Source organism: Kogia breviceps, chromosome 15 (assembly GCF_026419965.1).
Source record: "Kogia breviceps isolate mKogBre1 chromosome 15, mKogBre1 haplotype 1, whole genome shotgun sequence".
In the NCBI taxonomy this organism is placed as follows: Eukaryota; Metazoa; Chordata; class Mammalia; order Artiodactyla; family Physeteridae; genus Kogia; species Kogia breviceps.
Genome location: NC_081324.1, coordinates 60,260,249 through 60,382,844, shown reverse-complemented (window position 1 = coordinate 60,382,844; position 122,596 = coordinate 60,260,249). Strand labels below are relative to the sequence as shown.

At 37.0% G+C, this 122,596-nt stretch overlaps 1 protein-coding gene across 4 annotated transcripts; it reads right to left on the bottom strand.

Annotated features, from left to right (window-relative positions):
- Positions 1 to 5,753: 5,753 nt before the first annotated feature.
- On the bottom strand, positions 5,754 to 120,362 carry ANKRD12 (ankyrin repeat domain 12). Of its 4 annotated transcripts, XR_010836734.1 has the most exons (15): positions 120,043 to 120,358; positions 90,863 to 91,000; positions 78,617 to 78,764; positions 70,954 to 71,022; positions 66,613 to 66,759; positions 62,274 to 62,474; positions 60,781 to 60,923; positions 51,843 to 51,990; positions 24,795 to 29,503; positions 17,713 to 17,811; positions 12,385 to 12,528; positions 10,503 to 10,598; positions 9,220 to 9,867; positions 7,297 to 7,439; positions 5,754 to 6,389 (listed from the first exon to the last, which is right to left on the bottom strand). XR_010836734.1 is itself a non-coding variant. In XM_067014573.1 (13 exons), the coding sequence occupies exons 2-13, from the start codon at positions 90,947 to 90,949 to the stop codon at positions 9,682 to 9,684; spliced, it is 6,177 nt and encodes a 2,058-aa protein (XP_066870674.1). In that variant the 5' UTR covers positions 90,950 to 91,000; positions 120,170 to 120,352; the 3' UTR covers positions 9,220 to 9,681. The 4 variants fall into 4 exon arrangements, 3 of the variants coding, with proteins under 3 accessions (XP_066870674.1, XP_058897220.1, XP_066870675.1); XM_067014573.1 differs by lacking the exons at positions 5,754 to 6,389; positions 7,297 to 7,439 and having other exon boundaries at positions 120,170 to 120,352; XM_059041237.2 differs by lacking the exons at positions 5,754 to 6,389; positions 7,297 to 7,439; positions 70,954 to 71,022 and having other exon boundaries at positions 120,043 to 120,362.
- Between the last annotated feature and the right edge of the window lie 2,234 nt (positions 120,363 to 122,596).

The window sequence follows — 122,596 nt, the reverse complement described above, 5'->3', positions numbered from 1 at the left end:
AAAAGTTTACAGAGTGATTAAGTTGGAGCCCATTGTACTTTTCCCTTGGAAATGGTACTAGACCATTTTAGACCTAGTACTAAAGTCTTAAGCTGGTAGGATCTTAAATGCCCACATTCCCCTTGGTTGATGAAGAAAACAAAGAATGGAAAGAGTTGATTGGCTGACGGGGTGGACTGCATTATTGCTGTTAGTCCATTTTTGTACAGCAAGTAAGTATACATTTCAAAAACCATCCCTGAAAATTGTCCGAAAGAAATAACTGAGTGTACACAAATTTAACTTTAAGGATCTTATTCTTAGCATTACTTACTGGTTAAATGAATTACGATACAGTGCAATGGGCTAAATCAGATATTAAAAAATAATATTGTCGATCAGAGGTTCTCAAACTTTGTAGTCTCAGGACCCCTTTACACTGTTGAAAATTATTGAGGGCTCCAAAGAGGTTTTGTTTATGTGTGCTACATCTATCAAAACTTTTTAAGTTAAAACAGAAATTTAAGAACTAATATAGACTCCATTATATGGTAACATGAATACATATTTTATGAAAAATAAGTATATATTCCAAGACAAAAAAAAAGTGGGAAGAGTGGCATTGTCTTACATTTGTTCTATTTAATGTCAAACTTAATAGAAGGCAGCTGGACTTTCATATCTGCTTTTGCATTCAAACTGTTGCAATATATATTTTATACCCTCTAAAAAAACTACAGTGTGAGAGGAGACTGAAAAGGCAAATAATGCATTAGAATTAACATAAGAATAGTTTTGAGCTCATGAACTACCTGAAAATGTCCTGGGACCCCCATGGTCCCCAGATCACACTTGGAGAACTGGTGTTGCAGAGAAATACCATTGGCATGGAAAGATATTCATGATATATCAACTTTTAAAGCAGTGTGTGTATTTTTAGAATGATTATGAGCGATTTGTGTTGTTGATGTTCTTTCTTTGTGCTTGTCTCCATTTTCTCATGTCTTTGCCTGTATTACTTTGGTAATAAGATAAATAGTTATTTTTAAGTTAAAGATCCTCTTTGATAAGCTCTAGAAGATCAAATGTCAGTTGAGCCTCCAGGTGGCTATCAAGTGGTTCTGAACGGGTTTGGGAATTTGAGAGCTGCAGGGGTTATTGTAGTGGCTATTTTATTTTACCAGAAGCCTTTATGATCAATGCAATAAAGCCTCTTAGTAGGGTTTGATGAAAGGGTCAAATGTCACTGGTTTACCTAAGCTTCAATCACCTGATACAGACACATCAGTGGTGGACTGTCAGCCAACCACAGTGAAGAGGTGACTCTTTTCCTATTGCTGCTAATAAATTACTGTAAATTTACTGCCATAAAACAATTAATTTTCTTACGGCCTGAGCTCTGCTTCCTGTCAGATCAGCGGTGGCATTAGATTCTCATAGGAGCGCGAACCCTACTGTGAACTGCACACGTGAGGGATCTAGGGTGCGGCTCCTTAAGAGAATCTAATGCCTGATGATCTGAGGTAGAGCTGAGGCGGTGATGCTAGGTCTGGGGAGCGGCTGCAAATATAGATTATCATTAGCAGAAAGATTTGACCATAATAAATCAATTGCTTGCAGACTCATATCAAAACCCTATCAGTAAGTGGCAAATGAAAACAAGCTCAGGGCTCGCACTGATTCTGCATTATGGTGAGTTGTATAATTATTTCATTATATATTACAATGTATATATATAATGTGTATATATTAATGTGCACAGTAAATGTAATGCACTTGAATCATCCCAAAACCATCCCCCCCCCGCCCCATCTGTGGAAATATTGTCTTCCACAAAACTGGTTCCTGGTGCCAAAACGGTTGGGGACCGCTGGGGTAGAGGGAGTGAAGCTAGGGGAGGGGGTGTTATCCTGCCCAGCATAGATAGATAACAAGGACAATTGTAGTTTGTGAACTCACTCTTGTAGGTGGTGCTTCTACACTCTCACCTCTGGGCCTCCCCTCACCCCAGCCAATTCACCCCAGAAGACAGGGAGCAAAATGGGAGCCCCAGACACAGGTGTTGGGTGCCCCTGCTAAAGCACTCCAGTTTGGTCTGGATTCTCTACTTCTGAGCTTCCTTACAGGAGTACGGGCAGAGCCCCCAGCCCTGCTGGAGGTGGGACTGGACGGGGGGGGGGGGGGGGGGGGCGGGGGGTGTGTGCGAAGGGGGTGGTATTGCTCGGGCCTGCCTGAAGGAGGCGTCCAGCCTGTGCGCCTTTCAGCCGGTGGAGACAGGAAGACTACTCTGTGTCCCAAGGAACCGGCCGACTGTGGCAGTCTGGGGATTATGGTTTGGAATCCACTGTCCCACTGTTAATGCTTTCCATCCGAGAGACTCAGCTGAATTAGCTGATTTGATTTACAGATTTGAACTAAAGGAGCCACATCCAACAGCCTCGCAGCCTGCGGTGTGGAAGGGAAGATCTAGGGATGGAAGGCCCTTTGGGAAGAAACCTCCTTCCTCCACCCTCTCCTCCGCCTCTTCCCTCCCTGCTTTGTTGTGGGAATTACCGCAAAGCTCTCAAAAGAATGGGGAAAGAAAACGCTTACTTCCAAAGGCCTCTCAACTCTTCCTGTTTTAAACAAGAAATGTAGAAAATCTTGAGGCTATTTTTGTTTTGTTTTCTTCCATTCCGGGTTCATAAGATCCTTATAATTCCCTCTGCAATGAACGGTTGTGAATCCACCAGGCAAAAGGAACGCCCAAGCAAGCTTTTCCGAGGCTCAGGTCCCTAGGACTGCAGGAGGCCTAGCAAAGCTCTGGGGAAACTGCCGACCCCGCCTGCTAGGAGAAAATGCTGTTTTGGCAGATGTTTGCAAAGGGCTATCAAGGGCTATTCAGAGATTTACAAATCGTTCTCAAAAGCTCTTAAGGCTTCTCAAAATCCACTATTTACTCATGGCTCACTCTTGCCTACCAAATTAGATCCCAACTTTGTAGCTTACTTATTTTGAATTATTTCTTAATTTATATTCATTTCAACTTTTTCCTTTTTTTCTGATTACAGAGAATTTTAAAATTTGGGGACTTCATGTGCGACCCTGGCCATTTTAGCCCCTGGAGACTGCACCTAGCTTCCTATATATTCCTTCAGTCTTTTTAAAGTCACATGTATTAACATGTTTGCAAAAAATGAAATTATACTAAGAATACTTCACTGCAACTTGCTTTTTCCCATTTGGCATATCCAGAACGTCTTTTCATGCTAGTAAATGTGGATCTTTTTTGATGTTACACAAATCCTCTCCATAGAGCCAAGGTGGTCTATTTGCATGCTTCATACTTCTCCACTCCTGTGTTCTGCACATTTTTCTTTTTGCTTGGGACATGATTCTTTTTTCTTTTTCCTGGCTACATAAACCCTATCCACTCTTCAAAAAAAAATTTTATTTTATTGAAGTATAGTTGATTTACAATGTTGTTAGTTGCAGGTGTACAGCAAAGTGAATCAGTTTTTTATATATATGTGTATATATATACTTTTTCAGATTTTCTATTATAGGTTATTAAAAGATATTGAATATAGTTCCCTGTGCTATACAGTAGGACCTTGTTGATTACCCATCCTACATATACTAGGTTTGCATTTGCTAATCCCAGACTCCCAATCCCTCCCTCCTCCACCCCTCGGCAACCACAAGTCTGTTCTCTACTTCTCTATGTCTGTGAGTCTGTTTGGTAGATCAGTTCATTTGTGTCGTATTTTAGATTCCACACATAAATGATATCTTATGATATCTTACGGTATTGTCTTTTTCTTTCTGACTTACCTCACTTAGTATGAGCAGTCTTCAGTGGCTGGAAACCTTGTTTCCACTCTGAAACTCATGGGCGTGCACTGAGGTGAGAGGCTCCAGGGCAGGTTAGAGGGGACACAGGACTGCGTCACAGCTGTGCTGTTTTATCCTATGTGGAGACAGAGCAATTCTGAGGCAAGAGTTCTTTCAGGATTGTGTTGGGGAGGGCTAAACACAACAAAACAAGCGAACCGAAAAACAAAGAAACCCACACCAAACTTCCACAAGAAGGCATCTGGTCTCCTGCTCTTCACCTGCTTGCCAGCATCAGCCTGTTCACTCCCTCTGAATTAGTGATGTCTTTGGACTGGATTTTTGTCTGCCTCTATGTTGAGCATACACTTTTGCTCAGTGAATGTTTCCTCGTGAAACTTCCACCACAGCGCTAACTTATGTCAGAAAGCCAGAACTTCTAGATGCCTCTAAAGGACAAACTGCTCCTTTTCACCATCCCAGCCTTTGGTGTCGTTAATTCAGGGATTCAGATGGCTTCAACAGGGCTTCCATCTGCAGTATCCCTGATTAGACTGTACCCGTCCAGGTTTTCTATTCTTTTTCTCCTTATCAGTGACTTCAGCTTTTTGCCTTTAAGCCGGTCAGACAAGTTGAGGTTTTTCTTTCTTCCCTTCATGCTTTTTAAAATATGGATGTGACATTCATCTCTTTCATTTTTAAATATCACTCCCATTTCACAAAGCATGTTGCTGTGATTCTCTTTCCCTTTTAGAAAAACAGAATTTTTGTATTCTCCAAATATTCCATTTGGGACAGTTACACAAGTAGTTTAATTAAAGCATTCTGAGGGACTTCCCTGGCGGCAAAGGGGTTAAGAATCCGCCTGCCAATGCAGGGAACACAGGTTCGAGCCCTGGTCTGGAAAGATACCACATGCCGCGGAGCAACTAAGCCTGTGCGCCACAAGTACTGAGCCTGCGCTCTAGAGCCCGCGAGCCACAACTACTGAAGTCCGCGCGCCTAGAGCCCGTGCTCCGCAAGCCACCGCAATGAGAAGCCCACTCACCTCAATTAGAGAAAGTCTGCGCCCAACAACGAAGACCCAACGCAGCCAAAAATAATAAATAAAATTTTAAAAAGAAAAAAGCATTCTGAGATGGACGGTTGAAAATATACTGCTATAGGGGCTTCCCTGGTGGTGCAGTGGTTGAGAGTCCGCCTGCCGATGCAGGGGACACGGGTTCGTGCCCCGGTCCGGAAGGATCCCACATGCCGCGGAGCGGTTGGGCCCGTGAGCCATGGCTGCTGAGCCTGCGCGTCCGGAGCCTGTGCTCCGCAACAGGAGAGACCGCAGCAGTGAGAGGCCCGCGTACCGCAAAAAAAAAAAAAGAAAAGAAAATATACGACTAAAGTTTAATTTAGCAAAACACTGCTTACGTTAAGAATGTTTGCAATGACAGAATTTTTTGCCTCAAATCCTTGTCACTAAAACCTAAATGCACGGATATGCATACATTCCTTAAATTCTTATGGACGTTAATAAACACCTACCTGACAAAGGGCTTGTGTGCAGAATAAGGACTTCCTACAAATCAATCAATAATAAAAAGACAACACAAAGAAAAAGGAGCAAAACACCTGAGGACAGTTCACAAAATAAAATGTACAAATGGCTATTAAACATACTAAAAGATATGTTCAACCTCTTGAGTCATCAGACAAATGCAAGTTAAGAGCACAGTAAGATACCACTACATATCCACCAAAACTGCTAAAATTGAAGACTGACAACACCAAAGATTGATGAGGATTCAGAGCAACTGGGCCTGTGATAGTTGGCAGGAGTATAAAACAGTACAACCCCTTTGGAGAACTGTCAGTTTCTGATGAAGTTAGACATACATCTATGCCCTATGACCTGGTGACTGTACTCCAAGGTATGGGCCCAAGCAATGAAAGAACGCATTCACAAAAAAAGATTAGCATGTTTAGAGCAGTTTTATTCAGCCCCCAAAATGGGAACAATCCAAATGTCTACCAACAAGAGTGAATAAACAGGCTTGTACAATATACTTCCACTCAGTAAGAAAAAGGAACAGATGACTGACACATGCAACATGGTGAATTTCAAAACCTTATGTTGAAAGAAGGCAGACGCAAAACAAGTGTATACTGTTTGATTCCATATACATGAAGCTCAAGAACAAGTACAGGTAATCCATGGTGCCGGGAGTCATCACAGCGGTGGCCTCCGGGGTGAAGTACTCTGCAAGGGGGCTGGAGGGAACTGTGGGGGGGATGGAAATGTTTTGTATGCATCTGTCAGGACTTATCAAACTGCCTACTTAGATGTGGGTATTTTTATTGGATACAAATTTAAAAAATCTGAGGAAAAAGGTACTGCTCTTAAGCTGAGTGATGGGCACACAGGTGGTGTTTTTTACTCTATAGACATACGCTATATCTGCCTCATTCTCTATATCAACAGCAAAATTTTCTTTTAAAAGTCAATCTTTCCAGAGACTTCCCTGGCAGTCCAGCGGTTAAGGCTCCAAGCTTCCACTGCAGGGAGCACAGGATCGATCCCTGGTCGGGGGAACAAAGATCCTACATGCCTTGCAGCATGGCCCAAAAAAAAAAAAAAAAAGAGGTCAATCCTTCCACATGTACTTTTCACTGTTTAAATTATAATACTTATAATTCTAACCTTTTGAGCCATTTGATTAATTAGGAATTATTTAAACTTAAGGTTTGAAAAATGATTTTTTTAAAAAAATTGTGGAAATGCTTCTTTTAAAATACAAGACATGACTACCTCATGAGTTTTAAAAAGTCAATTTCCCCTACATAAAATTTTTGGTTTTTATGTGTCAGAATATCAGAGATAGAATAAAAAATATTAACTTTTTGGATAACTAAGAAAAATACGTATTTAGCATTGCTCAATTTCTAGAATAACTCTAATTCCTCAGTCTGTTAAAATGAGCTTCAGGGGATCTTTGCTTGAGATTTTTACAGTTAAATCTGCAGCATGTCTAATACTTAAAATTCATTTTCGAGACCTCATTCCTGAATAGACTTGAGCTCAAAAGGCTAATTCTTCAGAGGCTGTTTCCCCAAAATGAGTAGTTTGCAATTTTGCCTGCTGCCCAACTAAACACTGGTGTTGGGCTTGGAGTCACGTGGGAGCGGAAAATTTAAAAAAAACACTTAACACATTTCACTCTTATTTTTTCTATAAAAATATATCTCTTTATTAAATAACATGCACAAGTATCTAGTCATTTATTAAACAGATATGATTTAGAACAAGATTTAAAGAAATACAAATCCTTAGGTACAATTTAGTATCTTGTTCATGATATTTGAATAGTTAAAAAAAAATCACTGATTAAACTAACCATCCTTTATTTCTCTTTCAGAATCCTGTATCTTTTTAGGCATATACCTCATTCCAAGTTTTTTCTAGCATTTTAGAGCTTCAGAATAATCTTTAATATCAAGAGCCCTTAACTTACTTACTTAAGTATAAATTCCCGTGGAGAAGGCATTCACTTTTTTTTTTTTTTTTAAGCTATCCCGATTAGCTTCGAATGAGTCACTTTACAAAGGGAATCGGCAGAAGCAGCATCATGGCAGACAGGCTCCAGCAACTTGAGGTACCACTGAAGAGGGTGAGAACTGTGGTTAGTACTAAAAAGCTGGGATGACTAAAATATGCCACATTTCTGCTTGCTTGGTTTTTCTCTTCTCCAGCTTGTTCTGTTTGGCCAAACAGTGATATTTTTTCCGCCTCCCTTCTCTGGTTGAACCATCAGAACAAAATGCTGTATAAACTTACCCTTCTCTTATTTGCTATGATTTCAATGCTCAATAATCTGTTTTTTTATTTTTAGGCAAAAGTATAAACAAAATTTGCGTTAAGTTTTTCATATTAAAAAGTATTGCTTTTATAAATTAGTTTTTAATGTTCCCAGCCTTAATAAACTTAACTTCAACAAAACCAGTGCTTCAAAATCTACCCTGCCTTTGGCCCCATTTATCCAATAAAAAAGGCCAAAATCTTTCATCTAAATTTCTAAAGACTACTACATCCAATCTTTATAATAAAGTCCTTGCACTGTGTATTTTTCACACGTGCTGCTTTATTGCGCATGCCAAGTACAGTATCAATTAAAATATAAACTGATGTAAAAATTCAAAAATCCCTAAGCTTAATATATACCTTTGCACTCAAAAACTTCAATTTTACATTCTTCCCCACTAGCTGGGATTTCCAACTTGCAAGCTGAATTTAAATCACTTTATTCCTCATATATTCTTTTCACTTTTCTCTATCAGAATAAAAAACACCCGGTATTATTTTATAATTCAAGAAAGTATTGTGGAAAGTTCTGTAAATTTTCTCATATACTTATGATCAATTTTACATATAACCTATTTTCTTTCCAAAAATGTTTAGTAAGTTTAACAGCAGGTTTCAGATCTGAAATATTCCTGAATATTTAATTTACATCACGTTACAGGAGAAACTGGACTTTTTCTAAGTATATTGCTAATTATTTTATTAAAAACAGCATACCAAATCTTATTTTAATTATAAAATTCTGAAAATTATATGTTTTGCATCTTGATACAAGGAAGAAATACAACATATTAATCAATATTTCATAAACATTGCAGAGATCGATCAGAATATGCCCATTTCTTTTACCTATTTTAACTACCAAATATCTCTTTTTTGAATACTCAGTTGTTATTTTAAAAGTGCAAAGGTTATTAAGCTTAAAACATTATATTTAAGCAATGTAAAAAAGTTTTACAATGATTTAACATGACCAATAAAATTTATTAAACATATTTACATATATTCACAGATTCTTTCATATTTGAGTATTAAAATAGACATATACAATTTCAGAATTTTCATTCAAAGGCATTTTTTGGGGGAAGAGGAGAATAGGCTCTATCGTGAGATGAAAAAAGAGCTGTTTCTTTGCATGACTAATTCTAAATAAAATGTCCAACATAGTAAGTCATAGGTACTATCCTGGGAGACTGGTATGAAACACCTTAACACTACCGTCAGGCATCGCTATGGAGAGAATTAAATTATAGGAAGCATGCAGTATGGCTAAGTCACAGTCTCTACAGTTCTGTGATGGAAACAAGCTAACTCAGACACGCATGCCTTATTTAAAAGTCCTGCTACCTCAACACACTATCACTACACTCCATACCATACAAACTACAACTTTGGTCCTTAAACATTAGACAAAACAGTTTTACAATTATTTCTTTGTATATGTTTTGACTACCAATCCCTTTGTATACATTTTGACCATTAATTACAAGATTTACATCTGCACAATATGTATAAAATAAGTTATTAAAAAGGAAGACAATATTAAAACTTTCAAAAAGAAAGCTGTACAATTAACTTACAGATATAATAAACAGAAGAAATTTTGTGCCAAGTTTTCCTTCCACATTAGAAACTATTTGGTAGGAATTGAGCCTTTTAGTTTGCTGATCTGTTTTAGTAGAACTTGACAGAACCTCAACACCCATGGTCACCTCGTATGTAGAGCACTAACAGCTTCCAGCGCCATTAGCAGATCCTCAGCTCCCTAAACATCTACCTTGTCTGCCAACGTGCTCCAATGCGATAGTCACCTTTCACCAATATAAATAATAGTTTTCAGTTAGAAACTGCTTGGATGTAAGATCCAAAATAATTTTTTTCATTTTTAATAAAATGACAGTGTTTACTACATCACCAACTTTAGTTGAACTTTACTAATAGCTGTGAAGGCATAATATATTTTTGTCAAAAGGCAGTATTCCACAGTATAATACTCTTAAGCCTCATCCATTTAGATTACCACCACCAGGAAGTGACGGCTGCTATATAGGAGTCAATTCAAAGTCATCATTCACATCAACAAGGGGAACGTAAAACTCCTGAATTTCATAAATGCTGATAGATTTATAGGTGGCAGGATCAAGTTCCTGGAGTTTGAGCTGCCATTCTAACCTCTGGACGGCATTTAAAGCTGCAGCTTCATGTTGTTGCCTCATTAAAAGACAGGTCTATTTAAAAGAAGAGAAGAATTCATTGATTATTTATTACAATTGCTTTGTTTAAAAATTAATCTCATGCATCGTTTCTTTAGGGTGTAAGATGGATATACTTGGGTATGTGAAGCTTCTGAGTTACACGTCCATTTCTCGTTTATCCTGTCTGTATCCATATGCCAAATACTTCTGGACCCACAACTTCACACTCATCAAACAGACTTTAATTTGAAACTGTTCTTTCAAGCAATAAAATTTCAAATTATCAGAAGAATCAAGAAAATCTAAGGAAAAGTGATTTTTGAAATGATTCAAACCAAATAATTTTCTTTACAGATTACTTGCAAAATAAATTTCTTCTTGTTCTCCCCTCTTTCACATGTTGGAACTATAACCAGACTCATACACTGGATAACAAATATGAAGATGTCCATTAGAAACCGCTTTTTCTGTGGTAGCTGCATCATGTATATGAAATTGGATCCAAAAAATGGGGGGTGTCTTTATCTTCCTTTATCTTCCAAAGTGCGACCGCATGAGGGTTCACCACTAACAGGTCTTTCCTCTCCTAACCACTCCCCTCTAACACAGCTACAGTTTGTTTATGAAGGGGAAGTATCCAGTTAAAGTGAACTTCTAAACATACATACCTTTAATTTGTCAAATTTATCATCCACATCTTGTAACCAAGACATGAATTGTCTTGCATTAAAACGATCCCTCACAGAAGTTTTACTGTCATCAGACTGAAAGAAAACATTAAAATTGTTGGATATTATAAAATAAAATAACCTACTTTAAAATCTATATGCCATTTTATCTTTTTATGGTATATTCTACTTTTAAAGGAATGATGAAAAGTATATTTCAAAGAAAGATAACATAATCTGAATATTTTAAAAATCTGATAAAGTATTTCCATACTGAGATTAGTTATTTGAATTATTAGGATGCTGGGTTTAGTTATTAATTAAATAGAATCCTACCGATCTGTGTGTCAAAAATGTCTCAGAAAGGCATGTCATATGAAGTATTACATGCCTGTGACTTCTTATTAAAGCATAATTGATGATGAAATTAATTTTAATGTTCTCATTTACCACATGGAGGGAGAAAAAAATGTTAAGGTGGGAGACAGGCCTTTGGGGCTGACATTTCTTCCAGGACCAGTCCTTTGGAGTGCTCACAAAGAAATTCTATACCAACTCTTAAGAATACCAGTTTTGGTATTCTTTTAAGATAGGCTATATTCAAACGTCAGCTTTGTATCTTACTGTGTGATCTCAAACTAATTAACATACTCTTTCAATTTTCTATTCTGTAAAATAGGGTAAAAGCACCTCTTTTAATCTTGTTTGAGAATTGAGAGTCACTAAGCCCTTGTTCTAACGCTTGGGCAATGGGAAGCACTGGGTCTGACAAACAACTGATGCCGTTACTGCCGCCAAAGCTCTGACCACCAGCACCATCGAGGTGGCATCCAGGCAACACTATCACACTACTCACATTCTTAGCTGTTACCACTTCCTCCTTGGTCTTCAGGTAAGACCTTTTGACTATTTTAAATTTTATTATTGAACCTTTCTTTATTATTACAAGTTTACTTTGAAAAGGAAGAGAGGTCTGATATGAGAATGGCTAGAGGATGGCCCAAGCCCCTACCCAAAGAAGCAGACTTGTTCCTTAGTCCCTCGGCAGCTATGCTCACCTGAACAAGCCTGCTCCTCAGTGGAGAGACCATCTACCAACTGTAAAGCCAGCCGTACAAGGGTGGGAAACAGGCCCACAGTCATCCTCAAGACGATGACTAAGTTCTTCTGCCCTTCAACTATTAGGTGGCTTGTGGCCTGATCCTTTTTGGTCTCTGATTTGGGGATCATTCTGAGGGTTTACTGGGAAAATTCACTTCTTTTCAGAAATTCTCTTTATAACCCATCTGGGACTCCCTCTGTTTTTTTTTTTCAGGTGAGAAAAATAAAGGCCAGAGAGAACTAAGTAACTTTCTCTGTAATATACTGCATATACTTTGTGTCTCTATAGTTTGTCTGATTTAAAACAGTATTTTCTAGTCTTTTTTTGGTGATAATCCTTCATTGTCTGTGTTTATACTTTTATATTCTCTCTTATGACTAAAGAATTTCATTCTGGTTTATGAACCACAAAAAAGGTCTGACAACTGATGTCTAGTTCTGAATTCATGTAATTTATATGTGGCAGTAAACTCTTTTCAACCTGTAGCTACAGTTTTCCACAGTTGTGTTCATTTATCCCAACAATATCCAAGATCCAAACAAAGCCTGGCCCTCTCTCAGCACTATCATGACCTGGTCTCCACATGTCGCCCTTTCTAGCTTCCAGCAGCTTCCACTTTAGAAGCAACTTACAAGTTATCTATAAAAAGTACTTCAGTGTGAAAGAGTTGTTTTCTCATTTGAGCTTTACTGATTGTTGAATTCATGTTTCTTCTGAGGACCCAGTTACCAAAGGTGCCTGCTATCCTAAGAGCACTAAAGGCAATGGCTAGTCCTTTACCTGGGCGTCCAGTGGCACGCTGTACACTTCTGCATCCAGGAGAACAGTGCATGCGCTGAATGGCAGTGTCTGATTTGCCAGTGTTCTTGCAGCTCTGTAATGAACCCGAAGAACTTCCTGTTCATTGGATACAATGAGTTTTTCCTAGTTGAACAAAGAATTAAAAAAAACAACAACAATTCTTCAACCACTTGTTCTTCAAATAAAAATAAAATCACTTAGGGCTTCCCTGTTGGCGCAGTGGTTAGGAATCTGCTTGCCAACGCAGGGGACGTGGGTTCAAGCCCTGCTCCAGGAGGATCCCACATACCGCAGAGCAACCAAGCCCATGAGCCACAACTGCTGAGCCTGTGCTCTGGAGCCCGCAAGCCACAATTGCTGAGCCCGAGTGCCACAACTACTGAAGCCCACGTGCCTGGAGCCCGTGCTCTGCAGCGAGAGGCCACTCAATGAGAAGCCCGCACACCGCAACAAAGAGTAGCCCCCACTCGCCGCAACTAGAGAGAAGCCTGTGCACAGCAACAAAGGCCCAACGCAGCCAAAAATAAAAATAAATTTCAGAAAATAAATAAATAAATCACTTACAGTGCTAAAGAACTTTAATCTCAGAGCAGTTTTTCTTTCACAGTAAACTTGAGAAATTTGAGAACTCCAAGAGTTCCAAAAGTATAAGCAAATTTCCTTTCCAACATCAGCAGTCTCTTTTTAAAAATCATCTTCTTAAAATGTACAATGATGGCTTTTAGTATACAGTTGTCCCTTGGTATCTGTTGGGGACTGGTTCCAGGACCCCCACAGATAACCAAAATCCATGGATGCTCAAGTCCCTTATATAAAATGGCATAATATATGCATATAACCTACACACATACTCCCATATACTTTAAATCATCTCTAGATTACTTATGATACCTAATACAATGTAAATGCTGTGTAAATTTGCCAGTGTATGGCAAATTCAAGTTTCGTTTTTTGGAACTTTCTGGAATATTTTTTCTTGAGTATTCTGATCCACAGCTAGTTGAATCCATGGATGCAGAACCTGCAGATATGGAGGGCCAACTGCATTCACCAAGATGTTCAAGCGTCACCACTAATTCCAGAATATTTTCATCACCCCAAGAAGAAACCCCATGCCCATCAGCAGTCACTGTGCATTCCCCTACTTCCCCTGACAACAGCGACTCTATTTTCTGTTTCTATGGCTTTACTTATGAACATTTCATACAGATGGAATCATATGGTAACTTGGTCTTTTGTGACTGGCTTCTTTCACATCACATGTTTTCAAGGTTCATCTGTGTTGTAGCATGTATCAGTACCTCATTCCTTTTTACCACATTTTCTTTATCCATTCATCAGTTGATGGTCTTTTAGGATGCTTCTTCCTTTGGGCTATCATGAATACAGCTGCTATGAACACTCATGCTCAATTTTTGTTTGAATGTATATGTTTATTTCTCCTGGGTAAATAACTAGGAGTGGGACTGCTGGGTTATAATGGTAGTTTTATGCTTAACTTGCTGACCAACAGCCAAAATGTTTTCAACAGCAATTGTATCATTTTATGTTCTCCCCAGCAATGTATAATAGGGTTCTAGTGTTTTCACACCCTTGCCCATGTATGTTATTGTCTGTCTTTTTTATTCTATCCATTCTAACTATTCTGATGCGATACACCATTGTGGTGGCAGCTTCTCTTTTATAATGAATATTTCATAGCAACAAACACACTGTACTCTAATGCTAACTACAGTTGACCCTTGAACAACATGGGTTTGAACCGAGCAGGTCCACTTTTACATGGGTATTTTTCAATAAATACGTACAACAGTCCTACACAATCCACGGCTGGTTGAATCCATGTATGCAGAAATGTGGATACAGAGGGCTGACTCTAAAGTTATAAGTTAATTTTTGACTATGTGAGGGGTTGGTGCCCCTAACCCTCGTGTTGTGCAAGAGTCAACTGTACTTGTAAACCTCTGACAATCACAGTACAATTCTGCCTTAATGTGTTAAGTGGGATCCAAAACTTCCACTTATGTAATACACAGTCACTCTTTTGTAAGGTTAATGCCAATCTAGGCAATCCTCTGCATTTAGCAGATGGGAATTCCTGAGGACCAGCTGCAGACCTTGGCCTTTCTGGAAGGCTGGGCTGGGAGAAGACTAAACATGTGGCTGGTCTTGTCCCTACCATGTTGCCTATTCACCCCTCAACTGACAAGAAACTTATCGTTCCCCCCATTGGAGAATGCAGACCACATTATATCCAAATATGCATTACTGTAGAGTTTTTCTATATTTATAATTTAGTGAAAAGCTAAAGAGACAGTCCTATTTAATCTGCTATAAATTGTTATGTGATAAATGACACTCAAAAGAGTTAAATCCAATACTTATAATTTATGTGCAAGTTTAAGGTGGGACTTTAAGTGATAAATATCCAAACATGTGGTCAGATACTAAGAAAAAATAGCTAGAAGAAAAAATACTTTCTTTTTTTTTTTTGGTGGTATGCGGGCCTCTCTCTGTTGTGGCCTCACCCATTGCGGAGCACAGGCTCCTGACACACAGGCTCCGCGGCCATGGCTCTGCGGCATGTGGGATCTTCCCGGACCATGGCACGAACCCATGTCCCCTGCATCGGCAGGCGGATTCTCAACCACTGCGCCACCAGGGAAGCCCAAGAAAAAATACTTTCTAAAAAGTTGGCTGGGGACCTCCCTGGTGGCACAGTGGTTAAGAATCCGCCTGCCAATGCAGGGGACACAGGTTCGAGCCCTGGTCCAGGAAGATCCCACATGCCGTGAAGCAACTAAGCCCGGGTGCCACAACTACTGAGCCTGCATGCCACAACTACTGAAGCCCGTGTGCCTACATGCCTAGAGCCCGTGCTCCGCAATAAGAGAAGCCACCGCAATGAGAAGCCCACGCATCGCAACAAAGAGTAGCCCCTGCTCGCTGCAACTAGAGAAAGCCTGTGCGCAGCAACAAAGACCCAACACAGCCCCCGCCAATAAAAAAAAAGTTGGTTGTAGTCCTGCAGAGAAAAAGAGCAATAACCAAAAATCTTTTTCACCATACAAGAAATACATTTTAAAAAATCCATTTAGTTTTTATTTATTTTTGGCTGCATTGGGTCTTAGTTGCTGTGCGTGGGCTTTTTCTAGTTGCGGTGAGCGGGGGCTACTCTTCGTGGCATTGCGTGGGCTTCTCACTGCGGTGGCTTCTCTTGTTGCGGAGCACAGGCTCTAGGAGCACGGGCTTCAGCAGTTGTGGCACATGGGATCAGTAGTTGTGGCTCGCAGGCTCTAGAGTGCAGGCTCAGTAATTGTGGCACATGGGCTTAGTTGCTCTGCGGCATGTGGGAACTTCCCAGACCAGGGATCAAACCCATGTCCCCTGCATTAGCAGGTGGGTTCTTAACCACTGCACCCCCAGAGAAGTCCCAGAAATACATTTTTAAAGTCAGACCGTCTCCCCTAAGATAACTAACAGAGATATGTGGCTTAACTGATAGCCTACATATTCCACTTTAGATCATCATTCTTAATGCTGTGTCTTTGAACTTCTAGAGCAGAGCCTCTTAAACAATGTCTTCTGAGAATGGGCTATGCCTCTCCCAAAGTACTGCCTTCCTCTTAGTTCCTGGGGAGGCAGGTAGGATGCGAGGTGGCTCTGAGGTCAGGGGCTCTTGGGGAGGCAGGTAAGGGGCCAGGTGCTCTGGCTGCAAGATGTGTTCATTCATTTAGCACAGTATTCAAATGTTATCATTTTCTATGGGAAAAATACCCTCAGAACAGAGGTTCTTAGCTTTGGTCCTCATACTCCTAAGAAGCCTCTGGACAGAATGAGGGGAAGGTCATCTGTGAACCTGAACGGGAAAAATTACGTCTTTATTTTTGCTCACCTCCAACTGGCATTTCTTTCAATTATCAATGTAGGCCACAAACCACAGTGATGCCAGAAGTATTTGCAACTTTGTCATCCATAGAAATCACAACTATTTTCAATTCCTGTTATAGTTGTTGCAAGTATTGCCCCCAAGTTTTTATACTAATTTCTTCTTTGAAATTCCAATAGTCATTAGACCTGCTGCTGTATGACATGTGATGGCAGCTCTTCCATGTAGAGACACCTGTGCTACACTACACAGCTAGCCAACTACCAACCAGTTATTCCCACTGTAGAACCAAATAGCAGAGTTGTTTGTTCTCACACTGGTCAGACTTCTAAGTTGCTTTCTAGTTTTCTGTAATTCTAAATTGTTTGCTGGTGGATAAGTGGAAGGATGTGAGTCATTTTCACTATTAAAGTTCTGCAAATTACACAGTTCAAACGAGAATTCTAAACTGTCTGTAAGGCAGCACAGCTTCTGTAACATGGTTAGATGCATAGATGAATATATACCAGGTGACTTCACACATGCCTGATGACTGAAACAGCTATTGATGTGGGTTATATGACCTAACTTCTTACTGCTAACAAATCGCACTGACGTGGGTCATGCACAAAGTTGTAAGTTCAGTTTCAGTGCTTCTTTTTTTTTTATTGCTTTTCTCTCTGTAATGCTATAAATTAATTTTCTTCATTTAAAAACATTATTCTGAGGAAAGGTTTTATATTTACCAGATTGTTACAGGAATCCATGGCACAAAAAAGGTTAAGAACCTCTACCCTAGGAAATCAATCATGTATGAAGGAATTGCATACAAGGTTCTGCTTGTATAAGAATATGTGTGTATGTCTGTAAAGAAAGATCATAGCTTACATCACATTTTCAGTAAGTCCCTGACCCTCCCACAAAAAATTAAGGTGTTATTATTTTTGTCAATCCAAGTTACTTTGATGATTTCTACAAATAATTAGGTAGGTTTTTCCCCCTGTCATTTCATGCCAGAACTAACCACCAGAAACTGGAATACTAAAGCAGAACCTAAAAGGACCAATGAGCACAACCTTGGTAAGAGTCTGTACTAGAGGAGCTGGTACCAAGCAACAATTCCAAAGCTTGGAAATCCAAATGTCCAAATAGGAATTCACTGCTACAGTTCTTCAAATTTGGCAAATGATAAGGAATTATTAGAGATTCTTATATCAATGTATCAAATATATACTGAATATGAATTGTAACATGGGAGCAGCTATCCTAAATCAGGCTTAAAATTTCTCCATCTTATTGCACGAGCACAGGATAAAATCAAACCATTTCCCAAAATGGCTTTAAATAAGGAAGAGTCACTAATAATAAACTGTAGGCAATTATAATCTATTGTTAAAATAGTTATTTTTGACATAAATGTAAATTTAAATATTTCTTACCCTTTCAATACTGTGTTGCAAACGAAGTTTCATCCTTACAACTTCCTGTTGTCGAAAAAGCTCTTTAAGTGGATCTGACAGGGAAGGTGGTGGTGTAATCTAATTAAAAAAAAAAAAAAAGTTGAAAACATTAGATTTTGTTTACAATAATTGATTATTCCTATAAAATTAAAACTTTTTAGTGTATAACTTAATGAAAACATAAATTCTAATGTTCTTTGAATTAAATAATATAGTAACAATTACACAACTGGTTGTTACTTCTCAATTTCAACTCTTTGAAACAAAGCAGAGCATTCCAGAAAGCTTAGATGTTTTAATTCTGAGGCCACAGCAAATTCCAAAGAGCACACTAGGACTAAGGCAGTTATTTACCATACAGAGACACATTTTAGAGCATCAGTAAGTGATAGTTCAAAGACAGGGAGGAAGGAGTAACAAAAACAGACAAAACATCGAGCAAACGGTCCTAAAGATGACAGCAGTCTGAGGGTATAGTAAGTGAAATCTCTCTGTAGACATGATAAAATCCAAACACTAAAGTGCTGAGTTTTACATTTAGTGAATTAACTCTTTTATAAAAATACATGAAATTGTCTTCTAATACAGTTGTAGTTTGCAAACTTTATTATACATGGTAACTCACTTTGTCTATCCATGCTCCAAAAAGCTTACGTTTAGTTCATCTCTAAATTGATCATTAGAGTGAACTGTGCTTTCTGGTAGATGCTGGAGGTTAAGAAAGCTGACTCAGGGACTTCTCTGGTGGTCCAGTGGTAAAGAATCCGCCTTCCAATGTGGGTTCGATCCCTGGTCGGGGAACTAAGATCCCACATGCCACGGGGCAACTAAGCCCGCGCACCGCAAACTACAGAGCCCACGCGCCACAACTAGAAGCCCGTGCACCGCAACGAAAGATCCTGCATGGCTCTACAAAGATCCTGCGTGCCGCAACTGAAACTCAATGCAACCAAAAACAAAAAAAAAGAAAGCTGACTCAGTCTATGCATACACTCAAGCATTAATATAAAGAAACATCCAAGTATGGCAGTAACTGTCTGTGATCCCTGAATATTCTCCCTCTACCTCTTGGAGTATCTATATCCCCCACCCCAAGCTTTTAATTAATGTCAGCATATTAGAGTGAAGCAACAAAGGTTATCTCAGCACATTTTGGCAGTTTAATAACTCTGGGGACTCTTCTGAAGAGGGAACAAGCAGATACTGTGTGCTTCCTGATGTGATGCTACAGCGATTATGCAGTACTACACAGGAAACACTCTTGCCAAAGACACAAACCTGGATCCAATCAAGACTCCATTTATAAATAGTAAACAGTTTATAGGAATCATGGGGAATTGAAAACATGTCAAATAACAATCAGTTGAATCAATGCAGAAAATTCTACAATACCAATAACTTACTGGGGCTGATCATTTTTCAGGTCTCTAATTGCAGTAATGCATTTGATTTCTGTGTCTGTAAACTTATTTAAATTTAATAAGAAGAGGCAAGAGTAGAGTTTGGTGCTATTATTTTAGTGTTGCAAAGTCATACAGGCATCCTTCAAGCAGCACAGAGGACAAATATCTACTCCTTTGAGACCGGAGTGTCAAAGAAAGCTTCTTTGAGAGGGTAATGCCTGAGCTCTATCTTAAAGGAAGAGCCAGAGTAAAGAGTTAAAAGAAATGAGTTGTGGGGAAAAAAGAAAGGGTAAGAAGGGAGGGAGATAATTCACACACAAGAGGACAGTATAATCACCTGCATGAGAACACTCTGGTATCAGGAGGCAACTGCAGGCTGTCCTGAGTTCCTGGAACATCAATGTGAGGGCAGGAAGGGTGGGATACAAGGGTGGAGAGGGCAGCAGGGCCCAGTAATAAAGCTTGTAGTCTGTTCTGGAAACAGCGTTTCTTCAAGCATGACCCACAGAACACTGGGTGCATACAGATGATTTACCGGAAATGGTTCCAAGAACAAGTAAGTTTGGGAAACACTGTATGTATGTACTTATTTAGGTATCTTGTAATTAACAAATTAAATTTTAATAGTTCTCAGAAGTCCTACAGTGAAGAAATCTATTTACTTTTAGATAAATGGTGTTTCCCAAACTTATTTGATCATGGAAAACACCCCTCTCTCCCTACTGGAGAAGGTATTTAATTAACATACTGTGGAACACATATTATTTGTAACACATTAGGGTAAATTTTGCATGTAATGGGGAACCAGTGGAAGGTCTTAACAGCTCACTGCTATATTTGGAGAAAAGATATTAGGGGGACAACACTGTAGGCAAGGAATTATGGAAGCAGGTCACTGTTTCACTGGTGTTAGATGAGGAGGGAGTGGAAGAGATGGGAGTCTAAAGATGGGGGTAACTGACTGATTTAGGATAAAAAAGAGGGAGCAACTGAGGACCTGTAGGTCCTTAGCACGAGGAGTGGATGGCTAGTAATAGAGACCACAGGAGGGGACACAAGGAAAGAGAAGCAGGTTTGGGGACAAGTTCAGTGCTGAAATGTTGAGTCTGTGGAGCTATCCAGTTAGCAAGCAAAAAAGAAGCCGAGGAGAGAGGTTGGGGCAGAATATATAAATTTGGGAATTCTCAACATGTATCAACCTATAGAGAAGTCTCTATATGGAGACTTTTGAGGAAATTTTCCTTTTGCTGTTTTCCTCATTTACCTGTAAGTAAATCAGGCATGGAGATTTGTGGAGATTTTGTCTTTTTTAGCATCTGTGAGTCCCAGGAGTCTCTAGAACAGAAGCTCTCTTGACAGCTTCCTTGGGACACCCTTTCTTCTCATCCCCCACACCTCCATCCCTCTGTAGGGTTTCTGTGTATACCAGCTTGTGACAAGTCTTTTTCTTTTTTTCCTCCCCCTGTTCATTTGAGTTTTGGGAACCTGACCTAAAGTTTTATTTTTCTTCCCTTTATTTCCACTGGATAAAAGGCAGCATTCTGGCTAAATGTTAAGAAAAGCATGTAATAGAAGAATGAACATGTAAGTGGACTCTGGAGACAACGTACCATGTTTATTAACAGGTTCTATAATCAGATTACATAGACAAAATGAAGAAACCACTCTGACAAAAAGGCAATTAGCAGACTGAAAGGAAACAAATGGATAAAATATTGGTAAATACCAAAAGTAATGTAACAAAAAAATTTTTGTTTATTCTGGTCTTTATTATTTTTCAAAAATTTTCAAATAAACTAGTTTTAGTCCAATAAACTCAAAAGTACAGCTTTTTATGAGCAAAAGGTGGAGGGTTCACATATTACCTCTAGTAAATGTGACCCTTAAAGTAATTCTGAGCTGGATAAAATAATGGTAACCTTTTAAATCTGTACAATGTTTTAAAGTTTTCAATGGGCTGTGGCATTTACTATTTCAACCTGCTTTGAGGTAGGTGGGGTAGACACTATTGTTTTACATATATCAAAACTAAGGATCAGAGAAGTGAAGCGAATTCTTCAAGATCACACAGGTGGTTTGCAGCAAAATCTAGACAAACTCATGTATGCTACTTGGAGATCTACTACTTTTTCTACTACATTATACTGTGTGTTTCTCTACTTTAGTAATTCTCATTAAAAAACAAAGAAAAAATTCCCTACTACATCCAGAAATAATTCTAAGCTCTGTTTATAACCCCTTTTGAAACAACACTTGATTATGACTAAATTCTAATTTAATTAAAGTTATATCCCCGGAACTGCTGCAAGGGGATTAAACTTGTATCACATCATCTTTGCAGGAATAAGCAAAGCTGACAGTAAACACAGGCACGCGTAACATATACACAAATACGCATCACACTATATACATGTGTATACATACATATACGTATCAGTAGGCAGATAGTGCTAAAAGGGCAACCTAACACGGTTTATTAGAAATTGTTTTTAGTGAAACAGTTTGTAAAAATTTCTAATTTAAATGTGTTCTTTATAGCTTTATCTATATTTCAACCCTATGATACAAACATAGTTCAGTTCAAAGTTCTTATCCTTTAAGGAGAAATAAAGGAAAAAAGGAAATTATTAGCTTTATATTTTTTGAATCATTAACAAATTATCTTGCTGACAATTTCAAAGAATGACAAATTTATTTACAACTCTATTCTTTTAAATCTACTACTACTGTTTACTATTAGTAGAGTAATATCAAAATCTCTATCTAAGATTTAAAAGGCAGTAGCATTAGGTATATTCCATGAAAGCGGGAATAAAGAACCACCATTCCTCTAACTGTCTGATCTCCTCTGAGCTGGGCTTTGAAAGAAAGAACATGTGCAAAGGAAGGCTGTGAACTGTCAGGGAATGGCCTGGGGACCACCGAGTACAGCAGGGTAGTAACCACAGCCAAGCCTGCATGGGAGGACCGTGTATGCAGGAGTGGGGGCTTAGCTTACAGAAAACTGAGTCTTCTTTAGAAGATGCTTAGCCAGGTAGTCATGAATCCGATCTGAGTTTCATATAAGGAATCCAAACAACAAGTAGACTGACTAGCCTAGAAGAGACTGGACTAAAACCTATGGCAGCTGCTCAGAACGTCTGTTTTGCTCATTTCTGATATCCAGTTAGCACTATGCTTAGCACACAGTTATGAATTACATGCATATGCAATTTTTGAATATGCTATATTCACATGTGTGATAATGCAGTAGTCTGAGGTCATGAGGTCCCTGCATGACAGTGGTAAGAAAGAAGAGGGGAAAGGAAGTGAGATGAATCAATAGGACTTAGTGACTGATGTGACAGGAAGAAAGAGGGGAGGGCTGAGTTTTGGGTTCCCAGCCTGGGAAGTGAGATAACAGATAATGATGGTAACTGAAGCAGATGGAGCAAAAGGAGCACTTCTGAGATAAGATAAGTGTGTTTGGTATTGGACATAATGATTTTAAGGATGTTGTGGGACATTCAGGAGACGTCCAGAAGCAGCTAGACACATGGTTATGGAAATCAGTAGTGTATTCGGGGCTGAAGATGTAGGACTCACTCTACAAGAGATCAAAAGTGTCGTAACCCTTAACTGGATTATAGCTCAGAGGGAGAGGCAGACATGTAAACAGTTGACTACAACATAACAGGGGAGGTATAAGGAAGACACAAGCAATTCTGCTTTGACAAGACCTTGCACAGAGGTGACGTCACAGTTGGTACAATCGATGGAAGAGGAGAGAAAAGCGGGCCCGGCAAAAACAACATTTCGCATAGAGGGAAGAGCACTGCCAAAGAACCCAAGTAGTGAAACGAGAGATTCCAAAGAAGAGTGAGTTCAGTTTGGCTGAAACACTAGGTGATTTGGATGAGTGGTGAGAAGATGAAGCAGGAGGGGTAGACTGGGGTCAGACTGTGAATGAATGATTATGCTGGGCTTAGATATGGGTTTTATGTTGTGGGCAATGGGAAGCCAACTAATCAGAGCTGAGATACTTCAATAGGGAAACAGCTTTTTATTGCTTTGGAAGGGACATAAATTTAACAAGAGAGAATGCTCCAACAGAAAGAAACTAGAAGAAAAAAGAAGTGAAAAACTTGCTGCGATGTTGAGAACGAGAGATAATGACGAGGGCCCTAAACCAAGGCAGTGGTAGAAGGTAGATTCTGGAAGGTAGAATGGTCAGAATTTGGTTTCTACTGTGGGTGCCCTCACTAATAAATACAAATTTGTTTTTAAGGGAGCGGGTGGTAACTCATTCCCTTTTGGTCTTTGTGAAGTCTGAAGTGGGAGTGGGCACGTGGTAAGACCCTCCCCCCAAGAACGCGGGGTGCTGGTGGCTGAAGGCTCCCACTGCAGCTCCTCTCTAGGATGGAGCCCAAGGTCACATTCCTTCCCTGAGGGCAGACTCCCCGTTAGTAGCTCCCGCAGGTGCAGTGAGTCACTGCTGCACCTGCATTTATTTCAGTTCACCTGCTTGCTCTACCCGATTCCGATTCCCTCACACACACACAGGGATTGCTCACAGTCTCAGAGTCAGCTTCCTGGGGAACCAAGCCCATTACAGGTGCCTCAGGTCATTTAGGTGACGATGCCCAAGAGGCACCTATATTTGAGTCTAGAGATCAACAGAATTTTTTGGGACTAACTGGTGTGTGGAAGACTGCTGAAACCACAGAGACAGGACCTCACTGAATGAAAGGTGACTGAAAATTTAATTCCTGGAGAACTCTGATGTTTAAGGAGTGGGTAGAGGAGCCATAAAAAGATAGAAAAAGATTAGTGAGGCAAGAGGACCAGAAGAGTGCACCATCATGAAAGACCGGGGAGTGGGGGGAATTTTATGAACAAGATGGTCACGATATCAAATATGACAGAGATCAAGTAGAAAGAAAAAGGGAGAGGCCAAACAATCAGGCAATTACAAGCTCACTGGTGAGCTTTGTCAGTGCACATAACGGTGATGGGAGGAACAGGAAGTGAAAGAGAGGAGACATCAGGCACAGACCACTCTCCAAGGTGCGGCAGTGAGAGAGGCTGAGCTAAACAAACTCTGACAGGCAAGGGGCAACTTTTTTCTCCCTGGGATGAAGGAGACCCAAATATGTTCAGAGTAGGTGGATAAAGGCCAGTGGAGAGAGAAAATTTTAAAATATATTAGCAAGAAGTGTCTTCATAGAGGGTTCCAGAGAAGACTGGAGGGAATGGGATCAAAAGCACATGGAAAGGAATCACCTTTCAGAGAAATAAAAGTATAACTCCTTAGGGTTGAAAGAAAAAGCAGGTAAGGAACAAAATACCATGGACCAGTGCTGTTCAATAAGGTAGCACAGCCTACACACGGCTACTGAGCACTGACTGACACATGGTTGGTCTGAACTGAGACAGACATACTGCTAGCCCACTGGATTTCAAATACTCAGCACCAAAAAAAAAAAAAAAAAAAAATTATAGACTATCTCAATAACTTTTCTATATTGATTCTATTTTAACACTGAAATAATAAAACTAATTTTGCCCACTTCCTTTTACTTTTTAAAATGTGGCTACTAGAAAATTTAAAACTATACATGACTTTCGTCACATTCCTAGTGAATGGGCTGCAGGTGTGTATCAAGTGAGGTTACTTACTGTGGGGATGCAGATCTTGCTTAAGGGGTTTCCATCCAGGAGATACGATCCATTAAATGTTACATATTCATCATAATACTGAGGTGCCTGAGGGATAACACTACACAACAATTTGCGTTTTTCTTCGATTTTTTTCCTTATGTGCAAGTATTCAAAATACGGATTTGCTCTCTCTGAACTGTACGGCTGGATCTCGTCTAGTTTCAGAGAGTCCACGATGGCTGCCAGAGACTGCTGAGTTTTCTCTTTTGCTTGCAGTAAAGAGGGACTTGCTTGCACAGGCTGAGGCACACGTGACACTTTCCTTTTCCGTGGGTGGTGAATCTGAGGATCATCCTCCTCAGTTAATCTTATTCTTCCTCTAGGAGATGAAGACTCGGTGTCTTTGTCTGCTAATAGTGTACAGGTGGCAAGAATCTGTTTGCTTTGATTTGCTATTGTATTTGCTTTGTTTCTAGTCATCCTTTGAGGAATTTGGTTTTCAGTTTTATCATCTTCAGCACTTTCTTCTAATTCTACTTTAACTAAGTGTCCATATCTGTGCATTTCTGGTTGAGGTGGTTGTTGTGAATGGTTTTCCAGACTCGATAAAGTGCTCTGTTGTGATTCTTCATCCTCTATGGAAAGCAAACACTTTTCACTTTCAGGACAATGTTTTGGATTATCCTGTTCATTCAGGTTTCCTTTTGGCAACCCTGCATTCATTTCACATAAATCAGAATCACACTTATCATTCAAATGAGTCAAAACCAAACTCTCCAGTTTGTTTTCTTTTTCATGTGAAATAACCTGAATATCAGAAGTACGATTTTCAGCCTCATGGCCACTGGAAGACTTATACATTAGTTTGCTAAATGCATAATGTGTATTTGGCTGGGAAGAGGCATCACTTCCATTAAAGTCCTTTTCTGATGGTAATACAGGCAAAGTATTAGCTTTCTCAAAATTCGGTGCTGTTTCTTGAACAGTGCTTTCAGAGAACACTGGAACAAAGGCATCTGTCTTTTGAACATCTGCTAGGATAAAAGTATTCTCCATATCTTTTGTAGATTCATTATCAGTATCTAAAACAGAATTAATAATTTGAATTGCATTTTTCTGTTGTAAAATACCTGACTCTTGATTGGCAACATATGACAAAGATCTATGCTTAGAAATAGATTCAGCATCTGAAAGTGATTGGCTGTGAAAAGAGCAAGGCTGCTGTGAAGGGAGAAAGGATGCTAGATCCTGAGCACAAGTGTTTCCTGGCAATTCAGTCTGGTGCAAGGATACAAAATCAATATTCTGTTCTTTCAATATTTTGTTTTCAGAATTACAAAAACCCTGAACAGAGGAATCTTGATCAGGTGTAGTAGAATTGGGGCAGATGAAGTCACTGGCGCTCAATGACTCCCGTCTATCAACAGGTATTTCCCATGATTTACTTTGGATCACACCAACCTGACTAGACGGCTCTAGATACACAGGACTGTCCATCAAAGTGCCCACTGAAGCAGTGCTCTTGATACCATTTGTATCAGCAGAAGTATGTTTGCTGTTTACAGATCTAGTTGGAGATGCTGCAAAACTGGAATGTGTGTTGGACGCACTTGAATGTTCTCTTTCAGGCACATCCGAGGGTACCTCAGGTTTGGGAGAAGGACAAGCATCTCTTGGCACAACTAAGCCATCTTGACTGCTTTCTTCTGATATTGTTTGGAAGTGTTTTGTATGTTCGCAAATGACAGATGGCATGCTACATCTTCGAACTTCTGCAGTTGGTCTCCCCTCATTTATAACTAGCTTAGCATCTTCTACCGAGGAGGACCGGAGATGGGCTGTTGGAAGTCTGCTTGTATATGACGCTTTAATGCGCTCTGGTAGTTCAGCCAGGCTATCTGACTCCCTTTCATGAAGGGCAGGAGATTTGGCAATTGACAAAAACGGTGACTGGGAAAAGGACATTTGGGAATCTGAACCCTCTAACATAAAGTCTGAGTCATACTCCACTGGAAGCCTTGGGGTTGTCACTGTAGTGTGGCAAGAATCTTCAGAGCTAGCCACCGAAATCATGGACACAGACCTGGAGCTGAGACCTGGCTTTTCACTTTCTGATCTAGGAGATCTGTTTAAGCTATTATCTGAAACAAAGGATGACTTGCCTAAATTCACTGTATTTTTGGTGTCAACAGATTGTGACCTGTTACTTACAGCATCTTTGCAACGTTTCTCCTTGGTATAAGCATCAGTCAACTCTGAACTCTTCGACCTAGTAAGTTCTTTATTTTTGGACTCGGCTGGTACATGCTTTGTTTTTTCTTTATCTTTTACTTTAAGTTCTAAACAATTACGATTTCTCAACCGTTCCTTTTCTTTTTGCTTAATCTTTTCCTTGTGTTTTCTGTGCCACTGTTCTATTTCTAGGTCTTTAAGGCTAAGCATCCTTTCAAAGCTGGTCTGCATTAAGTCATCATTCACCAGCCTCTTTTCTTTGGGTCGAGTATCTTTCGATGCTGGTGATGACTTAGGTTTAGGCTTATCTGCTTCGGATTTTACTTTGAGTGAACTACTTAGTTGAACTTTATCCTTGTGTTTGTCTCGTTCTTTGTATCTGTCTATATCTTTTTTGTCTTTTTCTTTTCCATCAGGAGTTCTCAAAGGCTCATCTTTTGTTTTTTCTTTAAGAGAGAAAGTTTTTTCATGTTGTGCTTTATTGCTGTCTGCTATACTTGACCTCCTCTCTTCCTGGAAATGTTTGGAGTTAGTTATATTTACATTATCTCTAGATTTTTCCTTTTTCTCTACCTCCCTATCTTTTTCTTTATTTTTGGTTTTTTCTGATTTAGTATACTCAGTATTATCTGATTGTTTGTTTTTTTTTTCCATCAAGTGCTTCTCTTTGCTCTCTGCAGGATGTCTCTCTTTTTCAAGTTTTTCTTTGTCATGTTTTCTATCTATCTTTTCTCTACTTTTCTCTCTGTCATCAGTTTTTTTAACGGTAGTAATGTTTTTTATCTTCTCTCCTTCTTTATGGCATTTTTCTGTGTGATGTGAATATAGCTTGTCTTTCTCTTTTATTCTGTCAACACATTCACTAGGATCTAATCTGTCTTTCTCTGACTTATGCTCATGTTTTATCTTCTTCTCTTTTTCAGAATTTTTTCTTTCAGGCTTCTCAACATCCTTTTCTTTACTTTGAAACCGTTTCTCAGATTTATCCTTACTTTCTTTCATATGCTTTTCTTGTTTTTCAATTTCTATTTCCTTTTCCACTGAATGTAACCCTATAGACTCTTCACTGGCACTTATACCTAAAGAACTGAATTCTGTTTCTTTATCAGTTGGTACATTCTCTCTCTCATCTTTCAAATCTCTTAATTTTTCCTCCCTAAAAGATTTCTCACTTTCCTTTTTAATCTTTTCTCGTTCTTCTTTAAAGTTCCTCTCTTTGGAGACATGCTTTTCCTTGGTTGATTTATCATCTTTCATGCTTTTCTCCAACTTTGATTTTTTTTCTGTTAGGGACTCATGTTCCATACTTAAAAATAGATCTTCAGTTTCATCACTTTTAAAAAAATTCTCTTTCCAAAATTCTCTATCAAATTCCACACTCCGCTGCAGCTCTTTAGCACCATCCCTATTTTTGTATTTTTCCTTTTCACCTTCGATTTCTTTTTTATGCTTTTCTTTTTCCCTTTCTTTATGTTTTAATTTATGTTTTTTTAATGTTTTACCCTCTTTATCCATTTTTTTCAGTGTGCAATCTGAATTTTCAAATGTTGGACTGTGATCTTCATCCTTTATTTTGGCATTTGACTTTTCACCAAATTCTAAGTGGAAATCTTTCTGATGTTTGTTTTTTTCCTTATGCTTACAAGATTTTACACTTGAACTTTCTGGCAAGAATTCAGATTCTATATTATCATACCGAACAAGATCAGGCTGTAATGACATTTCAGAACTTCCTGGTGATAAACACGTCTTAGAATGTTCTTGTTTTAGTGGTGTTGACTGCTTTTCACTGAGTCCACAAGAATGTTTGGGAGATTTACCAGTGGAAATATGAAATAAATGTAATGAAGTATCATCTTTTGGGCTAAAAGATTTCCTAAAATTCCCCTCCTCTCTGGTCTTTTCTGAACAATCTAGTGCAGTATTAACTGTCAAGTTTGTTACTCTGGTATTTTCTTTCCCCTCTTTTTCTTGCTTCAGCTCTTGGTTCTCTTTATTTTTGTTCTGGTTCTTTAATTTTCTTTTAACTTTCCCTTTCTGTTTGTGTTCATTTGAAACTCCATATTCCTTTCTGGTCTGTATATCAGAATTCGAAGTTTCAGGGACAGAACATGGAGCAGAACACTTTTTGTTCTGAAGAATTTCTTCATCGGAACTTTCAGAACTTGAATACAAAACCCTAGATGGCTTTTGTTTTTTACTTTTAAATGATTTAGGATAGAAAGCTTTTTCCTGTTTTGCAAATAAGCTACTCTTTTCTACTTGAGCCTCGTTCTCTCTTCTCAGCTCTTTCCTAAGAATGCGCCTGCCATCGATCATCTTGTTTACTGCTTCCTCCTCGTCATCTTTGAACTCATACTCATCAAGGGCACATGGAAGAGCTGCTTTACTGGGAACTATTTGTTTACTTTCACAGATGAGAGAGTCTTTCTCTGTCTCAGAGTCAATATTTTCATCAACACTGGAAGGATTTACAGACCGAGCCTCTTCAGAATCTAGAATAAGAAAGGAAAATCTGCTGTTAGTCAATAGACAACTGTCAGAAAAGTAAGACTGAGAAAAATATAGCATATACATCAATTATTTCAAACAATTCTGAGAAAAAATTCATATTTATATGTAAATAATACAACAACAATATGTAAGAACTCTGCTACAGCTTTGTGGAAAAGCTTTATAGAGAATCTGCTTCAGGATGACACCCTGTGACACTTCTAAAAGTACACAATACACTGGATTTACAACAGATACCAAAAAGAGTATCTAATATTAAAATGTATGTATAATATAATGAAGAGGTTCATAACTCAGGGGACTGGATTCAGGAAAACACTGGCTACTAATGTTATGTAAAAAAAAATTTTTTTTTTTGGCTGTGCCATGCGACATGTGGGATTTTAGTTCCCCGACCAGGGATGGAACCCACCCGCGTCCCCTGAAGTGGAAGCACAGAGTCTTAATCACTGGACCACCAGGGAAGTCCCCTATAAAATTTTACATATATGTACATTTTCTTTTCTCCTGGAGAGAGAATATTTAAGTAAAATTCTTTGATGCAAAAAAGATTAACAATCACTAACTTAAAGGGTTTATAATTAAGTAAACATCACAGATGGTTTTATATCTTTCAGAACTTTATTAGTAAAAGCATAAAAGAGCAAATGATTCCCATAAAGGACAGAACTTGAATAAAGGTGAATGGTTTTAACTATACAAGACACGACTATCTGCTTTACTATCCATTAAAAAAAAAATAAAAAAAGAACTATATCCCCCAATTACACAGTCAAGATTATAACAGATAAATTGAATAGATACATAATTAGAAAAAAGCTATTTTATTCTTTAGGTTTTTAATTTATAGTTTATTTTCTTCCTACTTGAGCATCTTTTCTTAGCTGAAATGTACATTGCATACATGGGGCCTCCAACTGAAAAGAAAACCCAGACCTCTAATTAAAAGAAAACTGAGGCCTCTGACCAAAAGAGGAAAAAAACCAAACTCATTATAAAAAGTAACTAAACACTTTTTTGGCTAAGTATTTAATAATATTAAAGTTATAAATGTATTTTAATATGTCAAGCTTCCTCTAAAGTGATCTAGCTCCCAAATATTCTCTTTACATGGAAATTCAAATTCCAGAAGCATTTTAGAGTGTCTATAAGGTTTTGAGCACTGGATAGGAGCTGTGGAGAGATCACAATCTTATTTTTGGAGAAGATGTGGTAATATTCTAAGACAATACTATTAAGTGCCAATGAGTGACACAGTTATATTGACATGTGGTATAAAAAAGAACATTTTTGGAATTCCAACTGCTTGTAAGCATAACTCCATTCCCAGTTATCAATATTGCAATACAGAGTATCAGCCATAGAACTTTATGCTGCAAAAAAGGAACAGCTGTTTTGGAAGTAGTATTTATTCTGCTCCTTGATTAAACGAATACAAGAATATGTACTGATATGACAGGTGTTATTTTGTCTTATTGGTGTCTTATTTACAATTTGTTCTTGAGGAGTGTTCTCCCCTTGCCGTTTTTAAGAACTTGATTTTTTTTTTTTTTTTTTTTTTTTTTTGCGGTACGCGGGCCTCTCACTGTTGTGGCCTCTCCCGTTGTGGAGCACAGGCTCCGGACGCGCAGGCTCAGCGGCCATGGCTCACGGGCCCAGCCGCTCCGCGGCACGTGGGATCTTCCCGGACCGGGGCACAAACCCGTGACCCCTGCATCGGCAGGCGGACTCTCAACCACTGCGCCACCAGGGAAGCCCTAGAACTTGATTTTTTAGGGTTTATATTTAAGTATTCCATTTATATTATTTCTCATTAGGTAAGTTTCACTGGAAATTGGGAATGGTTTTTTTCTTTGTACATCCCACAAAACCTTAATTAGACACCTAGAATCAATCTTAAGTAAATATTTATTATGCTGCTCCAGGCACAGAGTGCTAGGTGCTATAGGTGACATGATGAAAAGAACACAGTCCTGCGCTGTAACAGTTACACAACCTGATAATCGCTAAAATGGCAGTGGGCACTAGGTCCAAAGGATGCACTTGGGAAAGAGTCAGTATACTGGGAAAAGTGGAAGGGAAGCAGGCTTCTCAAAGCAACAGCACTGAACTGAGGCAGGAAGGATGTATAGGAAGTTCAGGTAGGATTTAACGGCATGAAAACAACTATTATGAAAATAAGGAGCTCAAACCACAGCATGTCCCATTTTATATATGGCTTTTTTTCATTGAACAGCTGTAGATATTTTCCTTTGAAGTTGCATTTTCTTTATTACTGTTTTTAAGGGCTACATATTACATGGAGTTAATGTGTAATCATTTAAACAGATTCTCCTGAGGGGACATTCAGGTTGTCCTAATAATTTGATATTATACTTAATAATTTAGAAAAAACTTTTGTATAGCTTGTCAGTTGAAAATAGCAGTATATAAATTTGTCTGTGTGTGTGTGTATGTAGGGAAAAAGAAATGAGAGAAATACATCAAAATAGTATCCATGTTAAAACTCTGGCCAGAGGACTTATGCATTTTTATTTTTTTTCAAGTTTTGCTGTATTTTCCAAATTCCTAGCCTAACACATGCATTAGATTTTTTTTTTTTTGGCGGTACATGGGCCTCTCACTGTTGTGGCCTCTCCTGTTGCGGAGCACAGGCTCCGGACGCACAGGCTCAGCGGCCATGGCTCACAGGCCCAGCCACTCCGCAGCATGTGGGATCTTCCCAGACCGAGGCACGAACCCATGTCCCCTGCATCGGCAGGCGGACTCTCAACCACTGCGCCACCAGGGAAGCCCCATGCATTAGTTTTAACATCAGAAAAAATATTTTTAAAATCTTCACTAATAGGTATAAAATGGTACCACTATTTGTTTGATTTTTTGATTACAGGTGTGGCTCATTTTTCCATGTGTTTGTATTTCTCCTGTGTAACATCACTTTATAATTTCTTCATCCTATTTTCTCTGGTCTTCTTTGCCTATGCATATTAATATATTACTTAAATTATACTACACACATACTCCTGTGTATGTTTCAATCACTATATCATAGTGCTTACCATTTTGAATATACATATTAAAGGTCAAATGCAGATTCTCTGAGTCACACACATATGTGTACCTGTGCTCCTGATTCATCAACTGAAGGTAATTAAGCAATGCTCTCCAACACAGATATGTTATTTTTCCCATGGTTCTTTTAAAGAGACTCCTACTTTTTTAAAAGGGAAAAATTTATGTTCTAAAGTGAATAAGTTAGCCTCATGGTACATGATATGTCCGTGATGAAGAATGTGGAATTACCCCAGGGAAGGATAGCAGCCTGGCTCTGGTCACTGTGTTGCAGCTGCCCAACAGGCTCGCTCCTCTCTGCACGCGATTCTCAGCACCAGCAGCAACGACCCTGCATGGTTCTCATGAAGCTGGCTAGTCTGTGACCCCAGCAAAGATACTACATCTCTGTGATGCCATTTCACTGCCAGACCAGGCTGAAACCCTTTTCTTCCCCCTAAGAAGTCCAAACCTTTTTGATTTACTTTACCCAGGACTATAGATCAAGCTGGTCTTGGAATTCTAGTGCAGAAGTAACTTAAAAAAAAAATGTTTGCTCTGCCTCCCTTAGGAGATGATTGTTTAGAGTAAGAAATTCACCTAGAATCCAAATCCTTGTTCTCAAAATGGCCATGGTTATCATTATACTGCATTATTTTCTAATTTGTTACAATCTTTTTAGTCTTTAATATCTACTTAGTCACTAAATTTGAACTTGTATTTAAAACATTTTACCAAATTATTTCTGATAAAAAGCTCCTTTAAAAAATGTTAATGCTTATCATCTCAACAATTTTATCTGGGAAACTAGGAAGAAAAGTGAGAAATAAGCAATCTTTAAAACATTAAATTTTTCATTAAAACTTTTTTCTTCTCCATGAGAAAATGCTAAATAACAAAATGAAACTTAACTGATAAAAAACAAATACATTTGAAAGTTGCTCTGTACCTCTCAAGGCACTCTAAGATATTTGCAACTAACACTAGTGACATTTAAAAATAGCTTGTTACTTGAGATCACAATCATCCTTAGGCTTGACTTTTCCCCTACTGAGGCTACCATAAATTTCCATCTTATCTTGTATGGAATCCAAAAGGAACAGATGTGACCAATGCAGGGAGATGACAGTATATAAAGTAAATCCCTCCTCCTTCAAAATCTCTCCAAAATAACCATCATGCATTTGACGAAGCAATAATATTTCACATGCCTAATAAGAAAATAAAACAGATTCTGGGCTTTTAAAATAGTCTGATTACATTAATGATTACACATCTTCAGGAAACATAACTATATTCTACTGTCACATATACTTCGGGAGTGGGTGATGACAAAACAAAACTAAATATACCATGACCCTAAACTTAAAGAACTTATAGGCAAGTCCAAGTCTCTACTTTTCCTCTGAGATTCAACTGCCTAACCTGGAACTTCTTGGACTCCTTTCAACCAGCCTAATTCAAGACTGAAAACATATAAGATATTGAATACAGTTCTGTATTATTGTTTATCTATTTTGAATATAGTAGTGTGTATCTGTTAATCTCAACCTCTAATCTACCCCACCCCCACTTTCCCCTTTGGTAACCATAAATTTGTGTTCTATGTCTGTGAATCTGTTTCTGTTTTGTAAATAAGCTCATTTGTATCATTTATTTTAGATTCCAAAGATTAAATATCATATATTTGTCTTTAATCAGTTACTCTTTATTATTTCCCATCTATACTTAACTAGAAGGTATTTTAGATTATCGGTCAAGGAGAGGTGCAGTTTAAGAATTTATATTTTAGGAAGGGAACAGGGGTAGGAGTCTGTTGTGGGGAGGAGGCTGTGTAGGGGACTTGTCTTGAGGCTACGTTTGCATTGGTATTTACTTATATGTTTATTTGGATTGATCTGGAAGGAGGTAAAATCAACTTCTCATTTATCCCTGGGAACATTACTGGTTTGAAACCATTCCAAAAGATGTGTATATTTTATTGCTGCTATTCTGATCACTGGGATTTGGGAGGTCAAAGATTGTTTCCCAGGAAAGTCAAGGGGCAAAGAGAAGGCTATCTGTTCTACACTATCCCCTATGCATTCCACCTATTCTAGATGAATAAGTGCTTAAATACATGCACGCGCATGCGCACACACACACACACTTCAGCTTCTCGTAAACTTATAAAAGTATACTACTTTATTAATAAGCACCTGCGTAAATTATAACACCTGGAGAATGAAAAACTTAGGTATTATCTATTTGTGGGATGGAGGATGGTAGGGATAGTAGTGCATTTACTGAGAATAAAAAGGCCTATTTATGGAATTTGGGAGTTCTTTGTGGGAAGGTAACCTCCAGTGAGGTAACTCTACTGTTCTGTTTCTGTTTTTCACTTAACCAACAGATACTTCAAATACAAGTCTGTGACTTATACTTAGGGACTTTTGTAATACCTAGCATGTGCAGACACTTAATAAATGTAGAATGAGTATACAACTAGAGGATTTCAGAACTGGATTAAGACGTCAAGAAATCAAGTCAGGGTGCTTATGGTGGACAGACAGGAGGACTGTAGAAAGGAACAGAAACATGTAACACAAGTAGAAACTAACACACCACTGTAAAGCAATTATGCTCCAATAAAGATGTTAAAAAAAAAACACATGTAACACAAATTTATCCACTTTACAATTTTGTTTAATGTCCAAGTGCCACTGACTACTACTACTGTCTGACTCATTCATTGCTGTCGTCTTCTTAAAGTCAGCACTTTGAAGAGGTGGCAACCACTTCACCCACACGGTATCAGTTCCCACATCACTGGTCACGTGGAGATTAGGTCTGTTACTTGAACAGTTTTCAGCCACCCTTAGATTTTGTATAGCCTGCACTTTCACACCTTATGCACCAACACTTCCAATATTCTTCCTATACTGAGCTCATGCTTTTATACGTCAGCTGCTGAACCTTTTTGAGTCAGCCGGAAATTTACTTTTAAACAATGGCACCATCTTTATATACTGTGGCGTCTGTACAATTATTTGAGTACATATGTATTTTGTATTTTATGAAAATGGAAAAATTAGCCTCCTTCAGAAGCTGAAATAAAGACTGTTCAATTGTGAAGAAAAGGAAAATTAGAGAACCCATATAAATACTAGATATATATTAGAGTGTGTCACATTTTGAAAAGCAGTGATGAAAATTAAGGTTTTAAAATTATAGGCAATATCAGCATGTAAAATATTTACATAACTTATACAGAGTTTACTAAGTGCTAGAAATTAGTTTCAAAAGGAGCCTAATGTTCACCTCTGTCTTGACAAAAATTAAGAAAATTGATCAGAACCATTAAAATAATCTCCTGCTCAACCTGTGGCTAAATCCCTTTGTAATCACCACAAGCAACTCTTTCTTTCCAATATTAAAGTCAGTTTACCACTAAACTCATTGTAGGTTAACAAAGAAAATGTGAAATTGAGATAAGAAAAATATTTGGAAAATAGTTTTCCTTTACTAAAATCATGGAGATGCAATGAGCAAAATCCAGACTTTGGGAAAAACTGCCAGGCACATGATTTTTTCAACAACAGAAAAATATAAGAACATAAGAATGGAAGGGGATATTTACAGATTAAAGGATACTCAAACGTATCACTCAACTGCAATATATGGACTTCATTTGGATTCAGATTTTGAAAAAGTTGAAAAAAACTTATGATTTTATGAGGCAATGAGAACTTGGAACAATAACCAAATATTTACTAGTAATCAGTTTAGTTAGCTTAGGTATGATAATGATATTATGTTTTTTAAAAAATTCCTATCTTTTAAGAGGTACCTACTAAAATATTTTCTAATAAAATGACTTCAAAATGATGGGATAGGGAAGAATGGATAGAACAAAACAAGACTGGTCTTAAGGTGGTAATGATTAAAAGTGAGTACTAAGTATACATGGGTTCATAATACTACTCCTCTTTCTGCTCTATACTTTCACTGTAGAAATTAAAAATTTCTATATTGAAACTAAAAACATTAATTTGCATACAATTAATCTATTTAAAAATGTTTTCAACAATGAATATATCATGCAATGTACAGAATTAACCCCCCCCACCATAACATATATACTGTACTTAGGGAGTTTTAAAATAAATAATTTTCTGAGTATAAAATCAGGTAATATGCAAGCACATTTTCAGGAATACATATGAAAAGATACTCTTTCATTAAAGACAGTAAATTAGTTAACTGTAGACTCTATGGCAAAAAAACAAAAAAATCATACCAGCAAGGTGACTACAGTCAACAATACTGTATTGTATACCTGAAAGTTGCTACGGGTAGATTTTAAATGTTCTTACAACACACACACACACACACACACACACACAAGTGTAATCAGGTTAGGTGATGGATGTGTCAATTAACCTTACTGTGGTAATAACTTTGCAATATATACATATATCAAATAATTACACTTATACCTTAAACTTATACAATGTTATATGTCAATTATCTCAATAAAGCTAGAAAAAAAAATAAAGGAAAATAGCCATCTTGACTACTTTAAATGATTATATAAACCAGTGAACTTGATTAGAGTTTTCATCTTTACGATGGTAAATAAAAATGACATTTTAAAGATTATAAGACTGCAATATCATATAAAGGATGGTCCTGAATGTTTCATTTTAAATAACTGGACATGTCTTATATGATAACTTTATTTCAGGTTTTCACTGTTTTTAAAGGAAACATTTATCAAGTGCTTACTCTGTGCCAGTCAATAGTCTATGTGTCTTTGTATATTAACTCATTTAACCTTTATTTACCACACCACCATAAGTACTGTATGTACTCAGGAACTGTATGTACTGTAATTCCTATTTTACAGATGTGGAACGTAAGCATGTACAAGTTAACTAACTTGCCCACAACTTGAGATCCAGGGCTGAAACCTAGATAATAGTATAGGAGCACTAAAATACGAGCTCTTATGATTAAATTAATACAGCACTCCAAGCAGTGGGGAAAAAATGATGGTTTTGGCTTGATTTCCATTGCCAAAAACTCTACAATGTTGAAAGCCATTTTTTTTTTTTTTTTGGTGTAATGTACTCAATCAGAATTATGAATTCTTTTGACAACAGGAATAGTACTTTTAAAAAAATGGAATTGTGTTTATATATATATCATTTTTATTCAGAGATGCGCTAATGCATAAAAAAGTCCTAAGATAAACTTTAGTGATCTTCATTTATTAACATTGTTTCTGTTTCATTTTCAAATAGTATTTATTATTCTTTTATTACAAAAGTAAAAAACAGTTAATGTTAGAAAACCAGGAAAATATAGAGATGGGTAAAGAAAAGCCAACCATAATATAGCCCCATCACTCAAGAGAATCATTCTTCATAACTTAAAGTATTACATTTGATTTTATTTGAATTTAACTATCTTAGAAATAATAAAGTAAACAGAATTTCTGAACCTCAAGTCTGTCCTCTTGGCTCTTCTAAATTCCCTGACCAAGGCAGTCTACTATTGCCATTTCAGAAAGCACGCTTATACTCCATAAGCAGCCCCAACTCAGACCACATTTTAGCTTGCTTTCTGTCAATATTTAGCCTGTGACTTGTATATACAGTTTATTTTCCCTTGAGGTTTTGCCTTCTGTCTTGTTCATCTTCATATTATCAATACCATGACACAGTGAATTCTCAGAATCTAATTCACACACTATGTATATTGTAATCTACTCTTTTCTTGATAACATTCTTCACAAAACTGACATTTTGTCCTAAAATATGCCAACTGCTCATTGCTGTCACTTGCAAATTTTTCATCAAAATCCATAGCTAGTCTTAATATTTTCCTCTTAGACTTGTATTTTGTGTCACTGAAAAGTAATATATTTGAATTATTTTTTCAGAAAGAGAATAGAAAGTATGTCTAATGATGTTTTTATTTAGCCCTTGCACTTGAGTGACAGGCTGGGAATGGAATTCTAGGTTCAAAATAATTTTCACAGAACGTTGTAACGGTAGCTACACAGTCTTCTCAGAACACCTTTAAGAACAAGAAATTGGATTCTCCTTCTTCTGTAGGTAACATGTTTACCGCTGAGTCTGGGCATTTATATGATTTTAAATAATCTTTATCCTTGAAGTCATGATGTATCTAGATGTGGATACATCTAGATACATGTAAATGTATCCTTTCCTTGCTTTTTGTTTTGCTTTTGTTTTTAAGTAAAATCACCCTCTTTCTTCAGTTAAGGGACATCTTCTTCCATTAAAAAAATTACTTTCTCCCAACATTTGCTTTTTTGTAAAATGAATACTGCATATCCTGGGTATGTTTTTTTGTCTGTTTGTTTGTACCATTTTTCTCATGTTTCCAAGGTATTTTTTTAATGTTTTATATGTTGCCCTTCTCATAGATCTCAAATTAGATCTTCAGTGATGTCCAGTCTATTCTTTAGTCCTATATGGAATATTTACTTTCCATAATGATAAACATTTTGAATTTCAAGGACTTCCCTTGTCGACTTTTTCAGGGTGGCCTTTTGTTATGGTTAGTGGATCGACTGCCCCCCACCCCCAGTGTCTCCACGCATACTGAGAAAAACTTACCCTTCTGCTTCCTATGTAATTTATATTCTCCAAATCAGCTGTTGTGCTTGTTCATTTTGGCCCTTCTTGTTTTCATTCAGTTGATTTTCCTCAAATCTCTGGATTTCTTTTCATACTGATAAAGGGGAAAACTTGTTTCTTCACCAGTTTTGTGGAGGACCTCTACAGCAGGTGTCCCCCTGCACCAGTGGTCCATGGTCATCTCTAACTGCAGTCTTCTCTGAGTTTCAGAGTCTCCGGAGCTCCACTGACAGGGGTAGTTCACAACTGAGGCAGGCTTCTCTTATGCCTATTTGGGTTGTTCTTCTGCTTTGCAACAGTCCACTAACCACAACTAGGGTATTTAAGAATTGATTATATAACATATTTATGTTACCTAGCTAAGGAAGTAACATTAGAATAAAACACCTGCATTTTAGGAAACAAATCTTTACGGCTTTTATATCCCTAAATTGACTGAGAAATGCAGCTTAGAGACAGGAAAATAAAATATTGGGTAATTGTATACAGTTTCTTCTAAATCTCCATTTCTAAACCTCAATTTTCCTAAGTAAAGGTTAGATATTTTAATTCTACTATACAGGAGAAAGGTAGTCATACATTTATTTGGAAGTAAGTATGCCATATGAGAACATATTTTCACTGTATTTCTAAAGTAACAGATATAGATAAGAGAGTTATAGCTAAGAATTTAGGGGTGAGCTTGAGAGGGAAGAGAATATAATCAATAATTGAAAATACTATGTCTAAAAGCAAAATTTACATAAAAAGTAAAATCAAGTATCACACCACTCTTTACACTCCCTCTAATTAGTTATGCATGGCCTTCCTACCAACATGTCAGTAACATAGAAACGAATTCTATAAAGTATAAATTAATCAAGATTTTCCCCCTCTGAAAAATATGATTGGTATCACTACAAAAATTTTGATGTCACTATAGGAAACTGACAAAAATCACCCAGTCTCGGCTATTCCATCTCTCTCTATATATATATAGATAGACAGATAGATAGATAGATACTTATCTCTCTCTCTCTCTCTCTCTATATATATATATACACACACACACACATACATATATATATATATATTACATGGAGGTCCTTCAAACCATGACTAGATAAAACAGGATGATATAGCTAAGGCTAAACTCATTTAACTGTATGCATATATATTTTAAAGTCAAAGGTCTTTTTTTTTAAGGGTTCTGCCCAAATGTACCCTTCATAGAGCTTTAAGTCTTAAATATTCAGCAATATCTCAAGGACTATAATTATGTGACAGACTCACTTTAAGTTGCTAGGCACTGGTACAAATTCAGTTTTTAAGGAAAACCATCAAGCTAAAATATTTTTAACAAAAAATCTATTAGTTTTGGTATTTGCAATAAGCAATTTTACATATTTTGGGCAAACACACTAAAAATTTCTTGACTACTATATTTACATAAAATTCAAAGAGATATTTAGAAGACTATTATTTTATGTAACATAAAAATTTAAAGACATTCATTTGCGTCCAAAGAACATCCCAGCTGAAGTCACAATTTCCCATTTATTTTTCTGATACATTAACAAGCAAAAAATATAGAACTATGTAATTTTTACAGACACTACTAAAGGGTAAATGCTTATAGTATGGTAATTTAGGTATTCATAATTTCTTTCCCTTTTTCTCTACTTAACAAAATTTGACATAACATTTTCTTAAAAAAAAAAAAAACCAAAACACTCAACTTTGAATTTAAAATTCTTAAGCTTTAGAATTAGGTTGATATAATGAATCCACATAAAACACATGATAAAATCTGTATTGATTTTAAAGTACTGATTTTCAAATAAGAGAACTGTAGGGGTTTTGGTTGTTTAAGCTTCAGGTAGAAATAGCTGGTGACATTAAAAAAAATGTTTGAAAAAGTAAAATCAGAACTCTGTGTATAAAGTGCACCATATATGTCACAAAGCAGAGGAGAAAAAGCAGAGTATGCAAAACACAGTGATATAATTTCTTTTTTTTTCCTTTTTTTAAACTTATTTGGTTGCACCGGGTCTTAGTTGCAGCTTGCAGGCTCCTTAGTTGTAGCATGTGAACTCTTAGTTGTGGCATGAATGTGGGATCTTAGTTCCCTGACCAGGAATCGAACCTGGGCCCCCTGCATTGGGAGTGTGGAGTCTTAACCACTGCGCCACCAGGTAAGTCCCAGAATTTCTTTTAATTGATCATTAAATTAAAGAATATCTCATTGCTTATCATGCTGTATGCTCAGCCCTCTATACATCATGGATATTTAAGTGTCTTTTCATTTCTTCTAAGCATCAATACTACAGTGACATATATGTGAAAAATAAAGGGTGCTGAACACCAAATATGGTGCTTACACTATGTAATTTCTACCTGTACTGTTTATGCTTCCAAGGTTAAAAAGTTTGCTTTAAAACTTCTAAAGGTGATGCTTCTTCCTAATTATAGTTAAACTGTTAACATCACATAATCCATTTAATAAAAATTTCTGGTATATTTTGACTTAAATAATTGTTTTTTGTACCTCTTGATTTATTAACTGTTATAATTCCACATGTGTATGTATCAACAGTCATATTTTCATAGCTCCTGAAATATAAAACTGAGGATATGAGTTTACCAAATATGACAATATATTTAGAATAGTTACAATCTACTCTTTTAACATTAAGAAAATAAGGCTTCAAAATACTGGTCATTTTGTGTATTTTATGACACAGAAATGCACTCAGTAAACACTGAACAGTAACAACATATCACGGTCTTTTAAAAAGTTTCCTAATCTGTCTAACGGTAGACTCTAAATGTAGCTTGTCTATTTATGATGATGGAGCATTTCCTTGCTTAAGCTGAAGCATGCAAGTGAGGAAACTGTATAGCAGCTGCTTAATAAACATGGCCAGATTACTGGCAGTCAAAGTAAGATAAGAAAAGGATGAATAATTATTTTAACAATGCCTGGAATCTTCAACTTTGCCCACTGGGCACTGTGTTTAAGTAATATAACCAGGGTCTGCAAACTTGCAGCAGAATCTCTACTTTGGCAATTAAGGAGTGTCAGAAAGTATTGGGGGAGGCGCTGTTACCGTAATTATGGTTTATAAGTATGGTTTGGCTTTCTGAATAAGACTGAGTTTTCAGCAGGGTAGCAAGAAGCAATTATTTGTAGTAAACACTATTATTAGATAGAATTCTGTCAGGAAGGTAATGTGGAATAAGACTGTGGAAAAAGGACAGAGGTTGGGGGAAAACAACTAAAGAATTATGCAAATTTAAAAGTGCCACACATTTGTATACAAATAAGCTATAGTAACCAGGACATGTATTTCCTGCAACAATATCATAAATGTCTGATATGCACAACATAAAATGGCTACTCAGTGTGGTCCATGAACTTAAGGCCACTCTGCCAATTGTTTATTACAAATCTGTGATGAAATGATGAAATAACGGGCTTGTGCCAGAGACGGAAATCAGTTATGTCACGAGCACACTTAGTTCAGCTGACATTTTTGTCACAGCATTTTTTCCTCTATGATGAAGGAAGCAGTGCACTGATGTACATTCTGGCACAAGCTCTGTATCCTGAGGAACAGTAACAGTTTGCAGAACAGCTACTCTCAGTAGCACTGTCACAAAGCACAATGACTAATGGAATAAACCGTATTTTTAAATGTTACATGTATAGTACTTTTTTATCTACCCCAAATTTATTAAGTTCTGAAATCCATAGTCAGTTATATTCTCTAACTTTGCAACACTTAAAGTGTATCTGTCACATGGATGACATAACATACAAGATGGGTAACAATGCTATCAGGCTTTATATGTACAAACATCTATGGGCAGTAAAATGAATACTTGATTAAATATTAACACATTCTGAATTTAGATTAGATGACATTAAGTCTAACAAGGACCTCATGTAAATTAAGCAATAAATTTGGGTATTTTTATCAGTCTTTTTCAGCAACTTCAAAATCTTTGTATGATACTTACGGATGATTTTTACTGATGATTTTTGAATCATTCCTTGAGGGATTTTGATCAAGCAATAATTCAGGCACATTCACCATGGGGAAAATAAGTATGCTGAAAAATCAATACATAGCTGATGAACACATGAAACAGTATCGGTGATAATCAAAAAAGATTCTAAAATGTGTTTCACTTTAATGAAACATGTAAGTTCAAATAAGATACCTAACTTCTTCCATGGGAAAAACTTACTGCAGCACTTCTTTCTCATAGAAAGGTTTTTCACCAAAGCTGCTTTTCACAGCTACTGTTTTCTGAAGAGACCAAGATTACAGAGTTTGTAGCCATAATAAATGGGAGTATTAACATTCCATATGAAATGTTCCTATTTTTCAAATCTTATTTTCTTACTTTCTTGCGGAAGCCTATGTAATTCAGCTATTATAATCCTGATTTCACATAGCACAAAGATGTTCAAATGACTTCCAGCTTGCAACTGGTAGATGGATTTACAAATATTTTGAAAATAAGAAGTGACAAGGGTTAGGGGATGATTATGTAAGTATCTCCACTTTCTTAATCAGCTAGATCTCCAGTGCTTAAACAATGCCTAACACATCATGTGTGACAAACACAGTTGTAGACTAACTGACCTGAAGAAAAAGGAGGAAGACGAATTTAGGATGACTATCAAGTTTAGGACATACATATAGCTGACTGATGAGACAGGAAAAACAAGAAGAAGAGTGTAAATGGGAAAAAAGAAGTTCATTCCAGGTACACTGATTTCTGTGATAATTCTAAGTGGTAACATCCGGAGAGCAGTTAAATATATATGCATGAAGCGGAAGCGAAAGGTATGGAATAGAGAGATATTTAAAAGGCTTCACAACATAGATGGTAGTTAAAGCTGTAAGTGTGGGTGAACTTTATTTGGCAGATTATCTGGTATGAGAAGAGGGTTCCAGAAAGTAAATCTTTGGAAAAATAAACACAGGGGTGTATGGGAAGAGAATGAGGAAGAAACGAAGAGATGAGATCTGGAAGGAACCTGAGAAGGAACAGTCTGAGAAGCTGGAAGATAATTATCTTCCAGGAGAAAAAGCCAGGAGAGAACTGCCTCTCTGAAACCAGGACCAGAGAATTTTAGGATGAACACAGTCAGCACTGTCAAATCCCAGAGAGACTAAAAAGACAGCTAAAGGGTTTGTTGTGGGAAGATCATGTGCGATGTTAGTAAACATGGATTGGATGGAAGGTACTTCAAGTGCACCACAATGCACTTTAAGAAACTTAGTTGTGAAGGGAAGAGAATAGGGATTAAATAAACATTGGTGCAGGGCAAGAGATTTTGTAGAGTCCTGTATATTTATGTGTACATAAATATTATCACATGACTATGTCCAGCTCTACCTCCTTTCCCTCCACCCAAGTCATCCCTTCCTCTGCCACTTGACCCCCAACAAATGCCTCATTAGCAGCCTGAGATACATCCTTCCAGATTTTACTCCATGTTTATAAAATTTTACACAAATATATGTGCATATACAACATATAGATTTTTAAAACATTGTTCATTTTACAAAAGTGAGATATGATCCTTCGTCTTGACTGTTCTGACTCAACAATATCTTAATGAAAATCTCTCCAAGTAACTGGTACAGTGTTAAGATATACCTTTTCATGGCTGTACAATAGTCTGTGGTGTGGCTATATACCTTGATTTATGCAACTGATCCCCTGTATGACTATACATTTTTGTCTTTTGCCACTGAAAACACTGCTGTAATAAACATGGGATATTCCCAGAAGTATGACTACTATATTAAGGAGCATAAGTATTTTTAAAGCTGTATTTATAATGGTAAATTTTGACTTTACACCAAGGTAGACAGAATGTTATACTGATCCCCCATGTATTCATCACTCAGCTCCAATAGCCATCAATCTCTGGCCAACCCATACCTCTATTCATCCTACTCCTGTATCATTTTGAAGCACATCCCATTCACGGTATCATTTCATCCAGAAATATTTCAGTATATTTCTCTAAAAGGTAAGAGCCCTTGTCTTTTGTTAGCTGTTTCCAGACTGTTTTTCAAAAAGACTAATAATTCACATACCTTTACCTAATAATAATTCACATACCTAATAATAATTCAAATACCCTCTTCCTATTAGGTAATCACTTTTATAAGTTGTTGGTTTATTCTTCCGTAACTTCTTTTTAAAAAAGTAAGAAAATACATTGATATAGCTTTTAAACCCCTAAATTATCTTTCCTTTACCCTAACAGGTGAACAATACCTTGGCCAGGTACATAATTCTTATGCTGCAGTTAGTTCTTTTCTCTCAGTAGTCTATCTTCCACTGTTGTAAGTTAGAAGTCCAATGCCAATGCGACTGTATTTCCTTGTAACTTGCTACTCTCAGAATTTACAAGGAATGTGATCAAAGTATGTCTAGGGGTATGTGTACATGCTTCTTCCATCATTCCACCCTGGAGCTCACTGAGCTTTATAATTGACAAGACTCGGGCTTGCTTTACCTCAGGAACATTTTTCTCTATTTGTATAATTATGGACTACTCTCCACCTGTTTCTTTTTTTCCCTTTTAAATTCCCATAACTAGCTATTATTCATATGCTAAATCTGTTAGAGCTCCTACTATAGCCAGGACATGGAAGCAACCTAAATGTCCATTGACAGAGGAATGGATAAAGATGTGGTACATATACACAATGGTATATTACTCAACCATAAAAAATAATGAAATAGTGCCATTTGCAGAGATGTGGATGGATGGACCTACAGATTGTCATACAGAGTGAAGTAAGTCAGAAAGAAAAAAACAAATGTATAATATTGCTTGCACGTGGAATCTAGAAAAATGGTACAGATGAACTTATTTGCAAAGCAGAAATAGAGTCACAGGTGTAGAGAACAAACTTACAGTTACCAAGCAGGGAAGGGGGGGGTAGGATGAATTGGGAGATTAGGATTGACATATATACACTACTATGTATAAAATAGATAACTAATGAGAACCTACTGTATAGCACAGGGAACTTACTCAGTGCTCTGTGGTGACCTAAATGGGAAGGAAATCTAAAGAAGAGTGGATATGTATACATATGACTGATCCACTTTGCTGCACAGCAGAACTAACACAACATTGTAAAGCAACTATTCTCCAATTAAGTAAAAAAAAGATCTGCTAGAGCTCCTAGATCTATTCCCTAAGTCTTTTATCTTCTCTCTTCTTTCAGGATTCTTTCTCTTTGTATTTTTGCTGTGTTGTGAGGATTTGTTTTACTTGATTTTATAGCCTAATCATTTAAGTCCCACAATAGCTCATCTACTGTGTTGTCTGATTATATAATCATGTTTTTTTATTAGCTCCAAAAAGCCTTTGCGCTGTCCTTGAATTTTCTTAAGTACTCCTTTTGTTGTCGCTGTTGAAGATGAAGTAGTCCAAGAGGCAGCTCTTTGCAAGCAGTGGAAGGGAAAGTGGGCTCCCCCGGGACTGCCAGTCAGCACTGAAGCACCAGGAAGAGACCTCCCTGTTGCTGGACTAGGTCTTCTCCAACTTCCCCAGTCTCAGTAATGGACAAACTCAGCCCAGCTACTCCTTGGATCTGTGGGGGATGGAGGATTCTGGCATAATCCCTTAGGGCCAGTTACCCCTCCTCCACAATTCAACAAATATTTATTAAGCAATGTCTATGTACCAAAACACTTTAGTTTACATTTATTGGAGGCTGAAGGAGTGAAAATACATATTAAAAGGAAAGCTGCCACCTTTACAATTTTGCCTATAGCTTTAGCTCCATCATTACCATTCCTACTACAATATACTGCTTATCAACTCTTTAACCAACATTACATTTTTCTCTCTTTATTCCCCTCTCCCTCCAGAGTACTGGCTCTAGGTGCGCAGGCTTCAGTAGTTGGGACACGCGGGTTCAGTAACTGTGGCTCACAGGCTCTAGAGCGCAGGCTCAGTAGTTGTGGCGCACGGGCTTAGTTGCTCTGCGGCATGAGGGATCTTCCCGGACCAGGGGTCGAACCCGTATGCCCTGCACTGGCAGGCAGACTCTTAACCACTGGGCCACCAGGGAAGCCCTTAACTGAGTTTTGTACAAAATTCCCCTGAAGTATAAATTACCTGTTAAATACACGCTTAATATTTTAGTCTTGCCCATTTTTGAAAGTGTGATAGGCCACTTACGTCATTTTTATTATTTTCTACAGGTTCTTCTTATTTTCGTACAATTTATCTGTTGGGAAACGATGCTGTTGGGGTTTCCTATGGTCTGAATGTTGCTTGGTGCAGCTCAGCATGCTCCTCTGTCTGGGTATTTCCTGCAAATGGCAGCTGGATCCTGAGGACTGGGGAGTGGAGGACAGGGGCATTCCAGCAAGGGCAGGCAATGCCTTCTTTCTTTCTCTAAAATTTTTAATTTAGTGTTAGCAACTGTTGATCCTCAATGCTCCCATACATTAACTAACAGGGGGTTGCAAAATGGTCAGTCTTTCTTTTCACTCCTTTAGCTGGATTAATTATAAAAAACATTTCTCCTCACCCATAATGAGGTTACCCAGTGACAAGAGTTCATACAGAAATATGAAGGTGAAATAAATGACTGATTTTTTTTCCTTTTTTTGCTTAATTTTTAAGATAACAAATTGGTTCTCTGATGACCATGATAAATTTAAAAAATTATCATCATAGACTCATGGGTTTAAACATATTTGGTGGGTTTCAAATCTTAGCAATTAACACCCTTAATGAAACTCAAACTACTGCATTTTTGGCCAGTGGGGAACTGTTCAAGTTGTCTCCTAAGGCCTCTGACAAGACCTGAAATCTGAAATGACAAGATGTTCCAAGCTCATCTTACATATTTCCTGCCCTAGACTTAGCATCACCCATTTCTTCCAAGAAACCTTGGTTTTCTTTTAAGAGAAAATATTTCCTGATTATAATCTGGGTACTAAGAATGATTACTGCTACTGTCTTAGTCAGTTTTAGATCTTTTCAATGGACAAAGCAAAAAAATTTTATGTATTTGTATATTTTAGATTTTATTTGGAAATAATTTCAAACTCACAAAAAGTTAGAAAAATAAAAAATAATGAACACTATATATCCTTTACCCAGGTTTTCCTCCTGTTAACATTTTGCTCTCTTGTGTTATCATTTACTTTCTCTCTCTGTATATATACACATGTGTATAAATACATTTGTTTCCCTGAACTATATGAGGGTAAATTACATATATCATGGCTCTTTATCCCTATATACTTTAGTATTTCCCAAGACATACAGATATTCTCTTGTTACCACAGTACAGTTGTCAGCTTCATAAATTTACACTGATACAACACTCATCTACTGTCCATATTCCTTGCTAAATGATCTAATAATATCTTTTATAATCTTTCCCCCGCTCCAGGACAGAAAACAGTCATGGAGCAGGTATTGCCTTTAATTATTACCTCTTTGGATAGCCTGGAACATTTCTATTGCCTTTACTGGTTCATGACACTGACATTTCTTAATCTTTGGTGACAGTGGCTTTTAAAAAGAAGCAGAACATTCCTCATGATTATACATTCTGAGCCAGAATGCTACAAGTGATGTTCTATCCTTCTCAGGGTACCACACGTAGAGACACATGATATGCATCTGTCTCTCCTTTGATGATGTTAATTTTGATCACTCAGTCCAGGTGGTGCTGGATTTCTCTACCATATAATCACTGGTTTTTTTTCTTCCTCTCTTGTAATGTGAAAAGGTCATGTAAATATCTGCTGTTATAAAAAAAGAATTCTCCCTAGATTTACCAGCCTTTAGTGATTCTTGTCTACTCATCTTTACCATGAGGGTTGTAAATGACCAGGTAGGGGTGGGCACTGACTAGGAAGGGGCATAAGGAACTTCCTCGAGTATTGGAGATACACTGTATCTTGATACAGTTGGATTATACAAGGTCTATGCATTTCTTAAAGCTCACAGAATGTTTTATTAAAGAATTATTAATTTCACAAGTGTAAATATTACCTAAAAATCATATTCAAAAACTGAACTCTAGTTATAATGAAATGCATGTTAAATTATTTAGACATGTCCACAACTTATTCTGAAATGCAGCAAAAAATAAGAATTGATGGGTAGATGAACAGATATGTGATAATGTAATAAAGGAAATATAGCAGTTAACAACTGCAAAACAGCTGGTGGGTACAGGGGGTTCACTGTACAATTCTCCGAATTTTGCTGTGTGTTTGAACATTTTCATAATAAAATATTGAGATTTTAACTTCTGCAAAGCAAAGAAAATCATCAACAAAATGAAAAGGCAACCTACTGAATGGGAGGAAATCTTTGCAAATCATGTATCTCATAAGGGGTTAATATCCAAAATACCTAAAAAACTGGTATCATACAACTCAATATCAAACAAACAATCCAATTTAAAAATTGGGCAGAGGATCTGAATAAACATTTTCCCAAAGAAGACATATAGATGGCCAACAAACACATGAAAAGATGCTCAACATCACTAATCATCAGGGAAATGGAAATCAAAACCACAATGCAGGGCTTCCCTGGTGGCGCAGTGGTTGAGAATCTGCCTGCTAATGCAGGGGACACGGGTTCGAGCCCTGGTCTGGGAGGATCCCACATGCCGCGGAACAACTAGGCCCGTGAGCCACAACTACTGAGTCTGCGCGTCTGGAGCCTGTGCTCCACAACAAGAGAGGCTGCGATAGTGAGAGACCCACACACCGCGATGAAGAGTGGCCCCCGCTTGCCACAAGTAGAGAAAGCCCTCGCACAGAAACGAAGATGCAACACAGCAAAAATAAATAAACTAATAAACTCCTACCGTCAACATCTTAAAAACAAAAAACAAAAAAGCCACAATGCAATATCACCTCATACCTGTCAGAACACCTATTATCAAAAAGACAAGAAATTTCTAGTGTTGGCTTGAGGATGTGGAGAAAAAGGAACCCTTTTGCACCATTGGTGGGCATGTAAATTGGTGTAGCCACTATAAAAAAATAGGATGGAGGTTCCTCAAAAAATGAAAAATAGAACTACCATGTAATCCACCAATTCCACCTCTGGTTATTTATCCAACGAAAATGAAAACACCAATTCAAAAAAATATATGCACCTCCACAATCACTGCAGCATTATTTCCAATAGCCAAGATATGGAAACAACCTAAGTGTCCATCAATGGACAAATGGATAAAGAAGATGTGGTACATATACACAATGAAATATTATTCAGCCATAAAAAAGAACACAATATTGTCATTTGAGACAATATGGATGGACCTTGAGGGCATTATGCTAAGTGAAATAAGTCAGACAGGGAAAGACAAATACTCTATGATCTCACATGTGTAGTCTAAAAAACAAACAAAAAGCAAGCTCATCAATACAGAGAACAGACTGGTGGTTGTCAGAGATGGGGGGTGGGTTAAATGGGTGAAGGGGGTCACAAGGTACAAACTTCCAATTATAAAATAAATAAGTCATGAGGATGTACTGTACATGGTGACTGTACTTAATACTGCATTGCACATTTGAAAGCTGCTGAGAGTAGATCTTAAAAGTCCTCATTACAAGAAAGAAAGAAAAAACTTAGTAACTACGTATGGTGACCATTACTAACTAGAATTATTGTAGTGACCATGTTTCAGTGCATACAAATCATTATGTTGTACATGTGAAATTAATACAATATTATATGTCAATTATACTTCAATAAAAAAAAAAGTAAATGGTAGACCTTTCTCTTTTAAAAGTACAGATGTTGGCCTATTGCCCTCTGGCAATGGCTGAGATTAAATGAGCATGGTTTCATTTTATTTATAATTAATATAAAAGTAGTATTATTACCTAATTGCTTATAGGAATTGTTTATAATTTTGTAAAGATATGGCCAGTTATGAGACTTATTGAATTGTTTTCCATTGATTTTTGCCTGAAACATGGTGAAACCTTCCAATCTGTACGCAAAAGACTTTCTTCAATACAGGGAAGTTTTTCTCTGTTATATTTTTTTAATTGTTTATGTTTATTTTTTTTAACTCTGAGTATGCCAAAAGTTTTATGAAATATTCTTTTCGGGTCTTTCCTTTTTAAAACTGTGACTGTAAAATTGTGCCTCTATTTTACAACAATGACCAGAGTTCAACCACCTAAATTGCAAAAATAAAAATGCAAAGATGACTCATTAATGCCAGGAAGAGTTTGGTTAGTGGTGCTCTAATTTATAAAAGAATTAAAAGAACTCAAGATGTGGGATAGCTAGTGGTGGTAGTGTATAGCAGTGGTGGTAGCTATTAATGGGGAGAGAGGCTGCAATAGGCTTGAATGTAACATCAGCAATCTGTGGGGAAAAGATATCAGAGAAATAGGGCGAGAGCATTATGACTCCATTTACACAGAGGACATGTAGCAAACACCTAAATTTAGGTTACTAAATTCACCATTCTTAAGAGCTAGATAACATTACCTAAGATACTCAACATTTTAGGTATTATAAAGCAGAAGTAGAATATTCTACTAAATATCATGTCAAACAGGTGAATGCAGATTACGTGGAACAAACCTGTGTAACTCTCATCATCATCAGATAAAGGCACCTCTCTTTTTAGCAGCAATTCCAACTCCTCTGTTTCTGCTACATCCACTGGACGCTCCCCATGTTTATTAGCTTGAAATGGATTTCCACCATGACGAAGTAGCAGTTTCACTATCTGCAACATTAAACAGTAGGAAGACTCAGTCCTTTCGTAGACTGCATTATTTCAACCATTTTCCTCTTGATCACACTCATATCCTCCTGCTTCATCTCCTCTGCCTCCATTCCTCAGTGTCTACTCTAAATCATAATTACTCTCAAGTTCCATTTTCATCACCATCCCCCTTCTGATCGTATCTACTACAAAGAAATTTGCTCCTCAAAATTTAAGCTGGGCTATTTTAGCACTGAATTGCATTATTTTTATCCTGTTTCATCATACATTTGATAAATATTTACTGAGTACCTATTAACAAGCACTGCTCCAAGTTCTTCAGATAAATCAATGAACAAGAGTATAAAGCTCCCTGGCCTCTTGGAATGTACAGGCTACAGGAAGTCTCAAAAGAAGTATCTCCCCTCTGTTTCAGGCTACCATCGCTACCAAGGCTCTTAATCAACTGTTCCCCATCACTCTGGAATTTAAACTATCGCTAACTGACCTGGGTTTACTTAAAACTACTAAAGCTTAAACTTCAAGGCCTCTCATTTTCATGGTCTCCTTACATGGCCCTATATCTAATTTTTTATTCATTTCTTAAAGAATCCTGCCCTCACAAATTTCATAAGCTTTGGGCTCCACAAACCAAGATGTGACTGGTTAGTCATCATTTCATTTGTTTGTTGCTCCTTATTCCTCTTCCTTTCTAAATTTCTTACCTCTTTTTCGATTGGCTCCTTTCTAGAAGCCAGTCTTTCCAGTTCATGTCTCTTTTGCCTTAAAACAATAATGGCAATAAAGAAATGAAACACAGGTTAAAAAAAAGCAACTGCTCAAACCTATACTCTCCTCCTCTAGTTAAACCTCTCTTCTTTCCTTTACAGTCAAGTTCCTGAAAAGATGTTTACCCTTGGGGCCTCGAATACTTTTTTCTTATTGGCCCTTCACTCTTCTACCTACAATTATGTTACCATCAGTCCAATGAAATGAGTCTCCTAAGATCTGTAAATATCTAAGCCATAGATTGTTTCCCTAGGGCTCTGTCCTTGATTCACTTGATTCATGCTCTGGTCTACATCATCTCCTTGGAGAGCTCACCCACTCTCAATGCGATGACAATTATGCAATCCACTCATTCATTTTCATTCTCGTGCTTGCTATTTCTCAGCCTTCTTCTTGAGCTTCAAAATCAAATATCCAAATATTCTTTGGATATACTGTATTTCAATACAAAAGCTGAAACCAATAGGTCCCAGAGTTCATTAAACGTGCACCCTTATCTTTAATTTGTTTCCATTCTCAGTGACTGGCACCAAAGTACACCCAGTCACTGAAACCAGAAAGCTGGGAGTCATCACATTCTTGTTTTTCACTCATACTCTACGTCAAATAGGTGGCCAAGTATTATTAATTCTGCTTCCCTAACATCTCTTCTTGTTTTGAGCTTCTACTTCCAGTGACATGAGTGTGTTCTATCATAGGTAAATCTATACTACAATTTATTAACACATTTCTCCCATTATCCTAGACCATAAACTTCATGTGATATCTTTATTCGTCTCTGTATTCCTAGCACATAACTATGGTGTTTTCTGGTACTGAGGAAATATATCATGCCTTTTTAAAGAAGCAATACTAAACAGAATGCTATAAATTAGGAACTTCTAACAAATGAAAGTATTTAAGAATAATAAAGATTCGCAGTGAATTAAATAATGAAAAATCTTTTCTAGACTATCAAAGAATAAACCATCAATACAGAATACTTGTAAGAATGTATAAAGAAAACAAATTATGCATGATCTCAACTGTTAATATTTAATTTCCCTTTTTGTTTACTAATTTTTATCCAATTACATGTTTATGATTTTAAAAGATCAAATGGCTTTTCAAGGCTGCTGGTGAAAAACAATCATCCCTGATATTTATGTCCATATACTTAAGTAACATAGCGTGCTGCTTCCGTATTTTCTGGTTTTAGGCACTGCTTATTGTGTTACAATGGAAAACACAATTCAGCTCTCTTTAACCAACTCCATCCCTCTCCTCCCATACACATCCACTTCCCCCTCCTCCTAACTTTCCAAGATAGACATATTATTTTTGTGTGTGTCATTATGATTAATATAAATGTTGAACCAAGTAGTACACCATGGCAAAATTTCCATTCTTACACAAGCTTATTTTATCCTAGAGAGTTAATTATCTTGACTTCTCACTTACTAGGTTTTCTACATACTCATCTTTAATTCACCCCCCATTCTGCTACAAGTACAGATCTCTTCAATTCAATATACCACCATTTTTTTGTTAAACTCCTTTCTCCAAGCCTTCTAACTTGCTCTAAAATGGACTGGTTGCTGTCTAGATTTGCTTCCCAGTTGTCATCCTGACATCTCTGTTTATCCTATCATCCTAGAAATAGCCTTCCCTCAATTCTGTGGATTCTTTAGACCTTTTATCTTCTTTTTTGGTTCACTCCCTCATTTTGTTGAAACACCACCTCCAGGAGATTCCTAAGAAACAGTAAATATACTGAGATTTTTCCATGTCAGAAAAAACCTTTATTCTATCCTCACTTGATTAATATTTACTCTTGATATAGAATAATTTTCCCTGAAGTTTTGAAGGCATCATCATTATCTTCTAGATTCTAGTGTTGTTATTGAAGTCTGATGCCATTCTGATTTTTTACCTTTATATGGAACTTGCTTTTTCTCTCTGTAAGCTTGAGGACATTCTTTGCCTCTATTGTTCTGAAATCCCAAGATAATGAATTTTGATCTTGGTCTTTTAACATCCATTGTGCTGAGCATTCAATTGCTCTTTCAAACTGAAGATCCACGTTCCTTCAGTTCTGAGAAAATTCCTGGTTTTATTTATTTGATAATGTCCTATGTTTTCACTGTTCTGTCTTCTAAGAACTCTTGTTAAATAAAACTGGATCTCCTGAATTATTCTTATTTTTTCTCATTTCCCCTCCTCCACCTTTGTCTTTTGTTTCCTAGTCTCTGGGAGATTTCCTCAACTTTATCTTTAACCCTCCATACTCCATTTTTTATTTCTGCTACCATATTATTAATTTCCAAGAGCTTTCTTTGTTTTTATTTTTAAATTTGTTAACTGTTCCTTATTTAGCAACCCTTCAGTTTTTTGTTTCATGGCTACAAGAAACTCTCATCTCTGGGAAAGGTAGTGTTTCTTTCTTTCTTTTTTTTTTTTTTTTAAGTTTCTCTTGGCCTTATTGTGTCCTCCACATTTCTACTTGTCTATTGCTTGTTCTGCTCTTTGCCTTCCATATTAGACCTTTCTCAAAGGTCAGGTGATCACTGGCTGTCCATATTTAAGAGTAAGGTACTAGGGACTTCCCTGGTGGCGCAGTGGTTGGGAGTTTGCCTGCCAATGCAGGGTACATGGCTTCGAGCCCTGGTCCAGGATGATCCCACATGCCGCGGAACAGCTCAGCCCGTGTGCCACAAGTACTGAGCCTGCGCTCTAGAGCACGTGAGCCACAAGTCCTGAGCCCATGCGCCTATAGCCCATGCTCCACAACAAAAGAAGCCACCGCAATGAGAAGCCCGCTCACCGCAATTAAGAGTAGTCCCCACTCGCCGCAACTAGAGAAAGCCCATGCGCAGCAATGAAGACCCAACGCAGCCAAAAATAAATTAGAAAAAAAAAAAAAAAGAGTAAGGCACTAAAAGATTTGCTGAAAGTTTTTTAGGCATAGGTAGGATCTATTGACAGATGGACCTTGTGCTAATGTGATATGACTGGGCCATTTCATCAAAACCCCCTCTTGGCTAGTTCACTTTTCTATTGAGAAATCTTTCAATTCCTGCCCTAGAACTATAAGCCTTACTGTCAGCATTCTGGTTGACTGAGGTCTTAATGTTCAGTATGTTTTACTTAATTAGCTACATTTAATCCTTACTCCCAACTACTCTTGTGGTATGTCAGTCCAGATGGTATGGTTTATACTTGTCAGGAAATAAACCTCCAATCATCTGCCAGAGAAATGTGCCGACATCCAGTTGTGAAGGGTTAGGAAGGGAATATGAGGGTAAAAAACCAGTTTGATTCAATCCTCTTTTTTCAGTCTTATTCAATGGGTGCCTCCAGATGAACCCAGCCATCAATTGCTGAGCTTCAGTTTTTCTGGGATTCTGTGTTGAAATAGCTTTGGTTTCAATTTTCTTGGATTTTTAAAATCAGGAGCTGATAAATTTGGTCTGTAGGCCAAATCTGGCCTGCTGACTAAGAATAGTTTTTATATTCTTATAAAATACTTTAAAAAGAATTGATAGGGCTTCCCTGGTGGTGCAGTGGTTGAGAGTCCGCCTGCCGATGCAGGGGACACGGGTTTGTGCCCCGGTCTGGGAAGATCCCACGTACCGCGGAGCGGCTGGGCCCGTGAGCCATGGCCGCTGAGCCTGTGCGCCCGGAGCCTGTGCTCCGCGACGGGAGAGGCCACAGCAGTGAGAGGCCCGCATACAGCAAAAAAAAAAAAAAAAAAAAGAATTGATAAAGGAGAAATACATAGGAGGAAACAGGAAGCAGAGAGAGAGGGAGAAGGGAGGAGGGTCAGTGGAGGTGGCATGTAGCCTGCAAAGCCCACAATATTTACTATCTGGCCCTCTACAGAAAAAGTTTGCCAAACCCTGTTCTATGTAGTCACCACTCATTCCTCAAATTTCTATCTCCCAAAATATTGGTTTTCTTGTTTCCTCTGTCCTTGTGGGACTGTGTCCTTTAAAATCTCCCCTTTTAGGGGTTTGAGAAGGTAACTGAAGTTAAAAACTTTTAGTTATTATAAATAATGCTACAGTGAACACCTTTGTACGTTGAAACTTTTTCCCCCATTTTTAGGCTTATTTCCTTCTGTTAGTCTTAGAATGAGAAAATAGAAGGATCTTGATACTACTGAACGCTTTCTATACCTGTCAGGAAATAATAAAAAAATATTTATTCCTGGGACTTCCCTGGTGGTCCAGTGGTTAAGAATCCGCCTTCCAATGCAGGGGACGAGGGTTCAATCCCTGGTAGGGGAACTAAGATCCCATATGCCACAGGGCAACTAAGCCTGCATGCTGCAACAGAGCCCATATGCTCTGGAGCCCACATGCCGCAACTACTGAGCCCACGTGACACAACTAGAGAGAAGCCCATGTGCCACAATGAAAGATCCTGTGTGCTGCAACTAAGACCCGATGCAGCCAAAAATAAATAAATAAATATTTTAAAAAAATTATTCCTGACTATGATTAGACAGTTGGTTCATTCAAACATGCTACAATAACCCTAACCTAAATAATCAATACTTTACAGATCATTCTCATATGCAAAAAATTATTTATTCTAAAAAAGAATTTAAAGTAACTTAAAGTTGGTTAAAACAAGCAGGCAGCAGGACTTCCTGGGTGGTCCAGTGGGTAAGACTCCGTGCTCCCAGTGCAGGGGGCCTGGGTTCAATCCCTGGTCGGGGAACTAGACCCCACATGCATGCCACAACTATGAGTTCGTATGCCTCAACTAAGAAGTCCTCATGCCACAACTAAAGATCCCACGTGCTGCAACTAAACACGCCGCAATGAATATCCTGCGTGCCGCAACTAAGACCCGGCACAGTCAAAATAAATAAATAAAATTTTTTTTTTAAAAACCCAAAATACATAGACAGCAAATTAGAAGTAAGTAAAAATGATGAGATAAAAAGAAAATAAACATAGGTAATATCTAAAATAGAACTAAGAATAGGGCTATTATAAGAACGTATATTATGAAGTAATATACATTTGTGAAAGGTAGGCCAAAGATTAGGTTCTTAGTAAGCTATGTCAATCCTCTCTTACTCGAAACAATTTAGAACAGAACTGTTTCTCCTACCTTAGAAATGTTTTATGGATGGCTGAAGTTGTCATGAGTGTTACTGTGTGAAAGAAGTCTAATTCTTTGGTGGAGACTCATAATATATGGTACAAATATATACCAATGGGTTTTGCTATACCTCATTTCCCTCCTCCTCCTTGGGGACAAGTAAAAGAACAAGGAGAAAATAGCCCTCAACAGCTCTGAATTGTGACTCCTACTATCCTAGGCATGTTGGTAGGAGGAAAAGCAAAGATCTCTTGAAAATAGCATGCCAGTCTCCTTCTGGAAGGAGACTGGAAATAGTGTTTGAGTCTTTGTAAGTACATGAGCTCAAAGGTCAGCTTCTGGAAATATTTTGCAGCAATGTGCATATTTAGAAACTTGTATTCATAGAAACATGTTTTACTCATAAGGCATAGTTCTTTAACATTACATTTAGAAATCAGGAAATCTTTTATGCAACATTTAAAGAAAAACTATTCATGCTTGATAAACTATCAATAATGCTTTTAAAAAAGGGGCAGTAAGTATAGTATTCAAAATAACACAGCCAGAACATAAATCATGTATGCATGGGACTCAAAATTCAATGAAGAAAACAGACAAGCACATGAGTAAAAAATAATATAGTAAGTACTATCACATAGGTATGTATGAATTGTCAAGGGAGCAAAAAAGACTGGAACGATGGTAAGCAAGGATCAGTTTAGGAAAAATAACGTTATAGGCTACATTTTTCTTCAAAATTATAACTTGAGAATTATGAAAAATACCTTATAGAAAGATTTAAATGAGAAAAATGGCATCTTTAATTTCTGAAATATCTGAGTATATTTGAAAAATAGCAATATAAAAGTCGTCTTTTAATCTTTGATCTCTGACATTTCTATAGCATTTAGATTTCAAGGTATGTTTATGTGCACAGCATCGTTTTTTTCCTTCAAAATATCCCTTTTAGACAGGTATTATTTATTATGTGATTTAAAGATGAGAAAATGGAAGTTGAGAAGAAAAAAGTAACTTGTTTGAGATCACTCATTTGGGAAACTGGCCAGGCCAGAATTGAATTCTTATCTATCTTCACTCCAAATTCCATTTTTTTCTCAACTAAAGTGGCTTTTAAAAAACAGGCACCACAACACTGAAATTTTTATTGTGTCAAAAAAGAAAATAAGGCAGAGAATGTCTGCTGCTAACAAGAGAAAAAAAAAAGGGAATTTTCCAGCACAAAGGTATGAGATGACCAAAATCCTTTTACATTATTCACTAGAGAGGAGAGACAGTGTACTGAATAACAACTCTTCCAGATTAATGAATTATTACCTCACTTTGTCTTTAAAAAAAAACCCTGATATTTCTCCTTTTTAGTCCCTTAATTTGAACTCATATCAGTTTAATAAACTTGGGAGTGTCTTAGACCAGTGTGTCTTTGTCCTTGTGTCTCCTGTGTCTTTGTTTCTCCATGTTCTGGGAGAAGCTGAGGGTACTGGAATGCAATGCGTCATACAGTTTCAACAAGAAAAGCCAGAAGGTTATTCATTTACTGTGATGTTAAAATAATACTGAGACTTCCCTGGTGGTCCAGTGGGTAAGACTCTGTACTCCCAGTGCAGGGGGCCCAGGTTCGATCCCTGGTAGGGGAACTAGATCCTGCATGCATGCCACAACTAATATGAGTTCTCATGCCACAACTAAGAAGCCCACATGCCGCAACTAAGAAGTCCGCATGCTGCAACTAAGAGTCTGCATGTCACAACTAAGAAGTCCACATGCCACAACAAAGATCTAAAAGGAAGTACAGATCTAAAAGGAAGTACAGAAATAGATACATGGAAAACTAAATAAGAAGAATCAGAACAAGGCAGTGCAGTAACCAAGGTAATAAACAAAAATCCAAGAGAAAATACAATTATATTAAATTTATGCATCTCTGAGCAGCAATATATATTAAAACCCTTTGCAGGAGGTCAATAACTAGTGACTAAAAATTTAAAAAGCAAAATAGCTTCCATCTTGTTAGAAATAAAGAGATAACTACTAGAAGAAACACCTACAAGAGCTGCTTTTGGCTAAAGGTACTGGGAAGTGCAGAGGGATGGGAGGGAGCAGGTAGTTATCTTTATAAGCTAAGTAGTACTTTTCCAACTTTCTAAACTATGTACAAGTATTCTTTGATAGAAGTTAAAATTAAGTGAAAGAGAAAAACTACTTATGTGATAAACAAAATCCTACCTTGGAACCATTGCTAATAGTGCCCCAGGTTGATCTGCTCTGGTTGTAAGCAGGTTATAGTAATGGAGCTAAGCATTAAGCACACTTAAAACATAAGCTACATTACAACAAAGACTGGTTAGGCTTTGATGTCAACATGCCAGAGATTGAAAATGAAAATGGAATTTAAAACCCAGCATGGTTCATAATATTACATCAAAACAAATTAAACATGATATTTAAAGATGCCATTAAATTTGCAAGCATATATAATCATGTTTGTTTAAATCATGCCTTTATTATTCTATACATAAGCATCTGAATAATAATGTCAGCTAAAATTCAGGAACAGATGTTATATATAGAGGAATCATTAAATATTATTAAGTCTTAAAAAAAGGCATCATGACAATGTAAAATTTTATTTTAAGTAAAATCTGCTTTAACCGCTGCATCTTATCTGACAGTAGAATGGCCTTTTAAATAAATATTTGCCAAGTTGTTTAATTACCAAGTTAAATAGGTTTTATGAAAAGAAAATGCTAAATCTATGATAGGAATTAGCAATTAGAAGGTAGAAAAAAGGGAAAATATAATATAGATGAGCTGATCATACAATGAGTGAAATATGACACAAGATCTTATGACTAAAAAGTGAATTAAATGACTGGATTAAATTTATATTTTGAAGATGTATATTACTGCTCCTTCCATCATACTCACATCTCTGTGCCCACTACTAGCAGAATCATGGAGTGGAGTGTCGTCATCTAATCCTTGTGTGTTAACATCTGCTCCAGCTGCTATAAGTATCTTAGCAACATCATAATATCCAACATTGCAAGCTTCATGCAGTGGTGTCCAACCTAAAGTTACAATATTAATTGAACATATGGTTCACTTCTACTAATTCAACACATATGCTTTTTAGATACATAACCACGTGTGACATACTGATTCTACATGCACACAGTACAGAAGGAAAAAGGAGTGATGAACAAGTTACTGGAAATAAGTACCTAAGAAAACCACCAATTTTACAGAAGGTTCATCCACAATCATATTATTTCCATTGGGACTAAATTATTTGACAAAACTACTAAACATTTAAGCTTATCCAATAACTTGCTATAATTTAGAACAATCATCTCAACTATGGAAAAAGAGTAGAAAAAGGCAAAATAAGCTTGTTAGGGTCTTTCAATATTACAAGATATTGAATATAGTTTCCTGTGCTATACAGTAGGTCCTTATTGTTTACCTATTTTATATATAGTAATGTTTACATGTTAATCCCAAACTCCTAATTTATCTCTTCTCCCCCACCCAAGGCTCTTTCATATACTCTTGATGGGAGTGTAAACTGATAAAAGATTTTTTAGAGGGTCATTTGCCTGATTTTCAAAAAATTTTAAATATGCATATGCATCTCCTCTGATTTAGCAGTTTCCTTTCTACTGAAATATCATCCTTCTATAACTATACACAAATATATTTCTACAAGAGGGTTACTGAAGTATTGTCCACAGAATCTATTCTATACACTATTATGTGGCTGTTGAAATGAATGAAGGAGAACCACCTATATGTACTGACAGAAATATCTGTACGACACTAGTAAAAAGGGGAGATTGCAGAACTATAGGCTGACACAGATAGAGTGATTTGATTTTTTTAAAAAAAGTCTCTATATAACTAAATGTTCATTGTATATATGATCCTGCAAGTGCACAGAAAGGACAGCCTCCAAATTATTAACAATAGTTCTGTGAAAAAGAAAGGACCTGGGGGATGGGAGGGTAGGGTACCGTAGTATGTGAAACTAAAGGGAATTTCTACATTGTTCCCCAATACTTTTACTGTGTGAAACAACAATGCCACTCTCTTACAGTCCTTGTGCTCAAGCTAATAAATGGTCTAAACATTATTTAACTGTGATTCACCTAGAACCGAAATTGGATAAAAAATTATATGGTAATATGCCAAATAAAATGCAAGTTTAATATTTAAGTATTTGAGTAATTACTGACAAGGAATTGTAGCAGAGATCAGGGTTTTAGGTATACATTCCAAAACAGTTTTATATTATACTTTTAGAACTCTTTCATTTCAGAAAGAGGAATGAAGAATATAGATTAAATTGTAACCAGCATCTGTTTAGATGATAAACTCAGAATTTTAGTTCCTGAGTATTAGTCTTTAACTACAAGTCTTACCTGCAAAATCTTTCACATTCACATTTGCCCCTAAACTTATTAATTCTTTGACTTGTTTTACATCTCCTCGAATAGCTGCCATGTGTAAAGGAGTTTCACCACGTTCATTTCTTTTATTAACTTTATCTTTCTGTCGAGATGAAGAACTGGGAGTTTTCTTTTGGGCTGGTGTTGTTTGTGATGGATGATTTGGTGTGGAATCTGTAAGAAAGAGAAAAGTTAACAGAAGTCCTAGACTAAATATTTTGTATATTCATTTAAAGTTTTTTATAGGTAACGTGCTAACAGGGGGAATATCTTCTCACCCAAACAACCTGAAACTTGACTTGGATGATACACTAATAATTTGACCCAATTACATGTAGTAGATCTTCCTTTAGGGTTATCAAATATTGCAGGAGCCAATTAAGAAAAAAATATTTTATTCTGTCAATTCATAGAATTGGTTTAAAATGATAATAAAATATCAAGTATGCACCCTGAAAGTGTTTGCTTAATGAATAATTTGATAAACTGCAAAAAAACATGTTTTTCATGGCATGTTATGATACTATTTTAAGAACTAGATGAAATGACATTGAAGGCTAGAGTTTACACCTCTGACTCAAACTGTTGGAGTTCTATTCTGATAGTAGGTGCAAATTAAGGTCATAGATGATTTTAGTATGAAATGAAGCTTAATATCTATGAGAAATAAGGACACTCTAGAAAAAGGCCTTTAAAAAGTGGGTGATAAAAGATGAAAAAAAAGTGCTTTGCTTTGATTCCTATCTTTTGATTTTTGTTCCAGTTTCTTTCTCAAAAACAAGAAAGTTAAACTGGATGACACCCAAAGTCCTCTCCTCCCCATTTCAGAACTTGGAAAAAAACAAAACAAAAAACTAGCTTCTTAATCAATTAAGGATTCAAGACATATGTACAGTGTTAATAATTAACTCTGAAAATTTACAATTATTTAAAAGAAACAGCAGCTCTAAGAGAAAAAAGTCTATGGAAAATCATTTTCTGACATCATATAATAATTTCCCTGCAAACTGACATGATTAGAGCACTGAAGCATTATCATCCTTTCTCAATAAGAAAAAGTTTAAAATCTACCTTTTGGATTTTAAAGTACATTCAGTTAGTAACAGTTTTCTATCTATGGATTTCTATAATGTATACTCCAGAAGAGCAAGAACCTTGTCTAATTCATCACTGTATCTCGGCTGCTTAGAAGACTTCTTGGTACACAGTATACTCACTCAATATTTGTTGAATGAATACATGATTCTTATTATAATATTTATAGTCAAGTTATTTATTTAGAAAATTAGTGGTTGAACTTCTTAAAAAGGACATTTTAAATTCAAACAACTTGAAAGGAATTAATTCATATAAATCTTAGCCATTCCAAAATAATATACACACAGACAAAATAACAGTAATACTATCCATAATGGCAATCAGAATAAACAAAAATATGGAAAATGAATTATGTAATGGATAAAACAATGAACCCTAAACTCCAAGCATATCTATAAGATGGCAAACAGGCTATTTCAAAAGCTCTCCACTCTAGTTCTACATACATTAATAAAGATGACTGATGTACCCTTTAAATGAAAAGACTCAACTGCAGAACAGTATTACAGTATTAATCTTATTTATATTTTAAAACAAACAGCAACAAAAGATATATGTTTGCATGTTTATATCTAGAAATTTTCTAGAAAATAAGAAACTGTTAATAGTGCTCACCTCTCAAGGGGGGAGATCGTTGGAAATGAGGGAGGACTTTAGCTTTTTTGCCTTACTGTATTAATTCTTTTTTTTTTTCGGTACGTGAGCCTCTCACCGTTGCGGCCTCTCCCGTTGCGGAGCACAGGCTCCGGACGCGAAGGCTCAGCGGCCATGGCTCACGGGCCCAGCCGCTCCGCGGCATGTGGGATCTTCCCGGACCAGGGCACGAACCCGTGTCCCCTGCATCGGCAGGCGGACTCTCAACCACTGCGCCATCAGGGAAGCCCCTGTATTAATTCTTTAACTTACTCTATGGATAGAGGTTCACAGTATTAAAAAAACAGTTTTAAAAAATAAGTCGGGCTTTCCTGGTGGCGCAGTGGTTGGGAGTCCGCCCGCCGATGCGGGGGACACGGGTTCGTGCCCCGGTCGGGGAAGATTCCACATGCCGCGGAGCGGCTGGGCCCGTGAGCCATGGCCGCTGAGCCTGCACATCTGGAGCCTCTGCTCCGCAACGGGAGAAGCCACAAAGTGAGAGGCCCGCGTACCGCAAAATAAATAAATAAATAAATAAATAAATAAAAAGTCTTCCCATCTAACTATTAAGTCCGACTCAAAGTCAACATTTTACAGAAACATTTAACGTTTAACACTGTAAACAACTTTAATTTGGCCACACTCTTTCCCCAGTTGTGGGTGGAAAGGCCGAAGGATAACCAAAACATGCCCTACTTAAAAAAGCAGAAAGCCCTAACATGTTTTTATTAGTGAAAGATTTAGATACACTCATGTTTAATGGAAACTATGATATACAGAAACTCTAAGAATTTTACCAAGTTGTCCAATTTTTTTTAAAAGAGCTAACATGGGCTTCCCTGGTGGCGCAGTGGTTGAGAGTCCGCCTGCCAATGCAGGGGATACGGGTTCGTGCCCCGGTCCGGGAAGATCCCACATGCCACGTAGCGGCTGGGCCCGTGAGCCATGGCCGCTGAGCCTGCACGTCCGGAGCCTGTGCTCCGCAACGGGAGAGGCCACAACAGTGAGAGGTCTGCATACCACCAAAACAAAACAAAAAAGAGCTAACACTGGAAAAGTTCACTAGAAAAACTGTGTCCTTTTCAATGCATTTCAACAGGCTGTTATGTTACCCAAAGTCTTATATAAAAAGACGCCTTGAAGTCAGAGCCAAAACAAAAAATTTTTTTTCTCTAGAGAAAAGTGATTTACTTTCTTCTTGTACTGGTCAATGAAAACTATACAACTTAAAATTTTTGTGTTGTGAGCTACCAGAATGCATAGCTAAATTCAATGCTCAGTAGTAATAACTATCTCAGTCCAGCTGTCTGGGTTTTATCTACTTTTTAAACCCCTTTTAATAAGTTAGCAAGTTGGTTTGTTCCTTCTTGGTTTTCATCCTGCTGGTGAGCCATCTTTAATCATTTTTGGAGGGCAAACTACTTGAATAAACACACTCACACAAGTAGCACAACACCTTAACTGGAAGTGTGAAATGAAATATGAAATAAATTTACATAGTATACTGCAGATATTCTTCCTTTTAAAATAAATTTTAGCAGATCTTAAACACTAAAACATGAATTACACTCTTGCTTCTAAAAGTATGTGATAAGATTACCAGCTTACAGCAGTCTGCTAATGAACTGAAAAGTAAACTATAAACCCAGAAGCAGCTTTACAGAAACAGGGGTAAAAATTTCTGCAGTAAGGTAAAAGCACACACAGTTCTGCAACAGATTTCTCATGCTGACTGACCCAATTCTAAATTACAGTTGACCCCTGAACAACTCGGGGATTAGGGGCACCCACCCTCCTCACATTTGAAAATCCGTGGCAACTTATAGTTGGCCCTCCATATCCATGGTTCTGCATGTGCAAATTCAACCAACCACGGATTGTGCAGTAGTACAGTATTTACTATTGAAAAAAATCTGCATATATGTGGACCCACTCAGTTCAAACCTCTGTTGCTCAGGTGTCAACTGTACTCATTTTAGTTGACAAATATTCACTGAATGTCCAGTAAGTGCAAAGGTCCCTGCCCGTGTATAGCTTTTCATCTAGTGGATGATACAGACATAAACAATTGTCACACAAATAAATGTAAAATTGCAAACATATGTTATAAGAAACTGATTAAATCCAAGAAAGGATAAACATTTAAAGTAGTTAAAAATAATTGTCAAGGACTTCGCTGCTGGCGCAGTGGTTAAGAATCTGCCTGCCAATTCAGGGGACATGGGTTCGATTCCTGGTTGGGGAAGATCCCACATGCCGCGGAGCAACTAAGCCCATGTGCTACAACTACTAAGCCTGCACTCTAGAGCCAGTGAGCCACAACTACTGAAGCCCGTGTGCCTAGAGCCTGTGCTCGGCAACAAGAGATGCCACCACAATGAGAAGGCCGCACATCACAACGAAGAGTAGCCCCCGCTCGCCGCAACTAGAGAAAGCCTGCACACAGCAACGAAGACCCAACGCAGCCAAAAATAAATAAAAATAAAAACAAATCCCAAGACAGTCATTATAAAAAAAATTGTCAAGACAAAGCTACAGTGAGGAAAACTATGAACACACAAGAACTCGATGATGGTCTCACCTGGACTGTTGTCTCTTGCTGTCATCTGCATAAGAAGTGCCATCTGCTTTCGCTCTGAGAGTGGATAACCAAAAAGAATGCTAACTGGAGTGGACTTCTTATTCCCAGCTTCCTTTTTTGTTTTCTTCTTTTCTGGACCTTCTTTCTCTGGAATTATTAATAAACATGTAAGAATCTGAAACAAATGTAAGCACTCAAAGGTAAAACATAAGGAGACTTCTTAAAAATAGATGATACATGTTTATGAGAAACAAGGGTAACAGAGGAACTTGCAATAGGTAGACAAAAGGGCACTAGGCTTTTATTATATAAGCAATTTTCTTCCTGAATGCTTTGAAAAAAAGTCTTGTGTAACTTCAGAAGATTAATAACATTTGGAAATTTAGTACTAGTGAAATTTTTAATGATTTGTTCTATTAAATAACACTTCAAACATTCCTTAGTTTCACATCTTTGAAATGCCTCTTTCATTCATTATAATTTTATTCTATTATTGTTAAGTTTATATAGCAATGTTCCTTCATATTACTTCCCTAATTCCACTAATAATCTATACAATCTTCTAAGGAGGTGTTTAAGACAAAGCACATCACACAGAGTAATTATTGAAAAAAAAAAGCTAAATCACTTTATTTCAGTCATAGGACAGCTGAACATGGAACAGTATTAATCAAAGCTAAAACTGAGCAAATTAAAGATTCTATTTATGTGTGTGGTAAGGGGCCGGGGATGGTTAATAGAGATCCTGAAAAGATCCAAAAATGGCTAAGATTTTTCAGAGATTTGATCCATCATAAAGTCAGCTCTTAGATTTAGCTATTTGGCAAATCTCTGGCAATGGAGCCAGCATTCCCCATTAAGTGACAGAAAATTCAGATGGAACTGGATTCCATAGGTCAAAGATATACAGGTGTCTGTTCCTTCCTTTAGGATGTTTCTGGGAATTAATTCAAGTGGCCCTGTGAGATGAGCTGCCTATTAACTGTCTAGGAATTTATTTCTTGGGAAACTCTGTACCAATATCTGGGATTTACTGATCCAGGTTTGCGGTATAAAGAGGGGCTACAAAATTAAATAAATTAGTAAAAATTTTAAATAAATGTAAAACAGCAAAAATGAGTGGAAGAAGAGAAGGCTTAGTAGTCAATATTGTGGTTTTTCTCAGGCAGATGTGGCCAGCAGCTAGACTACTCCAGGAGATAAGCATTTATTGATCTGGTAAAATTTTCAAGAAACTAATAAAATTTGATATTATTTAAATATTACCATATTATAATTTAAGACATAAAAACTTGCAGTGTACCACTTAGTTAATTAGGATAAACTGGCATCCTAATGACCTAGAAAAATTAGAGGTCCTAATGTTTAAACTCTGCTGCCCACAAATTACTCAAAACTCAATAGCTCCTAAAATGTCCATTTTGTTGATATTTGCAAAATTTTATGTAACAGAAACAAAAAATTTCAAGATTTTAAAAGTCAGCCTTTATTAATAGTTCTAATAGATTATTTTCTTATTTCTCATTTCATTGTCATTAATGATCCAATTAGTATAAAGCCAGTTTCAGCACAGTGTTTCACCCAACATACTAAATGTATTACAAAGCTCTAAATATGTCTTTTGGAGAAGCTGGTTTTTTTCTGAAACATACTTTCTCCTAATAACATTCTGTATGCTTTGGTTCTCAGATTTAATAAGAAACCACAATTGTTATTTTAATCGTTTTCCATCTGTATAACAAATCTTTAAGTATAATGAATGTACTTCTCATCCAAAATTAAAATATTTAACAGTGTGAAAATTTTAAAGAAAGTAGAAAAGTTGTTTTAAGGAAAGTAGAGTTTAGTAACTGGAAGAAATAAAATTAAAAATACACAATGTCTATCCTTAAAATACTTCCTAAAATTTTGGAAAAATTTTGTCTTTTATTTTCTCATTTGCAAAACTATTGATTTTTGATATTAACTGCATTTTAACACAATCTTTTAAGGAGAATATGCTCTAGGACTTCCCTGGTGGTCCAGTGGTTAAGACTCTGCACTTCCACTGCAGGGGGTGCAGGCTGGATACCTGGTCAGAGAACTAAGATCCTGCATGCTGTGCAGGCACAGCCAAAAAAATTAAAAAAAAAAAAAAAAAAAAGTAAATTCAGTGAGATTTAGATTAAGATTAAAAGCAAAAATCAGTTGTGTTCCCCTATACCTGTAGTGACCTCCTTAAAAAAAGAAAAAACAGAATATGCTCTAAAGTGATATACACTCAGTTTACAGAAGAAAGTGAGACACTTATGAATTCATTATTAAAATTCCATGCTGCCAAATGAGCAAACACATAATTACTACATTTTGGAAAAGAACAAACAAATTGGATATACTCCAAATATTCAAGCAAAAATTCAAATTAGATACTAGCATTCAATATGAACTCTATTTTTTCTGAGTTTCCTTAGCCATTTGTCTGAGTTCATGCTTTACATGAGACAGGAAAAGAAGGTAACTGAACAGGAGCTGGTGCAAGATAGCTAGGTTCGAGATAACTATATACCATTCTTCAAAATCATAAATCTTAGATTAGTATGTCCCAAAGTGTGAGCTGAAAGCATTCAAATCTATCTGGGATCTATCCTGTGAAGAACTTGTTTCCTCTGACCTGTCATAAGTAAAAAATGATCACATACGATAATATTAGAAGAAGTTAGGTACTTTTTCAAATTTCAGTATTTGAAATACGTACTTATTTGTTTGAATGACAGATTAGAATTTTAAAATTTAAACACAGGAATACTGACACATATATTCAGTCTATACTAATAGATTTGAAATTCCACTCAGCCACCTTAAGAGATTTTTAAAGAAAAATCCAGGTGATTCACTTAAGACTAAAGAAAAACAGATATAGACTTTTCAACAATCCAATATTCTTTATTTCACAGTTCAGAGGATCTTTAGGATTATAGAGATGTCTCAGTCTTATAATCCTGAACATCAGTGCTTTCTTTCCAGGTCTTGTCAGAATAAACAGAAAGCTCAACATTGTCACATCCCAATTAAGTATATTAAGGAGAAGAAACAAAATTGTTTTTCTTGGGGAACTAGCTCATAAGCCTATTAGTGTCTCAAAAACTAAATACGACATTTTCCCACAAAGCAGTCACTGTATAAGGCATGAAAGAATGGGAGCTACGATTTAAATACAGATGAACATGATTAAATCAATCACATTTAGAATGTATATATACTTCAATTCTGAGGAAAAAGGTTGACAATTACTCTCTGGTTGTGAAGTATCTACACAATCTTTGACAAGTGGGTGCTTATATCTTCTGATTTCCAGCAATGATCCTCAGACCATGGATAGCTTCATTACATACAGCTCCTTTAGGTGCACCTTGGTACTTAGGAGCCCCAGTTTAGAAAAGTACACCTAACTCCACAGAAAGTGTAGGTCTGTTCAATTTAAGGCAGATTGTAAACTTGCCTCCCACCCCAAAATTTCGATAACTAAGTATTACTGACTCATCAGCTCAATTAACAGTTTCAGCATAATTTTAAGAATAATTATTTGGTTCTATACCAACCCCACAAATTTTTTAAATGAATACAAGGAATATATCAGAAACAGAAATTTTATTTCAGCTTTTAGAGTTAAATGTCATATGCTAAAAACTGGACATTCAGGGACTGAACAGTATTTTACATTTAAAAAGTTCAGACATAAGAATGTAAGCTCATTAAAAACTAAAAAAAAGATAATCAAAACACTTAACTAATTTAGTTTTCACATACTAGGGGATACATTTACTCTTTAATGGCATTTCTCCAGGAAACCTGGTGTTTTAATCTACTTTTAAATTCAACAGGGGCAGCAAAGTCAATACACTAAAGAGGTCAACTGAAAATTTTTAGATGTGGTTTTAAAAAAACACTGCATGTTTGAAGAGTTTGTCTATCAAAATCACTATACATGGTATACTGTGTGACAGGCATATGGCTAAAACACTAAGGACCCCGGGCACCTTCGCACAGGCGCTGCTGCACAGCACAACTCCAAGGCGGTGACTTTCACACTTTCCTATATGAATGGTGCCCCCAGGTTGCTCTGCACACCTCAGTGGCTGTGTGCAGGAGTCCTGCTTGTAACGTTCACAGAAAGCATGTCTTGGACATGATGCACTGGAGATCTCAAATGAAGACTGGAAAATCTTGTGTCACTCATAGTTCACTTATTCAACCACAGATATCTATATACTGGTTTGAAAATAAGTTACTTATACTACAATAATTAATTATAAATGTGACAGAAACCACTGGCTAAACAGGAGCCCCTGATAATCTAATTACCTGAGTATGTCCTGTAAGAAGACATAAGTCTCTCCCCCCAATTTTCACTTGTATGTCCTGGATCTGAATCTACAGAATAAGAAGAGACAGGAGAAAAGAAAAAAGCATACGAAGGGAAATGCAGAATTCAACAAACCAACATTTTTCAAAAGACCACAATGATGTATCATTGTTTTTCCAGAAGATAATTTTTAAGGTAAAGCCAAAAGTACATTTCAAACACAGATTTGGCCAATACCTAAGATTTCAGTTTCTTTGATCTTAAAGTTGAAAAAGTCAACCACGTAGTTTGCAATAATAGTTATTACTGAGGCTGCTTATTAAAACATATCATCTCTTTTGAGGATATATTTTTTCAATCTCTGAATAATGATAAAAGAGGCAGTACTCTATCACGTTTTTCTGTTTAGAATTTGTCTATAGAAAACTTGAATAATGGACGTGCATCATTCTTTTTTGTTCTATGAGTGCCAAAACTATTCAGAGGGCAATAGAACATTTTGGACTACAGTATCATTCTAGACCACGGACCTTTCTATAATTTATAAACATTTCAAATAATATGATTTATTACTGACCACTAAAAAAGATGTCTTAGAAAGAAAGTAGCCTAAATCAAAACAAAGTTTATCAGCTAAGAATATGGAATGCTGCCTAACAACCCAATAAATTAGAGAACTGACTTCTGGCAGTATGGCCAGAGCAAATAATTTTACTTACAAACAATATGCTGTTTTAACTCAACATAATATTATTCTGATCTTCACATTCTCAATTTATTGGTTATGGTCTTCTTTCCAGGATGATCATTATAGACATTATTCATGAATTGTTAGGTGTAAGGAAACAAAAGTGTTGGAAAAAAACCCAATTTAGAGAACAAGGACCTCCTAAACATAGTATTTGAAAAATTTGAAGATAAGCCTAAAAGTTTAGTGATGAGAAGGCTTACTCAATCAAAGGGGAAATCATTAATAAAATATTTAGACCAATTCTAGGGCAAGTGGGTAAATGGACTGAATTACAAGCCTTTCAATAAACACTTATATTTCAAAATTTAACCCATTAAGTTAGCAACTAGAAGAATTCTATGAAGAATATTTGTCATTTCATTTAAAGATAAGCAAAAATTTTAAAAGGCCTCCATAGGTTGCAAAGAAAAAGGGGCAACTAATAAGTTGCACCAACAAATCGAATTAAATGGATTATTGAAAGCAGATCATATTACTGTGACAGATGAAAGAATAGTGGATAAAATAAACTTTCAATTATATTCATTAATATAAGGAAGTAGTTTCTCCAAACCTTCCTTTGGAAGTAATTAATCCATCCAGACTCCACACACCCTTTTGGCTTTTACTCAAGTAAGTATGTTTATATTTGGGGCATTTGCATGTGTATTCTTATAAAGATTTAATTAAGGAGCTAGAAAATTAAAAGCTTCCATATCCTGTTCTTTTACTCAACTACTTCTTCCTTCAGTGCTATACTGAGACTAGACCATAATGAGACTATTGTTATCTATGAGGTTTTTGTAAAACACTGAGTGCTAAGCAATTCTCTCTCCCTGATATGTTCTTTGCAGCAAGGCAAGACAAGCAATACCTATATTTTAAAAGCTATCTTTTTTGGTTTTTTTTTTTTTTTTTTTTTTGTGGTACGCGGGCCTCTCACTGTTGTGGCCTCTCCCGTTGCGGAGCACAGGCTCCGGACGCGCAGGCTCAGCGGCCATGGCTCACGGGCCCAGCCGCTCCGCGGCATGTGGGATCTTCCCGGACCGGGGCACGAACCCACGTCCCCTGCATCGGCAGGCGGATTCTCAACCACTGCGCCACCAGGGAAGCCCTCTTTTTTGGTTTTAATTGAAGTATAGTTGATTTACAATACTGTGTTGGTTTCAGGTGTACAGCAAAGTGATTCATTATATATATATATATGTATTTTTCAGATTATTTCCATTATAGGTTATTACAAGGTATTGAATATAGTTCCCTGTACTATAAAGTAAATCCTTGCTGTACAAGCCATCTTTTTAAGTTAATATTCTGTTCTGGATTGCAAGAGAATAAGAAAGATATCAAGAATGATATTAAGAGTGTGCACTATGTTTGAAAATTTTTATAATAAAATATCAGGGAAAGGGATGGAGTAAATCTATAATAAATAATCACCATGAAGAGCACCAAAAGAGGACTATCCTTATTAAGCAAAGCACTAATTTTATCTGCTACTTTAACACAGTTACCAGAAAAATTACATGTGTTATCTTTTTTTAAAAAAGTTTTCCTCTCCAAATTTGCTTGTGTCATTAAATAGGGTAAATCCTTTAATGGCATCCAAAGCCTCGGGAAAGTAGGCCTTCTATGGCTGGCTAGCAGAGATTTAGTTCAAAACATTTGAACATACTCTACAACTGCGACCATGGACTTTGGGAACAGATCATATTGTGTCTCTTTACATTTTCTCCTAACACATTTATTTACGTATTACTTACATATGCCACAAGAAAAAAATCAGTAAGGAAATAAATAATGCCTATTAAGAAGAAACAAATACTTTCTACAAAGTAAAAAATGTTTTATTTTTTTTACTTATCTAAACATGCAAACTAAAATGAAGTACTACTGGTTTATCCCTATAGATACTTAGAGCTATCAAACCTAAAGGAAAACAACTGCCATGATGTTATTTGAGATTAAAGAACATAAATATACTGCCAGAGCCTTTATAACTATGTATAACTATTTTGAAGAAACGTTACAGAAATGTTTTACCCTTTTAACACTGTAAACCTACTCTTGGAAATGAATAAGAAAGAAAAAATTCAGGGTATAATAAAAATACAATCTGCAAAGACGCTCTATGGCATTACTCACAACAAAATAATTGCAAATTTAGTTTGGAGGCTAAGAAGAGATTCACTCATGTGTAGCCTCAAGATAATTGCTCAGTACTTTCAGGTTAAGGGACTATCATGGCATCCTTTGGATGCCATTAGACTCGGAAAGAAAATAAGTACGATTTTATGACGGATAGTGTAGGAAAAATGTTCCCTTAGGTAGAAACATTAATAACTTAAAGATAACAGCAGTTATCAGTTATTAATTACTATGTCAAAAATTTTATATACAGTAACAGTATTATAAGGTGCCTACTCAATATTCATTCTCCCCTTACTAGGAATACTCCAATTGTGATCAGGGTGACAATATGTCCAGCTCAAAAATATTCGACTTTTCAGACTCCCCTCCAGCAACTAGGGGAGTCTAACCAGTTGAGGTGCAGGCAAAAGTTTCTAGGCAGGCTGTTTCATGAGTAAAAAGGCAAAAGTCTCTCTGGGAGAAAGATATCTCTGTCTTTGGTCCTTCCTTTCCTTTTTTCTGCCCAGGAAGGATATATCCTGTGACTATAAGGCAAAATGCTTCAGGACAAAGGCTACGTATGAGCTAAGGGTAGCAGAGCAGAAAGATGAAAAGAGCCCAGTCCCTGACGGTGTTACTGAACTGCTATACCAACTCTGGACTGACTATGCCTGGTCTTACCGCATTAGATGAAAAAAAATCTCTATTTAAGCCAGTATTAGTTTTCCATTTAAATTAATGTATCGCAAACTGATTTTACATGATATGTCACTTAGAGGTCACAGTTTTCTGAAGTTGGTATTATATGTACTTTTATAGATGAGAAAATTGGGACTTACAGGAACTCAACTAATTTGGCCAGGGCTAGTAAGTGGCTGAGCAAGGACTCAACAATGGTCTGTCAGACTCCAAAGCTTCTGATAATAAACACTATGCTATGATTTCCCTCTGTTATAACTACAATAACTTATGTGGTCAGGATTCTAGTCTAGGAAAGATTAAAAGTAAATGCTAAAAGTAGGTGATAAAGCAAGCTGATGCAGTAGCTGTAAAAAATAATTTGTCTTCTAGATAAGAAGTAGTTGTTTCCACAGGTTCAATGAGTCATTGTACAGATTTGGCCTCAACATTTCATGGAACAAAATTTATAAGAATTCTCTAATAGAATAGGACAATGTGGGATTGATACTGGAATGATATAAGTAGATATACTGGAGATTTGCTGAAATAAACAGTATTATGATACAGCTATAAGAACTCACTGGCATGACTTTGAATTATGCTGTAATTTTTCCCCAAATTTTATCTGAATTTCTTTTCTAGAAAGTGTTATCTTTTAAAAAGTTAATAAATATTAAATAGTTGAGAATTTGGAAAGTTTAAGACACACTAGGGTATCTCAAAACGATAGTCAAAAGGACTAGGAATGACTCAGCCAGTTGATGGCATTACTGCTGATTTTGAGGACCATTGAATCTTCCTTGGACAATATGAATATCTTAAAAAAAAATGACCGTGTTTTATAAAAATAATGTATTATTATTTTTAAAATTCAAGGCATATAAAGAATACAAAGAAGAAAGTAACAAATTATCCCAAATCATGGAAACAAAATGTTAACATCTCATGAGCATCATGCCAAGTATCCTTCTAAATGTATATAAAGACAGAGGAACTAGTAGAGAGAGAGAGAGAGAAACCAACTTATGTAAGAATAAGAAAATATCATACATATGTGCTACCTTTAAATAAAAATCTGTAAGATTACTTTAGTTTAATCCAACATAAAAAGAAAAGAAACTAAAGGAATTGCTCTTCTCTATAAGAGATACCATATACTAAAATACAAACACACACATATATAAACATATAGGTAAAATTTTAAAGGAAAGATTAAAAGTTTTAAAAATTAAAAACATATTATTTCAGTTTCAGACGATTTCAGTTAATCCCTTGCTATGAGAGATGATGAGTTGAGTAGCACTCTTAGCATTTTCTCCTTATTCCCCACTCCCTGTTCTTTTATTTTTCACCTAAGTCAGGGCTTATAATGTTTACATTTTTGTTCAGGACCTTTAATAAACCCACTAGGTTTAGGCTTAGTTCTACAATGAAACAGTCTTTATATTTAAACAATCTTATCTTTCTGTATGTTTGTTAATGTATGTCCTGTGTGCATATGCATACAAATATAAAGAATATGACATAACGCAAACAGTACATATTATTTCATAATTTTTAACTTTTTACTTTGTAAACATTTTTACTTTGTATACTATGAACATCTTTCCATACAGTTTAGTCTTCTACAATGTTATTTTTAAGGGTAAAAGATCATATTTCTTCATTGGATGTACCATAATTTAACAAATCCTACATTTCTTGACACTCTTTTCCTGTTTTGGTTTTCTATTATAAAGAAAGCTGAGAGAAATATACTTGAAGATAATTTTTTACTCTCATCAATAATTATTTATATAGAAAAAATGACAAAAGAAAGAATAAGTCAAATGTTAACAAACTTTTAGTTTTTAACATATGCTGTTATAACTACACTCAACAAGGTAGTTCCATAATTTAGACAAACTAAAGCAAGTTCCTATTTTAAACCAGTGACCAGTTTGTATGATTTAAGCCAACGACAGTTTTGTCAATCATTGTAAACTCTATTTCTTTGAGTACTATTAATACAGTTCATATATTTCTTCACCAACCGTAATTCTGTTGTTCTGAACTACTTGCTTGTATCTTTTGTCCATTCTCTTATTTCTGTATTTTTCTCTTCACATTTAAGAGAACTTTAATTACTAATTATATTAAGATAAGGGTTGTCATATATGTTATAAATATTTCTCCCTTTTATAGTTTATTCTGTATAGTTTCAGCTAATGATTTAAAATTTTAAAAAGATCAATGTCAAATACAGGGTTTGGTGCTATAATTATCTTTCATATGGAAAATATCAGTTAATGGTACTCTGGACTCTTTTTAAAATTATGAAAGTAAGACAGCTCAATTGTAAATAAGATGTTTTGCCTTGGGAATGGGGAAATTCTTCTTAATGCTTTGGATGTGTGTGTATGTGTATGCGTGCAAAACTAAAGCCTTCATCTGTTATTTACTAAAATTTATAAATTCAGCCTACCAAAAATATAGATATACATATTTAAATCCATCAAAATCTCATTTAATGTTAGCCATGTAACCTTTTCAAAAAAAATAAAATAAGAGTTTGTTTTATGAAACAGTCTTAGAGACAGCTGCAATGTCCCACTAAATTCAAATAGTGGAAAGACTGTAGCAGGGGATAAGCATATAATCCAATCAATAAAATATGAATTACACTATGTTTATTCAGTGCCTACAGTTCATGTCTTCCTAAGTCTTTCTTTTATTTTACACTAAATAAAAGACAAATAACCCACTGGATCTAATAACAAAGGTTCTCATGGGAAGTGTATTATTTTGAAACCTTATTTCTAAGTCCCTTCTTCAAACTACTAGTAGGATTATCACTGTCACTGGAAAACAAAACCTGGTTAATGTAAGTACTTTAAAAATGACTAGCAAAACGGTTTCTAAGGAGAGAGTGTGAGACAAGTTAAATCTTGTATATTTGAAGGCACAGAAGCACCTTCTTCTCAGCTAAGTGACCTAGTAATACCTTGAGAACAATGCGTAAAAATAAGGAGTCAAGCTTCAAGAAAAAAAGAAAGAAAGATTCTGAACCTCTAGAAGACAGTGTAACTTAAAATGAACAAAGCACATAATTTCTTAATCACTCAAAAAAGAGCAATTTTCAAAGTTTAAAACTGTCATAAGCGTTTAAGAAAAATTTTTAATTCAAGCTAAGAGAAACAGCCAAATACACAAAAGGAAACCTACTTACTAACAGTGTATACTAAAATTAAGTATTTTCTAAAGATTAGCACGAGGAGTTTCAAAAGTCTAGTCTTTTGAAAATAGTCTTTCAAAAAGTCTATTTTCACAGATTCTGGAGTCAAGATCATTCCCATACTGATGATTAAGATGGCTAGAAAGATAAAAATAGGATCTCTGTACATAAATTTAGCATGTAACACTGATTTTCTCTGAGTGAAACTAAAACATTCTTAAGAATAGTTCATTACCAATACTTCATTCAGGGGCTAAAACAATTATGATAAACATATAACGAACATTCAAGTTTATATTAGTTTCAAGAAACGATTAGTTCGGGGCTAAAATACAACCTAGTAACTTATTAGATAGTGGTAATAAGGTTTTAATCTATTATGAATAACTGGGATTTACTGATGTCAAGTATCATTCCTGATATAGCAAAAGTTTTGAGGAAAAAAGTACTATGAACTGGGCTTAGGAAGCCTCAATATTTTTCTTCTTTTTTTCTGAAAGGGACATATTTCTGATTCATTTCTGAATCTAAAATGCCTAAACGTTTTTTCTTTGGTGGGTTCAATAATTTGTTCACAAAAATTCAACAGCTTTTTCTCAAATCTACCATATCAATGCTCCATATTACTGAGTAAATTTTCATCACTGAAATGCTCCCTAAGAAATTAAGTTCTTAAAGTGGTAAGAAATTTGTAATAAACACTGAGACTAAGAAAAAAAGCTAATTGCTTTTATCTATGATAGAAATAAAATTTGGGTGAGGAATATATTAATTTCTGCCCCAATGATAAATCTGAAATTCTGAAATACAAATATTTCTCTCTAAAATGAAGTGAACAAGGAATGATAAAGAAAATCACAGTAAAAGAAGGATTATGATTTAACCAGAAAACAACAAAATTTCCTACCTGTGTCTGAATCTCGTTCTTCATTTCTTGATGGGCTGATGGTAAAAGGAAGTTTCCGTTTCATGGACGATTTCTCTTTCATCTCCTTGCCCACATCACTCCGATCAATTTTTGGAGTTTTGCTATAGGATGCAATCTTGTCTTTACTCTATTAAAAAATTAAATATGAATAAACTTATAACAATATTAGCTGAGTAATACAGCATTAAAAACTACTTTATATAAAGTAGAAAGAGTATTACTACAAACCATCATTGTCCTCAATGTCCTTAAGGCCCACTTTCAACAATCATAATGTGTTTTCTAACTTATTTCATATTCCCTTTTACTTAGTAATATAATTGTTAAATAACAATAAAACAAAATATCTTGAATATAATGGAACTCTATGTCTAAGATAGACATCATCACCAATAAACAAATACATAAATCAGAAAAAGCAGTCTAGACTGAATTAAGCAGATTGTATTTTATTAATACCATGTGTCCACTCATTTAGATAAAGTATCCTACCCTCATGCCTACAGCAATTACCAAGTTCACTCTTATGATCCAACATCTGAATTGGTACATACAGCACATCTAACTGGGCTATGACAACTCCTTTGGAAAAACATGCTAGATACTAAGAACTAAGCCACATCACCTAGCAGGTGAGCATAAAAACTATGATAATAAATGATAGATATCATAACCATAGAGATTTTCAGAAGAAAATGAGATGTAGACTCAGACTGCAGAAGACATGAGCTTTCGACCCAAGCCAGAAAATAAAGGAAGGAAGAGTGGGAAGAAGGGGCATAAAAAAATACTGAATTTTTTTTAAAAGTAGAATTTATCAATGAAAAGATGATTCAATAAGAGCAATATAATAAAGCTTTTAGGATTCTATCATGAAAATAAGAAGAGGGAAAAAAAACAGGAAAAAAAAAAGACTGGGATTGAGACCTAAAATACAATTCCAGATGGGATATTAAAAAGTTACAAAAGAATACTGTATTAGGGGCTTCCCTGGTGGCGCAGTGGTTGAGAGTCCGCCTGCCGATGCAGGAGACACGGGTTCATGCCCTGGTCCGGGAGGATCCCACATGCCGCGGAGCGGCTGAGCCCGTGAGCCATGGCCTCTGGGCCTGTGCGTCCGGAGCGTGTGCTCCACAATGAGAGAGGCCACAAGAGTGAGAGGCCCGCATACCGAAAAAAAAAAACCAAAAAACTACTATATTCATTTTTATACAATTACAATTTTAAGGCCCAGAAAAATGGATTATTTTCTTGGAAAACATGCATTACTAAACACTGGCTCATTGAAAGAAATAGAAAACCTGAATAGACCAATGATCATAGAAAACAATAAATCTATAGCTAAAGATTTTATGTCTAAAAAAGGTACCTATTCCAGAAGATTTTATGAGAGGTTTTAAATTAAAAATTCAGGGAAAATATATTTCCCATTTCATATAAACAATACTACAACACAGAAATAAGATTAGAAGATACCCAATCCATTTTACAAGTGTGAAATAAAACTAACGCCAAAGAAGGGTTCAAGATAGAAATTATACACTAAATTGCTTATGAAATAAATGAAACAATAAACTGTCCTAAATAAACTGTCCAATCAAACTTAGTGACTTAGAAAGATAATATATCATAATCAAGCAGGATTCACCCAAAGAATATAAGAATAGTTCATTATTAGAAAACCTCAAGACAATTCATTATATCAAAAGATTAAGGAAAAATCTTATTATGATGTTAATAGGTGATAATAACATCTAAATAGACCCTACATTCATTTTTGATAAACCTATTAGCAAATTAGGAAGAGAATGTGACTTCCTTATATCTTAACTGGTAAAGATTAGTGAAGAATAAAAGTCTAATACTATTTATTTCCCAGGTGTAAAGGAAAATCCTCTTGAGCTGTTTTTTTTACTTCTGCTAATGAAATGGAGCTTCACAGGCATGCCTTTTGCTTATAAGGTTGTTTTAAAATGTCGATTTTATTATTATTCTGGTATAGTGAGGCCAACAGATCAAGAGATCGCTGCCACAGCAAAGAGAGTTTGTTACTCACAGCTCCCAAGAAGAGGGGGCATGCCGCACCATGAGGGGCCACCGGGGGAAGCACCTAGGAGGTTCAGGAAGCAGAGGGAGGGGAAGGAAATGTGAGTCAAAGCTTTTATTGCAGTTTCCACAGGAAGAAAAAGGCAAGGCAGAGCAAGCAGGTTTAGGGTTGGCTAGTTTGCATAATTTCAGCAGACTCTAGGGTACAGGTGTTGTTTCTCTAGTTGTCTGGTACCTGGTTCTGGGGTGACTGTTATTAGGGCAGGGGGATAGTGGCCCAGAATGTGAGAGCTGGATAGAGTTGGTGATTGGGGATGGACTCTGGATTGGTTGGTTTGCATATGAAAGGTGTGGTCACACATAAGTTGTTTACTATCTCTGGGAACTGAGTAGCCTTGGGAAGGGCAGTCTCCCCAGGGTCACTGAGGCCCCAGATGTCAAAGCATCAGAAACAAAAAGGCATGATTAGTAAAATGGTCAGCCAACAAAGTTCTAGAGATTTGCCTTAGAAAAACAAATCTTTGTTATTAAAAAAAGAATCTAAGAAAAATATTAGGATGTCCCTTCTCCCTTGCACTGTGTGACTAAAGATACTGTTCTGTGCCATAAAACAAGAGAAACCAATTTGTTAATATGTTAAATGAAAAATGTTCATAAGAATTTATCAATCATCCTCTCCTGTGCAATATGGTGATTAGTGTGAATATTCATTCCTGCTACCAACTTATTCTGTTCTCTGTAAAATAAAATTGTCCTTAAAAGTGTTACTTGAACAAAGTGTTTTTGTGAGAATCTAAACAATAAAAATTATTTTCAGATATGGGGAAAGTAACTTTCAAAAGAAATAGCTATTTCTGATTGTCTTAAAATTTTTATATCATCAAATGGTATAAATACTCTTGTCAATTCAGGAGAGAATCACTGGCACATTCTTCTTTCATATCCATGACATAATAAACCTAACAGTCAGACTTCTTTTATTTTAAAATAATTTAAGTCTTTTTTCATTTATATTAATGATTTTCTTTCAATAACCTACAACAGCTACCATACATAGCAATGAAAGTATTAATGGCAAGACAAGAATGATCTTCTATCACTGCTGATATTAAACAATGTGCTGGTAGCCTTTACCAACTCAAGAAGATAGAAAAAAATAAGAGGTAAAAATTTACCTAGAAAAAAAGAAGAAAAAAAAACCATAAAACGCTTGAAGTATATAAACCAATATGTTAATGGCTATCTGTGGGTAATGGCATTACAGGTGTGCTGGGAGACAATTCTCCATAGCTCTCTTGCATTTCTGCACATCTTGCAAGCAGAAGCACTAAATCCCTTTATTTTATCTTTTCAAGGATATCTGTATAGAGAATAGCCTTGGAAGACAGAGAAAGTGTCTCCCTCTGGAGCAAAGGGTAGATCAGACCTGTTCACTGTTCAGTATAATAAATAATTTCTCCCTTTAGGGCAAAGGTCAGGTAGATTTATTGCCCATTAAAAAGATTTGGGATTCCTCTCCTATAATACAATCCACTGTATATATGTAGTTGTCACCTGGCCTTCTTTGCATCCCTTTGTGAGAAACAGGGCTCAGAGAACAGGCACAAATGCTGATATATGGCTACTGCGATTGCTATGAGAAAAACCACTTTCCTCTCTATCTGACCCAGGAGTCTCATGTCTTCTGCCATAATCCATGAAACTAATTAGCTTGCAAGTAGGGTAAAACCTAAGATGCTTCATCTCAGACAAGGCAATTTCTATTTTCATTATTCTTATATACGTTTTCTAATTTTTCTGTAATGAACATTATTACATTACTTGAATAAAAGAAAAGTTCTCAGTTATCATGGGGATAGGAGATAATAAAGGTCTGAACTATACTGATGATGAAAAGGATAGCGCAGAGCTATTTAGATAGGCAGAGGATTAACATCCACTCTCACACTTTATGAATTTAATCCGGGTTTTAGCTTATCAGGAAAGGTTTGATGAAAGATTTTGTTTTACAAATTATAGATAATTTATAGCTAAAAATGTCAGTGGAAAATTTTTTTTTTTTTTTTTGCGGTATGCGGGCCTCTCACTGTTGTGGCCTCTCCCGTTGCGGAGCACAGGCTCCGGACGCGCAGGCCTAGCGGCCATGGCTCACGGGCTTAGTTGCTCCGCGGCATGTGGGATCTTCCCGGACCAGGGCACGAACCCGTGTCTCCTGCATCGTCAGGCGGATTCTCAACCACTGCGCCACCAGGGAAGCCCAGTGGAAAAAATTTTAAACTAAAACCAATGGGGAAAAAAATCCCACAGATTAGCAGTGAAAGGATAAAATATTTGAAGAATTTGGAGGAGACATTTTTGATGAAACCCTGACTATTGAAATATTTAATATGGTAATAAAAGCACTTTATATAAAAAGCATATTGCTATAGAATGGGATTATTATTTAAAATTATGGTCTATTTAAATGCATTTAAAAATTAAACTTTGGTTCAGGTTATTTTTTAATTTAGAATCTTATAACAGCAATGTCTGTGTCATATTAAGCTGTAAATACGGTCTGTATTTACATAAGAGAACAGCTATATATTCATTTTTAAAAATTTTATAGAAAGAAAAACTCAGAAGCTAGAGGTTGGCTTCAAGGACAATCACTGACCAAGAAAAGACAATCCTAAGAATATGTTTTACAAATAAATAAGTGAATAAAATGGTCATGCCGCCTTCTCTCCTCCCCTCTCTTCTAACTTTACTTTGTCCTAAGAAGCAGTAGTAACGTGGTCTATAAGCAAGAAATTTGGAATGGAAATTATGGCCCTTCCTCTCTTAAGGTGCAAATAAACAGTTCAAATATCTATTTAAAACTGAAGAAAATTATTTCTAACAGCAGCTTTGGATGTCAAGCTGCTCGGAAATCCCAAAGCATGGCAGTAAGCACCACCCATACTGCCTCAGAAGGGCTTTTGACCATTACCCAAACAGACGTGTGATCTTGAAAAAAAAAAAAAAACACTGAATGATTAAACTGAGACTGAAGACAGTTAAATATACCCCTTTAGGTAAGTCAACTGTTAATAATTAAGGAATTTAATAGTTTGTATTTATTCTTCCTATTTATTTTATAAATCTAATGATTAATAAGTATTCTTAACTTACTTAAGCAATATTTTTAATAGAAATACATTAGTAAAAAGTGTTTGCTTTTTGCTTGCCTCTATAGTTTTAAAAAATCACACTGTTATGAAGGCAATGGTCAGGACTACTGCATATTTAGTGGCAATCTTCAAAAAATAATACAAAGTACCTAGAAGAATAAAAGCTTCAACAACTTTAGCCTTATAAATTCAAATCCCCAAACATCAAGTAGCTCACATGTAATTTCACAAATGCAACCTTCACTACATTTAAACATTTAGAAATAAAAGTTATAATTCTTTCCTCAAATCTCACATTGTATTCTGTCCCCACAACTCTACTGAGGTCACCTTTACCTAGGTCACTATAAGGTATCTCTACTGACAATGGCCTGGTCTTTCCTATTAACTGCTGTGGCATTTGGCATACAGACCCCCTCTCCACTCTTCGCCATGTAACTTCTGCTTCTCTCTCTGTCCTCCTTGCTCCCCCTCTCCTGACTCCTCCTAAAATATCTGAATTCCTCAGGGTATGCTCTCCTCCATTCTTGCCCCACTCTCTTGGGGTGACATCTTGATACCTATATATCACTTTTCCACAAATCCTCATACATTTATTTCCAGTCTAGCTGTTCTGACCTCTAGACGCATATCTAACTAATACTGTCTAATTGATACTTCTGTTGGATGTTGCGATGACCAACTAAATTCAACAAATACAAACCAAACATTCTTCTTCAAACAACCTGTTCCTTTTCCTGAGTGCCCTTCGCAGGGAATAGTCCAATCAACCTCAGAGTGGACCCAGACAACTTTTTCTATACATACACAAGTTTCAGTAATTCAATATATTTTTTGTGTGTGGTACACGGGCCTCTCACTGTTGTGGCCTCTCCTATTGCAGAGCACAGGCTCCAGACGCACAGGCTCAGCGGCCATGGCTCACGGGCCCAGCCGCTCCGCGGTACATGGGATCTTCCTGGACCGGGGCATGAACCCATGTCCCCTGCATCAGCAGGCGGATTCTCAACCACTGAGCCACCAGGGAAGCCCCAATATCTTTTAGATCTGCCACTGCTATCCCCACAGCCACTGCCCACACTGCCTTCTGCTTGGATTTAAAAATAACACTCTAACTGGTTTCTGTCATGGCTCTTCCTTTCTGGCTCACTGGCTACAGGATAAATTTCAAGATCTTTAGCAAGGAACACAAGGCCATAATGAACCGGTCCCTGTCTAATGCTTATCTCCTACCCTCCATCCTTCACAGGCTACATCCTAACTCTGTATGCACTACTTTAACAGATTCTTGTCTTTTTTACATCTCCTGCTTAGTCTACTCTTTACTCCCATTTTCCTGCTAGTCACATACTTGAGAATCCAGATTAGGTATCTTTTCCACTGTGAGACAACCCCTGAACGCCCTAGAACTGACTGCTTCTCTCCTTTGCCCCATCATTGTACACTCAAATACTTTCATTAGTGTGAACAAAGTATGGTCCCTGAAACCATTTCAGGGGAAATGCAAAGTCAGAAATATGCTCACAATAACACTAAGATGTTAGTGTATCTTTCTCTCTCATTCTCTAAAGAATGTGTATTTGAGTCTTGAGATTACTTGACAAGAGATATCTGAACATCCGGATTGCAGAAGCAGATGAGAATCTGGCTATCTTTCTGTTAAGCCGCGCATTAAAGATATCTGCAAAACCAATGACACTCTTCTCACTGATACTGTCTTGGAATATACAGTTGTTTCACAAAAATATATTATTAACATGTAACAGTTATACTGTTTGTTTTTGTTTTTGTGGTACGTGGGCCACCCACTGCCGTGGTCTCTCCCATTGCAGAGCACAGGCTCCAGACACGCAGGTTCAGTGGCCATGGCTCACGGGCCCAGCCGCTCCGCAGCACGCGGGATCCTCCCGGACCGGGGCACGAACCCTCGCCCCCTGCATCGGCCAGCGGACTCCCAACCACTGCGCCACCAGGGAAGCCCCATGTTTTTTAAACCAATTCATAAATTTAAATTTTTTCTCAGTTTTAATTTCTGATTGTGTAAATGTCAACAGACATAACCACGTACAAAAAAGCCCTTTAGCCTCCTCAGTTATGCTAAAAAGTATCAAGTGGTCCTGAGAGCAAAACACTTCAGACACAGAGATAGAGCAATTACTTAAGAGTCTTCATAAAGATTTAGACCAAGCCTTAACCATTGTTTTTTTTTTTTTTTTGGCCGCACCGAATCTTAGTTCCCCAACCAGGGATGGAACACATGCCCCCTGCAGTGGAAGCGCAGAGTCTTAACCACTGGACCACCAGGGAAGTCCCACCAATCACTGTTTTATTTCAAGGGTCATGGGAGGGGCACACAACACAATAAGCATCCCATGAAAGGTTTGTTGAATAAAATGAATATATTAGTGAATTCACGCTCCTTAATATTTGGCACATTAAAACACATTTGGGGAAACTTCTGTCTATAGTAGAATGAAGATACTGGCAACTTATCTCTCCAAGAAACAACTATAAACCTGGACAAAATTGTCGAAAACCACCATTTCAAGGCTCTAGAAATTGAACAAAAACAACAAATTGAGAAGCATTTTCAACAAGAAAAACTGCTGAACTATGGATAAGAACAGTGATTGTCTTTGGCATTCTTGCCTCAGGTTGTTCTCATTTCCTGGCTAATGCTTAGTTTGCATGAAGTAGTTCCAGGGTGGGGCTGGCAATGAAAACCAGCATTTTTGCTACCAGAGAGTCAACCTGAATTGACACAGAAGGCCAAAACCCCACCACCCAGTCACTCCGCAAGCAGGGTAGGAAAGGAATGGAGTGGGAAAAAAAACCATAGTTCTATTAGCCTACGGCTGTGGTCCCACTGTGAGGGAGCAGTAGCCAGTAGACAAGCCAGAAATTTGTAACAGGGAGACTGCAGAAATCAGAGAGGGAGATTGCAGAAATCAGAGAGCCACGGGGGCACTAGATAACACAGCCACTCATCCCTGGCACTCATCCCTGGCAGACAGGGTAGTATGTGGGGAAGACCTGAGAAGGGCTAAGCTCTGCACAGACCCCTCACTGACAGGGAGACGTGTGTACACACTGGGGAGGTCTACAAGGGTCCAATCTCTCTAAACCATCCTTAGTCAGCAAGGAGCTTGCACACATGAGGGAACTCCTGGGTGAGCCTGAGAGAAAGTAAATGCTAGGGCTTACCTGAAAAATGCCCGAACATTGAGCACACTCCCCAACACACGTGTAAATCTATCAGTGGAAGGTGGAAGCCTTACTGGCTCATGGTAAGGCTTACTGGCTCATGCTTGAGCACAACGCCTGACCAACCAATGGTTGCTAACTAATCCATGTAGGTATGGGGCAACCTCTAGAAAGCAAGACTAAACAAACAAACAAACCCCCCAAAACCTAGACACCAGTGGTTGTGACAAAGTAAACACTGCAAAACCTGACATTTTACTAAAAGCAAACAAACAAAAAACTAGCAACAGTTACAACTCTTAGGTGGGAAATAATGAGAATCCAGAGCTGCTATAACATATGACCTAACTGTCCAGTTTTCAATAAAAATTAACGGCAGCTGGAAAAAGCAAGGAAAAAAGTATTCAAGAGAAACTTCTCTGAGTGGGCCAAGATAGGTTTGGCAAAGTCTATAAAGAGGAAGGAAGAGAGGAAGAGAGGGAGGGAGGGAGGGAGAAAACAATGTTTAAAGAATTAAAGTATGACAACAATGACTTAAACAGAGAATATGAATAAAGAACAATTACACAGAAATACTGGATTTGAAAAGTAAAAGGACTGAAAATGTGTTAGGTATGTTCAACAGCAGATGTGAGATGGCAAAAACAAACAAACAAAATCAGTAAATTCAACACCCCAAATTTCATGAAAACCATTAATCTACAGATCCAAGTAACTCAAAAAACCCCAGGTAGAATAACTGCAAAGGGATCCTAAACACATTACAGTCAAACAAAAGACAAAACAGCAATGAAAAAAAAAAAATTCATCACAATTAACAGCTGACTTCTCATCAGAAACACTTAAAGCAAGAAAGAAGTGGGATGACAATCTACTAAAAGGACAAGTCAAATAAGAATTCTACATCCAACAAAATAAAGGCAAACAGTCATGAATGACCACATACTGTAGAATTCCACTTATATGAAATATACAGAATAGGAAAACCTATAGAAACAGAAAGTAGATTTATTTGCTATCTAGGGCTGTGGGGTATGGGGACAGAATGGGGAGTGACTGCTAATGGGTACACAGGGCTTCTTTTTCATGTGAAAATGTCCTAAAATTGACAGAGGTGGTGATTGCATAGCTCTGTAAATATACTAAAAACTACCGTATTTTACATTTTAAATGAGTAAATTGTATGGTATGTGAATTATATCTCAAAAAACCTGTTTTTTAAAAATGGCAAAATCAAGATATTCTCAGATCAATGAACACTGAGAGAAATCACAGCTGAAGATCCATCTTAAATACTAAGGAAAATTCTTATAGACTGTAAGGAAATGACACTAGACAGTAACCTGAATTCACAGGAAGAAATTAAGAGTGCCAAAATTTGTAAATTCGTAGGTAAAAACAAAGAACTGTATAAATATATATTTCTCTTTAATTCTCTTATTTCTTTAAAAAATAAGACTGTATAAAACAATAATTGTTACATTCTGTTGAGTTAATAACAAATGTAGATATAATATATACTACACAGAGAACACAAAGGAAGGGAAGGTAATGGAGCTATACTGGAGCAAAGTTGCTGTATTATACTGGATTTAAGTCAATATTAACCTGTAGTAAATAGCACGCACATTATAATCCCTAGATATCTCAACATTTTAAGAATATAATTTAAGAAACATAGTTTAAAAAAATCATAGAAATTTAAATAGTACACTGAAAAATAGTTTTTTAAAAAAGGCAGCAAAGATGGGAGAGAAAAAAAGACCTGAAACATAAGAACAAAGAGCAAAATGGCAGATATAAATCTAACCTTATCAATAATTACATGAAATGAGAGTAGATTAAACACTGCAATCAAAAGCAAAGACTGCCAGTGCAATCAGGCAAGAAAAGGAAATAAAAGTATTCATACTGGAAAAGAAGTTATGTCTATAAGCAGATGACATAATCCCATATGTAGAAAATCCTAAGGAATCCACAAACTTTTAGAATAAATGAGTTCAGTAAGGTCACAGGATACAAGATCAGTATACAAAAATATATGCATTTCTATATACCAGCAGTGAAAAATCCTAAATGAAATTATCTACAATGGCATCCGAAAGAATAAAATATTAATAATTTAGCAATAAAAGTGCAAGATTTGTACACTGAAAACTACAAAGCATTGGTCAGGGAAATTGAAGATCTAAATAAATGGAGAGATATTCTGTGGTGATGGACTGGAAGACATGTTAAGATGACATACTACTCAAAGTGATCTACTGATTCAATAAAATCCCTATAAAAATTTCAGCAGGCTTTTTTTTGGTGGAAACTGACAAGCTAATCCTAAAATTTATATGGAAATGCAAATGACCCTAAATAGCCAAAAGAATTTTTGAAAAGAACAAAGTTGAAAACTTACATGTTCTGATTTTTTTTTTTTTTTTTTTTTTTTGGTGGTACGCGGGCCTCTCACTGTTGTGGCCTCTCCCATTGCGGAGCACAGGCTCTGGAAGCGCAGGCTCAGCAGCCATGGGTCACGGGCCTATCCGCTCCACGGCATGTGGGGTCTTGCCGGAACGTGGCACAAACCTGTGTCCCCTGCTTCAGTAGGCAGACTCGCAACCATTGCGCCACCAGTGAAGCCCCGTGTTCTGATTTTGAAAGCAGATTTGGGGTTGCTTGGACTTTGGGGTGGGAACAGGGACACACTGCAAATGGGCATTAAGGATCTTTTAACAATGATGGAAATGGTCTAAACTGTATTGTGATGATGGTTGCACAACTCTATAAACTTACTAAAAATCTCTGAATTTTACACTAAGTGGGTGAATTTTACAGCATATAAATTACACCTCAATAAAGCTGTTCAAAAAAGATTCGTACATGAATGTTCAGACTCTTTATTCATATTAGCCAAAAACTGGAAACATTTCAGATGTCCTTCAACAAGAAAATGGCTTACAGGAAGAAAAGAACTTAAAAGAAAAAAAAGAAAAATTCAAAGAAAGAAAAATTCAAAGATAATATGTGTAACTAGATAAACCAGAGACTAGGGATAGTGAGACCGCTTAGGAGACAACTACAGAAGTCTAAATAAAGGTTTTGAGGGTCTAAATTAAATAGTAATGAAGAAGGATAGATGTAAAAGGGCAGAATCATGGGTCACTGGCAATGACTAATAATAAACAACAAAAACGGTTAACATTTATTGAGCACTTACTATATACCAAGCATTGTATCAAGTACAATACTTAAGTCATTTCACTGTCACAATTCTATAAAGTACTGCTGTCCGCTGTTACAGAGAGATATACTGAGTTTGGAAAAGTTATGTAAATTTATCCGAAGTTATAGACGTGGAAAAGTGAACGGCTACTGTGTATGTGTGTTTCAGTACCAGGGGTCAGGGGGAAGAAATGACAAATGATTGTGAGGTCTTGGATCCCCAGCCTCATGATCATTTCTCAAGTAACTATGTGATTTTGGTAATTTTGTTATTTTAGCGAATGAAAAACAATCTCACTCCCAAGAGCTGGCATCCATACGGCTTTTTATTTTATGAGCCGTTACTAAAAATACGAAATCATGGGAATTCCCTGGTGGTCTAGTGATTAGGACTCTGAATGTTCACTGCTGAGGGCCAGGTTCAATCCCTGGGCAGGGAACTAAGATCCCACAGCCACTGAGTGTGGATAAAATAAAATAAAATAAAACAAAATAAATGTTACAATTAGAAAAGTTTTAAATAAATACATAAATAAATAAATAAATACTAAATCAGGAGTCTTTTTCACAATTTCCAAAGAGTCAACAAATCTTTAGCATAATCATATACCTTTCTTCCATATGGTTTTTCTACCATATTGCTGTCACTGTCAGAATTTTCACTCTGAACTGGTTTTGTGAACCCAGATTTGGGCATCTTATAGCTGTTCAACTAGCTTCTTCTTTTATCAGTCTTCTCATCCTGGATCTGCAAAGAATGGATATATAAGCGTTATTTGTATATGTATGCAATAAAATCTACTTAAAGTTTATGCACCACAATTAGTGCAATATGGTTTCTTCCATGTCTAAGATAATTTATTTTCTCCGAGAGGCTATCCTAGCCTAAAGTAAGTTTCATTTAACAATCTGAGCTTCTAATTAAAGTTCTCTTGCTCAAGTCCATTCAGCTTGTCACTGAAAAGAGAAATACTTTTATACTTCTCCCATCTTCTCTAGACTAGTATCTAACCTCCAGATTTTTGGGTAACCAGCAGCAGTCCAAGTGGAGGCAAAGTGTTTGCACCCTACCCAGCATGGCTTCAGTGGCAGGAGCTCCTAACAGAGTCTCTGGTAGTTCTGCACTGGTCTGGAAATTATTTCTAAAGACTCAACCAAGAACTTGATAGGTGTGATCAGTAATTTTACAACGAATTCTATTTTAAGTTAAATTAAGCCCTTACTACTTAAAATCCCCAGAGTGGTTTATTTTCATTCACTGAACCCCCAGACATCCCCAGGTATTCAGTCACTTTATCAACCTATTCACTGATTTAATCCTTATCATACTATACTATATAATTATCACTTTAAGTAACATTTTCTTTCCAACTTGTTTAGCCTTCTGTCTCCTCCTCCACAAGCTGATTTAATAGGTCAAAGAGCCTCTTAAAAGCTTTTTTTTTTTCTCTTCGAAGTTTTTGCTTGAGAGATCCAGAAAAAATTCCAAAATGTGGATTTTACATATAAAAGGGGTAGCCATGTGTCTAGACCTGTGTTGCTGTCTGATGACCTATTAGTCACACATGGTTGTTGAAAGATAAATTAATTAAAGTTGGTACCACACTACATAGTGCATCTGTGTAGTCTGCACTATTATCTACTCTACGACCGCAGAAAGCTCTACTGCACAGCACTGGGCTAGACTGAGGCTGCCGGCCAACAGGAACAGGACCTGGGCCACAACAAGAAGCACAATGACTGACAAGCCTAATTGTAACTACTTCCCGCTATAAATTTCCTATAAATGGGTATCACAGATATAAGTAAGCTACATTCTAGGACCTATATGGATTATTAAAACTCAGACATCCTGAACAGAAAATTAGTAAAATCTATACTCTTCAAATTGTTCTACTGGTGCTTTAAAATCTGTTTGGTTTCAATAGAAACAAAACCAAAAAACCCTTAAATGAACTGAGTTAATTGGTAAATTATTAAAACTAGTTTAAATTAATCTGAATATAGCCAAATTAGAGTATACTGCAACACAAAGAAACTGCCACAGTTCAAATCTTTCATTTTACAGAGGAGGAAACAAACTTGAAGAAATAAAGGAAAAATTTTGACACTACACAGAAGAGGCAAAGTTTCCCTTGGGGTCATTTAACTGTTTCTTCTATTACCATATAAACGGAATCATTTAAACTTACTACTGTCCTCAAAGCCAGCCCTATGCAAAGCTTACAGAGTTAGAGTTACAAGTCATATATAAAGAGAAAAATTCTGACTCAGAAGCAAAACCAAAGTGCTTAATATCAACAGGCATTAACCTAGGCGAGACTGTAAGATGAAGCAGTATCTCCTTTTGTAGACCAAGCAAAACAAGTCACTGGTGAATGAAAGAACTGTCATGAATATTTTTGGAGAAAATTAAACGGGGCAAAAATATTATATTAATAGACTATGTTTAAAGAGCTTGTATTATTTTTCAATAACTGTATTTGGAAAATTTTAACACTAACAAAACTCACAAATGGATTTTTAAAATATTACTTCAGTCAACAAAGTACTTAATAAATAATTAGGTTCTGGGCCCAAGATATATACTGTAATCCTTAGAACAATCAACGCACAAAGAGATGATCAAAATCACATTAGGTAAATTAAATTTGAATAATTAAAAATGTACAAATAACCCAACAGAAGGCAGAAAAAGAAATACTGAGGAATGAAAAACAGAAGGAACAAAATAATAATAAAATGATAGACCTAATCCAAACATAGCAATAATTATATAAAATGCAAATGTTAAACACACCAATTAAAAGACAGATTGTCAGAGGAGAGAAAAAAAATTACCAAACTATACACTAACAAGAAATTCACTTCAAATATAATGGTATGAGTAGGTTAAAAGTAAAAGAATGGAAAAACATATGCCATGCAAGCATAATCAAAGGAAAGCTGGAGTAACTGTTATTAATATCAGACAAAACAGATCTCAAAGCAAAGAGGATATTACATATTATATACTGATAAAAGGCCCAATTCACTAAACATGTATGTAATTAGCAACAGAGTTTCAAAGTACAGGAAGCAAAAACCAACAAAACTGACAGAAGAAATAAACAAATTGATAGTTACAGCCAGAGGCTTCAACTACTCTCTCAGTAAGACAGAAAATCAACAAGGATATAAAAGAACTAAAAAAATGCCATCAATTTGAATTGACTGGATCTAGTTGACATTTACAGAAAAATGTGCACAGCAAACAGAATACTCATTCTTTTCAAGGACACACATAATATTCACCAAGCTAGGCCACATCATGGATCATAAACAAACATTAATAAATTTAAAATTAAAATCATACAAAGTTTGTTCTCACATAACAAATTAAACCAGAATCAATTATAGAAAGATAACGTTAGAATATATCCAAATTAAAAAACAAAGAAAAATCAATGAGGCTAAAAACTGGTTTTCTAAAAAAAAAAAAAAAAAAAATCAATAAAATTTATAAACCTCTTAGCCACACCTATTAGAAATAAGACAGAACACATTACAAACTTTATACAAATAAATTCAACCAATTAAATGAAACATACAAATTCCTTGAAAGGCACACGCTACCAAAACTCACTGAAGAAAACAATCTCAATAATGCAATACTTATTAAAGAACTTGATCTCATATTTAGAAACAAAGAAAACCCAGATGGCATCAACGGTGAATTCTACAAAACACATATGCAGAAGAAATGTTACCCATTCTACACAAACTCTCCTGAAAAGGAAAGAGAACATATTTTATGAGGCCATCAATACCCTGATAGCAAAACAGAATAGTCTTTTACAAGAAAACTACAGACCAATATACCTCATAATCATATAACAAAATCATCAACAAAATATTAGTAAATCAAATCCATCTATATAAAAAAGGATAATACATCATGACCAAGTGGGATTTATACCAGAAACTTGAGGTCAGCATAATGTCTGAAAATCAATCTATGTAATTCACTGTATTAACAGACTAAGAGACATAAATAACCATTTCAACAGATATAGAAAAAGCATTTGATAAAATTTAATACCCGTGAATGACAAAACTCTCAGCAAACTAGTAATAGAACAGAACGTGAATGTTTTCTTGCTCTCCTACGGTCAACAATGAAGCAAGGATGTTCGCTCTCATCACTTTCCCCTCCCAGCTTTACTGAGGTATAACTGACAAACAAAAATTGTATATAGTTAAGGTGTACAATGTGCCAATTTGATAAATGGATACATTGTGAAAGGGTTAGCACAATCAAGTTAATTAAGTACCCATCTCCTCACATAGTTAGCATTTTGTGTGTGTGAGACTGCTTAAAATCTACTCTCAGCAAATTTAAAGTATACAATACAGTATTATCAACCACAGTCACCAGGCCATACACTAGGTCCCCAGAACTTACTTGTCTTATAACTGAAAGTTCATACCCTTTTACAGTATCTCCCCATCTCGCCTACTCCCAAGCCTCTGGTAACCACCACTCTTCTCCCTGCTTCTGTGAATTCAACATTTTTAGATTTCACATCTAAGTGAGACCACACAGCATTTATCTTTCCATCTGGCTTATTTCACTTATTTAGCATGTCCTCCAGGTTCAACCCTGTTGTGACAAATGGCAGGATATTCTTTTTTTTAATGGCTAATATCCCATTGTAAATGTATATACAGTTGACCCTTGAACACCACAGGTTTGAACTGTGAGGGTCCATTTGTATGTGGATTTTTTTTTTCTTTCTTTTTAAATTTATTTTTTGGCCACACTGCGGGGCTTATGGGATCTTAGTTCCCCGACCAGGGATTCAACGCAGGTCCGCTGCAGTGAAAGCACCCGAGTCCTAACCACTGGACTGCCAGGGAATTCCCAAGAATTTTTTTTTTTTTTTCAATAAATACATACTACATTACTACATGATCCGTGGTTGGTTGAATCCGAGGATGTGGAACTGCAGACACAGAGGGCCAAATGTAAAGTTTTATGCAGATTTTTCATTGCACACAGGATTGGCATCCCTAACACCCATATTGTTCAAGGGTCAACATTTTCTTTATTCATCCATCAACAGACACTGAGGTCGATTCTATACAGTGGCTATTGCAAACAATTGTGCAATGAACATGGGAGTACAGCTAATTCTAATTTCATTTCCTTTGGAGATATACCTGAAAGTGGGATTGTTGGGTCAGATGGCAGTTCTTTTAATTTTTGGAGGAACCTCCATACTGTTTTCCATAGTGGCTGTACCAATTTACATTCTTACCAACAGTGTGCAAGGGACCCTTTCTGCCACACCCTTACCAACTCTTACTATCGCCTGTCTTTTTGGTAACAGCCATCTTAAGAGGCATGAGGCATATCTCATTGTGGTTTTGATTTGCATTTCCCTTGTGATTAGTGATATTGTACAACCTTTTAATATATTTAGCTCTCTGTATGTCTTCTTTGGAAAAATGTTCAGGTCCTTTGCCCATTTTTTAGTCTTTTTTTTTTGCCATTGACTTGTATGGGTTCCATATATTTTTTGGATATTAACCCCTTATCAGATGTATGTTTTGCAAATATTTTTCTACCATTCCATAGGTTGCTTTTCATTTTGTTTCCTTTGCTGTGCAAAATATTTATTTGATGCAGTCCCACTTGTTTATTTTTATTTTTGTTGCCTGTGCTTTTGGTGTCATATCCATAAAATCACTGTTAAGACCAATGTCAAGGAGCTTTTCCCTATTTTTTTGGTAGGAATTTTATGGTTTCAGGACTTGCATTTAAGTTTTTAATCTATTTCAAGTCAATTTTTGTGTATGATGAGTCCAATTTCATTCTTTTGCATGTGGATATATACTTTTCCCAGCACCAATTACTGAAAAAACTATCCTTTCCCCATTTTGAATTCTTGTCAAAGATTAGTTGACTGTATATGCATGGGTTTATTTCTGGGTTATTCTGTTCCATTGGTCTCTCGTTTTATGCCAGTACCATACTGTTTTGATTACTATTGCTTTGTAGTATAGTTTGAAACCTGAAAGTGTGATGCCTCTAGCTTTGTTATTCTTTCTCAAGACTGCTTTGGCTATTCAAAGTCTTTTGTGGTTCCACATGAATTTTAGGATTGTTTTTCCTACTTCTGTGAAAAATACCATGAGAATTTTGATAGAGATTGCATTGAATTTGTAGACTGCTTTTGGTAGTATGGACATTTAACCCTTCCCGATCAACAAACACATTGGATATCTATTTATTCATGTCTTTAATTTCTTTCATCAACATCTCATACTTTTCAGTGTACAAATCTTCTACCTCCTTGGTTAAATTTATTCCTAGGTATTTCATTCTTTTTGATGCTATTATAAATGGGATTTTTTCTTTAATTTCTTTTTCAGAAAGTTCACTGTTAGTGTATATAAATGCAATTGCTTTTCATATGTTGATATCTGGCAACTTTACTGAATTTATTAGCTCAATTTTTTTGGTAGAGTCTCTATGGCTTTTTATCATGTTATTTACAGAGACAATTTAACTTCTTCCTTTTTGATTTGGATGTCTTTTCGTTTTCTCGTCTAACTGCTCTGGCTAGGACTTATAGTACTATATACTGAATAGAAGTGGTGAGAGTGGGCAAGCTTGTACTGTTCCTGATTTTAGAGGAAAAGCTAAGTTTCTCACTGTTGACTATGATGTTACCTGTGGGTCTGTTATATATGGCCTTTATTATATTACATTCCTTCTATATCTAACTTGTTAGGAGTTTTTATCATGAGAGGATGTTGAACTTTGTCAAAAGCCCTTTCTGCATCTATTGAGGTGACCACACCACTATTCAAAACTGTACTTACTGATGGCCCTTACTAGTTCAATAAGGCAAGAAATAAAAGGTATGTAGCTTAGAAAGGAAGAAGTAAAGCAGGTTTTATTTCCGGATGATATGATCACCAATGGAGACAAACGCAAGGTATCTATAAAGAGGCTACTAAAACTTATAAGTATAGAAAGGACAAAGGATATACAGTCAATACATGAAAATTTTGTTTCTATGTACTAGCAACAAAAAGTTGGGTACTGAAATTAAAACTCACAATAATATCAAAAATACTAAATTTTTAGGGATAAATATAACAAAAATTAAGACTACATAGTTACAAAAAACACTGCTGAAAGAAATTAAAGACCTAAATAAATGGATATACTATGTTTATATGGATTGGAAGACTCAATAAGAGATCAGTTCTCCCCAAATTGATTTATAAATTCAATGCGATCCTAGTCAAAATCTCAGGATGCTTTTTTAATAGAAACTGACAAACTGTTTCTAGAATGTATATGAAAATGCTAAGGACCTAAAAAAGTCCAAATAATTTTGGGAAAAAAACAAATTTATGGACTTACATTACTTGATTTCACTATAAAGATACAGTAAGCAAGACAGTGTTTACTGGTATAAAGATAGATTTACAGATTAATGGGACAGAATGCAAAGTCTAGTCTACAAATAGACTTGTACATATGTGTCCAACTAAGTTTCTAAAGTGCTGCCCATGCAGTTAACTGAGGAAAGGCGCATACTCCTTTCAACAAATGGTGTTGGAACAACTGTATCTCCGTATGCAGAAAAAAACAAAAAACCAAAACTTTGACTCTTACCGCACTCCATAGAGAAATATTACCTCAAAATGCATCATATATCTAAATGTATAAAGTGAAGTTATATTTTCTAGCAGCAAACATGGGAGAATATTGTAGTGATCTTGGGTTAGACAAAGATTTCTTAAATAGGCTATGAAAAACAGAAATTATAAAAGGAAAAATATGGGTAAGTGGGACTTCACAATGCAAACTCTTGCTCTTTAAATGACATTGTTAAGCAAATGAAATCAAGACATACAGGGAGAAAATACTTGCAAATTATGGCTTTGTAAAGGACTTATATCCAGAATATATAAATAAATCTTACAAATCTGTAAGAGGATAATCCAATTTTAAAAGGAACAAAAGATTTAAATAGTTCAACAAAGAATATTTAATTAATGGCAAATAAGCACAGAGGAAGATGCTCAACCTCCTTAGTCATCAGGAAAATAATAATGAGATGCCACTATACATCCATGAGAATGGCTAAAATTAAAGACAAGGAAGACCAAGTGTTGTTGAAGGTGTAGAGGAACTGGATCTCTCATATATCGCCAAGGGTTAGGAGGAAAGACAAAGTAGTACAGCCGCTTTAAAAGTGAGAATAGTTGGTGGTTATCTTCCCACGGCTACGAAGAATTATTCTCATCTTCCATCCTTTGTATGATAGTCTTGGTGACTACTACACTGCTTGTTTTTCAACCTCCTTGCCCTAAGACTGCACAGAGGCATCAATACTTGTTAAGAGCCAACCATCTGCAAGCTCTATGACAGACTTTGCTATCTAACAGCGAAAGGAAACAGTTAAAAGCTTTGATTCTGCCTTTTCAAAGGTGTTTCTTCCTTTACAATAAATATATTCTTGCTCCTTACAGATCAAGGACTCTATGTATTCATCTAACAGCAGCTCACTTCCAGATTTGACAGTTCATGAACGTATGCTATTATATTCAAGGTTTTTTCACTCGTCTTTAGCCACAGCAGTAAAATTTATCTTCTTCTAAAACAAAGTAACCCAGCAATCTCTTGGTTTTTTTGTTTTAAATGGCATTCCTGTTTGTGACCGTTCAAGGGATACTAAAAAAAATATTTTTTAATAGTATTGCTATCTGAATACTTTTGTTTGTAATGAAGGTAAAATATTCTAGTTGTTATTCAGAGGTACCAAGTTAGCATACACAGATACACCAAAAACTCTAGTGTATACCAAACGTAAAGTAGATAGCTAGTGGGAAGCAGCTGCATAGCACAGGGAGATCAGCTTGGTGCTTTGTGTCCACCTAGAGGGGTGGGATGGGGGGGTGGGAGGGAGACGCAAGAGGGAGGAGATATGGGGATGTATGTATATGTATAGCTGATTCACTTTGTTACACAGCCGAAACTAACAAGCAATTATACTCCAATAAAGATGTTAAAAAAACGCTAGTGTAAACTAAACATCATCTGGATGAAGAAGTTGCATATATGCCATTTATTTTTTTAGTATAAGCACGTTAGAATTAAAAACCAAAGTGTCTTTTTAAACACAGTCAAAATTACACCAAAAACTTACTAAATTTCTTTCATAGTGGGGAGTAATGGATGGGTGAATACTTCTGGTTGGTTAATATCATTATCTTAAACCATCTATATATTCAGTGTCGTCTTCTACTGTTCCTCCTTCCTACATGCATGCTACTCTCAAAAACACACTTAGAAATTTCACAGCTCTCTAATGGTCACAGAATCTGTACTTAATACCAGTTAACTCACATCATTTGATTATTAGTCAAAAAAATCGAACCCATAACAACTTAAACTTATCAAGTAAATAAACGTTAGTGGCCCCAGAAGTCCTCGATGATAAAAATTTTCCCACAGTGCTACACATTTAGTAGGCCTGAAACAGACTCAAGAATCTGTACTTTCAATAAATATCCCAGTGGTTTGTATCATTAGGAAAGCTTGAAAAACAAATTAAATGAGGGAGCACTTTTAACGATATAAAAGATCTCAAAAGAATTTGCTTAGGCTAATTTAAAATAGGGGATTTCCCCACCATATTAAACACAATGTGCATGTATGTGGGTGTGTGGGGTACCATCTAATTTTAAAATAAGCACATTTGGGCTTCCCTGGTGGCGCAGTGGTTGAGAGTCCGCCTGCCGACGCAGGGGACTCGGGTTCGTGCCCCGGTCTGGGAGGATACCACATGCCGCGGAGCGGCTGCGCCCATGAGCCATGGCCGCTGAGCCTGCGCGTCTGGAGCCTGTGCTCCGCAACGGGAGAGGCCACAACAGTGAGAGGCCCGTGTACCAATGAATAAATAAATAAATAAATTTAAAAAGCACATTAGGCAGCCTGATAGTCTCATTAAAAACAAAAAAGATTTTACTACCATTTCCTTTTTTCATAGGATAACTCTTTGGGAGACTATCTTAACTTACAATGAAATGGATTCTAAAGAGCATTCAAACACCGTTATCATATTTATTTAGTTTGTTCCTCTACTGACTGTTAGTTATGCCATAAACATTCCATAGCTTTCTTCTCCTAGATTTATCTGTTTCCATTTTTTTATGGCAAGTTTATAGAGCAACTATTAGTTTCTTGTCACTGCCTATGAATTATAACATTTAATACTGGCTTCTCTGGAAGTCTATTTTCTCCTCTAATCTAGACAGAAAAATTTTTTCTTAGTTATTGCCTTCTGTATGTTTTTAAGTTTGAAATAGTCTCAACAGAAGCTTAGAAACTATAGTTAATATTTGTCCTTCTTTTAGGTAAGTAGAAAATGACTTAAGTTTTACCCAGTTCTTTATGTTTAAATACAACTTTAAACAGTATTTTCTAAACTGATTTTTCAAAGCCTCCTTCACTGAGACCTCTAGAAACTGCTTTTGATGCTGGGGCAAGGGGTAAACATACAACTGGAAGAAAACTACTGTACCTCAAATCTCTTGACCTGTGTAAAGCGGTGAAAAAGATCTCACCATCCATTTACCTTATCAAATTCTTCTTTCTAGCAGGAAAAAAAAAATCGTTCTACAAGCAAATTCTCTTGGATTATACATGCATTTGCTTTAGCAAAAGAAGTCTGACCAATTCATTTTTGAGACACAATGAACCATTCATTTTGCGGGGACACAATGCATGCATGCCCAATTAAGTCCAGTTATTGGAAATCTGCCAAATACTACTGTTGATAAAAATGTATATCACGACTCACAATATAAAGTTTAACCAAACAAGTGTAACAAATTTAACAAAAAACAGCAGACTCAAACACAACTAACTCAAGATAAGAATGGTGACACACACAGATAAGCATCCTTCTTGAAAGCTGAGGTAACTGCAAAGATGCCAAGTTTTGCTTGCAGGTCAGACTTCTTAGTATAGTAACTAACTTGACTCTTCAGTAAACATTAATAAGTTGCTCTTTTTTTATTTATGAATTGCCCATTATTCTAAGGCTAACGATTTGGAGAAAATTTTTTCTTCTTAGCAGAGAGTACAAAATCACCCATAGGAAGAGGCCAAACTTTGTTAAGAAATAAACCCTGGGACCATGTCTGTGGAGAAAAACTACCCAACATGTCAAAAGGAGGGAGGGTTAAGGGAAAAAAAGAAGACAGAGAAGACTTGGTAGACTATAGGCAAGACAGGAATGAGAGAAAAACACCTCTAGTTGGCAGTACAGCTGGAGGAGAACTATGGAGAACAGAAACAGGTAACAGAATTTAAGAAGCTGTATGCTATGGTAAAAATCTATAGAAATGTTCCTCTAAGAATTAAAGAAAAGTCTGTATTTTGAGATCACTTCATAGTCTTTCAGTCTTCAGTGAGCACTAGACCCTCAGGATCAATGCTTTAAACACTACATTATTCTGTTTGCACTAGTCACTCTATCTTCCAACTATAAGTCTGATTTGAAAATTCTTCGTAGGGGGATTGCAATCCACTAATTTTCTGTCTTTCGCTTCCATCTACAAAACAAGAAGGGATCAAACTCCAAGTGTGCCAACAAGTCTTTCCCAACTAAGCGATCAGATATACTCGGCTTTACCACAGCTCTGGAGTTACTTGGCAATGAGTACTCCTCCTTTAAGAATGCATTTTGGGCTTCCCTGGTGGTGCAGTGGTTGAGAATCCGCCTGCTGATGCAGGAGACACGGGTTCGTGCCCTGGTCCGGGAAGATCCCACATGCCGCGGAGCAACTAAGCCCGTGAGCCATGGCCGCTGAGCCTAAGAATGCATTTTTACCACGGTAGTGGGGGCAGGAAGAGAGATAACTTTCCTACGACTGAGCTACAATAAGCAGAAGTTAAAAAAAAAAAATCAGAAAACAAAGCAAAACAAAACCCCCAAGAGAAAACAAGCAGAACAGTCACTGACACCAAAACTTCGTAATGGATAAATACAGACTATACAGATTAAAAAATTAAAATCTAACTGAAATATAACACAGATGCAACAAACTGACAGTTTATCAAATGCTTTCTTTCCCTCACTTCAACCCTAAGTAGGCTTTTAAGTTAAAGTTAAAGATGATCAATCTGTGTTGGCATTATTTGTACCTTTGATTAGGTGTGCTCCTTGATTGACATTACTTTTTCTACAACATTTCAATTTACTCAAAATATGCTGTTCTTTTAGGCTCATGCCACTTGGTAATTCAAACTTGCTTGATTATCAGAAGCAAAGCAGAACACTTTTTTAAAGATACAGACTCTAGCTTCATCTTTAGAGCTACTGAATCACAATACCTCAGAGGGGAGATAAACACCACTTTTTTTAAATGTACAGGGACTTCCCTGATGGCGCAGTGGTTAAGAATCTGCCTGCCAATGCAAGGCACATGGGTTCAATCCCTAGTCCAGGAAGATTCTACATGCCACAGAGCAACAAATGCCATGTGCCACAACTACCAAGCATGCACTCGAGACCGCGAGCCACCAATACAGAGCCCACGTGCCACAACTACTGAAGCCCATGCGCCTAGAGCCCATTCTCTGCAACAAGAGAAACCACCGCAATGAGAAGCCTGTGCACAATGAAGAGTAGCCCCTGCTCGCTGCAACTAGAGAAAGCCCATGCACAGCAACAAAAACCCAATGCAGCCAAAAATAAGTAAGTAAATAAAATAATTTTTAAAAATAAATAAATAATAAATACAATGTACAATCAAGTATACATTTTATGCCTGTATTTTCTTTATGAATCCTTTCTCCTTTTAGGCTTACACCATCTCAACTCCAATATCAGAAAATATATTCTTTTATTCCCTTTAATTCCTTTTTAAACATTTAACTCTTCCTATCTATCTGTAATAATGTTTTTTAAAAAAAATTTTATTGGAGTATAGTTGATTTACAATGTTGTGTTAGTTTCAGGTGTACAGCAGAGTGAATCAGTTATACATATACATATATCCAATTTTTTTTTTTTTTTTTTTTTTTTTTTTTTGCAGTACGCGGGCCTCTCACTATTGTGGCCTCTCCCACTGCGGAGCACAGGCTCCAGATGCGCAGGCTCAGCGGCCATGGCTCACGGGCCCAGCCGCCCCGTGGCATGTGGGATACTCCCGGACCGGGGCACGAACCTGTGCCCCCTGCATGGAAGCCCCAATCTTTTTTTTTTTTAGATTCTTTTCCCATATAGGCCATTACAGGGTATTGAGTAGAGTTCCCTGTGCTGTACAGGTTCTTTTTTTGTTGTTGTTGTTAATTTATTTTGGCTGTGCTGGGTCTTAGTTGCAGCAAACGGGATCTTCAGTTGCAGCATCCAGGATCTAGTTCCCTGATCAGGGATCGACCTCAGGCCCCCTACATTGAGAGCGTGGAGTCTTAGCCACTGGATCACCAGGGAAGTCCCTGTAATGCTAGTTTTTAATAACAATCTTATTCCTTTATATACCCAAATCTGTTTCTGTGCTTTCTCGTCTGTTTCACTACTCTGTCTTTCATCTTTCTTCTTCAAAATTATCTTGCCAGTTCTCACCAAACGAATTTTAGATTTGACAAGTTAAAAATGTTGGCACCTGGGTCAAAGAAATAAACATAAAAATCAAACTACAGAAATACTAAGAAAAAAATCTTTAAAATAGGGTAAATCTTCCTAAAACATAATATAAAAGCTAAAAGTCATTTTTTAGAAGTCCTAAATAAAAATTTTCAACTAGAAATGCAAGTGTCATAAACAGGAATCAGATGACAAGTGAAAACATTTGCAACACATATGATAAAGAACTAGCAGTCAAAGAGTTAAAAACAAATCAATAAAAAAATGAGAATATGACTTGAGGAGGCAGTTCTAAGAACAAGAAATACAAATGTTGAGTAAACATATAGAAGTATTCAAATTCACTCATAATTTTAAAACTGGATGACTTTTCATTTAGAAGACTGACAAGGATTAAGGCTGTGTTGGCAAGGATTAAGGAAAATCAGAATACTCATACATTATTGATGGCAATGAAACTGGGATAGCCTCTTTGAAGAAGAATCTGGCAAAACTATTAAAATACAAATGCACAGACTTTTGTCCTGATAATTCAATTTTAGTATTTGCCCTACAGGTGTACTATACAAATATACAAAGATAATATACAAAGGCATCCACTAAAATGTTACGTGTATCCAAAACACTGGAGAAAAAAATCTAAATATTCATTTGTAAAAATGTGGCTAAACAAAGTATAGTACCTTTTTACAGTAAAAGTATGAAAAAATCCTTTTTTCTTGACCTCTCCTCTTCTGCAGAAACTCTAAATGTTGGGAGTAGCTCAGGACTTGATCCTGGATCCCTTTCTACTCTCTAACACACTCCCTAAATAACCTAATCCCATGGTTTTAAATACCACTGAAGTGCTACTCAATTCCAAATCCGTACCTCTCATCCTCATTTAAAACTCTGTATGTGTATATCCAACTGCCTACTTGACATCTTCACATGGATGTCTAATAGACATATCAAACCAAAATAATACTATAGAGAATTCTTAATTTTGTCAAACTTCCTCACCTACCTATCTTCACCATTTCAGTAAATGGCACCACCCTCCATCACTTAAGCCAAAAATTCAGAAATGTTGACTCCATCTCTAAAGCATATCTCAAATTAAATCCATTTCTTTCCACATCAACTGCTACCCGCCCCAAGCCACCATCACTTGAATAGGCTAGTGCAAAAACTCTGCAAATTATCTCCCTGCTTCCATTCTTACCCTACTCCTCCCTTCCTCCTTCTCTTAAACACACACACACACACACACACACACACCCCTTCTACAAGCAGTGATCAGATCTCTTAAAACTAAAAACCAGATACTACCACTGACCTGCTTAATTAATTTTTTTGTTGGTTTCCCACTGAAAAAAATCTCAACTCAAACTAAACCATCTATATGAAGCTGAATTAATGGAACAGACGACTGAAGAAATTTTTAAACCCTTTTAAATCCTCAAAGAAATAAGCGAAGAGTGATAATATGCAGAAGGACTAAACAGAACCAAGAAGAAATACAGAGTATGAAAGTACAATGACTGAAATAAACAACTCTACAGGTTAGATAAATAATAGAAAGAAAAACCCAAAGAATGAGTTAGTGAGCTAGAAGATCAGGCAGAGGATAGTTGCAGAAGGCATCAGAGAGGGAATTTTTTTTCTAAAGGAAAATATTAAAGTTAAGAGATGGAAAAGGGATGTTAGAAGTAACAGAATCCATATAACAGAATTCCCAGAAGAAAAAAAAATGAAGAAAAGATATTTGAAAAACTTACCAATAATGTTCCAGAAATGAGGAAAGATCAAAGGTCTCAGATTAAGTGTCTGGAATACAACCTGGCACACAGTAGACTTCCAATAAATATTTGTGGAATGAAAGAATCAATGAATATGAATTCAAGGGCCAAACAAGACAGGAAAGGAACTACACCCAGACACACTATAAACTGAAAAAGATAAACAAAAATTTCAAAATCTTCTAGAGAGGAACTGCAGGTCACACACACAGGAAATCAAACTGACATCAGAAGTTACGAAAAGCAACATCAGAGGCAAGACAATGTAGTAACATTTCAAAATGTTAAGGGAAAAAATTTCAAACCAAAAATCTTTAATCAAACTAAGCTATCATTTTAAAGTGAGAGTTCAATACAGATGTTAAAAAAAAATAAAAATTAAAAACAATAAAAGTGAGGGTTAACAAATGATATTTTCAGGCATAAAAAGGCCTTAGAATGTATATATACAAACACCCTGCTTGAAAATTGCTTTTAAGTAGGCACTCAAAAAATAACTGAAATAAATCTATGAGTACTATGTGATGTATGGGAATTAAAGTGAGTAAATAACCTAATAAACCTAATATTTCACACAAAAACAAAAATGACAGACGGATGGATGCTTGAAGAATACCCCTAACAATCCAGAAATAAAATTCTAAGAAAGGTCAACATGGCTGCTGGGACATTGTGGGGTAGGAGGTGGGGTGGAGGAGATGAGAGGAAAGTGAGAAAGTGGTTACAGTACTTCTCTTGTTTGGAGGAAAGAAAACATATATATTTAAAAATATATTTATAAGATGAAGAAACTGTGGAAGATGAATAGAAATATGTCAATAGAATGTAAATAAATTCCAATATTTGTGCTGTTACAATAAATTTATTACATTTATTACAATAAATGAAAATGGATTAAACTCATTAATTAAAAAATATGAGTCTCTGAGATTGGATAAAAATAAGATTCAGCAACATACTTTGTAAAAGAGACTAAAAAAGGATACTAAAATGGTTGACGATAAAAGGATAAGAAGAAGACACACCAGGAAATATAACCCTAGGCTGGTAGACTTTTCTTTAGGCCCCATTCATAAATAATTCAGACCCTTCCTGGTCTGGGCACAGCTCCCTGCCACTCCTGGGCCTGTGGGTTCCAGGGCTGCATTAAAGCTCACACACTAAGAAGGTATCTGTCTATTTTCTTTATAGGACAGGGCTTCAATTTCTGCTTCCTATTATGACTTTGAGTTCTTTTTCCATTTCAGGCACCTTCAGATTCCTCTTTCTTGCTTTCAAGCTCAGCTGTGTTTTTAAAATATTTTATTTTTATCTAGCTTTCCGTATACATTACTAAAAAAGAAGGGAGCATCCCCAGTCTGCCTCATAGTCCAGAAGTCCCCAGAACATGCACTTAATTTCTTAATCTTAGTTTTTTTAATTTTATTTTTACTTTAAAATTTTTAATCTTAATTTCTTCATCTATATTATGAAATGGTAATACTCAAATAATAAGGCTATGAGAAGTAAATAAAATATCTTAGCATACTTAGTCCTTGGTGCATATAAAATATTCAAATGCTGCCCTCTAAATTTACCAGCAATTTTACATCCTACTTAAAGAAAGTAAAGCTAGAACCATAAGCACGGAATGGAAATTGCTAACTTTTTTCCTGCTCCAGGTTCCACTGGGCTGCAGCTATGCTGAGGGTAAAAATGCTTCCTCCAAAATTGTTTTGAGAAAAAAAGGTAACTAGTAAAGGACCAAATCACAGCAACAGAATTCAATGACCCTTAAGAGTCATTCAGTAGGGATTTCCCTGGTGGTCCAGTGGTCAAGACTCCGCACTTCCACAGAAGGGGTTGTGGGTTCGATCCCTGGTCGAGGAACTAAGATCCGACATGCAGCACAGTGCAGCTAAAATAAAATAAAATGGTTACTTTAAAAAATAATAAATAAATAAAGGTCATGGAGATCATCCTTTAAAAAAGGAAAAAAAAAAGAGTCATTCAGTTAGGAAAGTGACTATTATTTTCTCTGTGATTTGATCTGGAAGCCTGAAGTCCAAGATTCTATGCTGAGATCTACCACTGACTTTTTGGTTGACTTTCATCACTTCTGAGTATTTGTTTCTCTTGAAAGTAAAGTTAGGCTAGATAACATTGAAGATCTCCTATTTTTCCAGAATAAGATGTTCAGAACAATGCCACTCCATTATATTTTTCTATGAATACAAAAATGATAGCTTAAAGTACTAAACAATGACATCCTTATTGCTGTGTTCCCCCATGGAAAAAAAGTAAACCATTAGACATAAATACTAAACATTTCCTACTTGCACAAAGACCAAAAGCTTAATTCCCTCACACTTAAAAAGTGGTCTTAAAAAATAACAGAAAAGGCCTCACGGTAAATGGTCATGCTTCTGGGATATTAACTGTACCTCCCTAACACCTCAACTACTTAAACAATTCAAGTGAGAATTCAGTCTATGAAAAGGGTTTGTGCTTGCTTTATCATACCTTCCCAAAGTTAGGCATGGTTGATTTTCACCACAATGTTTTCTGGCAGCTATTCCATTAACATTTTTCCCACAAGAATAATATGGCTGTATTCCAGACCAAGAAATTAGTATCATCAAAATCACAAATTTAACCAACAGCATGAAAAAGATGAAAACATCCACATCCTTTAAAATAAACTGTCCTCAACAATGCCCTTAAGACAATATTTTTTACCTTAAGACAAAATTTTTTAAAGTCCTTAAGGAATGTTTACGGTCTATTTTATACACTTCTATATTAACTTTTTAAAAAATAAATGTATTTATTTTTATTTTTGGTTGTGTTGGGTCTTCATTGCTGCGTGCAGGCTTTCTCTAGTTGTGGCGAGTGGGGGCTACTCTTCGTTTTGTTGCACAAGCTTCTCATTGCGGTGGTTTCTCTTGTTGCAGAGCACGGGATCTAGGCACACGGGCTTCAGTAGTTGCAGCACACAGGCTCAGTAGCTGTGGCTCACGAGCTCTAGAGCACAGGCTCAGTAGTTGTGGCCCCATGGGCTTAGCTGCTCCGTGGCATGTGGGATATTCCCGGACCAGGGCTCGAACCCGTGTCCCCTGCATTGGCAGGTGGATTCTTAACCACTGCGTCACCAGGGAAGCCCTATACAGTTCTATATTAACTTTTATAATGAGCATGTACTACTTGTATAATCTACAAATAAAAATTTAAAAAATAATAAAATAGGTCGACTTCCACTTGGTTTGCTCTGGAGAACTACAGTGTTCCAGTTAGAATCCAAGGGGAAAAAATAATGAGATGGCAGGTGAGAGAACTACTTCAGAGACAGGAAGAAGGAAAGAGGTAAAAGGTACTTTCATGTGTTTTATGTTTTCTAACCCAGCCATCAGAATAGGAAAGGAAGCAAAAGATTCAGGACAGAAGCTCAATCCAGTAAATATAGGCTGCACTTTGGGTTAGCGTTGCTATATATTATCTCCTTCGGAAAGCTGAGCATGGCGGTTAACTTAGAAGACTATACCAAGTAAATGCACTGTAAATAGTCGATTTGGTTTAGCTCTATGTGTGTATTACCTTCAAAATTCCACAAAGGTAAACCAACAGTATAAAATATTGTAACATTTAGGCAGCCAAACTGCTTGAAATATAAACAACCAAGGGTTCATGCTTGCTATATCATACGTTCCCAAAGTAAGCCATGGTTGATTTTTAGCACAATGTTTTCTGGCAGCTATTCCATAACACTTTCCCACAAGAAAATGATGATTGTATTCCAGACCAAGAAATTACACGTGCCCATGCCAAGATAGCAGACCACATTGAAGGGATAGCAAAAACTGAAACACAATAGGGTAGAAAATGAGGCTAAAGAGAGGAGGAAGGGAGCAACATGAAACACCTTGTCACTGTGTTGTTTGATCTTTATGATGACAAAAGCAATTTAAGGCTTTAAAAAAAGGCAGTGACACAATTCAAGCAGCATGTTTAAAAAGGTGCCATGGGCGGGGGGAAGTGCCATTGGTGAAACTCTGGAAGACAGACTAAAGAGGAATTACAGGAGAGACGGAGACCACTTCAATTATAACGACCAGACTGTGAGGTGGGAAGGAATAGTCAGCAAGAGCAAGGAGGCTAGAATGACATCAGCAACAAGAAGTAAAAATGCTTTGAAAATAATTTAAAAGAAACAATTAGCATTTATCTGTTGTATTTATCTTCCAATATTGACTAAATAATACCTCAATTTTTTTTTTTTTTTTTTTTTTTGGCCGTACACAGGCCTCTCACTGTTGTAGCCTCTCCCATTGCGGAGCACAGGTTCCGAACGCGCAGGCTCAGCGAACACGGCTCACGGGCTTAGCCGCACTGTGGCATGTGGGATCTTCCCGGATCGCGGAACGAACCCGTGTCCCCTGCATGAGCAGGCGGACTCTCAACAACTGGGCCACCAGGGAAGCCCTCAAATTTTTTAAAAATAAAATTCTCATTACTTCATTAGATAATATTTACCAAAGAGATTAGTGGTAAAAAGATTTTTTTGCCACTGTCAAACAGTGGACCATAAAGGATCACATTCTAACAATGCATTTAGAATTTTTAAAGAAAGTAATACAGGCAGCTGGGTTTACAATGATCTATTTGCCTTCAGTATGTAAATATATTTATATATACGTTCATTTCCAGATGTAAAGGTCGACATATAAAATACTCATCTGCAATGGGGAGTTGACATAAATGACTTCTAAGGTTCTAAGATTCTAAAAATGAGTTGCTGGGTTTACTGACCTCTTTCTAGCACTACACGGCTCTAAATGTGCAACTTCCGTAGACCAGCAGAGGGCTGCAACGGCCCAGAGAAAATGGTGAGGCAGCTTGACTTGCATCTCTGGCACTGGGCGGTGGAAAAATTACAATACTGAAAGTAGAGAACTAACAACCACTACGTATTCACTTCACTGTCAACAGATTCTAAAAGGGGGCAAGAGCAATCCCCCAAAGCCTGAAAACTAGAAACACTCATAATTAAGCATTTTGCCACCAACACCTTTCTCTTCCTGCAAAATAACAAAGTGTTTGGAAGCAGAACAAAATCTCACTAACATAGGGTAATTAGAAGGGGAAAAAGCCAGTCAAAATGAGTTAGCAACTCACACTTCCTTTCAGACCACTGCTCCACACTGCTGCTACCAGACTTATCTTCCTAAAATGATTATTTCATTAGGTTACTCTCACATCTACTTTGCCAATCTGTTCTGCATATAGTGCAGTTAAGTCTTTACTTTGCCTAGATTTTAAGGTAGATTTCTACCTCATGTATACAAATCTTATTTTCAACTCCCCTAGTGAGACTGCTCTTACTGTTATACACAGTATGCAATAGAGAGACTTCCCTGGTGGTCCAGTGGTAAAGAATCCACCTTCCAATGCAGGGGATAAGGGTTTGATCCCTGGTCGGGGAACTAAGATTCCACATGCCGTGGGGCAACTGAGCCCTCGCACCACAACTACTGAGCCCATGCGCCTGAACTAGAGCCCGCGTGGCACAAACTACACAGCCCACGCGCTCTGGAGCCCGCACGCCACAACTAGAGAGAAGCCTGAGCGCTGCAACAAAAGATCCCGTGTGCCACAACTAAGACCCGACGCAGCCAAAAATATAAATATAATACGTAAATAAATAAATTAAATGGGCAGGGATCGCAAAAATATGTAATAGAATTGAAATGGAAACGGCCACTGTGGTGAACTTTGCATAAAGAAACAAATCTACACAGGTCTACGGAAAGGGCAGATCCACTGTTGGGAAAAGTTTGTGCAAAGAGGGAGATAGGAATTTGCCTGGGGAAGTGAGGAACTGGCTCAAGGAAAGGTATACAGGGGGATTCAACTGAATTGTAATTCTTAAGGCTGGTGATAGGTATAAGGTGCTCACTATGCTATCTTCTGTACCTTTTAAATTATTTGAAATATTTCAAAATTTTAAAAAGTTTTTAGTATTTTACTTTGCCCCTCAAAAGACAAGCAGCCAATCTACTCAACAGATCATACGTCCAGTGGCATTCTCAGTACTACTCACACTTTAATCCCAACTAATGCCCTAACTCATTTTTACGGCTTGCTTTCTTTTTATTTTTTTAGTGTTTATTTATTTATTTTTGGCTGCATTGGGTCTTCACTGCTGTGTGCGGGCTTTCTCTAGTTGCAGCAAGCGGGGGCTACTCTTTGTTGTGATATGCAGGCTTCTCATTGCAGTGGCTTCTCTTGCTGCGGAGCACGGGCTCTAGGCGCGCGGGCTTCAGTAGTTGTGGCTCGTGGGCTCTAGAGAGCAGGCTCAGTAATTGTGGCGCATGGGCTTAGTTGCTCCACGGCATGTGGGATCTTCCTGGACCAGGGCTCAAACCTGTGTCCCCTGCATTGGCAGGCAGATTCTTAACCACTGCGCCACCAGAAAAGTCCTGATGGCTTTCTTTAAAAATGATAGGTACATGCTTTAGCCTTAAACGAAAGGAAAAGACTTCTAATTGCTTAGATAACTGGGTACAGTTTGAATAGTGGCACATTAAAAAAAAAAAAAGATTTGAGATAAAGGACATGGCATAAAAAACCAGAATAGTTTATGATAATCATGGCTTCTGCAATGTAAGTCTGAGATGCTGAACATCATCTTTATCTACACCCAAACTCTCTATGCAATTAGAGGTACTGAAATCAGTACCCCGCCCAAGAGAGCAACACTTATGGAAGTATTATTTCTAATCCACATACCACATCATTCCCACCCTGACCCGACAATAAGGCGGGTTATTAGCACTACTTCAACTATAGCCAAAGTTGTAGCTTCCATACAACTTCACACCAGGGCTGAACTGTCTGTGCCTTTAGTCCTGACCTGCTACCTCTGTCTCCTGCACACTCTCCAACATAAACCCACCTGCTATACTCTGCACAAGAATTCAGGACAACTGCCAAATTTAAATGAAATATAATCTACAAAGATACTGAATCACTATGTTGTACACCTGAAACTAATATGATTGATATTGTAAATCAACCAGACTTCAATTAAAAAAAGAATTCAGGATAACCGCATATAGGGCATTTAAAAGAAAACATGCTCTAAACTGACTTAGGGTAGTAGTATTATTGGTAGCTCTTTTAGTCAGGGAAATTTAGGATTATAAACTGTTTCCCTGCCAAAGTATGCTGACGAGAATAATAAGAAATATGGTACCGGGCTTCCCTGGTGGCTCAGTGGTTGAGAATCTGCCTGCCGATGCAGGGGACACAGGTTCGAGCACTGGTCTGGGAGGATCCCACATGCTGCAGAGCAACTAAGCCTGTGAGCCACAACTACTGAGCCTGCACGTCTGGAGCCTGTGCTCTGCAACGAGAGGTCACGACAGTGAGAGGCCCGCGCACTGCAATGAAGAGTGGCCCCCGCTTGCCACAACTAGAGAAAGTCCTGAAACGAAGACCCAACACAGCAAAAAAAAGAAATATGGTACCAAGGGACCAAAGCATAGTAAATTCACTGTATTTTAACAGCTGTAAGTAAGTAACAAGAAAAGTGTGGTACTATGGAAACTCCAACCCCAATGACAAACAATACATATGTATTTGGTTTTATTTTTAAAATAAAGCATTTCCCGAAATATAATCATGTAAATGTTATGAACTGTGGATAAAAAAGGCAAATCTCACTGATGATACTGATATTAAACAACTTTATCTATGAAAAGAAATATACTATAAAAAATAAATGCCTAAAAACACAAATTAGGACTATTTAAGAATGTAACAGTTCTACATCAAAAATTCAACTTAAATTTCCAAGTCAGTGATTCTTAGTCTTTTTTGGACAGAACCATCTCAGAGCCTGAAAGCCACAGGTTCTTTCACTAAAAAAGTTGCAATGTAACTTCCAAATGTTTACAGAACCTCTGTAATTATGGATCCTTGTTTAAATAATTATCTCTCGCAGCTAGATTTTAAGCTCCATACAAGAAGAAAATGTCTTCTTCAGATATGTGTTTAGCGTTGGCACCTAAAACCTTAAAACCTAAGCATCTTTTCAATGATCTCTTTGTCTCCTATATGAATTCTATACGACCTCGAATTATTTTCTAAGAAAATCTGTATTACATTACTCCCCACCTTGGAAATTAATTTTTATTAAGCCCCTCTTCCTAGCAATCATGGCCTTTTTCATCTGCTACCCATCTTTTCTCCCTTAGTCCCAGTTCATCCTCTTCTGCCAGTCAGACCATCCTCCTGTCATTAGCATCGGGGTGATCCTTTACATTGTGATGGAATCTACCGTACAACAATGAACAAGACAGACATTATCCACATCCCCCCGAGGGCTCACCATGTTCCTTTCTACACCAACTAGAAAGCAATTTGAATGACTAAACAATAATACTGTCCACCTATTTCACATGTCTATGTTTTGTTCACTGAGTGTAAATCCTTTAAAAAAAAAAAAAACCTATGATATTGTCTTCGCTTATATTTTTCTAAACTCCTGCCTCAACAAGGCTAAATGCAATACCGTTCATAGAAATATTTATTTAAAATTTGTTAACTAAGCATGCAGTGTTTAAAACCTTCTTGATTATATCCATAATATTAGTTCATTGTGGCAAAACTTGAAAATACAGAAAAATAAAAGAAATTCTGGTTACTTTCATATTCAATATCCAGAGATAATCTGTCACACTGTCAGACTGGATCATTCAAGAACTTTGACTCCCTGTAAAAATTCATAATACAAAACAATTATTTTCGCCACAAAGGCTCAAATTTTATCTATCATTTTACCTTTTTTTCCTCTTAATAATATCAGCTTCTTTGAAGGTGCAGTTTTGTAAAGGAGCAATACAGACACTGATTTAAACTCATCTGTATAATGGCAACAAGATAAACTTCACAAGGTAATGGTAAAGAGTGAATGAAAAGTTATGTGGAGAGACCATTATCAATCACAGGACATCTGTAATTATGCCTCTGACCAAAGGATATGAAGTATCAATTCACAGAAGAGAAAATGCAAATGATTATTTCTCCATGTATTAGCTAATGATCCAAATTCCTGTAGCTAAAATCAAATCCTTCATACCACAATTAAAGATGAAAGCCTTGGATGTAAAATGACAGAGGTAATATAACTTAAATGTAACGACACAAATTTTAATTGGCAACCAACAATTTGTTTACTTTCAACAGCGTGAGCACAAATAGAAGGTAAAGAGGTATTTTTTTTGCCCTGTTGGACTGCAGCTTAAAGAGAACACTCATCTTCATTCTTGGGATGTTTTTATGAATCCTGGAAGACACGGATAATTTTTGAAGGTTGAAGAACCACTACTGTGTGATCACCTCAACTATCAATCTACAAATGAATTGGGCTGATCTTAAGAAAAAATTTTTCTCAAAGTAATAAAATTACATTTGTATAACACAAATTTCAAGTTAGTTCTTGAGTAACAGCATCTAGAGCTGAAGACATTCCAGTAACAACTTTTTGAACTTTCTTCATAACTAGATATGTAAAATATCTGTGCTCATCATATATTAAAATAACACATATGTAAGTATCTAACAGTACCTAGAGTACTAAAGCTCAATAAAAGGTCTTTTCTTTGATCACCAAGTAACTTCCAAATAGTCAAAATTAAACTCTGGTAAAAAGGACTTATTTTAACTCAGAGGTTGCAAGACTTTAGAACCTAACATTAGAATATAAGCCAAGGCTTTATTCCTAGTTACAATATTTTTGTGCAAATTATGGTAGGAAACATTCTGTAAATTTTAAATTTTCTCATCTAAGTGACATCATTAATCACCAGCACTGATTAAAGCGGTATAAAGAATGTTTTTAGTATTTACTTCTACCCTGCTTGTTAAAGTTTCAGAAGTGGTAGAACAGAATGGAAGAAAGCTGTGTACAATGCGGCTTTGGGGGAAAAGAGAATAAAAGTAGGTGTTTCTTTCTCAGATTTGCTAATGCTTCTCTTTCACGAGTGCATTTCAAAGGAGTCTAGCATTACTCCAGAGAATTTTAACCTGGATCCTATCCATGGTTCAATACCATCAGATTAGCGGATTTTTTGCTGATCTCAGAGTAGTTGTGAAATTCAAGAGATCGGATATAAAATGTACTTCATGAACTACAGAACACTGTAATTTTTTACATACTATTATCTTTTATCGTGAGTTACTACAGCTATTTCTAGAAAGAGACAGCCACGCACACATGGTTTTTGTTCTCTATTAGAAGTCAGAATGCCAACAAAACTCCTATGTAGGAAGAACAACAATCTGAAATGTAAGAAGCTACAGGACTCTCCCAACTCTTTCAAGCAATAAGGTAGTTTAACAACATAGTATTTATCACTAATATTTGTGGTATCTCCCCCAATTGTGGCCCAAATACAAACTGATAAACAAAATGTAAACTACTACATATTGTAAAACAATTTTAGTGCAATAAACAAATATTAAGGGACCCACCAAAAAAAAGACACAATTTTTAAAAGCCGAAGAAAAAGAAATGATTTTGCAACTTGCAGCTTCATAATTTACCTCTTCTATTTACCTCAATTTGGAAGCATTTCTGTGTTTAAACCTAATTCTCTAAGAACTTAAATTTGAATTTGAATTTCTTAGAATTGTGGAGGGTTCCACTAAACAGAACACCTAGTTTTGGTTGCTATTTTCTAACATGGACAAACTCATATTTACTCTTGCTGGATCTATTCCTTTATAAAAGTCCCAAATGAATCTGGTTAGTTATCTTTTTCCTTCAGTCACTCTGTTTAAAGTATGTTTCCTTAGAACAATGAACATCAATATCAAGGTGGAGTCTGTTAGAACAGCCTCTTAGTACTGTTAACAACTGTAGTCCTCCTATTGCTGGCGAGACTAATTTGCTTCTGACAACTAACATTTAAAAAACCCAACTACATCAGCATCTCATTAAAAGGCTTGCTAGACTGTTTCCCACAATTCTCATAAGGTATTTTCTTTCCTTTTGGTTTTTAAACAACATAGTAAAAGGTAGAATGCTGCCCCCCACCCAATTTTTCACAAAGTCAGAAACTTAAGAAAAACTGCTCTAAAACCTCTCAAAATCAGCTGAACACTCTTAGAGGTAGAATACAGAGAAATGGTTAAGAATGGGGACGGCAGAGTCTGTCACTTTTTTAGGTCTGTTAATATCTGTACACCACATAACAGTTCAAAGCCTCATTTTCCTCAGCCACAGTATCTGTTTTACAGGGCTATTATGAAAATTATCTGAAATATTTCACTTAAAACTCTGAACATAGATACGTGCAGATTCTACATGCTCAGCAAATGTTTATCATAACCTTTAGCTTCAAGGTTACAAATAATCCATGTATGTAACACTACAATACTGCGATGTTGATGTTCCCAGTATTATCGATTTAAAGCACTAAAAGAAAAAGGTCTTTAAACCTAACAGCAAAAGTCAACAGTGTCTTAACATTTCTGCACTTACATTTTAGATCGACAAGATAACCTTAACATGAACTACTCAAAAGCTGAGTTTATAAAGGAAATTACCTCCTGCTATTGCCATTATCTGGAAACTAGCAACAAATTAACATTGCTACTAAGATACTTTCACTATTACTTTTAAAAAGCCACTGCCTGTTGAAGAAACAGGTTATGCATGCATGAGTGTATATGAGAATGTTTTCAAATGCTATATGAAGAAACTTCATATTCTCCAGAGGAAGTCAGGCTCTAACAACCGCAATATTTAAAATGTTCATAAGAAGCTTTACTAAGATTAGAACTAAGTAGGGATCAGAAAATGTATCTACAGGGAGTTATAATCTGTAAAACAGCAGGTGCTCAAAACAATGAAGCTAAGGCTAAGCAAAAACCTAGGGATCTAGACACCTTAGATAATACAGTAGAAAACTGTATTTATTTTAAAAATAATATCACCACTTTTTATATAGATAAAAGCTTATAGTATATAATGTGCTTTCCATATGTAATCACATTTGTTCCATCAAACAATCCTGTAAATTATGTAGGAAAATTATCTTTTACAGCTTACAAAGGCAAGGTTCTGAAAGTATGATTTGCCAAAAACCACAGTTAGGAAGTGACAAATCAAGAATTTAAACCCTGGCCTTCTCACTTTTATTTGCCTGTTCTTTCCACTACTCCATAAAGCTACTTCTTAAAGAAAGAAGCAAAATAGCGTCCTCAGAAGAAAAAATCTCTAGGCCAAACCACAGACTGTTTTAATTAGCTGTGCTGACTTGGGTAAGTCATTTCCCCTTACCAGGCCTTTATTTTCTCATCTGTAAAATGAGGGAAACGGATTAGAAAATCTGAGGTCTCTTCCAGATCTAAGGATAAATCTCTAAACTACAACCTTTACAGAGTACAAGCATTTTACAAATACATGTTGATGTCACCTTCCGCAACAAGTTCCAAGTCAGAAAGTGGTGTCATTAGCTATTAAGCAACCTACTGCAATTACTGGATAAATTCTTCATGTCCATCTGATAGATGCTGCTTCAGTAGCATCAAGTTTATATACAGAAAGCTGTCTAAACCTTTTATGGACTACGATGGAAATGATTAATCTCACTATTCATTCTCCTTTTAGCCTGAAACAATGCTCTTAAAACATAAGAATGGTTTACAGAAAATTTAACTACTCGTCAACTCATGCCAAGAAACTGAACATTTTTACTCCATAGAATAAAAACCTCTTTTCCAATGAAGAGTTTTCCGAATATCCCTATTTCTCCAGTCTACCTCGAAGATTATCAGTTACCTTTTTCAGCAACTTCTATAGCAAAAAAAAAAAAAAAAAAAAGTAACAAACAATTTGATAAAAACATCTTCCTTTTAAATTCATTCCACCAGTTGGGCGCTCGTCTCCAAACAAAATTCAAGCTTTTTTCCCCCCTTCCTGGTATTAAAGAACTAAAATCAAAAACCGCACAATGTATTTCCACCTACTAAGTTCTTTCCTCATCTGAATATTTTCTTTACTCTGCTTCAAATAGTCTTCATTGGAATACACACCCAGAGATTTCCACTTTCCCAGCTCTGCTTGTTCATAAAACCATCCTAACAACTATGGAAACCAGAGAGATTAAGAACATTACAGGCATCCTGCTCTTTTCCTTCCATGAATACTTAGTTTAACTTCATTTTAACACCTTGCCTGTCCCTAAAATAGAATACATACCGCGAATAGTTAGGCTTGACCTTACTCAGTCAACCGTCTGCAGACCTTTAGAAATTTAGTTACTGCTTGTGTCGACTATAAAAGATCTTTTAGTAAAGCCTTCCCCCCCTTGCCTATAAAACATTTCGAATGTTTACATGTTTCTGCGTTTAGCCCAAATTAAAGACTTTTCCCAACAAGCTTAGCTAATACAACGACTTGATCTTACACAGTCGACACGATCTCATTTTGTTTTTTAAGCCACTTGGCACCAATATAGCACATGTTCTGCCAGTTCTGAGCTAATCTCCAGGAAAGCCTTTGTATAACGACTGAAGAAACTGAAACAGATCAGTGCCCAAGATTTTTAAGAGCCTATATGAGCATATGTTTTTAATCAACAGTCAATTTATTTTAAAATAGCTATTTCACCAGTTCTCCTTCTTCTATAATTTACACAAACCGTTTTAAAATAAAAAAAGACACATGACTGAGAACTCAGGTTCATTTCAACTTCAGGATTAGAGCCGATTCCTTAGTGTTAAAGATCCCGAGGTCTGCGACCCCTTTCACTGCGTCCGCAGGGTGGAAATTACACTCTCGACAGCTAACACCGCTTAAAATGTTTCCTACGGTTTCTACGGGTGCAAATGTGTCAACTTCCCCTCCTAAACTGTTTCTTACTGTTATTATTAAAACAGCTGTCAGCTGGGCTTCGGTGACCTCTTTGTACAACCGTTTACTCAACGCTTTGGGAACCTCGAGGCTGCGTCACACCGTGTTACCCTCGAACTAGCTCCAAGAACCCGGCGGCCCGAGAGTCCGAGAACGCCGGGGCCCGGCTCGCCCCCGCCGCGAAGCTGCCTACCCGCGGCCCCGGGCTGGGGGCGCCCCGCCCCCACCCCGCCGGCTCTCGGCGGCGCCCCACCGGCCGCGCACACTCGCTCCCTCGTTCCCTCGCACGCACACGCGCCGCGGCCCCGCCATGTTCCGGGAGCGGCGCGGCCGCCCGCGGAGCCCCCGCCCCCCGCTCGAGCAGGTCCCGCCGCGCCGCGGCCACGGCGCTCCCGGCGGAGCAGCCCGTACTGTCAGCGCGGCGCCGCAGGGCGGGGCGCGTCCCTACCTCGCTCGGGGGAGGGGACGAGAGCGGGCGCGACTGAGGGGCTCCTCCCGGGCTCCGGGGCCGGGGCTTGAAACCGCGCCCCTCCTTCCTCCTCGCCTGTCGCCACGCCCCCCTCGCCCGCACGGACCCGAGGCACGGCCGGCGCGGGAGGGTCTACCCCCGGAACGAGGGCCTCGGCGCCGCCGTCGCTGTCGTGGTCTTCGCCGCCGCCGCGAACGCCGCCAAGGCCGGGCTCGAAAACATCTCCGGTCTCCGCCGCCCCTCACCACAGCCTGCTCGCTCCCAGGACGGCGCCGTCCGGCGATTGGCCGCGGCGCGGGCACGTGACGCGCCGGGCACGGAACGGGCGGCGTGAGCGCTCCGCCCCCGGCCCCGCCGCCCCTTCCGCCCGCCTCCCCGCCGCGGCCCGCCGCGACTCGCCGCTCTGGCGGAGCCGGGAGAAGCTTCCCGAGCCGGGGGTCGGGGCGTACCAAGTGGACGCGGGGGTGCGGACCCCACCCGCCTCGCCGCCTCCCCTCCGCCGACACCGGCCCCAGAAGGGAGGGGCCTAGGGGAGCGAGGGAGACGCGCAGGCGCCGCCGCCTTGCCGGGCCGGCGGGTGCCGCTTCGCCCTCTGCGGCGACCATGGCCGTGGCAGTGACTGGAAACTTCTGGAAATGGCGGCGGCGAGGAAGAGGAGGCTCTGTCTACGTTGGGTATTCACATGTTATTTTTGCGGGGGCGGGCGGACGATTTTGCGACCTGGGACCCGGGAGAACAACGCTGCGGCCCCGGCTGGCGGCGGAGGCGGGTGTCCGCCCCGGCTCGCGGTAGACTGCGGGCCAGGGGCGTTCGGAAAGGCGGTGCGCCCCGGTCCGCGCACTGCGCCTGCGCGCCGACGGCCGCACCTGCGGAAGCACGGGGCTGGCCAGGCCGCAACGCGCCCCTCACCTGAGCCATGTGGGCCTCGAGCCCATCCCTAAAGCACGTTCGCGTGCACCTGTCGCGGGGACTGCACGGACTCTGCAATACGCCCTCTCACAGTCACACCTTCGGATGACCTTTTCTGACAAATTTAAGTGCATTTTCCCCTATCCGAGATAGTACTTCTCAGGGCACTGCCAGCTGGAGGACAGTGCAGGAGGGAAATTTACCGCCTCGGCGGTCCAGCTGCTGGCACTCTTGACTTCCTCTGGAGGGTTATCCGCGACAGTTTGTACTTGCCCTTATTTAACCACCAAAGGGATTACATAACCGGAGGGAAACCATTTTATTGAGTTCCTTTTGGACGCTTTTTATTTACATTGAGGTTAATCCGTGACAGTTTGTGCATACCCTTATTTAACCGTAAAAGGGCTTGCGTAATTGGAGGGAAACCATCTTCTCCCTCATCGTTATGGCCTCCAAACTACAGCACGCATGTGACTTAATGAGTGAAGTTATGAATTTGTCATTAATCAGATGATATATTTCAGACTTGACAAAGCTAAATCCCAGCATTTAACCATATAAAGCATAAACTTGCATTAAACATCACTATTTTTTACTTTCCTAGGTTCCTGATTTCTCCCACCTTTAAAAACATTAGGTTCAATATGAATTGTGAGCACCTTGTGGCTAGAAGTGGATCACTGTTACGTATAATTTGGATATTTATGGCATGAAATACAAAGAAAAATCCACTAAAAATTTAACCAACTCTTGTCTGACTTCAGGTCGTTGAGTTGGTTCTCATTTAACTCGCTGTCATAGGGAGAATGGATGGCAGTGGCAATAGCTATTTCTACAGCAGTACGAGCCTCAGTTCAAAACTGAAAGGTAGCTAATCTTGAATTCGCTGAAATCAATTAACAATAATTCATGCCATAACTATATGCACAACCTTATTATAAGTCACTGAATACATGAAAGACTCAAGGCAATTGTGATCCAAGGCACTGTACTGACTACACTTGAATAGGACACTATTTGTAAAAGAAAAGTTCATTGTAGAATCAATCAACTTGCAAAAAAAAAATTCTATTGAAGCTCCTATTAAGATTATACGCGACAAATTATAAATCAGCCACAGTTTGTTATTGGAAAGGTCCAAAATGAAGGGAAGAGGAGCTAATTTTCCTTTTCAGTGTGAAACTATAAGTACAAATCAAGAAGTTAATTCTTATTATGGATAGAGACCTCAAAAGAAGCTGGAGCTAGTTGATTAGTAAGTTGCCGAGGCTTTTAATTGTAGAGCCCTGTCTTTCATTGGCTCAAATCCTGGAATCCATCTTCAGCAAGTGGGCAAGATACGTTTTCTTAATAGTACCAGGAGATCAAGGACCCCAATCATTAAACATCACTCTTAGCCAAGGTTAAGTTTTATTACATTTATTTAGGGTTATTACTAGCAGACACTTAAAATATGTGTATTTGATATCTAGAAGCCATCTACAAAATTTACTCTTTCCAACTTCTTACCTTTAGAATCAACTGTTAACATTTTGCTACATGATGTCCAGTTAAATCAGATCATTCAAAAAATCCCACCATATTTCAGGAAGATGAATATGATAAATGAAAAATACAATCTCAT

Bases quoted from the DNA above. Each gene is read 5' to 3' on its own strand.
- ANKRD12 (XM_067014573.1), bottom strand. From the start codon at position 90,949: ATGCCCAAATCTGGGTTCACAAAACCAGTTCAGAGTGAAAATTCTGAC. The intron at 51,991-60,780 runs GTGAGTATGATG...TTAATGTTGCAG, and splicing joins CTAGTAGTGGGCACAGAGAT to ATAGTGAAACTGCTACTTCG. The intron at 17,812-24,794 runs GTAAGTAACCTC...TTTTTTAATTAG, and splicing joins GCAAGATCTGCATCCCCACA to ATTACACCACCACCTTCCCT.